We start from the raw sequence: 104,440 nt of genomic DNA on the forward strand, positions 1-104,440 counted from the left end.
CCTCTGCATCACCTGCTCATGTGGCCTAATAGCTGCTATCTAAAGTGGGGTGTCACCTGTTATCAGATGTATATTCTTGGCCTTTATTGGGTAAAAAAAAAACAACAAAAAATACACTTGGCTGCCTGTGATTATGCTTCAGAGATAAACGCTTATTAACTTTAAAGAGACAACATAAAGACAACAGGAATGCTTCACACAGGTAGGGCTTCAGATTACAGAGCCAGCGATTTCAGGTTTTTGTTCAAGAATGAGCAAAAACTATATATAAAAACTACTATTGCACTACTGTGGCAATGCACAATGGGTTTATTGCACTATAAAACAGCTGAAGGTGTAATGGTGATTTATTGGCAGATTAAATGTCAGATAGGAGGTTCTTTTTTGGTTCCTTTTGATTTCCCTCTGTATAGGATATAATTTATGCTGCTGCTGGGTTGGCATAGAAACTGCCTTTGTCAGACAATCACGTATTTGGCAACAGGGAGAATTTGAGCTACATTTGGCATTAGCCTGGGCACCACACTGTAATTAGCTGCACATTTACTCTTTAAAATGCGACAAAATTAAGTTTATCGACCCCTCTCAGTTTTTAATAGGATAAATCTCTTTGACAAAAGATATACAGCACACAAATAATTGAACATTTTGCCAGATTTAAACGTGGATTAGGTTTGAAATTAGGAACACAAACTTGAAAATACAGGATGGATTCTTTTGCTTTATTTGATTAGAATCTCTTCGGTTTTTCAGCCTTTGTTTACCTCCACAGGGTGTGGCTACGTCTGTCAGGAGACGGATGAAATCCTGAGTTTCAGCAAAGACTAATTATTTTTACCAGATTTTTAAATCAGAGAAAACCATTCCTTTTTTTTTTTTTTCTTTTTCATGCGCTACGGGCCTTATTAAAATGAATAAAAGACTCCCTGGAAACTGAACAGCTAAAGATTACAGAGCGCAAAATATGAGGTAGTGTTGGATCACCACTAATGTCCATAAAATCTTAAATGTGTTAAGAAAAGCTGGATAATGCTGTCATCAGCTTCGTCACCACGGACATTGCTAGAAAGAGATGCTGTGAACTGCTGTGGTGTGTAAGAATGTTTTTGAGTGACAGTGATAAAGCAGAAAATGAAAATATTTTTCATGAAAAAAGGCTCTAAGCTCATGTCTTTGCTACAGGAAACAATTTAGAAATACCTGAAGCATCAACTGAGACCTCGCAAATGGAAAAGGTGACTTTTTTTAAAATTCAGTTTAAATGTCTTTTTCTGCTAAATTTGAGAAGCACATTAAATATTTAAAGAACCCAAAAGAAATGTCTGTCAGTCGGCTGTGATCGCCTCAGCTGACTCATCCTCAGCTGTCAGGGTTGCAGCAGGAGAAACGAGATTCTGATGCGTTTAGTTGACATGTTGCAATCTCTCCTAGGGTATGTCAAAGCAGCAGCACTTCCCATTTCAGAGGTAGACATCTTATTTTAACATTGAGTCACCTACTCTGTCCCCTACAATGGTGCAGTCTATCAATCATGTGCAGGCAGTGCTAAAAAAAAGCAGCTTTTTCAAACTCAAGGTAAAATATAAAGGAGTGAGACGGAGACGAGGTTTCAAAGTGAGAAATCTTAAAGCTAGCTAACATCAAAAACTAGCACATTGTGACTGAAAGGTCTCTTTAGCCTACTTGTTCGAAAAAAGTATTAACTATTGTTTTAAGCTGTGCATAACTGGTATTTCAAAATACCAGTTATGCCAAATTTCAAGTCAAGAAATTTGGTTGCAAAATTGCAACACTGAGCAAATAACAGAAATTACCTGTGCGTACTGATGATTAGTTTTCACACTGCTTGAAAATCTGTGCAACTTCTTTTTATCATTTAATAATTTATTAGTCTGAAGATTAAAGCACTGCGTGTCATCTTTTCAGTATGTTTTACACAGGAAAATAATTGATGGCGCACCAACGCCAACCTGCATTTCCTCTGTACGTAACTATCAGCAACTTAACTCAACGTAGCAACCTAACTTTACACATCCAGAGTTAAACAGGGATACTGTCAATTTTATATGAACAGACGCTGATAAAACTGTTATATAGAGAATGACAGAAGAACCTCGTCTTGCCATTTCTGTGAACACTCAAACTAGCATTAGCACCTCAGTAAAGCAGGTTATTGTATCAGTTTAAAACTAGAACTAATAAAGGTAACAGCAATCTGCGTTCGACGTATGCACATCACACGCACGGGAAATGCTGGAACCGCGTAGACGACAACGTGACAGTCCGTTACCTCATTGAAGTGAGCGTCCTGAGTGGCGGTGAGGCCGAAGCCGCTCTGCTGGGTCTCAAATGTCAAGAGGCGGGAGAGGAGACGTTCGGCAATCTGCAGGTCATTGCCGTAGAGCCGGCCGGTAGCCTCGGTAACATCCCTGAGTTGGTGAGCAAGCTTCTTCTCCATGATGGTGTTGAGCTCTGTCTCGTTACGTTCCAGGGAGTCAAGCTGCACAAAACAACAACAAAAAATAGAAATGCATCACTTACATCCTCGGAAATGATTTCACACACAAACAAGATATTAGCATGGAAATCTCAAGGTACTCAAAGTATAAGCTACAAACACTATCCTTGATCCTAAGAGAGAATTTAATTTGGTTCACCAAAAGTTATATTTCTATTTCCTTCCCTTACTTTTCAATACAGTAATAAATTCTCAGATTAGCATGTTGATGTCTGAATGAGCTGGTGACCTTGCAAAACAACTCTGAGCTTTAAAAAGAGGCAGAATGAATCAGACGCAAATTAATCTTTTCAGACATCCCCCCGATTTTAAATGAATAATCTTGTACGGTCGAATGAAACCAATAAGTATCTCATTGGGTACGTCTGTAAAGTCGTCTACATACAGCAATGTTGAGCTCCACAAACGGAGGCGAGGTGCAGTTGTAAAGGTCGGGCTCCAGCCACCCTCTCTCCACATCACAGTGTCTGATTGCTGCGCCTGACGGAGGCAGAAAGGGAAGCTTTAAAGACGTTGTTTGAAACGGACAAGGATTATAATTGGGCGGCATTAATATGAACGTGCTGACCGACAGAGCCTTTGGGGCAGGGGACGGCAGCAGGAAGGTTAAACTTGGTTCGGGGCCACCAGATCCCCTGAGTGATGGTCTTTGGACAGCCATCATAGATAACTGCAAGGAGAAAAAAAGTTTTACATATCAAGATAAAAAGTCAAGCCAATGAAATTATAAGATTTTTCTTTATTATGCTGAAAAAAAAAAAGATCTGGAGCTATTTGAAGTTTGAAAATAAACCAACAAACGCTTACACAGTCAGAGACTTCCAAGCAAACGAATCAAAAATAACAGACGCTATGAGAAAAAGATTTGAAAGGATTAGTTTCTTCCTTCTCACCTTCACATCCTGAATTGGTGACTTCGGCGAAAGGGTTGTCGCACATGTTGCACTGGCGGCCAATCACGCCAGGCCTGCACTGACACTGGCCCGTCTCGGGGTCACACGACCGTGAGAAGGAGCCCACCGGGTAGCAGTTGCACGGGAGGCAGGTGTCAGAGGCCCGAGGTCGATAGTGAAACTCCTGAACAGAGAAGACGAGGTCCTGCAGTGACCGCACTCGCCAAACTTTTGTCAAAAATGTTCTGCAGTTCGGTTTTGGAAACGGTATCAACACATATCAGGTATGTGATGTGGGAAAATATCTGGAAATTTGGACAAATTCACTGTGATGCTACATGATAATGGTGAGACATTTCGGTGTAATTATCTAATTCCCCTTTGGGAAAAATAATAAGTGTATTTGAAATTACAATAGAGTTAAAAAAAAATCTTTTTCTCCACCATTTTTTCTCACAGCTGCTCCAGATCTGCACCTTCAGATCTTTCCCTGACAGCAGAAGCTTAGTGATCGCCAGAAGTGCATCGTCTGGTGCTTTTGTTTTTTTCTTTCTGTGCACTCAAAAACAAAAGCAGCAGTAACATGAATTACCAATCCAATGTCAAATTAGCTGTAAGGGCTGTATAAGCTGGATTTACTGGACATACAAGTGCCACTTTGCGGCAGAAAGGGGGGGTGGGAGGTGTAATTATTACGGAAACACTGTCCAGTGGAGAAACACAGAGGAGAAGCAAAGCAATGCTTAGACATTGATCTGGATCATCGTACAAAAATCTGGAGATTCTCCAAGACTCCAGAAACCATCAAATGTCTTCCTCTGGGATGGGTATGGATCTGTCTGTGTCTTTGTGTGTGAGTGTGTAACGTGTGTGTCAGAGTCAGAGCTGAGGGAATATCTGGGCTAAGCACACAAACATTTTACAGCAAGAATAAATGAACAGAAGGTAGATGTATTGAAACGAAGGTCTTGATTGGTGTTTAATACTCGGTGACGTCTGGCCTCATCCACCGCATGTTTTCCTCTGTTTTTAGGTGAACTTTGAACCGAAGAGCTAGCAATTATTTAATACGTTTTATTTTGTTTTTTGGGGGTAAAAGCTCCAGTCCATTTCTAATTCAAAACTGTTCAACGATCTGAGACTGATGTTGCCTCAGCTGCCGTGTAAATAATAAACTACTTTTGTTTCCTTCAACCGTCCTTTCGTGTTTCTGTAATCAATACACACACTTTTCCACTCAATTTTTGATACTTTCTCTTTTCTTCTTTTTTTTTTTTTGGAAATACTGTAGATGCACGGGTTGCCCACAAAACCAAAGCTGTTGCGTTTGCGTTGATTACCTTGCAGTGACAGTGTCCACTCGTCTTGTTACAGTCGGGGTCAAAACCTTTGTTCGTGTCACAGTGACAAGGTCCACAGGTGGGAGATCCCCACCAGCCCCTGGGGCACTGGTGGTCGATCCTGCGTGTTGAAAACACAGACAACAGCAGACTGAGTGAAGCAGATCAACAATATGTATCAGTAGTAGTGTCAGTATGGCAATTTGTTTATTCTGAAATGACTCGAAAAGAGGAGACTTTAAAGTCGCAGCTGAGTCTCTGCTCCTTACAAATAAATATCAAGGCTTTACCATCAAGTATGAAGTTTGAGAAGTCATTGAAAAACAGATTTTCATTGGTTGTCTGCGTTCTCTTCTTCTTCTCTACACTTTATAGTTTATGTGATTAAAGGGGCTTTGTAGTAGTATATGCATATATGTATGAACACTGATTATAAAAGAGACATCTGAAAATTAAATGAATCAAACCTCTAAATTTAATCGTAACAGATGTATTAGGAGATATTAGAAGAAGTGTTTATTTCATTAGTGTCTGTCAAGGAGCATCTTAAGGGAAAACACACACATTAGTTGAACTGCGAATCGCCTGAACTCAAACAAAGAGCAGATGATGTGGAAAAGCCGAAGCGGAGTGGATTTCTCTGAGAGGCAGAGAGCTCGGTGTCAGGTCAGAGTCACTCTCGCTGTGAAAAAAATTGAGCACACGCGTGAAGCCTTAACGTGTGAGAGTATCTTCTAACTCCTGCCTGAACCTGTCCCACAGTGAATTACAAGCAGCGCCGGAGATGTGGGGCAACAAGTCAGAGAGGGAGCTAACAAGACACACCGACGCTCACCGAGCTTAAATGGTTTTAGACTTCAAAGTACTTCAGACGCTGTTGACATCTCACAGGTAAATTGGGGTTCACTTGCTGAATCAATTAAGCTTGTTTGCATGTCAGTGTGTGTGTGTGTGTGTGTGTGTGTGTGTGTGTGTGTGTGTGTGTGTGTGTGTGTGTGTGTACCTGTGCTGGCAGTACTGCCCGTAGTGATTGTCTCCACAGTCACAAATGTATCCATGGGAAGAACTCGGCTTCCGGTGGCACTGAGCCTCGTTTTCACACGGGTTCAGGTGGCAGGCGTCCGTGCAGCTCTTCCCGTAATACCCTGTGAAGAACAGAGGGAAGCCGTTCTTAAGCAGAATATGTGACTTTGTAAAGTAAACGGGTGCAATTACAATTAATACAAAATATTCAGTCTTTTACAGATCAGTGAATATATTTCAACACCTGACGACAGCACTTTTTTGTGTTGAAGATGTGACAGACCAAAGAAATCACAACGTTAGTAATTATTCGTCAGAAGACGTGAGACGTTTGTACAGAAAAAAAAAAGTTTCATGACAGCATGTCTACAGGCGTATTCAAACAGTTGCAACAACGAGACTTTCAGCAAACTTTTCATTCATATTTGACTTGTTTTCAGATGTCTCTTTTAAAACGTCGGTCCAGTCGGAGTCGCTCTCTCCACTCCCAGACTGCTAATGATCTGAGTTTGCACGAAGCAAACTCAGATCATTAGTTTGCAGATTGTTTTTGTCATAAATACACATTTTTTCGTTTTTATGGTGTCTTTATGATCAGCTTAGATTTGATTAAAAACAATTCCTAAACAAAAAGTGGTTTTACTCGCTTATTTTCACTCACACAACATTAGACAGTTCTAAATAACACCGTTCAGACACAAGGCAATCCAGAGGGCTTTGCAGGAGATGAAAGGAAAGAGAAATAAAAATAACAAAGCATAAGCATGAAAGCAATTCTTAAAAGACATATAAGTTGCAATGCAGATATGAAAGATATCCTTTGATATTTATTCATTAGTCTGATCGTTTGTGATCAAAAGCTGCAGTAAACAGTCCAGATTTAAAGGTACAAACCGTTTCTGTACATCTCAAGTTTTAAGGCGGTTTGTTCCAGAGCTGGTGAGCACAGAAGCTAAACACTGCCTCATCTTGTTTAGCTCTGGTCTGAAAAACGCTGAGTAAGCAAGTCTCCGAAGACCAAAACGATGCAGAAAATTATAAATTACTGTTTTATACAACAATAGAAGAATTACTGTGCGAGCTCTTGAAAACAGAAGGAAGAAATAGTTTCAATATCCTAACTATGGATCAAACTTAAATTAAAAACACTTTCAGTTAATCAGAGACATTAAATATTCAATTTGTTTTAAAAAAAAAGACTAAATATTACCTAAAAAAATAAATTAATCACCTGTATTGGGCCATTTCACTAATTAAATCGTTCCTTTTTAATATGACCCCCAACTACAAGTTTACATAGTAAAGCACTGATCATGAGAGAAAAACTAGTGGGAAGGAATAATTAATAAACATGAATTTATCTAAGCAACACAAACTTCTCTCTGTGGTAAGAGCCCCCAGGTCTCCAGCAGTGAAAGCAGCATATAAACTTTAAAACACTCCAAGGTAGTTGAAAACACTTCTGCAACACACCCACTGCGCTCCCTTCAGAGCTGCACCTGTGCGTTGCGATGAATGAAGCCGTCACTCACTCCAGTGCGATCCCCAGACACTCCACACAAAACACACAGCGGCCTCTTACATGGTAATAGAGGCGCACACATGAAACCCCTTTTTAATCTAACGACTAAAGCGGAGTGCTTCATGAACACTGTCGGGCGTGTTCCTGAACAAATGGAATCAGCTTCTCACCAAGGGCTTATTTTAACACGAAAACGACATAATTGGGCAATTTAGTCTTTAAGGAAGGGTTATTTACAGAAGCAATAAATCAACTCTGGGGGAATAAACGGTAAAACACCTTTAATTTCGGGAGGTGAATAAAAGTTTCTGGTATATTGACTGAGATGGAAACAGAGAATAAAAAGACAATTTTCCCTTAGTGGAAAATAGATGTTTAGAATAAAAATATCTGAGGGATTTTACTTATCCTTGGGATAAAGCATTTCATTTTCTACTGGTTCCAGAGCAAAAACAATTCACATCATTGTATTATGCTCTGTGTTTATATGCTTATAAAGACAACCACTTTTAGGAAAATCTTAAAGCATGACTTATTTGTTGATCTGCTATAACAAGCATATTTTTGCTCCAGGGCCCCTTTTCCTGTTAAGAACGTTACCAACACTTAGAGCGCTTCAGACGAGGAGGAATCTGGGACACCAAGCATGACTGGCTGGTTTTTAAAGAAGTGATGGGCTTCTATTGTGGTGTTGCCGAGATGCGTTTGTGAAACAAACTGAGCTTAAACAAAAAGAAAACATTAAACTCACACCATCAGATTGTAACCACACCAACACAACCATCAAGCGAAGATTATTATTCGCACTTTTACAAAGTAGACTTGCCAATTACTTTAAAACTTAAATTTAGATAAAAATGTTAAATATTTTCATATATTTATGCTGAAACATCTAACTAATTCTTTCCTTTCTTCAGTAAAGAAATACTAATCTTATATATATATTGTATGTGTTAAAATTATGCATTTTATATAAGGACCTTTGATGGTTTGGAGCTTAGTTTGAACACCGGCTCACCTGACTGTTCAAGAACATACTGTATTTTCCGGACTATTGAGTGCACCTCACTATAAGCCGCATTTACAAACTAAAAAAAAACAAAACTGGAAACGTACATTTATAAGCCACACCGGGTGATAAGCCACTGGTATCTCTGCTGCTCTCGGTTTTCCAAAAGGACGCCATGGATTTGTTCACGCCGAGCTTATGTCCAGCGGCTATTGATCTGTACTGCTAAATCAATATCCTTCAACTTAAAAACTGAATCGTATGAACTTCATGTTGTTTCCATGATGAGGGGGTATGAGTTTGAAAACATTTCTCTGCTTTCACCTGCTTAACCCTTGTGCGTGCGAGGACTGAGGCAAACGTAGAGGACTGTGACAAATGATACAAGTTTTACGTGTGTGGGGTCAGTTGGACCCCATTTCTACATACAAGGGTTATAGCAAACAACCACAGCCTCCAGGCTCCCTTTTTAATTTCACAGCAATGAACTGAGGGATTTTTGTTATGGATTGAAGAGGCAATGACTGATGTGCGCAGCTCACCGAGCAATCCTCCCCTCCCTCTGGAGCCGACAATGATGTGTGAGGTGGGCTTTTGTGTGTTTGTCTGTAGAAAATGCAGCAGAGAGTCTCCATTAAGCCTTTGGCCTTGGACTGCAGCTTCAGACCCACACAGCTTTTCAGCGACTTCTGCTTATTATCTCCTACCTCCGTTCTTCATGAAATTTAAAAAAAAGAAAAAGTACATATATAAATTAAAAAAGAGAAACCGAGTGGCATTGATTTTCTAATACAGTCTGCATGACATTTCTTTTTAGTTCTTTTGTCTAAAGGTTGTGAGTTATGCAAAGATAAAACTGAGGCGCTTATGTTTTTAGTTTCTAGTTCTGGATTTTTTCCACACATAAACAGGAGTTCAAACAAAATAACGGCTTAAGAAACGTAACATAATCGCCTTTCTTTTTTCCTTTTCATCTCCTCCTGCGTGCTCATCATGTACACACTCGGTTATTCCGTCAAGCGTATACATCTTCACGCTCTCACCATGGAAACGGGCTGAGGGGGGAACCGGCGGCCTTGGCCGTTTTCAGATTCTCATAATGACACTGGCCTTGTCACAACAATAGACGATATAGACACAGATAGGGGGAGGTTTGAGTCTGGGAAAACAACGAGGCATACATCATTTGAAGTTAAATATGTTTCTGACTTCCCAAGTCAAGGTCCGTAAGTTTGTTTCAAAAGTTATGCCTACTGAGCTTTGCTTGCATCCGGAGTGACTCGCCGTTCCTCGTGCGACTTTGTTGTACCACAACAGCAGGTTGACTTTCCCCAAAAGACTTTAATCAGGGTAGATCAATAGGCCATCTGTTCGCTGAACCAGCCTTTCTTCTCATGTGTTTCCAACGGCATCTTTGACTCTACAAAGATCACAAACGCCAAAGTATCCAATCACGACGACAAAACTGTCACACCGATTTTACTGCTTGAATCAAACTGTCTAATCTTAAAACACATCGAGCTCACAAGACGAGACCACACATGAAATAGGCTCAAGAGAACAAAACGTGAGAAGACTTTGGCTACATTGGTTGGGAACATGCACATTTTTTGGTTTACTCAAATGTGGCATGAAGTACAAACCGTGTTTTAAAGACCTTGTAGTCAGCACCTGTTAATCCAGTCCAGGGCTTGAGTTTACTGCAAATTACCTTGTTGGTGTTGAAGTTCTATTTTACTTCCTTCCATCTTCATCAAATTATTTTATCTTTGGAAATTTAAAAGGATTCAAGAGCGAAATGCAAGAAAATCGTGTGTCTACAGCAAAAAACTGATAAGATGTAAGGTCCAATTTTAAATGACACAAAACTGCTTCAAGTTTTATAAAAGCAAAATTCATATATAACTGGATAACAATCGCCGGCTGATAAATTTCTAATCTTCATAGTCAATCTTGGTCAATAAATGTCATTCTCAGGTGTGGAATCGTTTGTCACAGAGAACGACGTTATCCTGAGTCAGCAGCTTGAGGAGATCCAGCACCTCCTGCAGGTTCCAACACAGAAAATGTAGCTCGAAACTCATAAATCATTTCTCTGTCCCATTTTCTCCCTGAGGGATGGAGCCAAACAAACTGCAGCTGCACACCACACACACAAAAATATAACCTTCATTCACTTCTTCCCAGGAAAAAAAAATATCCTCAGGTACAAATATACACATATGTTTTGTTTTTTTAGTTGTTTTCAATCACCGACATCATAACAAATAGTCCCACTTCCACTAAATGACTCTTTCCTCCACAGAGATTGTAATTGAGTTGGTTTTTAACCAACTCTGGGAACTCATTTCAGTGAATTGCATAGCTGTAATTTATAACTTTAGGCCGAATTTTCTTACAGCCGAAAATTAGCCAGTGGCAACAGTCTGACGCCGTCGTGCCAGGTAAGCAAACGCCAGCGTGGATGTACTTCCAGACACACAAAGCGAGGAGCTGGAAAAGCTCACATCTTCGCGCAGAGCCTCGTCTCAGTGTGGTTTACACAGAAGGCATCTGTTCTCCACGTAGGAGGCTGTATCGCTCAAATCTGAGTAACTGTCAGCAGTGTGAAACTTATTAGGCTTGGCCCAGCACGAGGCTAAAAACACACACACACGTAAATGAAAGGGAATTATTCACACGGCACCTCTTCTCTTCTCACCCCCATCTACATTTATTAAAGTTTGATTTGTCTCTGAGCAGCATTCATTGTATAACACTTTTAAATTTTAATTCTTATTGTGCTGATGAAACATAATGATAATGAGAACGACACCCTGAGCGAGTTTACAGTAAATAGGTGTGCGCACATCAAGCTTGCAGATCTGCGTGTGTGTGTGTGTGTGTGTGTGTGTGTGTTCATGTATGTGTAATCCCGTCTAGGTGTGAAAACATCCGTGTGCGCTCCCATCTTAATGAGTCACGGTGTTAGCATTTGCTTGCAGGCTAGCAGAGGATGCTACAGGGATGCAGCGCCTCTCTGCTTCCTCCCCGCGCTCCCACACCCGAGGCTCTGCTACAATCACACTCTTACTCAGAGCACACTCGTTTTTCCTTCACACCATCCTCTTTCACTTTCATCTTTTCATTTCTTTTGATCAACTTCTCCTCTGTGTTGCTAACTTTGTTTCTAGTTTCCTCTCCATCCACTGAACTTAGGTGCCGCTGTAGCAGCAGCAACGTTTTGCTCGAGCTGTTGAGGACGGGTCTTCAGTCGCAGCAGAACGTTTTCTTAAATAATACCTACCAACAGGAGTAGAAAACGGTTCGTCCAATACATTTACAACTGGAGTCAATGAAAATGTTGCCAGCACATGGTTTATGTGTATCTGTAGCAGCTAAACATCTTGGTTGGTTAACTCTACTTTTTTTTCATTTGGTTTTAAGATAACTTAGGAAGGCAAAGAATGAGAGAATATGAAGAGAGGCAACTAAAAAGAGAATCAGCTTTCTGATTGAATAATGGAGCCGTCTTTTCTTTCTGTTCTCCTTTTCCTTGTTTCATTAATATCCCATCAGACCTTTGGTTCCCCGTTCTCCTTTAATCATAAGTATGAATAACATGCCTTAATCATCTCTACTCAGTTGGTCTTGCATGTTTAATCAATACCTGCAGAACTGAACTGCAGCTGTCGTTAATAAATCTCTGAATTATCACCAGATGTCTGTTCGTCTTCTCTCTTCAGCTTTCGCATTTGCCTTTTTATTTTTCCTGTTGGGTGTGCAGCTGTCATCTTAATTTTTCTGCACTTTTGTGTGAGCTTTTAATGCATCTATTCCCAAATGTGTCACATGAGTTTTCAGGCTATTTGATGTGATTTTATGTGCCCTTGCGTTGCCTCAAAACTTTCATTTTTGCACCATTTCTGCCATGTGCTTTTATTTTTTCCAACTCATTAATCATTAAAATATTTGGGCGCCTTTGTTCCTCCTCTGCATTTTTAATCCTTCCTATTGTTTCTCTCCATCTCTCCACAAATATATTTTCAATTTTCTCTCATCTGTTTCCCCTCCCTCCTCTGTTTCTCCTTTTAATCATCTTTTTCTCCAGTGTGGTAATTCCACCTCATTATATTTTACCTAACCAAGGGGATTTTGGAAGTTAGCCTGGCCTCAACCTCTTTTTCTGGCTTCAAGTGAGAGCTCATTATGTTTACCTAAACATCAGTTTAACCCAGTCAGAGTGCTGACAGACTCCTACAGAGAGATGGGCATGTAATAATTTAATTTCTCCTTCTATTTCAGAAAGTCTACCTATTTTTTTTAATTCAATAGAAAGGACACTTTGACATGCCTTTCATCATGCAGCACCCATTCACACCTATTAGCAACTATGGCAAAGATACCATTAAAAAAGCTGCACTTCCAGCCATTAAACAGTCTCACACTGAAAACTAATTTAAATGTTTTTATTCAGTGAGGAACCAAATATCCTGTTAAGAACTAACTGCAAAATCCTTCGTGGAGTAATCAGCAAATCCTGCAAGTTTATCACAGGAAAAACATGATATGATGTCATTCTGGTTTCTTTAAAAAAAAAAAAGAAACCAGAATGAATATGAGTTGTAGATCTACCACAACCGACCACACACTGCAGGACGATCAGTTATGAAATCACCAGCGTGAATCTTAGATCAGCCAACGATCAAAGATAGTGATAAGGAGAAAATAGGGGCAAAAAGATGGGCACATCCGACTGCATTAGGTAGTCGGATGTGCCCATCTTCTCTATTTAAATCTCGTGATTACTGAAGGCCAATACAGTATTCAGACTTCATAATCTGCACTCTTTTGGTTGAATGCAGTATTTATTTCCACTTTGGCTTTATGTTGTTTAGCTTTTATTCAAGTGCGTTTTTTGTTAATGGAGACTGAGAATCCATTTTATTTTTGTTTTTGGTTGTTTTGTTTATTTAGTTTATCAGTTCCAGTGTTATGTGTTCTTTTGAAAATAAAGTGTATCTACCTATGGCAGGAAATCACATGCATTATTAGTCATTTCCATTAAATCAGTGTCAAAAGATCTTGAAACAATATTATCGTTTATCACAATAATTTTTTAGACAATTAATCGTCCAGCAAAATTTGTTATCATAACTCATAATTGCAACATCTCTAAACAAAATGAAACCAGCAAGATTTCTATGAAAAATATATAAAAATAATGTGGTTACCAGGAGATGTCAGAATAGTCGATTCAGGACGAAAAGAGAATCTCATCAAAATAAATTAATGTAGGTAACCCAACTTCCAGCTTCTGCATCTTTACACAAAACAAAGTAAAAAAAAAAAAAAAAAGCCAAAATAAAGAACAACATCTATGCTGTCTTGTCTTAATATAATAAAGTTTCAACCAAACTTTATTATATTATATTAAATATTTCTTAGCAAGAAGTCTTTTTAAATGTTCAAAATAGGGTAAAATAAAATAAAATAAAACATGATGATTGCTGATGTGTTCTTTTCACACACATTGAGTGCTAGAAGTAAAGGATCCAAGTCTTCACTACGAAGACCTTGAGCTGCGTTTTCTACAAAGTGTTCGCACATCGATGTCACAAAATATTCAAAGCAGAAAACTTATTCTTTAAAAATATCAGTGTTAGTTTATGCTTACGGTTGACCAGTAAAATCTTGAATCAAAACTTAGTAAACCATAAATCAAAAGGCAAAGCAATGCAATAATAATATTCTTCATATTTACAAATGAAATTAAGCAGATGGTTTAGTTAGAGTTAACTGAGCCTTCACCAGCCCAAGACAAAATGTTTCAGTATTATCACATCGTCATCAGCAGACTCACTTAAAGCAGAAAACCAACTGCGTGTGTCCTGACCTGGTTCACAGATGCAGGTGTGGCGCTCCCAGACGTCGGTGCAGCGGCTGTGAGCTGGACAAGGAGACGAGACACAGGGGTTTCCGACATTACAGCCGGTCTCCACCTTGACAACCCTGGATGGGCGCGGGAGGGCGGGGGCATCCGGCCTCACGCCCAGACGAACTCCCTGCAGGCGAAGCAAGGATGGTGTCGAAGTGAGGTAAGAAATAGCTGAGAAGTGACTGATTTCCTCTGACGTTGAAAGCTTCCATCTACTCATCTGCCGAAACTTTAAAAATTCAGCGCATTAATCTTCACCTGTATGCATCCTTTTATCCCGTTCTGGACCTCCCCAGAGCCCAGCACTCCTCCGACGTGCAGGTGTTTCACTTTCAGGCCATGAATGTCATTTCCCACAATCACTGTTCCCTAATGGGGGGAAGCAAAGACACAGAGCTGAAAGGGTTAGTTTGATAACGCCGCGGCTGCCTTTATTACTTATTTAAAAATGTCTAAAAGAAAATCAAATAATCTGCATAAATCTCAAAGTAAGAATTTAAAGATTAAAATGTTCATAACACTTTGACTATTTAACTTTTTTCACACTAGAACCACAATCATTTTTTTAAGTAGTGCATAATTGTAAAGCAGGGGAATGTTTGCACATTTTTTGACATTTTTTCAGATAAAATCACAAAAGCTTCAATTTATATTCAGCCCGACTGTCACTTCATAAAACCTACAGTAGTTACAGCTTTAAGTCTATTGGGGTTCATCTTGACAAGCTCTGCACATAAGGAGACATTTTTCCCCCCATTCTGCTTTGCAACACAGTATGTATGTCAGACTGGATTAAGAGTGAACAGTCTTTGATCTAAAACACCTTATTGTAGCTCTGGCTTGACTGGTTGCCGTTCTTCCATTAAGGCCAGATTAGTGGAGCGTTTGACTAATATTCATCCTGTTAACAGTGTTTGGCATCTGACCTTTGGATTTCTGTAGTTCCTCCAGATTTACCAGATTTGCCTCTTGACTGGTTCACTGAACAATGTGAAGCTTTAACACAGCAGCTGTCTGTATTTATACGGAAATTAAATTAAACAAAGGTGCATTTATTTGCTACTTGGGTTTTCCAGGTACATAGTGCCACTTTATAGCATGATCATTGTTACTTTCAGTTGTTATAAAAATGCTATATATGTCAAGTATGACTTAAAAGAAATGTTACTTCCTGTAACAACGTTACAGGAAGTAAAGAGGAAGAAAACCAAATGCACACGACGCATTCCAGGCACACTATTAAAAATAGTCTATCATGCAAAATTTAAATCAAATATATAAAAGTTTAAAGATCTAACTGCAAAACAATGTACAGCAATTCAATGAAGGGACAATAATCTTCCTCTGAAAACATGACCGACTCTCTTTTTCCAAATTTCAGTAAGATACTGAAGAGAGGTCAGTACTCAGATGACAACCCGGAGGCAAAGCTGACGAGGTGAGTAACTCTCAGGAAGAATGAACATGAAATCAACGAGATCCACTCATTACTGTTACAAGGGAAGACGCTCTTGTAATCCCTGCAAGAATGCAACAACCTTTCAGAAATATTCAGCGTTTAATTTTCTCCAGAAATGTTTCAGATCTACAAATGCTTTCTGCAACATCTAACCTGCGTGTTTTTTTTTTCATGCACTTTGAGGAACATCTGAAATAACAACAGCAAAGATGAAAGGCGTTACGTAACCAAGGATCATTTCTGAATCCCAGCAACATGAAACAAGTGTTTATTCGACTTCAGACAAGCCAAAAATGATGAAGCGTATCTCTTCTCTCTGTACTTAGGGGCTGCCCCACGCTGCACACAAACCCATGCAGACACACACATTGAATAGAAATCATCCACCATAATCTGACACAGTAATCTGGCAGAGATTAGGGAAACTGGGATTAGTGTCCCACATCTTGGGGGACTCTGATTCTGTGCAGGGATGTAGAAAATCTGTGCATGCTGCAAACATTTCTATTTAACTACGATTTATACGCCAGCAGGGCGGAATGAGAAAAATTAATAACGGTTGAATCACAGATTTTGAAACACCACTGGATATTTATTTATTTTGAAAAGCTACAGACAGAAATTCAGAGTATCTAAAATAAAAAATGCTCAAAAATATTGTTGCTATCCATCTTGACGCCACTCAGTTAGAGGTTTCTATGTTGATGATTTACCTGATAGAGTCCAAAGTCGAGCCGCAGCGTGGCGACGTAGCGCGTCTCGCGGCCGCTGCGGACGTCTCGCAGTTCCAGCTGGAGGTCGTGCCACCGGCCATCTGCCACTTGAACCTGATCCAATCGCAAGCGCACAGGTCTGGTGGCGCCGCGGGTCACTGAGAACATCAGCTGACCGTTTATCACCTGCGACGTAAGAGGGAACGGTAAAACAGAAAAGTCAAACACAAGAACGGGTGAGGACAAAACAAAAGAAACGGATCCCGTGTGAATGTGGCGTCTGATCTTGTGAGCCTGATCATGTGTGAAAACAAGAGCATGAAATCTAATGATGCTCCTGCCAAGATTCAGAAAATGTAAGGATTTTTTTTTTTTTTGCTTTACAAGATGGAAAAAGCTGTCATTAGAGTACATTTCACAGCAGTATACCATTCAGAATTAAAACCTAAATAGATCACCATTGAAAGATTCTGACAGTGAAGTGTTATCACTTTCAGTGCAACTGCAGCTAACACACTCAACCGCCTCCAAACGGTATTTTACATCGTGTGCCCTCTGGCAGGATTTAGTCTAAAACAGCTTCAAGACAAACTGCTGAAGAGACAAACAAGGAAATTAGGATATTATTTATGTTACAGCATTCATGAGAGAATATATTATCATATAGAAGACAAAAAAAAACATTGCTAACTAGCCACAGAAATTATCACAAACGTTCTCAATACATAAATGTTCACACCGATGTTCAGTACATAAAGATGTCTAATTGGGATGTAAACAAATCGCTTACAATATTAAAATACACCATTATTGTATATTTATTTTATATGTTATGTTCCATTATATTTCCTGTCAAAGTGAAGTGAGTCTTAAAGTATTTTGGGCAGTACACATGACGATGCATGACTCTTATTTTGAAGGAAAGGAAGTAGTTCTTGAGTAGCCTTGTTCTGCTGGGGGAGTTATCCAGTGAAGACTTCCTGTTGGCTTGGCTAAGAGCTCTTAGCTACATAAAGACAGATGAAGCCTCTGTGTTTATCACACAAAGTGTTGTGTAATACTTTGTGTATTCAGTAGACAAAGAACTTTGTGACAGTTTTTACCACACTTGGCTAACTATTAGCTAAAAACGCTAAAGATACCGTCTTCTTCCTAGCTTCTGCTAAAAGGTTCATTCAATGTTTTTATTCTGTCTGGACCAGGGTTGCCAAGATCCAGAATCTTTCCATAGGTTGTTGATCTGGGATGTTTGGGAAATATTCCAGGTTGTAAACTTTTAATTTTTGTTCTTTTACTTGTTGATGCTTTAACGTCTGTCTAGCAATATGAATGCCATTTAAAAAGTGGCACAAAATCAAACAATTATGCTAGTAATTACACAAATATACATGAGTTTACCATTTAGATGAAGAATAAATCAAAATTGATTCAATATAAAATAATCTAAAATGTGCATGTAGGGCAAAATTTTTATGATAGTTGAATCAGCATCGATATAATATCAGTATTGGTTGAACGGTGAGTCAACATCGACCACTTTCTGTATAATTTAAATTTCAGGCTTCAGCATGGACTTCATATTTCTGCCTAACCCTATTTCAACCTTGGTTCGCTCATATTTTGCTATCTGGGAAGCTTTTTTCTTCATGAACCGAAGAAAAAACAACTTAAACCGTAAAGCTTTTTGGTCGTTTCGGTCTGATCCGTGTAAAAGCAGAAGGTATGGTGTTGTGGCTTTAAGATCCACTGAGGGAGGTTGTCACAGAGGCAAAGAGCTGAGTAGGTGTGCAGTGGGGAATCAACCAGCTTTCACTCCATACTGCTCTGATGCAGCACTACTTTAGCAAGTACACATATTCATTGCCAATGTGAGTGTTTGGCTTATGGAAATGGCTCAAAGTGACTTAAACAGAGGTTCGTCTTTTTGGGCAGATTATACATAATAATTGTTTGGATACACCGTCAAACATGTTCTCATACTAGTCATGCTGTTTCTGGTAAACTTTGAAACATCAATAGAAACAAACCATGCGCACGTGTGCGTCTGCACCCACCTGGAACAGCAGACTGGTGTACTGACCAGCCTGGGCCTGCAGCAGCGTCCCGTCTCTTGCTCTGGTTCTGAACACCAAACCCAGGTACCAGGGCGTGGAGATGGTCACGTCATTCTTCAGGTCCCACCAGAGGGCGCTGTTCCCGAGGAAGCGATGTGGGTGTGGCATGGCTGCAGGGGATTGAGGCGAAAAGTGGGAATATAAACCGCTACATTTTACACCATCAAATGATCTGCATGAACATGTCGTAAATTATTAAACAGGTGTGCTGTAGGGTAATAAAACATAATAGCGATGGTAAAAATGAAGATTTTATTCATTTTTAAGTGATAAAAAAGACAGCTTTACTAAATGATTTCCCTTTAGGGTTGGATGTTTTAACTCACAATCAAGAAGTGTCAGTAAAAACAACTGATTAATACCCAGTTGGCATCCACCTGAGCAAAACATTGTCCAACCATAGGGGAAATCAGCCTGTGTTTATCTTTATGCAATTATAGCCCAATAAATAAAGCCAAACGTCCAGAGTGCATATCTCAAAGGAAAAGTTTAGGTAGTTTTCAAAGATACTTCTAGATACCCAGCAGTTTTTGATTGTCCTTTTTTGCCTTAATTACATCCATATGATTAAACATCACCAGGCCTAACTCTACAGATGAACATGGTTCTTCTCAATCCTTACATTTTCTGAAAGCCCTCAGCTGTGAATGTGAAATAATAGCTCTGCAGGAAAAAATGAGCAAGAACAAAGGAAAACACCAACGAACGAATGTCTTAGCACTCCTGAGCCGAACGTGCAGCCGAGGAAGGAAAGTCTCCGCATTCACACCTCAACTTAAACATGACCAAGTGATTACAGCCATTACTTGATTTACTGTTTCACAGAAAGGCTAACATTCCTGTAGATTAATGATTATTAACACAGTAGGTGCCACCATACATACGTAAGAGGTTATAAACAGATGAAGGCTCTTACTGTAGCTGCAGTCCTTCCCTCCATAACCTAGAGGACAATCACAGGAGAAGGTCTCCCAGCTCACCCGGCAGGTTCCCCCATTCTGACACGGGTTGGACTTGCAGAACGGATGTTTGGCACTGCAACCTGCAAGCAACAACACAAATTAAAAAAAAGGTTGCCTTAAAAACTGCCTGCAGGGAAATGCAGCACATGCAGCAGAGCAGATTATTAGGGATTAGTATGTTTTGTTTTAGTTGTTTAAAGAAGTCTTGATAACTAATCTTTAAATTTCAGACGACGTTAAGATTAAGAAAATGAGGTTACTGTTCTTTTTTGTAATTATGCTGAAATTATTACATCAATGTGTTGATGGATGTGTTTGTTTAATAAGTGTTTGCTATAAAGAGTTTGAAATAAAGGAAAATAACATTTTCTTTGTAGCCTTCTACAGTTGAATACGATTGACCTTTTGTAACCTTTTAGATGTTCTGTTAAACTTTTTCTTTGGATTTTACTTTTTCAATCTGTTTAAATGTTACTGCAATGCAGCAGTATTTCTGTTCAATGTTTTTAAATGTGGGCTGCACAGTGGCGCAGTTGGTAGAGCTGTTGCCTTGCAGCAAGAAGGTTCTGGGTTCGATTCCCAGCCCCAGTTTTTCTGCATGGAGTTTGCATGTTCTCCCTGTGCATGCGTGGGTTTTCTCCGGGTACTCCGGTTTCCTCCCACATTCCAAAAACATGACTGTTAGGTTAATTGGCCTCTCCAAATTGCCCCTATGTGTGTGTGCATGGTTGTGTGTCTCTGTGTTGCCCTGCGACAGACTGGCGACCTGTCCAGGTTGTACCCCGCCTCTTGCCCGGAACATTAGCTGGAGATAGGAGGCACCAGCGACCCTCCTGACCCCACTAAGGGACAAGGGTGTAAAGAAAATGGATGGATGGATGTTTTTAAATGTGGTTCGTTTTTGAAAAAGAACAGCTTTTATATATAAAAAAAATAACTAATTAGCTAGCAAAGAAAATTTGCAAGCATGTAGCTTTCTCAGTTTTTCAAGAGTCAAATAATTGGCCTTGTTTACCGAATTTGTTTTCGTCTTTTGATACAATTAGGACATTTCTATGCCATTCCTGCTCAAACTCTTGGTGGGGATTTTATTAGAAGGCTTTTGGTCTTTATCCAGGGTAAAGACCAAAACATAGTGCCAAATATTGGTCATACTGAACTGATTATTTATGTATCTGAGCAGCCGCTTGTGTGCTGTGCTAAAGTTTTAAAATTACACCTATACATATATGGTAATTTCTTGACTCTAGGGTTTAAAAAGACAATAAAAAGAAAGACTTAGCAAAGCATAATTCTATATTTACAAAACGGTTTTCTTTTCTTAATGACACAAATGACAAAGTCGCTCTCATGCTTTGCATCCTGAATGGCATAAATACTATGAGTCACTGTATGCATAAGACTAAACAAAATAAGGGATATGAGGCCTTATCCTTAAATGTAATTAAATTCTGGGCTTTAAGATTGTTAGTCATGCTATATTTCAATTCATGGTGATGTCACAGAATGCAAATCTGAAGGCAAATAAACTAGATAGGATTATTCTATGTGCTGTTTTCTTCAAAAGAAGATTGTAATAAATAAACTATTACAATAACCTACATCTGTCATTTGTTTATTAAAAACAGCTGAGAATCTATTACATTTTTTAACATTTATTCATGCATCAAGGCAATATGTTGCAGTAGCAGCGCTGACCTGGAAGTGTCCCGTTGTTTGCAATAAATCCAGCCAGATCCAGCGCCTTGCTGTCAATGTGCAGGTCTTTCATGCAACCGATAAACTCCCTGCTGCCAAAGGGAAAGTTGTCAGGCACATTGGGGACTCCACCCAGAAATAAAGGGCCAGTCAGATCCAGAGACCTAAGAAACAAGAAACAAGAGGGGGATTAAAAGGAGAGAAAATATGAGCAAAAGGGAATGAAGCAGAATTAAAGAGAGGGGGGAGACGAATGAAACAAAAAAAAAAAACCCAGGAACCTGATAAGTGGAAAGGTGCATATGTGAGAAAAGGATTTACATACTCAACAGATTAAAATGTGACATCAAAGGTGAACATTAAAAGCAACCAGATTTAGAGTTCAGGAGAGATGAATGTAAAAGGCTGGGATGCTTTTTGGAGAAAAGTTCGGGTCACCAAGGAGGAGACGTGTTAGAGAAGTGGAGGCAGAACAGAAAGCAGATGGTGAACATACAAAAGATTAAACATGAGTTACAGCAAATCTCTGGAGCGCTGCAGGAAACAGGAAGAAGTCAAACATGAAGTACTGTAGATGTTAGTGGACATCAAAACATAGCAAGATAAGAGAAAATGGATCTCTGTGAACGGGACAAGAGAGAGAGAAAGTGAGAGAGAGAGAGACAGCGAGAGAGAGAGAGAAAAGATTAAATAATGACAGAGGGAAAGCGTAAAGACAAGATGAAGATGTTGATGGCAGCTCTGAGAAAATGCTGTCTGTTCAACATGTTTCTCTTTACTGAAGAATGAGCTTTCATCCTTCTTCAGAACTACGACCAGAAGTGCTGAACGCCAGGAAACAGACAGCAGAGAATGTTTTATAAAAGCAAGAAGACAAACGATACCACAGACTCAAACACACGAGAGCTGAAGTAACAACTGGAGCAAATATCAACAGAAAGAGTCATTAGCAAAGGATGTGGAGTCTGCATCAGAGGAGGCTGAGCTGGTAATGGATAAATGGAAAAGAAAAAAAACGCGTTGAAGTGAAGTGAGTCTCTGGCCTTCGTCTTTGATCGGTCTCCTCTTCCTCCTGCGTTCAGCCAGAGCCGACAGGACACAGAGAGCTTGATCAGAGGACAGAGATTCACACTGTGGCACGATGCCTTCTGAGCCACTGATCCTGCATAAACTGTCTGGGTTTTATGCACCTGTTGGTGCATCTTATTACATATATTCATAAAACAGACTGCAGTTCCTTAAAAATGTATTTATTCCCCTTGAACGTTTTCACTCTGTGGACGTTCTGGATGGAGTGTGTAGTGTTTGTTTTTTTTACTAAAGATGGAAGTTTATATGTTGCGTTCAAATATTCTCACACCTGAGCTGTGGATCTCTGCGGCTCCTCCAGAGTCATTGTGGACCTCTTGGCTGCTTCTTGTTTTGCAGTCTCTCATTTTAAAAGAACAGCAGTGTGTTGGTAGTTTGCACTGGTGCCACACTTTTCTATTTGTTCTGTGAGATGCTAAAAGCTTGGTGTATTGTTGTTGTTTTTTTATCAATTTAAAAACTCCTCTACAGTCTTCACGAAGCTGTTTGTTCAACAATGTTTACTGAAATGTTTGACAGTATTTACCGATTTAGACTGCATTTGGAGACACTGGTGAATACTTTTCCAAGGGGTTTTGTGAGTTCGCAGAACTAACGATGTAGAGCATTGATATATAGGTATGAAAAGAAATATTCAGACAGACAATTAATAAGGAAATCCCTTTGCTTCAGTATCGCTTTTACTGCTTCAGTTTCCCCCAAAATTCCCTCAGTCGCCTCTTTGCAAGGATTAGACCTGGGAATCCTTTCTGACTGGCTTCAGAGCAGGATTTTAACAGATTAGACAGAGTAAATCTGAGCTGGATTATTTTACTTCTCCGGTTTTTGTTTGCTAAGAAAGAGGGTAATGTGCTCGCTAACCTGAATTAGAAACTTTAGTAGGTTTTTAGGTGAAACAAAATAATACCAAGCAATTGCAGTAATTCGCACCAGTGATGAGAAGCTTTTCCAGTGTTGTGAAATTCACGATTGAGGTTTTTATTAAGTTGCTAGGAAATATTGTTTTCCAGCACACCGTAAAACAGTAAATCAATAAATGCCTAAAATTTGCCTAAACAAATACCAACATACATTCTGAGTCGTTTTAAAACTAATCTAGTGGCCCACTGCCAGCTGGGCTGACACCAGTCAACTTTATTGGATTTTTACTTTGTGGAAATTACCTCTGTATAAACACTGAGCCGCTGATCAGTCCCAGATTATATTTAATGAAAGCTATCTGTGCGACGCCACCGCCACCTCTTGTGCAAACACCACTGACAGCGCAGGGTTGGCGGCAATTAAGAGGTTTTCAGTAAGTGCACCAGAAATAAAATCTGTTCCTACACAGCTGAGGTTTAAATCAAGGTAGTACAGAGGAGAGCACGTCGTTTTAAAAATAGATATATATATAAAGGTTTCAAACTGTGACCAGTTTTCATTTAGTCCAGACTCTTAGTTTTTATTTCTTAGTCCAAAAACTGTTGAGTTGATTGTGATTCCAGTTCAGATCAATTTAATCTGCATCAGTTGACTCCTGAATGTTTTCACAAGTAAAAACTTTGGTTTTTGTTTTCTGGCGGAAATCCTCACTATTGGTCACATTTTACATCTGCCTGTGGTTCCATTAAAAAACAAAAACAAAAAAAAAACAGTGAATGGATCAAGAACAGCATGAAACTAAACATAGCCAAAGAGCAGAAATTCATTTTTTAAAAGCAACTTCTGAATATAGTGAATTTACTCCTAACAGATTAATAACTAAGATTATTTCATTCAAATAAAATGTTTGTGAAATGAAATGAGACAAACATCATACAAAATATTATAAAACAATTTGAAAAGTTATTTTTCTTTTGTGTTGATATTTCATAAAAATCTAAAATTACATGTACCCTTCTCAATAATTTACAGAAATATCTACACTTGGTCTACAGAAATCAAACCCTTCCAACAGGCGCTGAGGAGCTTTTTGCATGTTTCCACTGGGACTTGAACAATTTACCAAAACAGTGGAGATGTGATTGTAGCATTAAAACCAGACATATGCAGGACAGCTGGGAGAGAATCAGAGCCGGGAGAAGGAAGAATAAGGAGAGAGAAACTGAATGGAAACCGAGAATCCAAATACTAAAAAAACTCACTTCTTGCTGCTGGTCTGTTTGCCCTGTGCGGCACAGCTATAGTTTCCAAGCTGCGTGCCGAAGCGAAGTGAGAGAGCCGTGTCGCAGTCGTCGATGCTCACCACGGCCACCTTCTCGTCAGACGGACCCTGGGCTTCTCCGATCAAACTGCGTCTGGGCTGAACACATACATTTACATACGCAGGATTAAGACGCAATCCAAAGAGCTGGAAGAGAATGAAACTAGTTGAGTTAGGATGACATGCAGGACAGAGAACAGCTTTTGCTTGTTAAATCTAAGAACCACGACTGAGAAACACTGTGCTACCGTAATAAATGTTAATCAAAAAAAAAAAAGGTGGGGGGAATCATAGTTAGTGTGACAAGAAGTGAAAGCATATATTTAGCAAAAACAAGGAAGAGCAGGCAGAAGATATTTCTAATCTTTTCATCAGGTTTTTAGTTTTAAAAAGGGAAAGAATGGCAGGTTGAAAGGAAGAGGGATGTTTTTGTGCATCATGACACACATTCATACTCACATAGCGTGTAGCCGGCTGAAGACAATGAAACAAACAAATAAAAAATAAAAAAATGTAGAAAATTAAAAGAGATGAGCAGCAAATATGCAGGAGAATAATGGGGACAAGCAAACGCCCACATAAAAAAAATAAGCGCTCGCAGAAACAAATCGTCTCAAACCAAAGTGCTCCGTCAGCACCAAAAACTTTTCTGCCAACATATCAGAAGCACGAACAACAAGCGAAACGCGAACTGAGGCGTTATGATGCCATCCGACAGGAATCGGAGATCAAAGTCGAGGGATGAAAACTGTGGAGGTTTGCAGGGAGTGGCGGCGACGCGGCAAACCCACCTTGTTGTAGTAATGGATGTGAACCGTGTGCCAGTTTCCGTCGCTCACGCCGCCGAGCAGGAAGGGGCTCACCTGAGTGGACGACTCACCTGGAGGCGGACGGAGAAAGACGTGTTAAACCCGAGCAGGCGGCATCGTGGTTGTGCCTGTTCGTCACAGAAACGCTTTACTTTCGAGAGCGACGCAGGAATGCGGCCTGCTCTATGTCCCGATTAAAATAAATACAGCGATCTATGCGACTCCATGTGCAAAATAAACGAATTTTTGCTCAACAACATTACTCTCTTTGTTTTGAGTCAAAGCGTTTCCTCCCTGGAGGCACAAGGAGACAGATAATTAGATATTATCGTCCCTGCAGGGAAATTCCTTTCCAACAGCCTGAGCATGTTCATGAGGCATGAACAAAAATTACAGCTTTATGAGAAAAATACAGTAGACGTATGCGCTATATTTACACTCTCGTAAAGCTTCCTTCTGGGAACACAGACAGTGTTGAGCAGAGCCTCACTCCTCTGCTGATGACGTACCTGTGGAATATTTGAAGACCACTTGTCCTTCTTGGATCTCCAGCGCAATGAAATCATGTTTCTCATTGAAACGTCCGTTGTAGAAGAGAAGGCCGCTCTTCTCCAGAGTGGCAAAACTAGACAAGACACACACACACACACACACACACACACACATACGATTCATCCAATAAGTATTAGCTAACAGGCATTATCATAGTTTTACGAACCATCAGGAAGGTTAAATGGATACAACCCAATCGTCCCATGAGAATACATTTTTAACTCCACCAATGTTAAAGGTCAGCTTCGGTTGTGTTCAAGCTAAGAGATAATTAATGTGTGATACGGCTGAACAAACCATAAAGTCTAGAAGGTTAAATTTTATACAATTACAAATCCTTGTTAATGTTTTCTTACAGTACAGAAAAGCTGCAATGTGTAGAAATCTACAGAGAAGGAAAGCTTTCTATGGAACGTAAGATAATCCGTCATAAAACCTTATCTGGGGACAGTTTCTCGTCTACATGAACTCCAGTCTCATCCTTGTGCATCCGACGTGTCATTGTGCCATCTTTTAATGCATGCAGATCAAATCTCTACATGCCTCCAGAAACAGCAGGATAAAAAAAGGGAACATCCTGACCTTTGTCTGCAGAGTTAATGTATCAGAGATGCACACAACTAGAGGGAGCAAACATATGCAAAGGAGCTTGCTTTACATCTTCTAGATAGCGTAATTACTGTTGGGGGAAATTCATTATTTGAACTCCTCATCAAAACCAAGTGACTTATTCCCACTAGCGATAAAACTGCATGAATAAATATTATGTCGTCGTTATAATTCCTTTTCCTAAAACTGGTTCAACTCGTCAGTCGGCTGTGACTTCAAGCAGAGCTGAAGAAATGAAAAAATGTCTGGAAAAAAACAAAACAAAACAAAAACAGCTTGTAGACTCACATTTTTCCCCAACTGGGCTGTGAATATGTTTCTACCTCAGGGTAAAACGTTGTGTTTTCATATCTCAATTCAGCAGCGTAATAATTATCAATACTTTAACACAGTGGGTTACAAATACAAGAACCTTTGTAGTTGTAGACAAAGATCTAACCTATGTGACAAAACACAGAAAGTCGAAGAAACTTAGAAACTATGACTGTGCCGTTCGTTTCTAAGCTCTTAATTGGATGTTTCAGGGCACCTGTGTATAGGCGAGCAGGACAAAAACTATTTCACAACTGAAGACTTTTGTCATCCAGTTTTTGGTAGAGAGAGAGAAAAGAGAAAAACGATAAATCGTGCAAGCGGAAATTATTGCGCCTGTTTTAAATTTATCATGTGATGAATTGATTTATCGCTTATTGCAGCAGAGCTAGGAGCGGCCAGCATCAATCGGTCCATCTTCTATAAAGGAGTAACGTTAACAGATTTGTTAAAAGCTCATAAATTAAGTCTCTCCTTAAGAAAGACCCCCTGTAAACCCTTAACTTCATTCCTCCACTTATCACCGCAACACAAATGGACGCCACAAATCAATAGAACAAATCAGACGCAGCGCTTTAAGGCACCAACGACTGACGTCTCCCAGAAGCCACTAATGGTGGCCGTATCAGGCCAGCAACAACCCCACGGGCAACATCACCTTAGCAACTATCGTTAGATGACTTCACCCATGGCAACCATCCCATAATCCTGCATGGCCACTCCTTGAGATCTCCCTTGGAGAACCAATCGGCATGTTAAGAGGCTGCAGACAAATGAGCGTGGGGGTCGTAGCATATTATTAGAGTTAATCAAAAGCAGACAGAGCAAGACTGGAAACTATAGTTAATTGGTAGCTTATTAGTAAACAATGTTCTGGCAAGCTCATAAGCCTTTATATACGCATGCATTTACTTCACAGAAGCAAAAACAAATCCTTTTATTAGCCTTTGGTAATTAAATAAGTTGGATGTTTATGTCTAACGTCATGAAAAAAAAAACAAAAAAAAAAACACAACTTATCAGCTCTGGTAACGAAGCTTTTTATTTCCCTGATTTGACATGAAAAGAATGAGGTCACCCATGTTTAAGCCTAAAGGACAGGAGACAAAAACGGGAATGAGATGTAAGATAAGAACACAAATTTTAAGGACAGGAGGCCAAGGAGACGCTACTGAAACCAGCAAATTGGCAGATGAAAGAGAAGTGTGTGGAGAAACGTCCCTCCTCAATGGAGGAAGTCGGCAAAGATGAGTAACAAGATTGATCTCACATACCGATGAAATAAATACATTAAAGAGAAGATGCTCTGTGAGGGAAGCCAGAATCAAAGACGAATACTTCTGCATCTCAGTCTGACGGAGGCTGGATGATGAGGTACGGGAGCAGACAGGAGACAAGCAACAAAGAAAGACTTTCTAATTGTGCGCTTTAAACTCTACTGACCTCAGTGAAATGGAGAGGTGAAATCTCTGCCTGAGGCCCCGGAACATGGCGAAGGATTTGGGTGGGAAGGACCTGGCGGTGATGGTGCAGTACGGCCGCTCGTAGCCTCCCGGCGGACACTCGCAGCGGAAACCTCCGCCGGAAAGCTCCCGACACGTCCCTCCGTTACGACACACGCCGGGCACGCACCGACCCTGCCTCCGGTCCAACTCACATCGGTCACCTGAAGAAAGGAAAGTAAACCATCAGTTTACATGTTAACGAATGAAACGGCTGAAATTAAACCTCTAGAAAGTGCAGATTTGCTGTAAAACAGTTCTTGGAGTTATCAGATGTTTCAAAAAAGAAGGAACAAACACCCTGAAATACAGAGATCCTTTTCAGGAAGTATTTCTTTAAAGTGGGATAAAAAAAATAAATAAAAAAAAAACAAGCCAGTGAAAAAAGCAGATGCTTTAGGCGAGCATCGTTCAGACGGGCAAACATTCTGGTTAAAACTTGTGACTCAGATTAAATACTCTTTAAAATGAGGCTGATGAGGCACTAAGTGAGTGCTCGGGGAAAATGCATCAGAAAGGGTCAGAATAGCAGATTAGATGTATTCTAATCCTGAAAAACGTGTAGCTGGATTATTATATACTACCTTTCAGAAGTTTAGTCACACTCTTCCGGGGAATAGTTAATGGATTTATTATGGGCTCCTAATGATTTATTTCAACCATTTCTTTTTTAATTTTGTGCAAAGAAACTTTAATATGTTTCATTTTGAAAGACATGAACAAAAACCACAGTAAAGTAAAGTCAGGGCTTGTCTCTTCAAAAACCAGTTCTGACCAGTCATGTAGAAATCCTTAAGGAAAGGCACTGAGGGTTTATGGTAAGGAGAGGAAAGACAGGCTTTTTAAAAAGTTCTTAATTCAAGCAGTGATAAACCAGGTTGGTCGTTTCTCCACACCAAACAGTTAACATTTATTGTACTAATTGGGGGGAAATGAAGGTAAAGCTATTTACAAGAGTTCACCTGCTGGTTTTGCCATGTGGAGGAAGCACTAATTGGAGAAAAGAAGAGCCCACTTGGTTAATATGTGTTCCTGTTATCGAACAGAAGGGTGACAGAAAAATTTGGTGAAAGATGTATCCAGTCACAATGTCTTATGGGGAAACATGACTAGCATCATCAATTCATCCTGACCAGATTTTGCCCAAACTATCTCAACTCGCTTCTTTCAATGTGGAACAGCAGCTCTGCACAGATGATGGAGCATCTCGACATACCTCTTCTGCTGTATTCATGATCCCTTTTCTTCGGTCGTGACTCAGAAAAGATAAAAGGTCAGTCAGAGTGAAGACAGACCAGAAAATCTGGAGTTTGATGTTTTCAACAAGAAAGACCTTCTCAGTGCCTGCAATACTGCAAACGTTGCACCAACCTGTCCATCCTTCTCCAAAACCACCCACTTGAAAAAACACACAAAGACACATGAAGCCCTCCGCCTGACGTAGAGACCGACCCCCCAACCCAACAAGAGCAGGTTGAGGACCATTGGCTCAGACCTAACAAAGCTGACTCTCACTCTGTGCGCCGCTCCACTGCGAGGCGAAGGTCGCGGCTCGACGGCGCCAAGAGATCGACATCATCTGCAAAAAGCAAGGATGATCCCCAAATTACACCTTCCTCTCAAATGACTATGCCATGAGATCCTGTTATTGAACACGTTACTCTGGCCACATGGGCGTGGATGTTGAATATTATGCGGTTCATAAGCTTCTAAAGACCCGGGAAATTGATCATGTCTTTTGATCATAGAAATTCAGATATGCAATCAGCTAATCAGTCTCTCTGCTGCTCTGTGGATCATCAAATACTGCGTGGTTCTTGAAAACCTTCTGATGAGTTAAAGGAGGTTTTCCAACATGGGAGTTTTTATAATTATTTAACATGCATGGCAGTGGTTTATCAGACTGCTAAAAAATTTCCATTCCTCCTTGATTAGAGAATGGATGAAGCTATGCTAATTTCTAGCCGCGGTTGCATCAGGCTAATATTTTCCATTCCTTGTAAAAGAAGTCAAAATTACATTTGAAAGTTTCCTCCTTAAAGCCATTAGATATTCTGAGGCTGTTTGAAACTGAAGCTGCGTCTCTGCAGGATAAAAAGAGAAAGAAACATTTTCCTGTTGACTCAGTTCTGTTTCTTTGGAACTGGGTGGCAAAACAAAAACAGCATGAACAAATCTGCAGACGGGAATAAACACAAATTTGGCTGCGAGTCAAGAAAGTGCTAGTCTGGGGTGCTTTAGTAAGTTTGAACCCCTCTTGGTCCCACACACACACATGCAGACAAACAGAAGCACTGCAGAAATAGATACATAGGGAAGCACATTGACTTTCTCTTTTCACCTTTCCTTGAGCGCATTTGGACACACACACTGTCTGACATTTAGCAGCTGCACACAAAGAACACCCACACACACTGCCCCCTCGCATCGGCAGAGCAGACGGGTTTGAAAGTAGCCTAAAGACAGATGGCTCCTTGAGGACCCACTTTAGAACCTGCTGACGGGCCCAAAATACACACAGACAGTGAGATACCAGACAAAACGAAACCAAATTGCTAACACATCAATAATTAACACAATGCAGATATATTTTATATCCAAAACGGACATAAACACTTTATTTCCCTCTCTTTCTACCTCATACACACACACACACATCAACACATACATGGATCATTGCCCCTGCCCTCCAGGCTGTCGGGTTTGATCATGTAACTGTCTCTGCTGGCACTTTGTTTTTGCTGCTTTTAGATGCCAGAGAAGCCGCTGGCAGCGACCTCACATCTTTACAGGGACACACACACACACACACACACACACACACACACACACACACACACACACACACACACACACACACACACAGCTGTGAGTCAATAAAAGTCCTCACCTTTCCCCGTGATCAATTAGATGTAAATTTGACACGACACACGCAAGACACGGCCACTTCCAGACCGCCATCCCACAGGCAGCGGAAAAACACACATTCAGGGAAACGCATAAAGATTCTGCAGGGCGAGTCAAAGAAACACACCGAGAGGAAGGCTGGAAGAGCTCACAAAGTCATGTCTGATTCGCATGTTGATACGGAGTCTGTCTGACACAGGACAAATCGAATGGCACGCTGTTATTTCTAAAGCTTTTGGAGCTTTTACAAGTACATTCAGCTGCTTTGTGGCATTTCTCTCCGATCTGATCTCAGCAGTCAGCAAGTATTCTCTGGACTCTTGATCATTTCCTGTTGATTTGAACCATGATTTCTTCTCGCAAATGTCTTCACAACCATTTCACTTTTCAAGAAATCCAGACTATTGACGGGCCAACTGTTAGCGGTGCGTTCACAAACCTCGCCTTTTTTTGAAAGAGTGTCGAGAGAGAGACAGACAGAGAGAAACAGAGAGACAGAGAAATGTGAAAAACTTTATCAGGGTGTGAATATTTGGCAGTATAAAGCATCAAATCCTTGTAAAAACAATATAATAAACCCGCTGCATTTGTTAGCACCCATCTGATCTCATCAATTAATAAGTGGTCTCTGTTTCTCGAAGGCCCTCGCCGTTTTATCCGAGCCACGTTTTCTTCCACATATCACTCTCTCGCAGTTTGTCCACTCTGCTTTTAATCACCCCGTTTCTCCGCCTCACTTAATTTGCCATGGGCCCGTATCTTCCCGAATTTGGCTGACAAGCACTCTCTCTTTCACACCGCGGCTGCGTCAACCTCCACCCCCAGGGGGGATGCGAACGCTCTCACCCATACAGAGAGACACTCAGACACAATCTCAGCTCAGCTTACAACGACCCGGCGACGATTCAGAATGATCACATCTGTCAGGCCGTGTTTTGCCTTCCCTCGTACCGTCGGTCATCGCAGGTTAACTCTACACTCGCCTGTGAGTGCACACAACAGGGAAGCAATGATACTGGAGAAAATAAAAAATAAGTAAATAGACTGGGAGAACCACCACTCCATATTCCTGCCTTTGTTTGCAGCAACCACTCATCCGTAGAGACCCTCTCATTAATATTAAAATAAATAAATACGCATTAATACTCATGAATTATGCGTGAGGTGAGACCTTAACACAGACAACTGCAAACGCATCCCCACACACACACACACACACACACACACACGCGCAGACATACACTGTTTATTATGCACACAGAGTTGAGCTCAAGTTGACAGACAGAAAATAAATTGGCTAAAGGAAGACAGTCAAAAAGGCAAAAAATAAAACATATGTGCATGCAGATGCACAACATCAAAAAGAGAACAAAAATCCGCATCCGGAGGAATGTATACCTTGTAATTATAGTTAGAAAACCAGCAGACACAGTTTCTCAGACTGAATCAAAGATGGGTTTATTTCTTGTCTCGTAAAGGCGTGAACTCCGTCGAGGCTCCCACTGATCATCAGCAGCGCGACACACACAACGTTAGAGTAGGGAAATGCTGTGCGGTTCCTCATGCAGATGGACACAAAGGTCAAGCGATTACTAAACAGTGGGAGTCCTATTGCAAGAAAGCACTTAGAAATTCATGCAACAAAAAAAAAAAGCACACATAAGCTGCATGCACAGATGGTTTTTAATGAGCATACCATAATGGAAGCGAGCACGCCCACACAGCCACACAGGCGAGGTGGCATTTAATAGAAACATGCAGCCGAACAAAGAAGAGCATATAGAGTGAGACGCGACACGCAGACAAGCCCTACTGAAGGCAAACGGGGAAAATTACAGCAACATGTCAGGTGGGATCATTAAACTTTTTACTCCACTTCACTGCCACTAATAACTGCTTTGGCAGTCCCAGGTTTTAACAAACATAAAGCAGTTTGACAGCTCCACTGACTGTAATTGGGTCGCTTAAAATGTTCAGCAGCACAAAGAAGAAGAGAGAAGACTAATGTGTGTGTGTGTGTGTGTGTGTGTGCGTGTGCGTGTTTGTGTGTGCGTGCGTGCGTGTGTGTGTGTTTAGATATAGATAAACGTTACATTATACCGGGTGTGAGCAGGTTTATGGAAAAGGCCTCAGATCGTTTTGATGGTTTTAAATCATTTGATGCGACTCTTTTGACTGTTTGCTATGGGAACAAAGAGTGATACAGCACTCTCCCGTCCACAAGCTGTTATTGGACACTGCTGGTCAGCTGGCTGAAAAAGACAGCTACTATCGTCTTTCCTCGCTTTCAAGCAGATCAATGTGGCTGTTTGGAAAAAAATATTCAAGCTGTGAAAAACACAAGCAGTTGTGATGTGCAAGCTAAAGGAGTACAGCTCATTGTTAAACCTGTCAATGTGTCATATTGTTTTTGTGGTAAAATGAATACATTTTTGTTTTAAGCTGACACAGAGTACACAAAGCATATTTTTATAATGATACAAGGAAATTGTTTTGTTTTTTTAACATTATATTAATTTACACAGATGTTTAGCACCAAAGTATAGCAAGATTTTAAGAAGTTATGGTTTATTTATTTATTTTTTTAATGTTATGGTTTAAAGTCTGCTGGAGTGATTGGTGAACCAGTGAGTAATGCTCTTCTATAATAAAAATGTTTTTTAGAACCATAATCAAAGCTATTTTGTGCTTTTGACTCCAAAATCCTTTACTGGAACCAAAACGCTTTTCTACATACAAAAAAAATACATATATAAAAACATAAACAGTTTCACCAAAGCTAAATTACCAGCAGTTACCCTGATTTAAACAACGGTTAATAAATTAAGAGTGCGAAGCAGCTGAGTGCAGGCTAGCTACCTTTGCAGGTAGCCTCAAACTAACCAGCTACATCAATGTGTTCAGCATGAGAATCTCATTCCAGCTCATGCCTGGAGTTAATATTTCCATGTATCCGGTCTACGTTTTCACTGCACAATCCAGCTTGTGCGATTCTCACACCTTGTCCAGAATTCAAGAAACATATCAAGACCTCAGATTAGTTTTCTGCTCCCAGTTTGGATTTATTACTTCATTAATCCACTGTTATGTTCTCGTGTTCCCTCCCTGCATCCTCATGTTTCTTCCTTGCTTACGTCTTTCTACAATTCCCTCCGTTCCTGCTCTCTCTTTCTCTTTCTCTCCGTCTCTCTCCAAATCTCACCCTTTCTTTTTTTCCCTTTTCTTCCTCTGCGCCTGCCTTAATGCATTCACACCGCCCCTTCATTCACGCAGATGTTTTATTCATCAAAGCGGGTATTCTTCAACCACCCCCCCGGCATCTTGCTTCGCTCCGCCCCATCGCCCTCTTCCTCCTCCTCCTCCTCTTCTTCCTCCAGCCCAACACATGGTGCGTCCCCAGAGGCCAGCACGCTCCCACTTGCTTCCCCCTACTCCTTCCTAATGCACTTGCTCTTCCTTACTTGTGGGTCTTTACGAAGCTTAGACCACATGTAGTGTTTTAGCTACTCATTTAAAACAAAGTTTTAAGTTATGCAAAGATTCACATTTTTCAGGGTGGGACAAAACCTTCTCAACCGATGCGCCGCGAGCAAGCGGAAAAAACTTGCAAAAAAAAAAAAAAAAAAACGTACGCCGTACAAAACTGGAACAAATGTTTCGGCTAGAAGTAAAACACAGGCGCCGTTTGAAGAGGCTGTGACTTTGATGTATAAAATCAATAACCATAAACACAGTCTGCTGCGCCCTTTCGACGGGAATCAGAGCCGAGAGGCATAAATAGAGATGATGTCATGAAACGACACTGGCCAGCCGACAGCCTGCGGACTGATCATCTCAGGGATGTGTCATCCAGAGGAAAGCTGCTGTCAAACAGCCTGGCAGTGTACTTTATTATTTATTAGTGTGGCAGTGATCTCACCACTGCGGCGGGTCTTTGTGCGGTGCCAGTTTATTCCTTTCAAATCTCGGGGCTTTTTTTTTGTAAAATCTGAAGGTCTTCTTGAGAACGACTCGTCAGACTTGAAGAAACAAAAGCACAGGGGAAGAAGCATGTGGTCTGGGTTAAGTTAACATTATCGTTCAAAATCAATTTCGGTAAAAGCATCATCTGGTAGAACACCTTGCAAAAATAACCATGCGCCCACAACCTGTCCACATTTTTGCCACGAGCAGGCATTTCAAGGTATTTTATGTGATCGAAGAACACAGAGAGCAAATCTGTAAGGTGAAAGGTAAGGGTCACGGGTTGTGCAAAAAAATCTCTGTCCCGCTTCATCAGCACTTTGTAGAAATTCGTTTTATTTCAATTACAGCAACAGGTATTTTCTGGTGTGTCTCAAACAAGCTTTGCACATTCAGAAACTGAACAGAGCCTGCATGCAGGACAACGAGTTTGATCACCGAACCTTCTTGCACATGTTTGCCGATTCGGCTTATTGTGGAAACCTGCAAACGATGGTTTCCTCGATGCTCGTCTGTCAAAAGAAAAAAAAAAAAAAAGCAGGGCTGGGAAATGTTAGAAAAACAAGCAACTGGTATGTTATTGTTTAAATATGACATTCATATTTTGCGATTCTTCTTCTCTTTCTTCATTGTCGTGTCTCTAGGCGTCTTTTCTGTGGCGTGTCAGTAAAAGCAATGGGAGTTCATAACTGGAACATGAATGTATAACATTTAAAGCCCACAAAATATTCTTTGCTAACCCAAGTCATGTTGTGACTTGGGTTAGTAACTTTATTAAGAGGTACCAGTAGAAAAAAAATGCTAAAAGTTTACGTAATTTTTCTCTTAATCTGCATTTTTGCACTACTTTGTGAAGATTTATCACTTAAAAGTCCAAAGAAATACTTTGTCCGTTTTTGGATGTGCCATGACAAAAAAATGTGAAAGGTGAAAGATAGACTGTGCTGTACATATTTGTCCTTTTTATATTGTAATACAAGGAAATTATGTTTTTTTTTATTATTATTATTTTTACATAACATTAATTTATACAGGTGTTTAGCACCAAAGTATAACAAGATTTTTATTTTCTTTTTTTAAAGTCTATTCTTCATCCTTTGGAAAACAGGAACATTGAAGATAACTTACTTTCTACTTTATTGGTACAGGAATGGCAAGGTTATGTGAATTTTCACAGACTCGATAAAGTTTTGATCTGAATTTTTCACTTTTAAAAGAAACCAGAAATGCCCTGGAGGAGCCTGAACCTGCACCTCACAGCTCTCGGCGTTATCTTCCTAAAACAAACCCTGCCTCCTTTTCCTGTCCTCACCAAACTCTTTTAATCATTTATCCCACTTAGTTCAGCAAATTATGCCCACTGCAGTAAGATTTTTTTTTTTTCCATTCAACATGCATATTTTAAATAGTGCCTATTGTGTATTTAGACGCCCCTGTTTCCTCCAACTACTTGAAAAGCGGATCGCTTTGGGAACTGATGGCACTCACTTAATTCTCTGCTGCCGGGTCTCAACGCACGAGAGACACAATCAGTCACTCGGTTAATGACCTCTATAATGAATGTCACTCGCTGAATCCATTCTATACCATTATCTCTTTTGGTCCCTGGCTCTCCTGTCTTTGAACGGTTTTTATCTTCCCAACAACCTGCTGCCCTCATCTTCCTCTCCAGCCGTCGTCTCAAGCTGTTTGTTTCTATTTCCAACTCATCTCCCACTTTAAACGTTTTCTTCAAGCTGCTTTTCTTCTAAATTTTTTTTTCTTCAACCTGTAATCTTAACTCCGATTCTTGAAGCATCAGTCGTTTCCTCAGCGTCCTACGCGTTTTATCTCAGCAGCGATTTCTTTCGGCGTCACTTTCATTGCATTTTCTCCCAGCTGTCAGACTCGATTTACAACTAATTGAGTTTGCATTTGTTTTACTTTCTCTCCTCACTCTTAACTTAAAAAAAGTCAGACTGTTGTGCCCTGCAAGTCTTTAATAGGGTATTTGTACACTGAAAAACAGCACAAATACTCTCTAATAAACAAGGATCAGCTATTCTAGTGTTTAGACCACTGCAGAATTTAAATAACTAGTTATTGTTTCTCAAATGATTTTCTTTAGACTTTTACAACCTTTTGCTCAAATTCACAGAATAAAAAGGACAAACGAAAAAGAATAAATTGAACATGAAAATACATTTCTTAAGAAGAAACTAGGAAATTCTTGCCTCATCAAAATAATTGATGTAAAACATAGATTTTTTTTTTTTTTGCAGTCCTAAGAGAGTTTCAGTGTGCTGCATAATTAGCTCTATAACCTTTACACCTGGCTCTGTGTTTGCACTCATTCCTGCCTCTGGCTACTTTACATTCACATCTCATCCAAACATAATTTCAGAAATACATGATGCAAAATATTAGACGTTTCCAAAATCTGTGCACTATCCTTCCATATTTTTGTGTCTACTCATACTTTATCATTTTTTATGTAATTTTTGACTAGTTGCTGTAATGCCAATAAAGATATAGTTTTTTTTTATTTATTTTTTTTTTTGATGGCCATCTTAGAATTGACAAAAGTGTAAATCAAAGCTGATACTTTTTTTTCCAAACAGGTACTCCTTATACGCCATGTTAACTTTTGTGACGTGTTATTTTAAAGAAACTATAAAACAAAATGTATTCTGTGTCCATCTTTGATTTCCCGTCTCTTGTCATTTCGTCCAGTCTGAGTAAAGATCACAGTCTACCCTTTTTGTCTTCTCCATTTATAAATCCTCCTCTTCCCACGTCGCTTCCTGTCTTGACTTTTAAACCCGGTCCATTGTCGTGATAAAAAGCAGCATTTGCTTATTTCGAGCATTTTTCTTCTCGAGCTTCATCCGGCTCTCTGTGTGGGATCCGTCTCCTCTCCCTATCGGCAGGATTAGATTTCTCAGTCTAACATGCATGTCTACTTTATCACACCCAAAACTAATCTGATCTCTGCCTACCGCATTTCTTCTCCAGCTTGTTCTGTGCTACTAACTCCTATGTTGTGCTTCTACCTCCCCTGGTGTAAAAATACAAATTGCTTCTGCAGAACCAACAGATTTAATTTCTGTCTGTCCTCTCTTCTCGCCGTTCACCAGTTTATCCTTTCACAAACTAATTTAGTGCGGATCCTCGCTTCCGTCTTCCTGACTTACGTCTCCCTTGCATCTCATGAATTTTTTCTTTGTATCGTTCAGCTCTGCGAGGCGTTGCCCCCTGTGTTACAGCGAGTGTAATCGCATATCTGCCCTTTCTGTCGGCTTTTATCTCCACCTGTAAGGTTCACTGTCTGCTGGGAACTTCCTGAAACCACCAACTACTTTCAGAGCTAATAAATGGTGCGCTGCTATGTCAGAGATGCAGAGTATGCATTTTTATTTTAGGTAAAAGCTACTTCTGTTATAAATAAAAACCAAAATATTCTTGTTTTCTGTGTTTTCATAAGTTACCGTAACCTCATATATCACAAGGTATGATAAGATTTTGGCACAGTGAGTCAGTAGGTTCTCTAAAACTATCACTCAAGGCAAAAATCAATAAATCAATTAGATATAGAAAGTTGTCCTAAAAAGCCACCAGAAGGATTTTCCCATCATACAGAACAGTTTATGAAAAGATTGATGGATGGAAAAGTAGCAAGATACATTTTTTTAAATCATTAGATTTTGGAGCCAGATAACTCCTCTAACACCAAAACGAGCTTTTTACAACACGTCTCTAAAATAAAAAAGCGCTATGAGCCATCTGGACCACCAGAGCACAACGCTGACACTCAAAAGAAGCAGTTGTTGTTAACAAGAAAAAACACTTTCTAATGGAAATATAACTCAAATCGATGTTACTTATTGGCAACACAGAAAGTGATGGAGTGAGCACTTTTACTTTCACTATAGATTCTCTATGCAGGAAATGTGTGTGAGTAAAGAGGGAGGACTTCTCATCCAGCCTCTCTATTCAGAATACTTTTTTTTTTTTTTTGCCTCCGGTGAATATGAAGCAATTGTAAAGTTGGCTTCCAGGGCTGAAGGACAGGAACATAACGCAGTTCATGCCAAATTGAAAACAAAAAGCTCCAGTGTGGGTGTTATTAGGGAAATATACTCTGTTTTAGTGAAGCTTGGGCTTTTTGGGCTTCTTTTTTTGTAAAACATATTGGCTGATCTCAGCAGATAACGCCATTATAAATTAAATCAAAACAGTTTTCAACAAATGGTCCTCCTACACATTTACCCGCTATAATTAATGGCAGCCACCAATTGTTATCTGACGATGGTGTTTGATTGCAGCTGCTTTTTGAATTTTACGTCAGAACTTTAGCTTCCCTTGTGTAGGATGAGCTTGAAGTGGATTTTTTGGGGCTTACGGCAAGGTGTAAAAATGTAAAAGCTGACAGTCAAATTATTACAAGGTTTAGGTGCTACAAGTTTATAAAACTGAGATTTTCAGCTGCTTCCCTTCACTGCTGCTCTTACACGGTACTTATAAGAAGTTATGGGCGCTGGAAAACATCTTGCATATCAGAGCAGATACGCCGAGCAGAACCTGAACAGACGATGTGTCTGCCTGATAGCAGCCAGAACTTTGGTTTTATTCAGTCATAGTTTATCACAAGGAGTTTATTCTCCACTTTTGGGAGTTACTGTACATACAATCTGGACTCCCAACAAAGAGCTTTCATATTTATCTGAATCTAACATTTTTGTAATTCAAACCAAGCTTATGCTCCAACACCAAACTCTAAACCTGTATCAACATCAACAATAGCCCTTACGTTTAATACCTTTACATTTGACAAGCACATTTTGATTGTACAGGAAGCGTATCTGATGATGGTCATGAATGTATTTGACTAAGTGGAAGGTTAGAAACCAACTTTTCGATCAGTTTTGCTCTTTGGCCAGCAGACATCCTCTGAGGTTTGGACTCACTAATATAAAACACCACAGCAGCTGTTTCATTCCCAGTTTAGATTAATTATTTAAGAAGGCAGATGTCAGGTCACGAGAAATTTGCAGGCGCTTAAGAGCTGATTTTTTTTTCAGTCAGTGAGTGTATTTCTCTTCTGTTTCCTTATAACATCAGACTTTTCTGTAAACTCAGTTGAGCCCATTTTGACCTAGTTTGGCATAACGTAGAACATGACATTGTCAAATTTTATTGTTATTTTTTATATTTAAAACCAAAATGAAATTTATTTCAAAAACATGTTTCCATGCAGATATGTTACTCCGGTGATGTTACATAAGATGCTGATGCTCCAACAAAGCCGCTGCCAGAAAACGTTGAGTTGCTCAGACGAGCTGAAGTAGAATGAGTTTAGGGTGCCTGCACTGCCACTGTTTTGGTAAATCACATAACACAGAATTTAGTCATTTTATCAGTGAGGACACTAAACCTTAACCAATCAGATGGAACGTAAACAGGAAATGAAACGGATTTGCCACTATTGACAGGTTTGAAGACAATCCTCATTCTCACCGTTTGCCTCTGAATCCTCATTAAAGGCTCAGGTTAACCCATTTGTAAATCAAATGTGACTTGTTCCAGAATGTCAAAATCTATCAAAAATCACTCATCCTGTACTGTTTCTACTAATCCCCGATGAACAGCTTAAGGCGTGTGTCTCAGAAAAGTAAAACCTTGCGTTATGTGAAATCCCACATTGGAAATCGATATTTTATTACCCATTTGGGTTTTTGTTGCCTTCAAAGAAATGGTGGCATCTTTAAGCTTGGCACAAATAGATGAAGAAACTGTTAATGATTAAGTGAGTTTTCCCACAATGTGGGTTTATTATTTAATTCCTTGCTCACCTCTGGGGATCCAACTGGGGATATTTGAGAGAGTAAATTAGAATAAACCATCTACATGTCTCTTTTAAAGAGTTAAATTCTGGCTAAGCTAAGGCTGAATGTGTTTTGTTGTCACCCTGATTATTTTTTGTCTGACTTTTGCATTTTGTGCTTTGTGTTTCTGAGTTATTTTTGTGTGAAAGTTGATTATTATTCTACATTTCTAATCTCCTCAGTTCCTTAGGCTTGTTCCCTGCTGTTTCCAGTCCCTTGGTCTCTGCATTTGGGTCCTCATCAAATTTGAAACGTCACCACCACATCTTGTTTTCCCACAAGATGAGAAAACAATGTTTTAGATTTCTTTGAAGTTAGGTTTAGGTGCAGCCTGCGCTACACTAATCTCTTTTCAGAGCTAGTGTGCTGCAAAGGGACACCAGCGCAGTTGTTCACGCATCAAACCTGACTCAGATCTGATGCCGACTTCTGTTTCTGACTGAAAAAATAAAAATAAAGATACGACTCCCTCTGTTTGAAAACCAAGGTTTCCAAGTGTTGATGAAAACCCCGGGCAAGCTCAGCTCCTGCCTGTGAGAGTGATCCATAGAGTTTCAGGGAAAAACCGAATCAAAGCCACAAAGAAAGGATAAGGGGGGGAAGGGGTAACGGCGGGGCCGGACGGAAAACCGAAAGAAACACAGAGCAAACAAGGTTAGTAGATGTCTGGAGATTTATAGGAGTTGCAGAATCAATTCGTCCCTGACTATTCCTCGTCATCCCTCTTTCTTTTTCCTTCAGTTTGCCCCGGGGCGGTGAGGAGACGCTACAACTCCCGACACCTACGCAGGAAGAGCTCAGCAACAACAGACCGGGCTGATTTCCCTTGTTCTCGCTCACCTCTCTTCATCCATTTCCCCCGGAAGCTTCACCTCTTTATTATTCTCACTCAGTTCATCCGTCTCCCTCCATCCACAACTAAAACCGTTGTCATACTCCACCCTCTCCTTTCAAGCCGACTCCATTATTTCTCCATTTTTCTTGTTAAGTTATTGCAAAAACATTTTTCTTCTCCTTTTTAATATTTATCACTTTATTTTGCAATTATTTCTATCCCCTCTGTCTTCATTTATTAGACTTAAATCTTTTTTTTTAATAATTAACAAATCATAGTTTAGGATTTGGGAAACATCAAAAAGTTAAAAGGTTTTTTACTCACAGTAGGAAGTGACATGTTATGCCATAAATTCAACATCATGTCACTTCCTTCTCCAATAAACTACAGTGGGGGGAAAAAAAATTTGACCTTTGTGTTGTTGTGTTTCAATGCAAAGAATAGACATAATTGCGAAACGTGAATTGTATTGCTAGTTGCATTTAGCTTGGTTTCAGAGCATTAACTCGTTCTCGTCAATCCCAGCTCCAAGCTCCAACTTCCATCAAATTATTTTCATTCACTGTCATAAAATCTACCACTTTAAAACATTCCCACATCTCTTCATGATTCATCGTTTTTAAGTCGCTGCCCGTCTCATTTTCTTATTTTAACTGAACTCACATCACCGGTCCAGAGGAGCTCCGGTCTGGAAATCTGAATCATTTCTGGTAATGTTTTGGTGGGATCCGCCCACACACAGACCAAACTTTTTACCGCATTTCTTACCCGGTAAATAACTTTTCTCTCCTAAATCCGATTATCTGAAATGATCTCCACCGCTTTCCTATTTCTCCCTAATAAAGATTTTATTACTTCTTCTCCCTCATGTTCCCGTCAGCTCTACTTCTCAGATTTCTCTCCTTCCTATAAGCTTTCCTGGGCTCCTTCATCTCTCTTTCACTTTGTCATGACACTTCTCTTTCTGCTCTCCTCATTTCTTATCTCTCTGCTCATCTCATCTCATCCCCTCCCTCCGTCTCGGTGGGAGGCTGGAAAACGCTCCGTCTCGCTCATGAAAGAGAAGTGCCGCATCCTTCTTCCAGCTCTCTTTTGACTCGAAATAAAAAGAAATGTAAAATATCCCCCAGACTCACATATAGTTGCACACAACCTAGCCTCCATACTCTTTTATATCAAGTCAATGGCTGAGGCAATATAAAGGGACAGAGAAGAGGGATGATGTCTTGAAAAGAGTTTGGTGTATTGGGCAAGGTGAGAAAAGATGCAGCAGCTTTTGTGTCTGGGTTATAGCAGGCGAGAAGATGACAAATTAAAAAATAGCAACTGCCTCTGTGTGTGTGTGTGCGTGTGTGTGTGTGTGTGTGTGTGTGTGTGTGTGTGTGTGTGTGTGTGTGTGTGTGTGTGTGTGTGTGTGTGTGTGTGTGTCTGCATGTGAATGCCTGTGTGTTACAGACAAAGTAACAGGTAGTTCGGGAGGAGGAATGTGTGTGTGTGTGTGTGTTTTCATGTTGTTCGGCTCAACATGACAAAAGAGAGAAAACGGAGTGGATCAAAAAGGAAGTCAGTGTGGGACAAGAACAAAGAATCCCTGACAGTTTGCGTTACTTTACCAGAGCACACTTAAAGACGTAAAACAAAAACAGAGGGATGCATTCGCTGCTCCTTATTTTCATCGCGTCTTCAGCTTCTACATCAATAATGTGGAAGCAAACATTGGTTTGTTTCTACCTCTAATGTCTATGTGTTTTTTTATTTTTTATTTTTTATTAAATCAAGTAATAATTCAAATGCCTTCAAGTTTTCAAACATTTATGTCAGGGTTAGCATATTGAAAAAGAATATATAAAAAATGCATCTTGGGTTTTGGGTTAAAAAAAAAAACAGTTAAAAGAATTAAAGAAAGAAATTATAAAATTAATTGCTAAAGTGTGATTGTGAATTTTTTTTTCATTCACATAGAACTAAACATGGTGCTGAAACACTCACAAACAACCAACATGATGTTTGAGCTAAATGTACTTCAGCTCGTTGCAAAGATGCAACAAAGTTTTTGTTGTCATGAAAAAGATCCTGTTAACATTCTTGGAGTGCAAAACAGACCCTCACCCGTGGGTGCTACTGCCGCCCCTGTGCTTCACAGTTGAGCTGAGTGTTTGACTCTCTGCAAATATGTTAAGCTTTAAAGCAGAGTTTTCCCAAACTGTGGGGCGCGGCCACTGGGGGGGCGCCGTGCCATTGCAGGGGGGGCGCAGGAAGCCCTCTGGATGAAAAAAACAAAAAACATGAACACTGTATGCACTGGGTTTTTACCTTAGAATGGCCAACTCTCTGTTATTCCTATATCAATTTGATACAGTAGAGGCTTCCACACTTCCCATATTTGTGTCCTCTGTCACTTTTATCAGCAGTTAAAACTGTTTAATCCGTTGTTAACATGTTGTAACCTGTTTTTCCGAGCCGCCTTTAAACGCAACATGAGCGTTACGACGCTTGCGCTGGGTTTACACCTGGGAAGGAGACCTGCTGCTGCTGTGCGGAGCTACGTAGGTTTGTGTTAGAATCACGGCAGCAAACCAGCAAAACGCAAAGAACTTTTCACAGTTTTTCCCTCCAAACTAACCGACTGAGTTGAGTAAAGCTGCTGGATGCAGGTAATGTTAGCTAAAAGATGACTAGCTAATATCAATACAGAACCTTAAGCTTAACAAGTAGCCTGTAGGCTACTGGTGTTGTCTATTTTCAGCTACGATTCATTTTGCTCCCAAAAAAGTTGATTTCCCCCCTTGTTCGTCTGGAGCCGGGGCAGAGTATAACAGGGAGTCTCCAAGAATCCACCCCCCACTCCCTTCGCTCACACACATCGTTCAACCAGACAGCTATTTGTAAGCCATAGGGGTGGGGGTACAGCAATAGTTTGGAAACCACTGGGGGGGCCCAGGAGAAAAAGTTTGGGAACCACTGCTTTAACATATTCATTATTTAAACTTTGGCTTCCTTCTTAGTTTCTGCTTTCTTAGTCCATATTGATCATGCCTTTCATCTGAGCGATACAGTTTGGATAAAAAATGTGAACAGAACTTTGTGCTTCAACAGAACAATAAATCCAATTTGCAATTTAATTGGAAGATATTTTCCCTGAAAAGTCTGCTTTGTTCCGAGACACCAACCTATTCAATGAAGCTCTACCTCTTCTGACAAGAAGACTGGTCAAAAATGCAGCTGAAATGGTGCTAGGGACAATAAGACTGTTTGTATTGTTTATGGGATTAGGTGTAGTTGAAAATCAGGCCACGCTCAATACATAAATAATTAAAATGAATCACTAAAAGGCCAAAATTATATTATGACATTCATACACACGATGGTCTGAACAAAAAGTTCACTGGAACTAAACATGCTAAATATGACCAGTTATTAATCATCCCCTCACAAATGTGCCAATTAGTATGTTCAAAAGTCTAATGGTTCTGGTTACAATGACCTTCAATGTTTACATGCATTGAGCCTTGATTTTCACTACTGCTGCTGCTGCAACCCAATGAAGGTCCAGTTTATAGCCAAGTTCACACATCCTTTATAGAGTCGGATGTTTCATTGTAGCAACCAGTTAATATAAACTGTGTAGGTTGGGAAGTGCATAGAAAATCGGAGGCAGTAAAGCATGTTCTGCCAACCGAAACAATCAGAACCAACACATGGATATTATAAAGGTTCAATACCAGAAGAGAAATCTGAAATCGCTCACATTTCAGAGTTTTCTATACCACAGATCAAGCTGTGCCTGCATCTCTTTCTTTGCCCTCATCCATGACTCTCTCCATCCCACTCACCGGTGTAGTCTTCACGGCAGATGCAGGTGTAGCCTCCTTCTCTGCGGGCACACACTCCTCCGTTCAGGCAGGGGTTGGAGTAGCACAGGTTGATCTCCGTCTCGCAGTAATCGCCCGTGAAGCCCACCGGGCACCGGCACCGCAAGCCGGCGATGGGATGGATCGGGCGGAACAAGATGGAAGACGACGAGATGAAGGGCGCCGAGCTATTGAAGCGCAGCACTGAGATGCATTTCATGTAGTTCTGGCAGGGCTCTCGCAAACACACGTTGTCATCGAATGGGAGAACCTTGAACAATGGAAGAGGAGAGAGGAAAGAGAAAGGTACAGACCATCATTGCTTAGTATGCAAGTTGCTTTCATCCCAATTTGTCAGATCCCTCTGTTAGCTGCGTCGCTGTAGATATTCACCGCCACCGGGATCAGGCCTCTGCACACATCATGTTCTCTCTTCCAGCTTTTCAGTTGTTATCTGAACTTTACAATTAAACCAGAACTGGCCGGCCTCCATCTAGCTCAGACTTCAGCCAGCTTTGCAAAAGCGGGAGCAGAGTTTGATGGAAACTTTAATGGCTCTTTTAATGGATATTCCTATGAGTCATAAAAAGCAGTGATGGAAAAATTAAAACTCTTCCCTTGTGAAGCCGAATCAATAAAATAAAGCATGTTCCATTACAAACCAAGACCTTCAGCCAGAACCCCAATCACTGCTCAGTACTTTCTGTAAGCAGCATTGTACATGATGTGTGACTCTCTGCTCCATGCATGGATGCATGGATGCATGGATGGATGGATGGATGGATGGATGGATGGATGGATGGATGGATGGATGGATGGATGGATGGATGGATGGATGGATGGATGGATTTCAGAGTCTGGCTCATCAACTCCATGTATTTCCATGTATTGTTCCATGTTCCATGTATTTCTAATGTTTTCTAAAAGTTTATCAATTAAAACCATTTAATCCTGTCAAAATAAATCTCGTGATTAATTTGATTACTCTAAAACTGCTTGGTGCATGATCCATACTCTACTGGATCCTCAGCTGCATCTATACCTGCTCCTGTGTTGGTGAGGATGAGTGTTTACAGTTCTTCATCGTCACTGTGTTTGTATGAAATGACGCGCCACGTGTCATTGAGAAATTTTCACCGCCACTTGGATTTTTATCCTGATGTTGGCCATTTATGTTGAATGTTTCGGGTTTTTTTGTCCTTGAAAAACCTGTTTATTTCCTCAAAATGTCTCTCTATCCTGAGACACTTTTGATCGTGTCCTCTGTCCTGTTTTCAGCAAATCTGTCATCACTTCCTGTCTTTCATGTGCAAATATTTTCAGTTTCTACGGACAGATTTGCTCTCCCTGGAGAGCCTTTACTCTTTGATGTTGGGTTTGAAGCTGAATCTCCACTTATGCACTTTAAATTGCCAAATGATTTGTTTTTGATATACACTTTTAAATGGTAAACGTGATTTGTTCTTTTTTTATTCTTTTCTAAAAACAAAAGTATTAGATTAAGATGGATGGCATTAGCGCCTCTCCATAAAATTCCTTCAGTACATATTAGAAATATTATACCGGGAATTCAACGATATGAGGAGACCTTTAAGTATGGTAGTCTGTCACCAAACTGTGTAAGAACAATTAATTTCCAAAAACCGCCCATTTTTTCCCCCATCAGATCTGGTAAATTAAATAAAAACTCAACTTGAATTCTTAAAATCAAAGTTCTTCTTTCATACCCATGCAGCCATACATAATTCACAACGCATCAGATTTCACACGTTCACATGTTCAGATCTGAGTTGTTGTGTTTTGTTTTTTTCGGTTCTGTGTGCACAGAATTGCTCAGGGCTGTGTAGACGTGTAGATAACTGATGCCCAGTGTTGTGTGCAGGTATGTGGATTTCATGCATGGTGACATATGGTGGTGATATTTGTGTACTCTTGCGTGAAGCCATATGGCTGCTGTGTGATTAGCATCTGGCTCGTGTTACTGTCAGTTCATATCAGATATTCCTTGGTAAGTCAAGAGAAATCTGAACTATTTGAGGTAGGTGCTTTAACAAACATACGTTCATCTCGACAAATGAGTATCATCTCCATTAAAGCGTGTCAGCACATGAAAGCATTAAGAGCTCTACGACTTCCTGGTAGAGAGCTGTGCTAACTTTGGACGTGATGAACGAGAAACTTGGACGACGTGCATCTCCAATCCACCTCCAGATTCTTGACCCTTAACTTCCAAATGAAATGTACGCTTCACCTTCTCCTGAAAACAGTACTTTTGTTTCCCTTGACATTGATTCCAACGTTGCCTCTGGTTCAGGAGAGATCTAATACAAGAAACACCACAGGAACGTGGCTTTATTTACAATCTTCTCAAGACTACAGGTGTCCCTGTGGTGCCGTACTTTCCTTCTGTCCATTCAACCTTCGTTTCCTCCTTGTGGATAATGGCAATAGCTGTCTGTTGGGCAGCTGTTAAATCAACCGTTTTCCTTGCAGTTCTGTATTGAAAATATTTTTTTATTGGGGTAATGTAAAATTCAGAATTTTTGCAAGCCATAATCATCATAATGAACAGAAATAAACAAATAAATGTGCAATTCTTCGTGTAGCAGGTTTATGAGGTTCACATTTTGAACTGAATTACTGGTACTGAAATCTCTTAACTTTTTGGGTCTTTTTTGTTTTATTGAGGTGGAGCTTCACATTTGTATTGTTTTGATTGGTAAAGTTTCTGCTTATTAGGTTCTATTTATTTTGAAAGTCAAAGACATTTCACTAATACCTAAAGAAAGAAAGCCAACCTTTACAAAAGGGCTTAACTGTCTCCTTTAAATGTATTTTTGGGAATCTAAAACTAACTACGAAATTGATAAAGAATATATGGTTAGTAATAAACTTTTATCAACCTTTTCCTTTTTGTGATAAGCTTTATTTTGTTGTAAATGTTTTTTTTTTAAATCATGCTCAAGTAAGACACTAAGTATTGTTCAAGATAAAAAATATAAATTTGTTGTTCAGTAAATAAGGACACGGGACTAAGTGAAGCAGCTACTAGCCTGTTAGCTATGCATGAACATCTCTGTGTCGTGTGTCTTAATGTAAACAAACCTCCATCTGCGTCAGCGACGTCAGCCTGGGCCTGTTCAAATACAGCTGCTCCTCCAGCGTCTCGGAGGGGAAGAAATGGCCGCCCGGCAACGCGGCAGAGAAGCTGACGTTCAGGATGCGTCCCGGTGTCGCGTCCAAGTCCGGCTGGATGTTGAAGATGAAAACGTCCTCGACGGGCACAGAGAGAACCGCGGACACACCCTCCAGGAAGCTTCCGAGCAGCGGGGAGAGGAAGTGCTCCTGGGACATGTTCTGCAGGCGGACGGTGACGCTGCTTCCCAGCATGTCCTCTGTGATGATGAGGACACGCAGGACACACTGGGCTGAGATGCTGTGGACGCCGTCTGAAAAGTGAAGAAAGAGCCAAGAGGGGAAGATTGTTGGTGTGAATCCAAATCTGTTTTTTTTTTGTTTTTTTTGTTCACAGGCATATTTTAAAACATGCAGCAAAATGCTGTTTAATAAGGATAATAAAACAAAATAAAATGTATCACTTAAATATATATATATATATATATATATATATATATATATATATATATATATATATATATATATATATATATATATATATATTAGAGGTGTGCCGATCGATGGTCACCGATCATAATCGGGCCGATTTTCGTGAAAAAGTGCATGATCGGTGATCGGCGATCATTGTCTCTTTTACCGATACCGATCACCTGCTTCTCATTTCGCAGCCTGCTTGTGCAGCTGGTCTCCTCTTTCCTTCACTCTGCGCAAACGCGCAACAACAAATCCTAAGCGATGTGGAACTATAACGCACTGAGTGAATGGGGAAGTTTGCGTGTTGCGGCGGAAAATTGAAGCACTCAAAAATGCATCAACACAACGAAGCTAATACGACATAAAAACAGTGCCATACTTGACGGAGTTTGTCTACATCGAGGCTCACTGCAGTAAAAAAGACATACGGAGGATCAGACAGCAGGTAAAGCAGCGCACAGCTACAAACACTCACCCGGATTAGCATGACGGTCAGAAAGCTAAACAAATAACCCGCAAAATTATTTAAGTCTTCGAGCTGCGATGTCAGATGCTGGTTCTGCTCTCGATGTTGAACCGCTGCTACGCTACAGGTAGTAATATCTGACAGACGGAGCTTCGCTTCTGCTCCACCTGGTAGTGACTCTCACACCGAACCTCTGCATAAAGCTGCAGCATCTAACTTAAAAAATAAATTTTACATAGTATTAAAACTTTCGCTGTCCTAACATGAGACAGATAATCTCTGAAAAATAATCGATCTCCTCCCTGATCTGCATAATTACTCTGCTCAGTCAGAAACAGCCAATCAGAGCTAGCAGTAATCAGCTAGCCGCCATGCTATCAGGAAGTTTTCATTCAGTAACTCTGGATTGTTTATTGTAATGGATCCTGTTTTTGCCTTTGAATGTTCAGTTTTATACTTGAACTTCTTGGCAATGTTGAGAGGTTTTATTTTGGCTCTTTGTATTATTTAGCCTCTTCAGAGCCTTCATATGTTATCAGTCTGTTAAAGATAGTATTATCAATAGCAGTACAATTTGCACAATGCCTGTTTTGTTTAGTTTTCTTCTTGGAAAAAGTTATTAAAAACAAGTGTTTGTCTAAATTAAGGTGAATTCATGGTTCCTTTTTCCACATAATGTAACCGGTAGTGTTTATGATAAAAAATAAATAAATAATAATTATGTGATCGGTATCGGTGATCGGTATCGGTGTATCGGCCCTCATGGGTGATCGGTATCGGCAGGAAAAAACCTGATCGGCACATCCCTAATATATATATATATATATATATATATATATATATATATATATATATATATATATATATATATATATATATATATATATATATACAAGTAAACATCAATAAAAAAAACTAAAAGGTTCACATAAAATAAGATTTAAAATACGTGCACAGAGATACACAATACTACTGGAATTAAATACCAATGAACATGTTTTTGTCCAGTCTTTCTAACGTACAGACAGTCTTTATTTTTAATCAACTCGTTACTCAGATTGGTGAAACAGTTGCCTTTGTTATTGTTTGGTTTTGCAAAAAAAATAAATAAAAAAGACATTAAACAGTTAAAGTGGCAAAAAACTGGTTTTGAATGTAGAGTAAATATATTTGGGCAACATCTAAAGTGACGAATACCACATGAAATAATAGCTGCAGCTAAATTACATTTATCAATGTGGTATAAAACCCTCCTGTGTGTTTCGTGTGACCTAATCCAGGAGAAAAGAAAAACAGAGAGAAATGAAAGAGAAACAGACAGAGACGAAATACGCAGTGACTGTAATACAATAAAACAATTGCTCGCTGCGTACTTCACTTGTGTATGATCATAAATTACAGATACATACATTCATGGTAAGAGAGGCTGCCTGCAAATTAAATATTCGGGTAATGGCTGCTGTTTATAAAGAACTATATCAGCCGCAAATCCCTCAATAAACCCATTTTAATTAAACTGTCAAGATAAATCAAATGTGATTTACTTTTTACATCTATTTTCACCAGAGCAAGTTTATATTTAATCTTCTTGAATCCGTTTATTCAAGTAAGAATAACTTTGAGAAAACTTGCATTTATGGGTCATATATTATTAAAATAGTAAGAAATCAAAAACAGTGACTGCATTTGGCAGCTCTGTATATTATGAAAGCAGATTTTGGTCAAGAAAAGGCCCTTGGAGAAAAATATCCTTCTGAACAATCCCATTTGTCATGTGATGAAACATTTCTATCCTGTGGGTTTTACTTCTAGGGTTACAATAAAATCATCCACGAAGCACACAGGGTGGAAACTTCCAACCTTTGGCATCGTGCAATGTCTACAGCAGTCAGAATCCAAATGTTTCTGATTTTTAATGACAGCTTCAGATATCACTGCTGGTAAATCTTAATCTCAAATTTCAGCTGTGGTGAATAGGAATCCACTGAGCATTTAAGAAAATGGACAATTACAGAACCATCAATGTAAATTCATCAATTTCACTTCACAGCATAAATATACTGTATTAAATATTGTTGCGAGTGTTGGAAATACTTTTAAAGCACTCCGCGAAAGTTTTAATAAGTCATAAAGATGCGCAAAACAATTATTTCTCATTACTTCCAACACCAGTCGTGCTCCTTTAGTTAGAAACGGTTCATTATTGACCTAAAGCTATTTCATCCACAACCTGTGTTTCATCATCAATACTGGCAGGCTGCAGCTCTATGTGTCTGTAAAGCAATCCACTGGGACAAAGGGGCCGCACCAACTGGAGGAGGCAATTTCTAACAGTGCGGTGGTGACTTGGTGTTAAAGTCAAACAAATAAAAGACAGTAAATCTTGAATGAATGAGGAAGGCAGCAATATGAGGAAAAAGGCCCCGAAGCAGGAAAACATACTACTGTGATGAAGGAAAGAGAGGAACATGGCAGAAATTGATGGAGGGTGAGGGGCAGAGAAGAGAGGGACACAGAGGATCAGGAGGACAGAGAGGCAGCGGAGGATGAAGGACAGCAAAGGAGGTTTATTAAAAAACCCAGAAGAGGGAAAAGCACGCAACGGTGAAGGAGCGGAGAAAAAAAGAGTGCTTTTAAAAAAATAATAAAAGACATATTTATCAAAATATGAAGAATAAAAAACCAAATACTTGTTTGAATTTTTTTGTGTTTTGTCAATTACTGTGGAATGAAACTGTGCAAACAAAGGCGGGAAAGGAGAAATAAAAAAAAACAAAAAAACAACACGAAGGCGGACACACAAATCAAACCAGTGGTCAGAATCACTGAAACAGGAGGAAGAAATGGAGGGAGGATGGGAGAAATAACACAGGAGTACAAAAGTGGGGGGTTGGGTTCAGTGGCAGCTGGTTTGATTACTGGATTACAAGGAGCCTCACTGCCTGCTGACCCCCAACACACACACACACACACACATTCAAAACCAAATGGCCTTCGTAATACATTTACAGCAGGAGGAAAAACAACTCTACAATATAGACACGAACACGTAACAGACATGTTTATTCTGCTCATGTTAAATGGTCCAACTTATTTATTACTAGGCTGAATCCAAAAGCAAACAAAATCCAGTAATTGATTTTGATCCTTCTCTGTCATTAAAATGATCTCTTAGGATCCGTGACAAAAGCTGGGATAATCTGCTGGAGCAGCACACGATCACATCATTAAATACACTGTTAAATGCACAGTTCAGCCTGAAAGTGGTTATTAAACTCTGGTTTTACATCATATAATTGAGTTCCTATGAGAGGAGGCGCATCACTTTTATTCAGGTAGAGCCATTTTAAAACTGGAGCTAACAAGCAATGACTGGCTCATCTGTAAAGCAGCTGAATGCAGGCTTGTTGCTAAGCAGATCTCTTGATTAAATGTCATGTTGGTAGACTCCCAATGTTACGTTATAAGAGGCAAAACTGTATGATATTCTTTGTAGCAAGCGCTCAAAAAATGACCAGATTTAGTTTATTCTATATTTTTGCTTCAGTTTATGACTCAAATTGAAAGTTTTGTATTAGCTTTTTTTTTTTTTTGTTAAATGTGGTATTTTCAGTGAAGCTTTTCCCAAAAAAACAAAAAATGATTCTTCCCACAGACACTCCAGGGCCTTGATGGGTTTTTTTTTACTTTGCCAAGCTGTTTTATGCACAGTAAGCATGGTAGCCTCCTGCGATCCATGTGCTTGTTTTCAGACAAATAAAAAAGCAATCCCACTGCCAGACAAAGAGGAAATGTTCATCTGAGTCACAGCCTCACAGGAATCCTCTTTCAGAGGCTCGCTGCAGATACGTTCAAGCTCCAAATTTTGACAAATTAACAAATCACACAAACGGATCAAAACGTAAAACGCCCTTTAAAGGTACCGGCATCAGGTCCCCTGGTGGTTTCCAGGGCAGCATTGTGATGCAGTTGGTATCACCGTTCCCAAGCAGCAACGCAGTCCAATCCCAACGTGGTTTCTTTCTACAAAGAGCTTGTGTATTCTCCTATTTTCTCATGTCAGTTGATCTCTTCAAATTGCTCTTATGTGTGTAAGTGTGTGTCTGCACAGTTGGTTGCTCTGTGTTGCTGATGGACTGTTGATTTGTCCAGGTTGTACCCTGCCTCCGGCCCAATGACGGCTGCAGATAGGGACCAGCTCCCCCCCCGCCTCACAGCCCCGCGCCTCCGCCAGGATAAACGGGTTCAGACGACGGATGACTGGATGGTGGCTTCTAAATTCAGGGAGGTTTTATCAGACTTCAGAGCATTTTGTGCCCTCGAGCTGCAACTCTAGCCTCCGACTGTAAACCAGATATACATCTGTTTCACGCCAAAACTCAGTGGAGTCTCATCCTTGGATTTTATTTGATTTTTGTTTATTGGATTGATTTTAGTTTTGCTAACCTTTTTTCAGCCAGCCAAAACCATTACTGTCTGAAGTCAGGTCTTTGCTTTACCTCCATGTCTCACCTAATCATGATTATTAATTAATTAGTGATTACCAGAGCCAGCATGTAGATTGGCATGAGATGTTATAGTTAGGTGCTCTCCGCTCGACCACAGATATCGAGCAAAACAGACATTGTCAGACATTTCCAACTGCTGTAAACATGCAAATTGAGTTTTCCCCGTGAGGAAAACTGATTTTTTTTGTTTTGTGGTGCACAAGTGAGGACAGGATCTCAGGAGACAATTCATAACGTTGACCTAGAGGCCTATTTTGCAACGTCTATTACCATTTTAATGTTTCTCCCCCCCCGACCCGACATCCGTCTCACTTTGTCCTGACTCTATGTCTAATAAATGCTAAACGCATATGAGCTGTAAGAAGTTAAAACCAGAGAGCAAAGACCAAACAGGCTGAGGGAGAATATTGCTTGACCCTGCTACGGTTTTTGTGTTTTTTTTTTCGGTTTTGGTGTTGTTAGTGTAGACGTGATCGCCACCTGCTGGCAGGGCATACGTACCACATTTGACTGCAATCCCGAAGACAGCATAAACACAGACTTTATTCACTGAGGAAAAAAAATATCAGCTCAAAAAAGACGAAGAAGTGTCGGCAGAATCTTTCTATTCCATTCTTTAGTTACCTACGATCAAATCTTATCAAATATACAAGAATCTGTTTGAAAAATCATGTCGTGTGATCACATTTTGTTTGAGCTTTTAGACATTTGTTCGGTTCTGTTGCTGTCTTTCTGCCTGCTTTCAAGTCTTTTTCACAGCTTTCTTTTTAGTTGCAGTAAAGCTAATCTGAGCAGCTGACATTAGCACAGGAACTTTCACACAAACCAGTTTGGAGGTCTGAGAATGAGGAGTAAAACCACCACAGGGCTGTTACAAGGTTCTGTGCTATGAGATCTTATGATATTCATTGCCAGAAGGGAGTTTGTCTCGCAGAGCGCTAAAAGGTTTTCCTCAGTATTTGAAGTTGTGTTTTAGGCTTCACAACTTGTGTCTAAGGTCCTTTTCAGTCCCTAATCTATGTGTTCTTTACTTTTATGATATCATGAAAGTTCCCAGCATAGATGGGGGTTAAAGAGGACCACCAATTATCAAGCATCTGTTTAAACATGTAATGATCGTGAGCTGTAAAGGTAAAGGTAGTAAATACTTAGTTACCTAAATAGTCCACATATCTATTATCTTATTGATATTAATTTTTGCATCCAAACACAACCAGTAGATAAAAATCTTTAAAGTTCAGTTTTGCTTCTTGCACCTTCATGGCATTTCTGGGTAGAAATGAAATGGCATTCATTTCTACCCAGTAACATGAATTTTAACTTATATGTATTGTTGTGAAATTGTATTTATGAATAAAGCATGACTTGTGTTTAAGGAACATGGAGCAACACCGACTTCAATTTGCTTTCTTCATACATTTGTTTTGCTTGGGGCTTTGACTAGGCACCACATGATGTGAATGTTTTACTGCTGCATGTTAAAAGCTCTTGTAATATTCTCCTGTGTGAAAGGGCTTCAACTGAACAGTTCATAATGTGGCTGTTTTTCTATTCAGGATTGTTGCAGGAGAATAGATGGGGAACGTCAAAAAGACGTTTGCTTTGACGATGCAGATCAGCTCAGGTTTAGTAAGGCTGAGTGTACAAATGCTGATCAGCAGAAGACTTTAGAACAACTTTTGCTTTATTTAAAGCACTGAATACATTTGGACATTCTGCATGAGGACTCCGACACAGCTCAGCTGGACATGTGAGAAATTAAGAAGAAAGAAAATTATGTGATAAGATTCGCCTTTTCAGTTCAGTCGTCCTGCTTGCATACTCTGAAAACACATATGGTCTATCATGTTGCTGCGACTTGAATGTTGTGAATTATAGCATCATGTTTTCTATTATCATCATTTTTACAACACTATATATATATATATATATATATATATATATATATATATATATATATATATATATATATATATATATATATATATATATATATATATATTAGAGGTGTGCCGATCGATCGGTCACCGATCATAATCGGGCCGATTTTCGTGAAAAAGTGCATGATCGGTGATCGGCGATCATTGGCTCTTGTTGCCGATACCGATCATCTCATTTCGCAGCCTGCCTGTGCAGCTGGTCTCCTCTTTCCTTCACACTGCGCAAACGCGCAGCAACAAATCCTAAGCGATGTGTAACTATAACACATTGAGTGAATGAGGAAGTTTGCGTGTTGCGGCGGAAAACTGAAGCAGTCAACATGCATCAACACAACGAAGCTAATACGACATAAAAATAGTGCCATACTTGACGGAGATTGGCTACATCGAGGCTCACTGCAGTAAAAAAGACATACGGAGGATCAGATATCAGGTAAAGCAGCGCACAGCTACAAACACTCACCCGGATTAGCATGACGGTCAGAAAGCTAAACAAATAACCCGCAAAAGTATTTAAGTCATCGAGCTGCGATGTAAGACGCTGGTTCTGCTCTCCTGTTGAACCGCTGCTACGCTACAGGTAGTAATATTTCACAGACGGAGCTTCGCTTCTGCTCCACCTGGTAGTGACTCTCACACCGAACCTCTGCATAAAGCTGCAGCATCTAACTTAAAAAAATACATTTTACATACATATTAAAACGTCGCTGTCCTAACATGAGACAGATAATCTCTGAAAAAATAATCGATCTCCTCCCTGATCTGCATAATTACTCCGCTCAGTCAGAAACAGCCACTCAGAGCTAGCAGTAATCAGCTAGCCGCCATGCTATCAGGAAGTTTTCATTCAGTAACTCTGGATTGTTTATTGTAATGGAACCTGTTTTTGCCTTTGAATGTTAAGTTTTATACTTGAATTTTTTTGGCAATGTTGAGAGGTTTTATTTTGGCTATTTGCATTATTTAGCCTCTTCAGAGCCTTCATATGTTATCAGTCTGTTAAAGATAGTATACTGCTCAAAAAAATAAAGGGAACATTTCACTTTAATTTTGTGTGTGGCTTCAAATCCAGGTTAATAAATTTGATTTCTATTGATGATTTTTGTGTGATTTTGTTGTCAGCACATTCAACTTTGTACAGAACAAAGTATTCAATGAGAATATTTCATTCATTCAGATCTAGGATGTGTTATTTGAGTGTTCCCTTTATTTTTTTGAGCAGTGTATTATCAATAGCAGTACAATTTGCACAATGCCTGTTTTGTTTAGTTTTCTTCTTGAAAAAAGTTATTAAAAACAGGTTTTTGTCTAAATTAAGGTGAATTCATGGTTCCTTTTTCCACATAATGTAACCTGTAGTGTTTATGATAAAAATAATAATAATAATAATGTGATCGGTATCGGTGATCAGTATCGGTGATCGGGAGGAAAAAACCTGATCGGCACATCTCTAAGTCATATTCTTCTGCTATTTCCAGAAATGATCCATGCCATTCCAGACTTTACAATACTGTTGCACATTTTCCTTCACAATTTAAAGAAGGTCTAGTCAGTATTTTGTAGCCGCACATATATCCAACCTCTGAGTTGGGGATAAATTTAATCTATAGGGTCAAAACTGAAACTGACTAAACAGAGATAAAAGCAAATATGCCTTTTTCATCAGCCAATAACATGTCTCTGTAAGTGGCCAACTCTTCCTTTACTATTCGCCCATACTCTGTTAGATCGACCTCAGAGTAACATAAAGACTGTATGAAATGTGCATTGCTTTAGGTGAGGAGAGGTAATCCTCCCCTGAAGCCAGAAAGTCATAACTAATGCATCCGACAGCCTCCAATACCTATTCACTTCAGTGTGCATAAAAACAATGAAACATTAATAACCCCCCAAAATTGAAAACCTTACAAATGGAAGGTTACTCTGACGTCTTTTGCACGGAGGGGAAAACAAAGCTTTTTGCCAATAACAACTTTGAGACACTTTTGGAAGCTTTTACTGCTCCTATGGGTTTCCTTCTGGCGTTTTCGCCTGCATGTGTCCGCACTTCAAAGGAGGAGGAGAGTCGGGGGGTTGGCATGCATAGAAACTCTAAGAATAACCACGCTGATTTAGAATCAACGCTGAGGTTCAGCCGACGCGCGAGCCATGAAAGAGCGAGGCTGACCTCCCGATCGGCGCTGAGACGCTTTTGTGGGGAGAAGCAGTCCCAGCGTTTCAAAGGGTTGAGGGAGTTCGGTGCTATCTCTCTGCGCCAGGTAGCCTGAGTAATAACACACTCAAAGCTTCTTGAATGTCAGAACATCCTGGGCCTGCTGCCAGGAAATCTGAACGGAAATAGTGTATTAAGAAGCATTCAGCAGAAAGGCAGGAAAACAGCCTCAGAAATACTTAAGAAGTGGTCAACATACGTCAGAGCAAGGGGTTATTAACATGAGCCCTGGCATTTTCCCCTACGGCAGGAAGAGGGACAAATTCAGACATGCCACTTAGCTGAGTTGTGATTTCAAAAAGCTTTCAATATTTAAATCAAATATTTTACGGTCTGAAGACAACTTAAAGGTACGTGGCCTTTGCAGGAGGGTTAAAAATATGAACTTTTTCACATTTTGTTCTGTCGCACCCACAAATCTCACGACCGAAAAGAAGAAGAACATTACTGTGAAGCGGGAAGCAAATTGACAAAGGATTTTCATATTTAACCAACTAACAGAAATCAGAAACGTGTGGCGGACATTTGCATTCAGCCCCCTGGCACCTCTAGATAAAACGTAGTGCAAACATTTGCCTTCAAATATCACATAGTTAGTAACAAGACGTAATTTCATCTCAGTGCGTTGACGTCAGAAGATTTCTTAGAGAACATCTGAGACCAGCGGACTGGTGAGAGATAAATTAGATTAACGCATGCATGGTTACCTTACAAAACATCCTTCCAGGCCTTGAAAACCTCTGAAAACATTGTTCAAACCATCAAACTTCAGAAAACTGAGGCAACGCTGAAAACCGACCAACTCTGGAGCAGCCGCACAACTCAGGTGGGAGAATCTGTTAACGAGACCATCTTGTTTCAATCGTTCGTCTCACAAATCTGGTCTTTACGGAGGAATGGCAAGAAGAAAATCAGTGTTCAATAAAAGCGAAACAAATTCCAGTTTGCACTTTTCCACAAGCCGCACAGCGAAGAAGAACAAGCTCTCGTTAGAGGAGACCAAAATGTAACTATTGGGCTACAAAATGCAACTGTGACAGATTTTAAATATCCCTTATTTTCAAACCGTAGGTTAAAAAACTGTTATATATATATATATTAGGGCTGAAACGATTCCTCGAATGATTCGAGTACCTCGATTACTAAAATTCCTCGAGGAAAATTTACCTGCCTCGAAGCTTCGTTAATTGATGTTTTATTAGTTAGCGCACCGTGTTCCGGCCGGGACTTAATTTGCGTTGCGCGGAGCTCTCACTTCCGCCTCTGAGTTGTTGACAAAAGCTAAGTCTCAGCGGCATAAAGTCCAATCTTCAAGATTGGCCCGTGGGGATTTTATTGATTGATGATAATGCCCGACTTTTTATCGTTTTTGGGGAACCAATAAGCATCCTTAAAATGACTGGGGGAATGCCTGGAGTACGGCAGCATTTCTCCTCCGGGGCTGCTGGTTGAAAGCGAACGGCGGGAAGAGCGCTGAGGTGAGCGGATAGCCTGAACAGGGCGGGCGGCTGAGTAGCTGATGCTTACCGTGTAAATGTAGCTTTACCGACGAACCGCACAATAAATTTCATATCCCGGTCTGAAGAAACGGGTGGCGGAGCGCATCGTACATGGCTGGTAGATGAGTTTCTGAGTGACCAGTGAAGGTGTCGTAAATATCCCGTATTGCTTCCCCCCGTGTTCGTCCCCCGGTCTAACGGTTCGTCAGTCCGCTGGTCTATTTCCTCCCCTCCACCCCATCTTACGTTCGTTCATTCGCCCTCTCCTCCCACTCCAGGCGGCATTTCCCGTATTTTCAAACCCAAAGCGTGACAGGTTAGGTAGCAAGGTGAGTTTAATTAATCTATTAAACTCACTGAAGATGAATACATAAACTAAAAGCTGGATTGTAGACATTTTTTATAAGCATATTTGTGAGCCTGCCTCTTTGTTATTAAATTCAATATAATTTCAGATTTTTCTATAACTTTTCTTCTGGTTAACTTAGAAAGTGAGCTATTATTGTTACAGGTTAGTTTTCTAAACTACAAAAAAGCAACTGTTAGGGATGCTCAAATATGAAAAATTGGACTGATATTGATATCTGATAGTAACACCGGTATTATGGCAGATTTACCAATATTTCATTTTATAATTTTTTTTATCCGATTACTCGATTAATCGTAAGAATAATCGATAGATTACTCGATTACTAAAATATTCGTTTACAACAGCCCTAATATATATATATATATATATATATATATATATATATATATATATATATATATATATATATATATATAATGATAGAAGGTCATGTTGTACACTTAATCTCTGGACTCAAACGATGTAAAGGAACCGTATTGCCTACGGTGTCATTAATCCATTTCTTTTTTATCAGTCATGGTGGCTCAGCCTGTGAAGACTCACACTGCCAGGGTTAGAAGTTCAAATCCCTCCATGCTTCAGCAATGCTTCACTCATGACATTAACACTGCTGCTGCTGCAAAGGGTCTGACTGGAACGGTTTGCCCTCGTGAAACGATAATGAGGGCGGATTAAAAGGAAATAAACCAAACAGGAAGATAGTGCAGCTTGCATGCAAAAAAAAACAAAAAAAACCAGGAATTAAATAAATAAATAAAGTACAATCGGATTTACAGTGAACAAAAGCTACGCTGGTTTACGCTCAAATGTTCCAGACTCTGTCTGAGCGCCCTCAACCCGTCACTTCACAGGCTGCGCACTCACAATCACATGGTTTTAAATCCCATTTCACACTGTGTTGTTTGGTCTTCTTCCCCCTTCGCTCCTCCGTTGCTCGCTGTCCCCGAGAAGTCCCAACAAAAGGCGGCACAGGGGAGAATTTTCAAAAACCCCGTGTAACGAATCCGGCGGCGTTCCCAGCTGCCCTCGGCTCTGTCATATAAATGGCTGCCGCTGCTGCTGAACAAATGCAGCCACTTCTGCTGCTGGAAGCACACACGCCCCAAAGGGGGGTAAAAAATGACTTCCCTCCTAAAGACAGTGTGAAAGTGTGAAGAGTCAAAATAAAGAAACACTTCAGTTAAGGCAAGTCTGAAGAGAAAGAGAGAGAGAGGCCATATATCAAAGCCTGTAGAATAACACAAGAATTAAAGTGCATTATGCATCATTAAAACAACGCCCAGGCATCGGCCTGGCAGCAGATTTCTGTTTGTTTGCGGATTCTGTTTGATTGCCAAAGTCTTTCCACCCGTGGGATCTATGGAGTTTAATTTTATGCATTCTTATGAAAATGAAAATCAGAAAAGCTGCAAACAACAGCAGCCTAAATTATGGTTTATCATTCAGTTTAAGCCTAAGCTAAATTACGGGTCAACTGTCCAATCCTAGCAGTTACACTTAAAAGTCACTGAATCTTCCCAAGTTTCCAGATTGAGTCACTTTCAGACAAATCCTGATGTTTACTGTTCTGCAGTGACCTGCAGTGACCTCTCCACTGAGCGCGTGCAGCACGGGGCAGCAGATGTTGGCAGCTGCAGCCGTCCTCCTCACCTGCACCTGCCTGTTTGCACGCCATTCTCTCAGATGTGCAGCTTCAACAACAAATTTGCAAGTGGATTACAAGTTTCCGTTACTCTTAATATCATCGTGTTAAATATTCAGTGCTTTGCAAAATGTATTCATATACTTTTAATTTTAATTACAGTTCTAATTATGTCAGTGTATGTAAAAACAAAAATATTTGCCCTGTCCTCTTTGCAAAATTGGTCAAGCGCAGCTGGATTAATCAGAGTCTATCTACTGACATCAATTTTCAAGTCTTGCCACTAGTTTTTAACTGGATTTGGGCTTGGCCTTTGACTAGGCCATTGTTAAACTTGAAAATCTAAGCCATTAGACTGCAGCTATGGTTGTTTATTTGTTAACAAGTTTATTGCTGGATTTCTCTTTCTTGCTGAACAAAAGCAGACCCAAAGAATGATGCTGCCACCACCATGCTTCACCTTAGTGATTGAGAATGAATTACAGTTTTGGTTTTTCGGCCACATACGGTGTTTTAATGTAAGCCGTGAAGTTTCATTCTGATCTCATCTGACCTGAACATCTTACTCAACACGTTTCATGTGTCCAACATGGTTTTTGTGTGTTCTCAGAAACTCTCTGTTGCTGTAAACACATACAGACTGACTGCATTTAATGACTAGAGACTTCCTGAAAACATTTGGCTGCATTTGTTTTTTTCTTTAGTATCGTCAGAATGAAGGGGGGCAAACTTTTCAAAACTTTACAATTATAATTAATAATGGAAATAAAGTTAATAATGTTTAGCTTTACAAGAAAACAGAAAAGGAAAACAAAATCTTCAATTACACTGAAGCGGTAAATACAGGCCCTGAGTGTTTTCTTTTCTACAATAAAATACTAAAATCATAAGGCCAATGTGATAGTTAGTTATTAATAACACTGTCTTTTTTGTGACAGTGGTTCATCATTTCAGTCGGATGATGACTTCACTAATACGGACTCATCTTATTCACCACTGGCTTCAAATGTGGACAGACACATCTGTTGCTAATAAACTCATGGATTACTTTTCTCCACTCCACATTTTACTCTTTGCTCTCCAAAAACCCCTTTAACTGTAAGCATCTATTTTCATTTTTAGACACTTTCCTTATCTAAATTCAATCTTCTGTGGTATTTTAAAAAATCACCCAACCATATGTTCGAAAAGCTGCTAATGAGAAACAAACAGGAGACAAATGTCAAGATAAAGTAGCGGAGCACAGAAACAATTTAGCTCCTCGACTATACTGTAATGATTTATGTGAAACATTTGAGTTCACTTCATCGTTATAAAACCCTACTCCGTTTCTCTAACGATTTAAGTATGTCTCCAGGATAAAGAAAAAAAAAAAAAGGTAGCAATTTTCCTGTTCCTGTTATGTGTGGATGCCTTTTTCATGTGAATTGGACCTAAAAGGTGTGAGGAGCAGCTATTGGCAGCAGAGGTTCCCCAGCCTCGCTGCAAAGCTCTCAGCGGGGAGCGTGAATTTGTTACGCTTGAGCTGTATGGAAACCATTCCTGTCAGAATGTTCATGCGTTCCAAAGCGTGAACTCGCCCCCTGCAGTCTAAAGCTGCTGCATTTATCTCAACTTCCCAGGAATTATTCTGTCACTCAAATCACTTTGGAATGAAAGACGCTCATCAAGGAGACCTTTTTTTTTTTTTTTTTTTGTGCAGGGCAACTCTGAGAAGATAATGATTAAAGCCTCCTGATGACAACGCAGGGGAGGAAATCCTACAAGTTGGGGAAACATTCGTTTATCAGACAGACAGCCCACTTTACTTTCAGTGCCAGTGTAATGTCAAGCAATTACACATGTGACGGGGTAACATACATGACCCAAAACAACGGCATCTTTGGCCTGCAGCTGGTTAAACGACATGGCATGAAATTAGATTAGCGCTGCTATAGGCTAATCCTATATTCTGAGTCAGAAACGGTCCTACATGTTTCTAAAACATTCTGAAGCGGAGGTGTGAGTCTGCTGTCGGGGAAACGTGATGAAAGCAACAAGCTTAAAAGATGTAAAGATATAATTAAAAAAAAAAGCTGCAAATTTAGGTCAACGTGAAGACTCGCCTGTGTCGCAGGTTTTTTCATTGTTTGTGTCGTAGTTGCACAAAGACTAAATGGCCTCATACGCAAATATATCTACAAAGGTTTTATTGGAATACTTTTTTTTAATCTACTCCATCAGAGGATAAAGTTGAAATTTCATTTCCAGAATCATGACACAACGAGTCCATGTTCTATTTTGTGATTTTGTGACCGTGACTAGAAGATTGTTGCTCAGCATTTTAAAAGTGTTTATGCTTCAGATATTTAGTTTGGTTTCTGTTTGAGATGACAGCGAAGAGCTCACAACTCTGAACTTTTCAAGTAAAATTCTCTGCTGCTATTACTCAGGAAGATAAAGAACCTTCCTGTGAGTCAAAAGATCAAAATGTTTTCATCCGAACACGACTTTGAGAGTCTCGTCTTTTCTGTTCGTTGTGTTGTTAAACGGCACCACTACTGCAGCAGAACACTGAAATACAATCGAGCATTAAAAGTCTTGGATGGCCAGGAGAAAAGAAATGATGGTTCTTATCAATAGCATCAACTGCAGGAGGCAAAAAGGAGAGTGACGTAAATGGAGGTGATCTTGTTATTGACCACTCAAAGCTCTTTACATTGAGAGCGTCGTCCATCCAGCTGAGCATCTTATCCTACAACACCCCATTTCCTCACTGATCCATCAGAGAGGCCGGTGGACTCGGTGTTCTCGCCCAAGGCACTTTGACACTTTGTCAAGAGAACAACCTGCTGCGCCTCGGGAGCCACTGCAACTTTAATCTCTCCTCGTTTTGCTCTCCTTGTTTTAAACAAGAAAGAAAGCAAAACAAAAAACAAAACAAAAAAACACTGCCTTCTCAGATGGACTTAATCAAGAATAAAAGCATATTCACTCGGGACCTGACCTCTCTCAGCTGACCCATGTTAGACAAGAACATCAGCGTGCTCACCCAGATGACGGTGGTTAACTTCAGAGCGTTGACCTATATGTATTGTAAGTGAATTTTCTGTGCACTGATCTGTATCCAGGCTTGAAAATACTATATAATGTGCTCACCATCTGAGCTCTTGGAATACCTGGCAAAAAGCAGGAGAAAAAAAAGAAAAGCTTGAGCCGGGGTAGAAAAATAGTTGCGTAATCCGTTTTTCCAGTAAGCGCCGGATGGTTCACGGAATGCTAACTCTTCAACACGCGCACAATTACATTTATATTTATTTTTGCATCAAGTGAGTCTAACCAAATCACTAAAATGTATTTATTAGCTTGTAATCATTACAGAAAATGGCTCATAACATTTTTTTTTTATTTGCTGACATATACACCTTTAACAGCTTTGAAGGGGTTACATCATCTGTTTTTTTTTTTTGCTAATTCCCCGCATGGAAACAGATGCAATATTAATTTGCCCGCGTATGTTACGTAAAACTTGCCAGCAGCAAACTTCAGCACACGTTAATTTATACGCTTGTTAAGACGGTTGAGAATGACAGGGACGTAAACATAATGAAATTCATCAAAGCAAATATTACAAGTACAAACATTCGCACCTCCTGCACTTTGATTTCATTTCGTTTATCATTTTGTCACGTCACAAGCAGGCAGTGCTGAGTATTTTACTGGCTGTGGAGATCTGCAGCTCAGGTAGGAAGATCTGCTGACAGTGAACTTATTCTTCTGTGGGACCATAAAGGGCATAATTTATATTCTATTCTTCCACTTTACACTCACTTTGTGTTAGTCAATCAAATAAAATTCACTGAGGTTCATAGACGAAACGTGACAAAGAGTGGAAAAGTTCACGGCGGGTGAATACTTTTTTCAGCTGCTGGTTTAAAGCGTTCCCCTAAGACATTCCTATTCCTCTTTGCCATCGCTTTGTGTCACCAAAAGTATTGGAAAACCCTGACTGCTTAACATAAATGTGTGAAAAGTCGGAGTAAAGCTCCAGAGAATCAGTCTCAGTTTGTCGTTTTTTTCCCCCGCCTCCATCTGGCCCTCGCACGCATCACTCCCTTGAAAATTAAACCAGACAAATTGTTGCACGCACTTATTTGAAGCATTTAATTGCGCAACTTGTCCCTCAAACTGAAGAAGAAAACGTGTCTGGGCAGAGGCTGACGTTTGTCTCTTCTCTAAACGTCTTCTCAGACAAACGCTGACTGAAAACGTCTCCCAGACATGTTCACGCCACACCGACTTTGCCTTAACCTTCCTTCACCCAGAGACGTCTACTTAGACACAAGTTTCTTCTCCCAGCAAAGCTCTGCTCTACATTCAGACGGCCAGCCACAGCCGCCGTTGGGAGTTTGCCAGTACAACCAGCCACAGACTCTGCTGCTGGCCACTGGAGCTGGTGAGGGTTACTTTGCTCAAGGGCACCTTGAGCAGCTGCTGTTTGGGGTGCCAAGTGGTCTCATTACGACCTCAACCCTAAAGCCAGCTTCATGTGTGTGTTTTTGTGGGCATAAACCGCGGCTCTTTGCACGACAAACGCGAGGAATCCCCTCAGAATCAATAGCCAGACACCAACGGTCACAAAGAGAACAAAGAAGAGATTTAGAGAAGGAAAGTGGACAGACGACACGGGCGAAGAGAGAAACAGAGGGAGGGAAGAGCAAAGGGAAGCACTTGAGAAAAGCACGAAGGGCAAAAGCGGGAGGAAAGCAGTCCCAGCACTCTGGCGTGTGCAGATATTATTCATAGAGAAGATATGAATGCACCCTCAAGTGCGATCCAGAGCCACCTGAGAATACACAAACGCAAGTAATGCACAAAAACCTACACACACACACACACACATACACAGGAAAAAAAATATATCTGCTACAGGAAAACACTGCTCAGAAACACAAATAAATAAAGCATGCCCATTTCTGCAAATAACACGGAGCGCTCAACGCTACACGGTACACATCGCAGACACACACACACAGGGAGGAAGTACTGTAAACAATGAAATAAAAGAAAAGGAAGCAGAGAAATGTTGTGAGGAGACAGAATGGAAGGAGCTGGGAATTTGAAAGAATATGTAGTTTAAGGAAACAGCCAGCGAGAGTTACTGTACGAGAGGATTACAGGCAGAGGCCGAGGGAGAGAGGGATAATCAGAGGAGAGAGGGATTAAACAGGCAAACACTCAGAGAGAAAGAGAAAATAGGTGAGGTTTTTTGATGCCCTTAGTAATGCTCATAAAATTGCAATTCTCTACATTTTACAAATTTTCTAACATCTCAAATCTTATTACACGAACCAGCAGTCATGGATTAAACCTGTGTGAGTTTACAAAACTAAAATGACTGATGTCTGTCAAACAGCAGGAGGAGTGCGACATAAAGTAGCTGTTACTCTAGTTAAAACTCAGAGAAATAGGCATTTAAGGTTACAGTTAAAACAGATGAATTAGAAGTTTGATTTAAAAAAAAAATGAAGATCAAACTTTGATCCACTGAAGAACAAATCTTTTATGGCATTCAGCAGACACTAGAATGATGATGCTTTGCATGGACACAAAAAAGGGCAACTTTTCATAATCTTCCCCAATTGGACATTTAAATTACAAGTTTGAAAATGTAAAGAAATACATAGTCATTTTTAAAACAAGCCATGCAAATTGATAAAGGCAAAACACAACTCTGTGGCATTTTGGAGGGGGAAAAAACAGAAGAACTGCATTAAATTAAGAGTAAAATGCAGGTCTATCTTGATGCCGTGCAGGTAATTTATCACAGACACAGCAATGAACTCAGTTATGCATTGATATTAAACAAGAACGAATGATGAAGGAGATGAAGCACCTCTGGCAATCCACAATTTAATTTAATTACTTTTATCACGACTCTCACTGCTCTATTAGGTCCAAACTGTGTTATTCAGTGGATCGAGCAAAATCTGACAGGAACATGCTTTACAAAAACTCACATGTGCAGTAACCACTAACTTTTCTTCAAGTACGTTTTCCTTTTCCACTCTTGAAATAACAAAATTGCTCAGAACGTGTTCCATTTTCACATTTCTGCATTTGGAAATCAAGCCATTGTTCACTTGCAGTGTTGTTCATAGAAGTAAGCTACAGCCAGGGGCCCTTCTTCTGTGCTCCAGTGTGAAAAGTATCCCAGGTGGGATGAAAATAAGACAAAAACGTAGGGAGCAAAATGCAGAAAGTCAAGGCCGATGAAAAAAACACATGTAAAAAAAAAAAGACAAAAAAAAAAGAGGGGCTAATAGGGACGTTAAAACAGAGAAACTTAGCTCCACAAATGCAATGAAAGACAGAAAAAGGCAAGCGGAAGTGAGTCGTGAGCTGGGAGCCGACATGGAGACACAGATAACACACAGCAAACAATGAAAGTGACAGCTTTGCTCTGACAGTGACTCTGGCTGACTGTTGTTTCATTATAATCTCATAACTGTCACATCCTGGAGCGGCGGGGAAGGAGAGGAGGAATAGAAAAGGGTGAGGGAGGGAGGGAGGGCATAATGGCTTCATAGAGGAGGAGAAACAGACTGAAAATGGAAATGGATCAACATGTGGCTCGTCTGACCTCTGGAAGAGGCGGATGGAAGCGAAGGCTGATGAATGTAAGTAAAGGTAAATGGTGGAGACGTACTAAAGCATCTTGATCGAGACCCATCTCTATCTTACCATAAGCTCAGAGAGCAAGATGCTAAGGCCTACCAAGGAGGAGCAGCAGTAGACGCTCTGTGTGCCAAAATGTTTGCTAAGCTCTACTAAAACTACGTATATGTTTTGCATAGACGAGATCTTTTTGGAAACATGTATTTGTTTCCAAAAAGTAAGGCCCTCATGGCTGCTGCTGATAGGCATAGGGAAGGACCTCTGCTGCCTTTTTTTTATTTTATGTGCCAGAAATATTTTTAGAGTGAAATTAGAAACTGTTTAAGAGGTTTTTTTTTCTTAACTATCACTTCCTGACAGCAGTAGAAGAGACGCGTGACCCTGACTATCAGCTGAGTCGACTACAGAGGAAGTACTGCATAACCAACATCATCTAATTGCAAGTGTTGTTTTTCATTTCTCCTCACATTTCTATGATAGAGATGCTTTGCCATCCTCTTCTTCGTCAGTTTAAGTTTTGAAGTGGATTTTAAAACTCCATGTTTGTTGAAGTTTTGTCCTCTGGTTTGAAGTGCCAGGAAATTTTAAATAGGAATCCAGTAAAATCCTTAAGAAGTCCTTCTGAAACAACAGCAGCAGACTGAGTGCTGCTCAATTACCAAACTGTGTTGTATAAACTATTGCTCCACAAGGGATTTAAAAAAAAAAATCTTAATATTGACTTTCTTTTTTTTTTTTTCCTGACTGAAATAGATTCACACAAATGAAGTTTTGTTTTGTTTTATATTCAGTGTAAGTTTGCTGGACCTAAAAAGGATGAATTCATTTTAAGGCTTATTACACATTTTGGAGTTAATCGCCGCTCTGCTTCATAATCATTATAATTTATGGATAAACTCCCATGCTTTCACAAAGTCAGTCTATCTTCATCTTTTCTCACTCTGCTACTTGGATGATTAGTGAAGTAACTCTTCTACTAAACCTATTTACACACTCACTTATCTACTAAGACTATTCACTTTCTCTCTCAAGCTCGTTCACCGTCACTCACTCCCATGTAATGATCCCAAAAAACTCATATTTCATTCTCCCTCATTCTGATCACTCTCTCATTCACTTTCATTATTCTTTCCGCCGCTTTCTCATCCTCTCACACAGTATTTTCCTCGGTTAGTCGTGCAAAATGACACCAGAGTAAATATTAATCAACTGACATCTAAGCAAATGAAGCTTTTTTTTTATATAAAAATAAAAAACTGTGTTAGTAGGATAGCAGGTCACACACAATCCCATGCAACCTCTCCTCCGCTGAGCAGAACGCAAACAGAAAAACAATCACATCCTCAAAGCATGAATGTTGCTCTCCTTTTAATTTTCTGGAGCTTATTTGGTCTCCAAGGCTTTGATCACTGACAGCAGAGGATCTGTGGAGCAGTAGAGCTAAACCCAATAAGTGCAAAGGAAAGCTTCTTTAAAGGCACATTAAAGAAAAACAGATTTGAATTAAAAAAAAAAAAGTCCTGTGTGGTGGTGGTACATCTAAGCACCTTGAAACTATTCATTCTCATGATATGACTGCATTACAAGTAAATGAAGTCATAAAGGTTGTTGCCTTTGCAATGTTTTCTGAGCTGTATCATTCAAGCAGCAAACACATTACAATACTGAATCCAATGATAGTCAATTATAGATATCTGACCAATAAAAGCGCTTAAATCTGCCAGGTAGAACTCTGTCATTTTATGCTATTATTTTAGCTTTTACAGTTTCTTTATTTAAATGAAATAGTTATAAGGCAATTTGGGTCACACTTTTTTCTCAGATCCAATCAATTCATTGTATTTGCAGAGCAGTGAAATTGATCACTGCTTGTAAACACACAGCTCCATCCATTTCTCCATAAAAATTGGACATAAAGTAGAAGTTAAACAGCATTGATATCATGTGCAACAACGCAAACAAATTCGGAAACCTGTTAAAATTTTCAGCACATAGTTGTAATCTGGTATCACACAATGAAGAGTTGCAATATTTGCTAAAGAAATAAGTTTTGCTCACAGAAAATAAAATCCTCACCATGCCTCACAAGGAGAGATTAACTGTGTTTCCAGACAGAATGACCGTCAGTCTTTATTAATTATCTTGCTAAAACAATACCTTCTTCACTCTCTATATCCCATCTAAAGTTACTGTTAGAATCTGCAAACACAAAAGCTACTCTGGTCAGAACAAAAACAATTTTAACACCCATATTTTAAAAAAAATGCTTAAAATAAACTAATACTATTGGTGACCTCAGAATGGCAACCATTGCTTTTACTGTTTGCCACAGTTTCAGTTGTTTAGGTATTGTAGTGTCTGTGTATTTCTTCAAGTGTAGTAAGGTAGCTATTTTGTAGTTAGCAGTTTCAGATTTTGGACGATTAAGACCAAATTAACCTAAATGTTCTACTGTTTTTTACAGAAAGCCTGCAAAACAAAGAAAGTTAAAGTAAACCAAATGATTTGAGACACTCTGGCCAACTTTTGATGTATTTTGGGTAAAACCAATATTTATTAAAGATCAGGCTTTATTTCCTTACTGAATTAAGGGTTTAATTTCTTAAAATGGCTTCTGTGTGAGATTATTCTATTCCAAAACAAAAAAACTACAAAAGTAGATAAAATACATTTATTTTACTGTCTGAATAGTGGATGGAGTTGCAATGTTTTTTCTGTTGGTTTACTTAGTCATGGTAACCAACATGTAATTTCAAGAGGGGTTTAAAAATGCCAGCTCATGCTTTTACTAAAAGCATTTTCTTCAAGAGAAACTCAAAAAGCAACCCTCTCATTCTCCAGCTTTGGCATTAATCCCTTACTCCTAACCTTGTAGAGCGGAAGTTCTTATCTTCACACTATTTTCTTTGCTGGATAAAGCTCTAGGGGCATCTAAATGAGCTTAACACACACACACACACACACACACACACACACACACACACACACACACAATCTCTAGTCCACATTTGCCACACATTTTCCCTTCACGGTCTCTTACCTGTGACAGTGATCAGCATGGGAGCAACCAGGGGCCTGTTGTTATCCAGTTTTCGGCTCAGTCGAATCTCTCCGCTGGTGTGATTCAGGAGCAGAAGGTGAAGCTCATTGCCCCTGTCGATGGTGTAGTACAGCCTGTCAGACACATCAGGGTCATGGGCTGGTACCCTGCCAATCACCCCACTGGGGAAACTGTTGGACCGATTGGAAACAAAGTTGTTGAAAATGATTTGAAAGTCCTGCAGGGTTGGCCGATTGTCGTTCTGGTCCACCAAACGGATTCTGACGGTAGCCCTGCTCACTAGAGGTGCTGATGTGGCCTGGACTACAATGACGTATTCATTGCGAGCCTCATAGTCAAGATCAATGAGTGAGGTGAGCTCTCCTGAAAAGATGTCCATCTGAAAGATCTCAGGGATATTGCCCTCAACAATTTGGTACATGATCTGAGCATTAGCACCTTCATCCGGATCAGTGGCAGTAATCTGGGCTACCACAGACCCCACAGCGCTATTTTCCTTAACCAAAACCTCAAAATCGTCAGCAGGGAAGACAGGAGCGTTGTCATTTACATCAAGAACTGTCACCTGGATGTGGACAGGTGTTCTTTGAGGGGGCACCCCACGATCCACTGCATAGGCTGTGAGCTCGTAAAATGGCACACTCTCCCGATCCAAACGGCGAACAGTTCGTACAATGCCAGAAGTGGGTTCGATGGTAAAATCTCCATCTCCATCCTCACCATTTTGAAACGTGTACTGAACCCGGCCATTGGCGTGTGCGTCACGGTCAGTGGCCGAGATCTGCAGGACACTAGTGAAGGGGGGAGCATCTTCACTCACTGTCCCCTGATATCTGGGACTGAGGAACTGAGGTGCATTGTCATTCACGTCATTCACGTTCACCTCAACATATGTTGTGTCAGATTTCTGTGGTATGCCATTGTCTTTTGCTGTGATAGCTAAAGTGTAGGTCATTTGGTCCTCATAGTCAAGCTCTGCCTGGAGTGTGATGGCTCCTGTTGCCGGGTCGATGCGGAACTGGGGGATGTTGTCTTCAAGAAAGTACGTGATCCGAGCATTTTCTCCTACATCGTCATCCGTAGCGCTAATCACAACCACTGTACTTCCTGGTGGCCTGTCCTCGTTCACGCTGACAGAGTAATGGGCACTCTGGAAAACAGGTCGGTGTGTGTTGGCATCAGTAATGTTTATGTGCACCTTGCAAGTGTCCTGGAGTGTTTGATCTGAGGCGATGACAGTTAGGATGTAACGACGCTCCTGCTTATAGTCCAGTGGTAGAGCTAAGGAGAGAAGCCCCGCTCCTCCTGCTGTGCTGATAGCAAAACGGTTTCTGGTGTTTCCGCCTGTGATCTGATAAGTCACTGCACTGTTTACATCTCTGTCCACAGCCGTGACAGTCACTACACTGGTGCCAACGGCTGCATCCTCATTCAGGCGGGAATAATACTCCTTTTGGAGGAACTCGGGGTGATTGTCATTAACATCCATGACTGTAATGGTGACACTCGCTGTAGCAGAGAGAGGTGGCATGCCATAATCTCTGGCCTCCACACCAAAGAAATAGTGTTCCACAGACTCCCTGTCGAGAATCGAGCTGACAGTGACCCAGCCCGTTGCAGAGTTGATGACAAAGGGTGTGTCTGAGCCAGTCTCAGTCAGCCTGTACTCCAGGCGAGAATTATCAGCTGTATCTGTATCTATAGCTTGGATGTGGAGGATTGAACTACCAACTGGGGCACTCTCAAGTACAGATGCTTGGAATGGTGTGGATACAAATATAGGAGGGTTATCATTGACATCGGTCACCTGCACACTCACAATTCCAGTATTGTTGGAGAGAGGTGGCCGGCCATTATCCTGAGCACGAACACGGAGCGTATACTCCCGCTCAGATTCATAGTCCAGTGGTGCCACCACCTGAATTTCACCTGTTACGCTATCAATGGAAAACTGTCCACGGCTATTACCACTGATGATATTGTAGTGAACAGCAGCATTGCTGTCCTTGTCCCTGTCTGTAGCGCTCACACGTAGGATCTCAGAGTGAGGTCGAACATCCTCTTTCACTGCCACCACGTAGCGCTTTTCGCTGAACTGTGGCACATTGTCATTTTCATCCAGAACGGTTATAAAAACTTTGACGGTGGCAGAGCGTGGACCTGGATCCTTGCCCTGGTCACTGGCCTCCACCTGAAGAGTGTAATGTTCATTTGTTTCCCTGTCCACAGATCCTCTGGTTGTAATTAGTCCTGAACGTGGGTCAATCTCGAAAGCAGCTCGTGCTATTGCAGCGGATTCACCGATAAACCGGTAACGTATATTGGCGTTGAACGGAGAGTCTGAATCTGTTGCTCTCAACTGTAAAATTGGATAACCTTCTTCCACGTTCTCCCTAATTGTCTCTCTGTACTCTGACTGTTCAAATATAGGCGAATGATCGTTACGGTCTGAAACAGTAATGGTTACCATTGTGGTCCCAGAGAGCCGAGGGGATCCGTGATCTGTCGCTGTGACCCGAAAGTAATGCAGATCCATGTGTTCTCTGTCCAGAATCTGAGTGCTGGTGATGAGGCCTGTGTCTGGATGGATGTGAAAATAGTCAGATGATCGACTATTCATCAGTGGGGCCATTGTGTAGCTCACCCGGCCTGCATCACCTCCATCAGGGTCTGTGGCTGACATTATAATGATGGAGGTGCCTGGCGGCTGGTTCTCTGCCACCTGGACTTGGTAGTTATACAGTGAGAAATTAGGGTGTCTATTGGCTGCGCGTCTGGAACGAGACCATGGCATCAAAATCCTCCTCGCCTTTTCTCCCTGAGAGCTATCATCATCTGCCACTATTATCAGGCGTTCCAGGCTCCTCTCTCCCCTTGAAGTGTGTCTTTTCTCCCACTCAACCTCATCCCCCTCAGCTCCCTGGTGACTTTCATCTGCTTGGGTTTCTCTCTTCCCTCTATTGCGATCAAACTGTGTGATGGTTGAGGTGCTGCTGCCCCTATACCGACCCAACCCTCCCTCTGCCTCACTTTCTTCCTGGCCGGCCTTTGTTACTCCCTTTACCCTTTCCTTCTCCCACACCTCCTCTTCCTCTTCTGCACGTGGTTCCTTGTCTCCCGTCAGCCTCGTCCCGCCCTCCCCCACCTGTAGTTTTCCTCCCCAAACAGCATCAGCAACAGCAGCGGACCCCTCCAAGCCCTCTCCCTCCCTTTCTGCACTCCTCTCTCTTTCTTCTCCAGTCCCCATCTGCTGCCTATCTGACTGTCTGACACCTTCGGGCTCTAATGGCTCTTGATCACCGGATTTTAATTGCATATGTGCGCTTTCACCTCGCTCAGTAGCTGAGCAGTCGTTGGAAATACTCTCAGCGCACCCAAGATCCCCTTGTTGCATCTCGCTGTGCCACGAGGATTTTCCACTAACAGATTCCTGACCATGCCCATTCTTCTCATTACTTTCTTTCTTTTCGTTGTTGTTATTGCTGTTAGTGTTGAATCTGCTCCACAAAAGCACCTGCAGAGCTTCTTTTGGTGCCGAAACTACCTCCTCTGCAGAGGATGAGTGAAGCATGGTTTCATCCTGCTGAGTTGTCGTATTAACTTGCGAGGAAAGCAAGACGTTCTTTACTACTGGGTGATTAGGCTGCATAGGGAGAAAGGGATTATCTTCAGCAGCAGAGTAAGACGTGGCAGACACAGCACAAGGAGATGTAACGGGAAACTTAGCAGGCAAGAAAAGGCCTGAGTCACCGGTAGACTCAGCCTCTGAAGTTTCCCTCACCCTTAGAGCACACACATAGAGCTTTTCAGCTTGTTTAACTCCCACTGAAAAATGATCTGCATCTGTCTGAACGAGTGGCGTAATGGCTCTTTTGTTGGGCAAAACCTGTCGGCCACGCATCTCTGCAATGCTGTTGAGTGCAAATTGGATGAGGAGATTCATCTGAGCCATGCCTCCCATGGGGGTCATAAAAAGAGCCGCCCCCATTTTTTTTCGGCCCAAACAGCTAAAGCAACCAGCGGCAACCTCCCTCTTTCCTCCCTGGGTTTGACTGCTCTGCTGCCTGGATGCAGGCACTAATTTCCCCCGTGTCGGAGACGGAAAAACTAAATCATTATCCGGGTAATTAGACAAGTTAACGTGTTTGTTGACGTGGTCAACCCCTCCTCCTCCTCTGAGATCCTTTCCATCTGTACCATCACCCCTCCCTTCATCGGTAATTCTGGCAGGCTTGGGTTTTGTAAACCCACAACCAAAAAGGGAACTATCTAAGAAAGCCCCTCCTCTTGTCTTGGACCAAGCCACCTTTCCATCACCACCCCACTCTCTGCTGCTGTTTAGATTGATAACATTGTGCCTCCTTAAATAAGAACAATCACCAGCCCTCCTCCCCGCACTAGCTGAGTTCCCCTTGGCACCCCAAGCCATCCTGCTGCTGCTTTCCCTGTACACTGGTTGCTGATTGCTTTTATAAATGCAGCCATTGTTGCAGGGATTAAAAGTTGGAAACTGACAGATGCAGTCCAGTTTTGTTGCTCTGACACAGTCTGAAATGCTACAAACTGTGTAACATCCGAAGATGTCATCAGAAGCGTCAGTATGAGGTAAACTGCATCCAGAAATAGGATGATTGCACCAAGAGGGAGCGGCTGTAAAGGAGCCAAGTGAAGGCTTGTTGGCTGAAAGGACGCGTTGCTTGTTAGGGATTAGATAGCGGACACGCCGTGGTGCTGAGAGTCTCTTCACCTCAGGAGCCCCTCTGAACACCTTTCCCCTTCTCCTCTCGCAACTTCCGGGTGAGCTGCGCGGTCCGGAGGCGTGCACAAAGGCTCTGTCAGCACCACGTTGGACGAGGTGTGGCCTCGGCGCCGACCACCGTTGCACGCACGTTTTAGTCCTTTGTACTGCCCTTTTCTTGCCGTTTTGGGCCGGCAAAGAGGTAAAGGCAGGTGAAGGTGGAGGTGAAACAACGCCCTGTCTCCCCATCTCGCCTCTCTCCACCCCCTCTGCAGCGCCGAAGCCATCAGAGGTAGAGGTGCTCCCGGTGCTGGGGAGGCGATGAGAAAAAGGTGGTAGTAAAGGAGCCCGAGGGCGTTGTAATCCTCTCAGCCTCTCTTTCCGTGCCCCATCCAGTTGCTCTCCTCCCAGGGTCCCTCCTGCGCGCTGCGCTCCGGTGCATTCCTCTCTCTGTATCCGCACTACAGTCCACCTGCTCCAGCGGAGATCCCAGCTCCCCCTCGGTAATCCGCCTGCTTCCCCACACCGATGCTGCTGCTGCTGGTTTACTTCACCGGCGACTCGGTAGCTGAGGGCAGAGGTCCTTCTGCTGGAAGCCCCTCCTGTGCTCACCGTCCCCGGGGTGAGGGCTAACAAAGGACCGAGGAGAAGCAGGTGGAGCGCCAGAGACGAGAGCAGGAGCGGGGTGAAGCCCGTTATAGGTGCAGCCATTTAGTCTCTTCCTTTCTCCGTATCCCTCCCCTCCTTTCTCCCTTCTCCACTTCAGACTATCCTCTACCTTTCTCTCCGGAGTGCGCGCTTCCACTTCCACTTCTCCACGTCTCCACCTTACTTCTCTCCACCCTCGTTCCGCTCCGGGCTAGGTGGCCACTTCCAGGACCGCCAGCACCGCCCGACACCTTCCCCCAGGCTCCCCCGTCTCTCTGCCGGCCTGGAGAGTTGGCATCTACCCGCTGTGCTCCGTGGAGCTGGAGGCGTGAGCGTTAGGATCGGCGCGGCGGCGGCAACATCTCTCCTCTTGTTCATTCACATCCAACATGGCTCACACACTCACACTGACTGGCGAGCTGGCTCACACACTGTCTCTCAGCGTGTGTGTGTGTGTGTGTGAGAGAGAGAGAGAGATAGAGTGAGAGAGGCAGTATGAATGTGTAGCATCCATCCATACGCACACACACACACGCACATCATCACGCTCTCCTCCATCTCTCCTCCCCTCCCCCTTTTGCTTGCATCTCCGCCGCCTCTCCCTCTCTCCTTTTTCTCTTTAAATGCGCGGCTCCGGTAAGCAGGGCTGTTACACAGCACCCGCGGCGTCGCCATCCCCACGGCTGGAAAAGGAGGGGGAAGCGGTCCATATCTTACCCAATCACACCTTCATCACCTTACATGAAGCATGGCCGTCCTTATAGACAGCGCCCGCAGGACGGGCACTATCAACAAGAGCACAAACTTATGAGGTGATGAAAGGGAATCCTCTGAAACTTAAAGAGATGCACACAAGCTAAAGAAAGACTGAGGTTGCGGTTTCAGATTTTTCCGATTTTCTTGCTTTGCGCACACCCTCACTGTGAGGTCAGCTCCGGTTATATCTGATTAAATCATGTAAAAGTGACGTAATCTGCTTGTTATGCCCATTACTACATCTCTCTCACACGCAGGCACAGGTTACTCAGATTTTTTTTTTTTCTTCCATTTATTACAGTGCTGTGAAAAAGCTTCTGGCTCCTTATAAATATCTTCTTTTTTCTTTTTTTATTGCACATGTTTTAGGTTATCAATCACATCTTCCAAAAAGCATAATTATAAGGTAACAACAGAAAGGCAAAAAATTTCCAGATGATGATAAAAGATGATTTTTATTTATTTAGTGGAAAGGGGGTATCAACAGTGTCCCAGAAGGTTGAGTGGAAGAAAAAAGTGGTTTAGAAAATATGGTACAGTCAACAGGCATTACCACAGCCTTGAAAGTATTGAAAAGCCCTTTCAAGATGAAGAGGTCCAGAATCTATGTTTCTTGTTTTCACATTAGTTATGATACAGGGGAAACAGGTCATCTGCTGCTGCTGGTTTGTTCTGTTTTATCAAGTCCAAAGTCAGCAGAGTCAACCTGGCCCAAAGTTTTAGATCACTTCATGTTTCCATCCACCTTCAAGCTTTGAGGAGATTCTCATTTAGCAGTATTAATATTTTTATATTAATACAAAAAACAAAACAATTGTTTTTTGTGAATAAAAACAATTTTTTGAATGTAAATACATAGCTACTTTCAATAAGCTGTGTGTTTGCTTCCCATTTTAATTGATGAATGAAACATGATAATGATTTTCTTATTTATTTGAAAATATTTAGGCAATTTTGGATCTCCATTATAGCCCCCCCGAAAACGTAACATATGGGATTAGTGATGCGAATAATTACAGGCACATCCGCGCAATCATCCCGGTTTAACACTAATTTGCACACGGCTAAATGGGCAGATCAGTTTCCTGATACTTAGTTTTGGGGGCTGAAAAAAAAAATCGCATTATGCAAATTTTTAAGCTTCAAATTTCCTCCAACATTGGCTCACAGTCTTCCCATTCAGTACCAATTTATAATGCTGTCTGGGTGGTACACAGTTTCTAATGACACGGCTCAAATTCAATATCAGTTTTTTTTTTTCTCCCCTCATGGCTGATCGGAGGAGATACACAAGGCGGGGACGAGCAGCCCAGAGGAGCAGACTGAGCTGCGTCCACGGCCGGAGAGCTGCGTGACCGCGCGTCTGCACGCGTACGCGCGCGTCCACTTGGTTTACTCCAGGCTACGTCTTGAAGATACAGTGATACAATAACGAAGGGGGGCTGCACAGTGGTGCAGTTGGTAGAGCTGTTGCCTTGCAGCAAGAAGTCTCTGGGTTCTTTCCCCGGTCTTTCTGCATGGAGTTTGCATGTTCTCACTGTGCATGTATGGGTTTTCTCCGGGTACTCTGGTTTCCTCCCACAGTCCAAAAACATGACTGTCAGGTTAATTGGCCTCTCCAAATTGTTCCTAGGTGTGAGTGTGTGCATGGTTGAGTGTGTGCATGGTTGTGTGTGTGTGTGTGTGTGTCCCAGGGAGGCTGGATCCCTGCCTCCTGTGTTTTTTCTCCCTGGCTTGAATGCTTGGAACATTGCCACGTCAATATGGTGATCGAAATTACACACACCCTCCTTTCCCCACACACAGATTTAGAAACACAAAAGCAAAAAAAGAAAAAGCTTCATCTCCCCTTTCCGGGTGTCCGCAGCCTCCCTTCATGCTCACGCTCTGTCACCAGGATTTGCAGCTTTTTTTTTTATTTTATTTTTTCTAATTTTCCTTTATCTCGGCGCCTCCTCACACACCCGCCTCAGCCAGCGGGAGCGGCTGCAGCGCGGGCCGCGGATGTTAACAGGATTTGGAATGGGTCCGTGTCAGGAGAGCACGAGGACGTCTAGACGAGTTGTAAGTAGTCAGCGTGAGAAGAGGGATGATGGCTACTGGGCAGTTTAGCCACTCAGCAACGACAGCTTCAGTGTAATGATAGATACTGGAAACAGGGAGGAAGCCTTCGGTTTGAGACCGGTCATCCAGGGGTCAGAGGTCGCGGAAATCCAGGCTTTAACAAGGCGGGTGGCTGCTGAAGTGGGTGTCAGAGCTTCATGTTTAATCAGCATCATGAAGTAAAGGCACTGCCTTGAAGAATGACCTGATCACACATTTTAGCACACAACCAAAAACCTCAGTGTGTTTCATTAGGACTGTAAGTGACAGACCAACACAAAGTAGGATAGAGAATCACTCAAGGTTCTCACATTTTTTGACAAATAAAAATCTGAAAAGTGTTACGTGTCTTTGATTTATCCCTATTTTACTCCGACAAACCTAAATCAAATATGTACTTTAAGAGGTCACATGATTGGGACCTTAGTTAAGAGACAACATCATAAAGACCAAGTTACGAATCAGCTGCTCTTTCACACATTTTCAGCCCAGTCCTTCACTGCACATTATGCAAAACATGCTTAAAAATAATAAAGGTTTGGCATATGTGAAACAACAACAAATTAATAAATTGAACTCACAAACTCCTTAAAGAATGAAAACAAATACATACTGCATTTTCAAGGTTTTTTTTTTTTTGTATATATTTTAATGTATATTTTCCCTTCAAATTGACATCTATGCTCTGCTCTGTGTTGCTATTGCATAAAACCCCAAAGGAAACACAAAGACGCTTGTGAATGTAATGTGACAACATAATAAAGGGGTCTGACTACCTTCAAACACACACAGGAATTATTATTGCAACAGGGTATCTAGAGGAAATGAACACATTTTTGAGATCTGATCTGCTCTATTGTAGCACAATGCCACTAATTAAACCCCATTGTTACCATTTGTGCTGTGAGTATTCCCCCCCCCCCCCCCCCCCATTGATTTCTAAATGGATTAAAAGTCAGGTGATCGACCCGCTCCAGCCTCCACATTTCATCTTAAGAATTTCATCCCTGAGTTGTATTTCAAAGCCAAACCTTGGTCAAGTTTAGCGTTTGGCTGTGCAGCAGATGACAAACCTGTTCAGTTTAATTCACTAAAGAATCCATAATAAGCTGTAGAGCTTTCTGTGCCTTTTTCAAAATGTCACCCCTCTGCCAATCCAATTTGTTACACATGACTTGAATTATGAGATAATTGTTCTAATTTCTTTGTAAGTTTGGAGTATTTGTGTTGCTAGCGACAATGAGAGTGAATTTCACATCAATAACCCGATTATATATAAATTTACTGAGAATAATATTGACATATTTGATCACTATAGTCCTTACAGAACAAATACTGCATAATACTTAAAAGTGGAGTTACAGGTCTGTCACAGAGCATTCATTAGAAGAAAAAAAAAACAGGCATTATTAAACATGAGGATGGACGGGATTACACATTTCATATTAAAAGTCTCTCTCCACATTACAGAATAGGAAAACTACTCTAATCCTTGTTTGCCCTTGAAGGCCTTTGAGGTATTAAAAGCCCCCCTTTCCCCCTCCACTCCATCAGGGAGCATATAATCGAGACCGCAGAGAATCCACCGGGGGAAAATTTTCCTGCCATGAAATAATTTTGCTTCTTCTTCTGCTGTGGAAGAGAGGCAGTTAATTACAGTGAACAGGAAGTCTAATAACACCGGGACGTGAAAACGTACGCGGGCTCCGGGTCCATTTTGGAAACGTGCCGAGATGTAAACCGACCCATGAAGCCTGCCGTGTTTCCAGGTCTTGCTGTTGTCAAAGCAAACATCACGGTAAACTGAAAAAAATAAAATAAATAAAAAAAATAAAACAAAATAATAATAATAATAATAATCCTACAATCAGAGCAGATTAGGAAATTCCAACCTTTGTATTGTAAACAAAAGGACTCAAAATAGTTTAAAAGTGATCAAATTTCCAGGAAGAACTCAAGTTGTATTCAAACATTAGTAGATTTGTTCTATTTGACAGACGACACAAAAAGAATGTGAACCTTGATGAGTCATCAATGCATCCTTAAAAAAAAAAAAAAAAACTTAAATAATGAATGGCCATGCATGTCAATTCACACGAATACCAACATAAACCAACCGCGCCTGATCCCCAATTCTGTGCAGCTCTAATTAAGTAAACAAACGGATTCAACATGCCTCAGTAAATAAAGTTTAGAGTTGATCTTTTGAAAAGTTACTAATCTGTAGGCTAATAGGATTATACATCGGGGATGCTGCTGTTTCGTGTCCACCTTTATTTTAATTCCAAGCATCTAGTCAGATTAATTAAGCCGAGCAGGGAGTCTAATAGACGGGGTGTTTGGAGGCAGCGAGGAGTGTGCCGTGCCACTTAGAGCTATTTATTATGGATCAGAGAGGCTGGATGGACTATAAACGCTAAACGAAACTGACTGACAGACAGTTACTACGGCACCCTGTGGGGCTCTGACATCAGAGGGGGAGAGAGAGACGGAGCATGATGGGAAGAGACTGCGAAGGGCTGGGAAGGAAAGGAAAGTTGAGGAGCTGAAAGACATGAAAAAGTAACTTGACATGTATATATATATTTTTTTTTTCCACAGATGTAGCAGAAGTTTATGTTCTGATCACATAGGTTGTCTTCAATTACAGCTGAAGTCTTACAGCCTTACAGTGACTGACAACAGGGCATGTTTAACCGCAAAGACAGAAAATAAGTGAACATTTTTGTTCCCTCTACATGTCAGGGAGCTGTCTGTGGTCCTGAATGCAGCAGCCGGATCCGCCTGTGTATGGAAACACCGCCTGCAACAAATGCTGTCTGTGTGAGATAAGAAAGGATAAACGTTTAAGACAATCAAAAGATTAAACATAAGGTGCGAGAATGTGTGGAAAGTATTGACACCCCTTCATATTTGATCTTTTTAACTGACTGTTTTCTCTATTGGGATTTTTGTGAGAGACTAACCCAAAATAGTGCATGGTTGAAAAGTGGAAAGCAAATGACACATGACTTTATTTTATTTTATTCAGAAATGTGCATGAAATTACTGATGTCATTATTTTTGTTGTTCTTCAGCTCACAGCTGTTCCCACTGTTCTTTCTAGCATTGCCTTGTATTCAGCTCCATTCATCTTAACTCCCTGTCCCTGCTTAGCAACAAACTGCAGGATGTCCCATGGCTTTCTGCCATAAAGAACAGATATACGGACGTTTCTGGTTGTAATTTGATGAAACATGAAAAAGTTCAAGCAAGCGTGTATACTTTCCTCAAAACATTTCATCTAGAGTCTGTAGCCTGAAAGACACAAGCTGTAGTGCGGTTACATACGAAGAAGAAGGTAACGATAAAAGTTGAAAATTAGATTGCATGTAAAATGCAAATGTCCAAACAAGTGTTTTTATTGCATCCGGCTCCCTGACGACTGGCAGCAACCGGCCTCGTTGAAGTCTAAGTAATTACATTAAGCTATATAATCATCCAATCCAAAGCTATTAACCTCCATTTGTACAGTGAACCCTCATGTCTAACTAACTGCAGTGCAGAACCAAACAAATGTTACAAGCCTTTCATTAGAGAACTGACATGGAGGTTTCTTCTGTTTTGCTGCAGAACTTTCCTAATAAGAAATGCTGAGAAGATTGCCAACCTTTTCAAGGAAAGTAATCAATTTCACTCCATGGGTTCTTCAATCTATGAAATGTTGCTTTTCAATTGACATTGCTGTGTCGTTTCGTAAACCTGCCGCACATGGACGCAGAATGCCAACGAGTGTTTTTGAGCCGAAAAGCTGTCTTTTGACGATTTCTTCAGTTTTGTTCCTGTAAGGGGAGAAAATGTGTTTTGCTCTTTCGGTTTTGATCCCGCATAATTTTGTTTTCCTTTTTTCATTGACCGACTCTGCAGCTTAAAGTCTGAATTAATCTGCAGGTAGTTGAGAAATAACTTTCACCGCTGCTGTTCATTTCAGCTTTAAATGAACACGTCCCAGAGAGAGAGAAAGCATTTTACTCCTCAAGAGGCAATTATCCAGGAAAACAGAACCAAGCTCTCCTACCTGCCTGTTAATGGGATGGAATGACTTCCTGGAAGAATTTCTCCTAAAAGTAGAAAGATCTGCTTCATTAAGGACCCCAGTGTACTCCCTGCTGTGTGGTCTTACTGTAACTAACAAAATGAAGACAAAAAACTGAACTCTCTGACTTTCTCTAGGTAGAACCAGGAGCCTGAGAGCAGCTTCTAATAGCCATCAGCTTGCAGCGAAATCAGAAATGTGCAGACATCATTCATATGAAAAAAATGTATCCCTAATTTAGTTGAGGTCATATGGATCCGAACACTGGTCCACTCTGCTGCCATCCGCTCTGCAGCTTATTAATATCCATCCGCATGCTAATATGAACGGCGAGTTAAAACTGAAGAAAATGCTGCTTGCAAACGGCTCCGTGTGACTGTTAAACTGGTTTAATATAAGAAAACTAACTTTAGAGACTTTTGCAAGAAAAAGGCACAACTACAAACTACTATAAAACATTTCAATACCGTGGCGTCAGGTGTTGAAGAGCAGGATCTGCATTTTTCAAATTGTTTTGCTTGCGGGGCTTTGGGGAGGAGCTCTTACAACAATTACAAAGCAACCAAAAGGTCATGTTGGAATCCTATGAATTTAATTATTACTCGCCTCGAGGGAATGATTGTTTTAGTGTGTTCTGTTCTGACGTTTCCCTCAAAAAAACATGAGAATGTGAACATTGAGCGAATGTGGGTTTACTCTGTTATCCTGAAACTCATCTCTACTATCTGTGTGTCAGTTTGGAAGTGGAAGTGTCACCTTAAATACATGACTATAACAATAAAATCAACATTAAACACAATTTAAATGAAGCACTTGTAGAATATTTTGAATGAAAAAAAAAAAACTATAGAAATCATGTCAAGAGGTGTAAGAAAACAAGCAAGGATCACATGAACAGTTAGTGGGATAGATGCATGTACATAATGCTAATTTGAGAATTCAGAATCCTTCAACTTTTTCACATGTTGAGACGCTGAGACAGCATGGTGCAGTGGAAAGAAATATATAGATTTTTACACATACAAAACTGTCTATTTTCCACTCCTTTTACTCTGAAACCCCTAAATAAAATCCACTGAAACCAATTGCTTTCAGGAGCATAAATCCAGTTGTTATGTGAAAGCAATAGCGGTTTGCTAGAGAGGTCACATAATAATTAGCTTTGAGGATTTCAAGCCATCCTCTGAAATTCACAGACCAGGACGGAGGATCAGCTGACAGGACAACTACTATTACTCATACACCTCGGAAATCTGGTGGTAAAACGGCAGGAAGAAATCGATTGTTAAAAAAAAGAAAGCCACAAGAAATTAAGTCTCTTTGAGCATGTGTCCCATGCTAAATTAAATGGTAAATGGCCCGAACTTGTGCAGTGTTTTATCTAGTCCAGAGGACTCCGAAGTGCTGGGGTACACTGACAGAGGTGGTGGTGCCATGCAGCGGCGCCACCAGCAGGCAAGGTGAGGTGAAGTGTCTTGCCCAAGGTTTTCAAGCGGAGGTTTTCAAACCAGCAACCCACCAACTACAGGACAAAATTCTGCCGACGTGGCCAAATAAATAACATATTAACTTAGGTTTGGTAGCAGAGCCACTCCTCAACCTCTGGTCTCCTTCTACCCAATTCAGCTACCACATTTTTCAACCCCACTCTGCCTCACCCTCGACTAGGTCTCTCCTCATCTCTGGTTCTGCTCTTTATTCCATCACCCTTACTCTTATTCTTCATCTCCAACTAATAAAAAAAATCACAATATTTTGCTGAGTGCCTTAGAAATGACTAGAGGTCATTGTTTGACATGTTTTATGGTTCAGTTTCACTCTCATCAAAGCAAAATCACGAACCAGCACCGGGTTCAGTTTCAGCTTCTTGTTTGTCTATGGTAACCAGAGAATAAGTGTGTGTGTGCGTGTGTGTGTGTATGTTTGGGCAGTCAGCTGGCCTCCATGTGCTGATGGATCAATAACCGGCTGACTCTTCGCAGGAAGTCTCCACACTGCTTCGAGCTTCCAGGCAGAGGCCAGTATGCTTTCTGTCGATGTGAGTTTCCATGGGAACAGTCCACTGGTCTGCGTGTGTGTGTGTGTGTGTGTGCGTGTTTGTTGTGTGGTGGGGGGTGTTTACGCGGGGTACAGTAAGACTGAGTGAAACAGAGTGAGACAGAAAGACAAGGGAGATGTAAAGGTGACCACCGAGGTCGAGGCGAGACGATTGAAAGGAAAAAAAGCTGGAAAATAAATAAGTGGAACCTTAAGCGCGCACATGCACACACGCAAACCCAACAAACACAAAGAGCAAGACGGAGAAATATCAAAAGAGAAATGATGACAGCAAAGGTAACCTCTGCAGATAAGGTCGTTTTGTGTCCTCATTGCCTTTCCCCTCTCGTATAACTCTCCCCTCTAATTGCCTCCTGCCCTCAGCCTTTCTCTGTTGATCCATCCCACAGGGAGAATACGAGGGGGGTTTGGAGGGGTAGCAGGGTAGACCACAGGCTGTCTGTATCCTGGGTTCCCCTTCCTAGCAACCCCCTCAAATAAAACCAGGGAACTCCTGTGCGGGGCCAGCAGGGGGCCACTCGCCTTCTGCCTGGAAGTGAGGCAGCGCTGATGCATATTTAACTAAAGGCCAAGGGTGACTGAGCCAGGTCTGATTTTATGTATGTGTGTGGCTAAACGCGGGTGCCCACCACTCAAAGAGGCGAGACAGACACTTGCTGGAAAAAAAGCTCCATCTCTTCATATTCACACACACACGCACACACACACACACACAAAGAGAGAGAGAGAGGAGAGAGAGAGGCATATGGCGGCAGCTGCCCAGCGCGTGCCATGATTGTGCGCGCATGAATAATGAGCCTCGCCTCTCCACGGGGACGCGCATCTCTTGATGAATAAGATGAAAGAATTGTGGGGTGGGGAGGAGGAAAAAAAAGAGGAGATAAAAAAAAAGGAAACCTCCTGTAGAGCTGGCCCTTCTCCTGTGAACCATAGCTGTAAATTTAACAGCTGGCTCCTCGTTTCATCATTAAAGTCCCTGTTCTCGGCTCCTCTTCGCTCACCCTCTGTCTTGTTCGCGTTAAAATGACACTTGCTCTCTTTAGCTTTTTTCATTCCTGCTCATTTTTGAACACGGTTCCCAGGTGTTCCCCACCGCCACAGGAAAGAAACCTTCAGAGCTCCCGGAGGAGGCAAAAGAAAAAAAACAGAAATGCATATCAAACTCTTGACCTGCCTAGATTAAAATTTTGTGATCATATATGAGCTGATGAGCTACATGGAAGTTAAAAATTCTTGTAGGCATATGAGATAATTTTGACTCTGGGTCAAGTATAGTTTTTAATGTATCTATATTACTCATTCGTTTGACTTTTTTATTTTTTGCAAGGCTCTTTAATAAATCTAACTCTTTTTAGTGCTACTGTGAGAAAGTTTTGCATCGCAGTCATTTGGACTGTGATGCCTTCAACTCTCAAAGTCGCCTGGAGGTCGACTTTTTTCTGTTGAAATCCAAATTTAAAACTTGTCTGCATGTCATTGACTTGACGTTTTCCTTTGGGTTTCCTTAGAAACTTTTTTAACTACTTTGAATAATTGATTGAGCCTTATGTACTGTAAGATGAGTTGGAATGTATGTAGCTGAACTGAAAAAATATTTTTTTTGGAGGAGGGGGACGACATTTGTTCTCTATTAGTGAAACTGAATTGAGTCGCTGGTTTAACAAATATTTTATTTTTGTCTGGTGAACCAATCTGAGTTGATATTTGAAAGATCGTGTCTAAAGGTCTTAGTACAAACTTGAAGAAAACGCCCGTCCGTCCGTCCGTCCGTCCGTCCGTCCGTCCGTCCGTCCGTCCGTCCGTCCGTCGTCTATACTCGTTTGTCCATTTATTTTATCGAATTATTAAATAAAAGCTTCTTAAGGTTAAGAAACAGTAATAATCAGGGTCAATTTATAAATAGCCAGTCAAAACAGTGAAACTTTTTTCTATACATAGTTTGAAATAACTTTCAGAATCGGTTCTCTATACAGTCGTGTAAAAACACTACAACAAATAAAAAATGAAATCTCTGTTCTGTGTCTCAGAGTATTCCGGTTTTTTGGCTTCACCTGTGAGTCTCCCTTTGGACAAATTTAGATAATTTTAGACTCAAAAATACTAGCTAGTGTAAGAGCATGTACTGAAATGCCAAAAGCTTCATAACACCCACCCAGCATTTCTTTTCCCGTAACATTGCTGTCTTTATTCCTTCCTTCAACCCATTTTCCCTGCTCTCTACTATTTTTAAGACCGTCTTTGTTCCTGTTCCTCTATTCTGTCTCTGCTTTATTACCTCCGGCGCCCAATTGCCCAGCGTCTCGTTGCACCATCCAAAAATGATGCCATTAATTATTTGCCCAGAGATTATGTGATTAAGCTTGTGTGTGTGTGTGTGTGTGTGTGTGTGTGTGTGCGTGTGTGCGTGTGTGTGTGTGTGTGTGTGTGCGTGTGTGCGTGCTGAGGGTGTGTCACTGTCTTCATCTGAATGCTTCGCTGAGTGTGTATGCCTGGATGTTGGATTGTGCGCTGCGTCTGGTGGCCATGTTATTAGATGACAAAATTAGAGAGGGTGAGCCTGCATGCATGGACAGTTTGGTCATTAAATTGTTGACCTATTGCTGTTCTGTTTATCCAAAGAAAACAAACAACATAATGACAAACAAATAATATCCTCATCTGAGTTATTATGCCAGCAAAAACAATTTCTTTGTGTAGAAATTAAGAAGCCACATTTTGCTAAAATATTTTTAAAAGATCTTCTGATGTTTTCTTTTTTCTTTTACTACCAGATTGTTTTCTCTTAGGGTAAAATAAATGTGATTTACAAACTCTGATCAATTATTCTTTTGTTTTGTTTTTATTTATTTAGTTTCAACTATAATATTCTTCATTTTAAAAAAAGAAGCTAAAACATATTTCCTCCTCTTCAGTCCAGAAAGTCAAACAAGGCAACCCTTCTGTCGAGTCTTGTGTTTGTTGCTGTAATACTCATTTCTGCCGCTAGAGGCAGTGCAGTAAAACCCAAATTTGAATAGAAAACTCACCTTTGAACGTGAAACAGATTATTATAAAACTGGGCAGTATTTTTAGGACGCTCCATCTTTGAATTAAATGATTTTGATTACATCTGAATAGTTTTTTGTTTTTTTTTTTTGAAAAATTTGGTGGTTCTGATCAAAATAAATACATAAAATGAAAAATAACCACAAGATGCTGGCTTGAATTACACTTTATCAAATTCTGTTTCACACTCAAACAATATAAAGAGTTTTAAAAATAGTCTAGCAAAAATATTATAAACTCCTCAACACACATGATGTGTTCACTGACATAACCTCGTTTTATGTCTGATAAATGAAAAAGCTCTAACGATCTGCTGATAGGTCTCTAAAGCTTCCCAGCATTCTCCACAGGTCAGAAACACATGTGCTCTATGAACACAAATTATATTTTGAATGCAGGGTGATTTGCATATGAAAGAGTGAAGGAATATCTAGAAAAAATGTGCAGAAATTTTACAAGCAGGGAAAGTCGATTGCAGATCAAGTTAAAGGGAAGAAAATAGATATTTACAGATGCACAGAAAAAAAAAGAAGTTCTTTGGGACACTGTGGGCGAGATTCAGGGAAAAAGACTGATTCATCATGCTCCGTGTGATACAGAGGGGAGGGGACTGCAAAGGAAGGTTTATAGGCCAGCTGTGTGTAGTCTTTTAGTCAGTCAGTGACCTAAATCACAGAATAGAAAAAGAGAGAGAATAACCGTGCAGTGTTTGTGGGGGAAGAGGGCTGTTCATGGGTTTGAGCAATGTGAAGCAATGATAACTTGAGGAGAAGTGAGTAAAAGGCGTGGAGAGGAGAAGGGAGAGGGAAAGGTTCTGATGGATGGCGGGGAAGTGGCGCTGAAGAGAATAATAGACAAAGAGGAAAGGCAGCGAAAACGGTGACATTTATGGAGTTGAAATTATGCGGCGCAGTTATAAATATCTGAGCTTGTTATTCCTGTGTTGCCTGTTTTACATTTCCAGAGCAAAAACTTTGCAACTGCAATGATGGTTCACTACACAGCACACACACATGCACTCACACACACACGCGCAGCGTCTCCCTGCAGCCACGGCGAAGCACCACAATATGCATGAGGGAACTGAAAGCATCTGAGGGATGCCAAGCTGTGAATTCAACATACACAAGGATCATTAGCCGTATTTGGACAGCAAAGTGCCACTGAATACACAGTATTAAAATTTTAGATTAAATTGGAAATGAAAGGAGTAATTCATCTTCAGAAAACAAACCATCATTTGCAGATATTTGGTCTAGAAAAAAAAGAAAAGGGGGGGGAGGATCTGGTTTTTTTCTCGTTTTGAATATTAATTTGAGCAGATGAGTGCGTTTCTAGTGCTGAGAATGTGATCAGAAACAAGGGCAGAATCCATTAGCATCACTCAGAGGATTCTTGGCTCCTCGTGGCAACCTCAGCTCAAAGCAGCAGCACTCACGGCGCTGTGGCACGAGTAGCTCAATGTGCCGTCAGGAGGATTCGGGAACAGCCTGGTATTTTTCTCGTCATACCTTTGAAAGCAGCTAACGTTTCTGGGTGAGCAGAGGGTTCACAGCTCTGATTCATACTCCAGTTTTCATTATTGATCCAGAATATCAAAGATTTATTCGGCTCAGTTCTGCGACATATCAAGACTTTGGATGAGCTCAGGATGTTTGGAGCAACAGTGAAGAGACGTCACCACATAGCTACACTCACCGGCCATTTTATTAGGTACACTATGCTTCAGATGAGTTGGGCCACATTTTGAGAAGGGCCTTAATTCTTTGGGCCATGGATTCAACAAGGAGTCAGAAACGTCCCTCACTAATTTTGGTTCATTTCGATATGAGCAGGAAGTCTGTGGCAACTGAGGAAGGCCTGACTGTCATAAATGACTGAACACATGTAGCACCGCAAAGAAACACAGAGGCCGTGGAAAACTTAAGAAAACAAAAATTAGCACAAACCAACATTATGCCAAGATTGGACTGGCATAAGAACACCACCAAACATCAGAAAAAACTAAACACCAATGTCGTCTAGACATGAAAAATGTCACCAAGCTCATTATCCAACATGGCTGTTAGACGTTCAGAAATGTTTGTTGCACTTTTGATACTTAGCGTCACCTAAATAAGAGCCACACGTAGCACTGTGCATGCACTATTAGCGAAAACGCTTAAACTTTAAAGGCACAAATTTGCTTTAACGTTTAAGTGCATAAAATGGAGGTAACTATATTATTGATAGTATTGCCAGTAACTGTTAACTTTGGGCATTATTTACAACTGCTGGTGAATCCTGTTGATTTACCAGGCAGACAGATAGACTGCTTAAATTACAGGAGCAGAAGAAAGCAGGTGAGATAGATTTTGGAAAGCTTTTTTCCATCACATGGTTTCCACTCTGCTGTAGGTCCACGGCAGGTGTGACGTCAAACCGAGCTGGAACAGCATCCCAGACCCAAGACAAGCCACGCATTATTTCTACATGGTTACAGGGACAGACATGCCGGACAGAGGACGGTCAGAGAGCCAACACTGCTCTGAAAATACAATATTTCAAATAAACAGAGGCCATGTTTATTTGTCTAAAAGTATTCAGATATAAAACATAGCAGCAATAAACTGTCTTCTTTGTAGTTACTATATTGTGCATTGAAATAAAAATGAAGATTAAACATAAAACATTTTCAATAAAAACAAGCTGGGATACTTCTTTGATCTGCCAAAAATGACAGAAAAAACAACAACAAAGTGATAACTGAACCAAAAATAAAGTGATTCTATGCATATGATTTCATGCACCAGGAAGCTTTTTGAACTGTGTATTCACACACTCTACGTTGCTCTTCTTGCAAACTCCTAGTTTAAAAAAATATATAAACTCATCTTTTTCTCCTCATCTTATGTTTTAAAAGACAACTAGACCAGTTGCTCAGATTGTTTCTTGTCTCTCGCAATTTGGCACGTGCCGCAATAACAAAGAGACACTTGGCCCAATCAGACGACCAAACCGGTCATCAGCCCGTGAAGCACATCTGCAATCTGAGCCTGTAAGTGCCACTCATCTCTGCATCCCTCTCGGAGTGGAGCAGCTTCTGTCTGGATTTGAGTCAAACTGTGTTCACATTCAGATCAGTGGAGCTTTGTGCGGGCTTGGCTCTGGCTCCTGCATCACCCAGTCAGCCTGTCTGTTTGCTTGGCACCCTGCAAGTCAGCCTGCTGCCAAAGCTCAGATGGGAATCACAAATTGGATCAATAGTGAAGCCAGGAGCGAGCGCTGTGTCTTATTACATCACTGTGTTGTCTCCAGATTACCTGTGAGGGGAGCAACGCTAATGGATGATGAAAAGGGAAGACTGCACTTTAATGCCGTGATTACATTACACTTGGAGCGGTTTGAGAGATGGTAACTGATGGTAAAAATGACTCTAATTGATCACATTCTGCACCTTACAGAAGTGTTCCCGCTCCTTGAACCATTTTATATTTTGTCATGCTACATCCACAAGCTTCAATGTGTGTGTATTTTTTCCACTGCAGAAATAGAAAATCTTAAGTATTTTTGGTCTACTAGTTTCTAGTGCAAATATCTCAGTACACTTGAAATACGACAAATTTAACTTACAAGTAAATTTCCAGCAATGTATAGAAGCTTGTTTAAAGTAAAAAAAAAAAACCTTAATATTGATGAAAAAGTACTGGTTCCACTGGCAGATTGATTCACTTCTACCATGGAAGAAATGGTGTTACAAGTGAAATAATCTGCCAATGGAACTAGTACTTTTTCATCAATATTAAGGACAATTTTACTTTAAGAAAAGTTCCTACATGTTGCCGAAAAGTTACTTGTAAGCTTTATAAGTTTTGTCTTATATTAGGTGTACTAATTTTATGTTCTTGTTGTTTTTTGTTTTTTTTGCAGGGTTGTGAAGTTATGTGATAGACCAACACTAAGTAAGCTATATAGCAGTCCCTCAGACCCAATAAAACAGGGAGAGCTTCTACCAGTGCAGTAGATTCCCACTTACTTTGTTCGAAACCAGGTTTGCTGAAGTGCATCGAAAACACCGTGAAAACTAAAAGAAAAATAAAATACATCTTCTTAAGTGCTTCTTAAGTGCACATAAAACATGAATCATTACATAAAAACGCTAACTTCACGAACTAATGCCGCTCTAAACATGTACCTCGCTCCCGCTGTCCAATTGGACTTTAAGGGCTGCGACGTTTATGGCGGTAAAGTCCGTGTTGCGCTGCCTTTAGCCTTTAGCCTGTAGCCTGTTCTGAAGAATGCGCGCAACAGTTCAGGGTCAAAGAAGAAGAATATCCTCCATTTCCTCTTGTCCGTGGGATATTTCGGCCCAAAGTGCTGACTGACAGGAGACTAGCGACACTTCCTCTTATTTTTCGGTTTAAATGAAGGCGCTAACTCAACATGAACCAAGCTACAGCTTGGGCACCATGGCAACAACCCACAATCAGCACATATAAACATGGAACGGATGGAAAAAGAAAATCTATAAACAATTAGATTTTACTCTAATAGCCTTAAATAAACTCCAGTGCAGACAAATACCCAAGGAGTCTACTGAAATGCATCCAGGTGTTTTATGAAGGACTCTATGAAGAAAAAATGAGGAGAGAATAAAATCACCATGATGACCAGGGGAAGATCGGAAAGATCAATAAGGTGCTCAGAGGCAAATTCTATGCTAACTCTACACAACACTCTGACCACACTGTCCAAAGTAAGAAACATGGAGGTGGCAGCGTCATTCTGTGGGAATGCTATCCTCCTGTATGCACATAAATTCTGGAGTTGATGGGAAATTGAATGGAGCTAAATACAGGAGAAAACCTATTGGAGGCAGCAAAAAGCTTAAACCTGAGCTGACAGAATGTTTTCTATTGAAGCATTATCATTAGAAGGACCCAGTTAAAGTCCAGACATGTCTAGAGAAAAATCTGGGACAAGAGTTAAAAAAAAAAGATGTTTCACAGATGCTCTCCATCCAGTCAGACTGAGCTTGAGCTATTTATAAAACATGGGCAAATATTTTAGTCTCTGAAGATCCAAAGTTCCCCAAAAAGACCTGAAATTATAACTGTTCAAAGCAGTTCTTTATAACATATAATAAGTTGGAAATCTTTAATATGATCTGTCTTACTTTCTGTTTACTTATAGATTTGCAATGAATCCACGTTAACCTTATTTATTCTTAAATTCGGCAAACTGGCAGCCTCTTACTTTAGAAAAGATGGAAAAAGCTTTAGATTGCATCTGTCATTTAACTTTAACTGCCTTGTACCTGCCTAGAAACACAAGGGGAGCTCTTCAAATGCAAAATATAAAAAGACGAGATGAAAAAGTCTTTGTCTCACAGATCTTCCGGGGTCGACAGCCGTCTAGAGGGCCACGGCAGCAAAGTGGCAAGAATCTGTCACTCAGGATCTCAAAGACATGCTGCCACACTGCAAGGCAATAAATGGCAGTAATAACCCCATTAAACCTGCATTATCTGCACCCGTGATTTCCTGCCGCATTGCAAATAGAAGGCACGATAATTTGCAACCCGCTACACCTTTTAAAAGTGGAGCATTTCCATATACATTTCATACGGTTGACAGGATAATTGAGACCAGTACAAGTGTTCTCGTTTTGGCAAAATACCAGGGAGCAATAAAACTCGAGGGTTATTTTTTTCTTCTTTTTTCTTTTTACATAATTACTGAATCGGTGGACATGAAAAGGCCTTGAGACACACATTAGGGAGGAGAAGAAGCAGATTCAGCAGAACAAAATAGCTACATTTCCCCACGTTCTTCTGAACCATGTCTTAACCGTCAAGGCATTTGCATTTCCTTTTTGTTTAATTCATCCTTGCGTGTAGACTCTCATCATAAGTGTACAGAGCAAGACTTGAATCTGGAATTCTGCTATTGTTACGCCCTAGGGATCCACAGGCTTATTTATCAAATATTTATCACGCTAAAAAAGACTTCTCTGGTTGTCGCTATTATTGAACAAAGCAAATAATTTGACATTGCACGTTTCTTCTCTACTTTTCTAATCCAGTCAGAATAACAGAGTGATATCAGCTGATTTGAATTAACCATAAAATGACTAGTGGGTCACCAGCAGCGTTTGAGCTCTAGTTTGATTGACTTTCATTAGCTTTGTTAGCTGCTAGCTCTTTATGCAAACTCAAGAGAGTTCAAGAAGATTTCTGTCTCAATATTTTTCAGCACAGCTCTTTGCTTTTAACTAAGCCCTAAGCAGGGCTGTGCAGAGACCACTAAAGGGGCAGGTGCTCAAAAAAAAAAAGGGCACATCTAACCGCATTCTAGGACAGAATATTAAAGCCACACAGCTTTCAGAGTTTAATAAACAATGATAAATTACAAAATTGTGAGAAATACAATCAAAGCTAAGGGAAATCTCTATATAGAGCATACAACTATGCATATGTAAGATATTTTATTGGTAATTTCTTTCTGCAGATCTATTTTGTTATAGGAAAGTATTGCAATATTCAAACCCGCAATTTAGCAAGATATGTAAATCAGAGCTAGACCACCAGAAATATTTTGTCTTTACAGAATTACACTATTAAAAATATAAACAAGGGCTCAATGCAACCTTTTAGTGGACTGTAATCTATAAAAAAAGAGCTGCCTGTTTGCTACACTTGCAGTGGAGATGAAGATGGTCCATTCAGGAAAGCAGAGCTGCATCAAACTTTAAGGTGGAACTGCAGAAAAAAGAAAAGAAAAACAAAAGCAAAAATTTAATTGTTAATGCATGTCACCATGAGAAAAGCCTGAGTTTTGCTTAAAAAAAACTTTAAAAAAATCAAAATCACACATTTGTGTCTCATGAAGTGACTTTTTTTTTTGCAAAACAAACTTATTTGCGCTTATCATAAATATTTTCTTGATATTCTAAGTTTTTATTTGTGACTCAAAGTTTTGCTTATAATTCTCACATGGCAGGGGGCAGGGCCCAAAATAGCAACAAAAGATTTCTGATGTGTGCAAATAAAAATTTATGTTTGGCAAATAACTTTTTAAGATCACAAGACAAAAATTAGTTATTTAATTTAAAAAACATTTTTTTAACAAAACAATTTGTTTTAAAAAAGAAATCATCACAATTCCAAAAGTTTTGATCACAATTTTATTTTACTTAACTGAGGGTAGTTTTTTTTTTTTTTTTCATTGAATTGGGGAAAATATTTAACTTCATACTCTGCGAACCAGACCATAAACTTAAAGACTGCGTTGAGCTTTATCCCCTTCATTAATGACTTTTATTACATACATTATATCTCTCATGGTAATTCAGGGTGTGTTATTTTTAATTCTAAATGAATATCCTTGTTGGACTTTTATTTAAGTGCTATTCTCTTTCAAGACAGGTTTACCTAAAACTAGAATAAATGCAATGTACATTATGCAGCAAAGGAAATTAGAAGATCTGACATTTATACATTATGGAGATGATAAGTTTTGGACGTGCGATGTGTCTCGTACACAAGGAAAAAGCTTTTAGTTATCTTGCCTTGCTAGCAAAGTCGTTAGCCAGCAGCTAGCTAATAGCACAACAACTACAGCCTAATTAATGTCTGTATGATAAAAGTACTGAATCGATAGATAAGAACAGTTTTTCCTCACCTGGCTGTCTCCTCCCGCTCAGTTCTTCAGAGTAAGCCAGACGCAGAGGCCTGTCAGTGTCTGTTGTATTTCATTACCTCTCTGCTTAAACCGCGACTCCGTGCTGAAGCAGAAACTATACTTTCAACGTTTTCCGTCATCTGACAAGTAGCAAGTCACTCTACTTCATTCACCAAAAACGTTTTTTTTTATTCATCAAAAACTGATCTGTAATCTGGAACGTTCGCTTCGTTGAGCTCCAAATGGCCTTATCTCGCTGCGCGAGAGAGGCAACTGCGTCATGCGTCACGGGCAAAAGGTCAAAGGTAACAAGGTGACCGGCGGGCTTATTATGTTGTACAAAAAAAAAAAAAACTAAATAATTTTAGTATTATGTGTCAGAAGAGGGCTTAGAAAATAATAATAATACCAAAAATAAAAAATAAAAAATTAAAAAGAAATTGACCAAAAGGGCACTTGGAGGTAAGGAGCCAAATGGGCAGGTGCTCAGGCACCCCCAGCCCCCCTCCTCCCCTCTGCACATGCCTGGCCCTAAGCAAACATTCGCAGTCGTATTTAAGCTTTGCCTCCACTTTGTGTTTTTTAAGCTTAACTTTTAAAGGTCCCTCGCTCCTCCTTAATGTCATTCTCCCACATTTTTCTGAACCATCCAGATTGCTTTAGCATATTTTTTTTGTCTCTTTACACATTTGTTCAGTTGTTTTCGCCTCTTCTTATAGACCGTTTCCAAAACAGACAATTTATATTAAAGCATGCCAATTAATGTGTGCTTGATGAATAAAATGCAAAAGCAGAAGTTCTTCCACGACCCAATAAATAAATCATGTTACATCATCCCCCTTCATATAAAATACAGCAAGATGGTGTTCCTGTAGGCTAACTTGTCAGTTCATTACCAAAAAAGATCCATCACTGAGGCAGTTAAGTAGAATAAATATTAATGCATGTTGCCTTTAATTATCAAGTTGACAACTAAGTGTCGTCTGTGGTTATGCTTGACTCGAAGGGTGTTACTTTGCGAGTCGAATGTTTTCTTGAGCATTTAAATATGACTCATGAATGTTGTGAAATGTCAAAGATCTCAGAGAAAAACCACTTTGAATGAAGGTGACTGAGTTTCTTGTCATTTTCAGATCATCCTGCTGATTAGTGTTAAAGTGTGAGGTGCACCTGGATTGTTTTGGTCATGCTTTTAAATAGATTTCAACATTGGTTGATGTTAGAAGATTGAGACCCATTGGTAGATTACTTTTAAATCCAAATGTTGAGCACTAGAACAGCATGTATCGGCTGTGGATCGTATTTGAGCCCAGAAGATCATTTTTATCCGTTTGAGACAAAGCTGGTAAGATTTTATTCATTCATAGTTCCCTTGATTATATAAATAAAATATCGGATGTTTCATCTACTTATGATGCTTCTAGAAACTGTTATTTTCTTTAAAAACTTTGAGTTCTTTTTATGTATTCTGTTCCTCATCGTCCTTTCTTGTAGTTGCCACTGGTAATCCAGGTAGAAATTATTTGGAGAGAAGACATAATCTGCTACAGCACATATTGAGACTTTAAACTGAAGGTTTTCTGTACACGGTCCCAGATTATAACAAACACATGTAGTGTTAGTAAATCTGTCTTTGTGCATACTTACCACGGTTTGTCCCAACAGTTAAAAAAAAGAAACAGAGAAAACTTGTGGTAACACTTTACTTGACAGGGTGAGCATAAGACTGACATAACGCCTGTCATCACCATGAAGGAGTCTTTATGAATGACTGTTGTCATGAAGTGTCATTCGGTAAATAATGACACTTTTAACCCTTTGAAGACGAGGTCCAAATGGGCATCCCGACGCGCAGTCTTTCTCTTCTCTGTGCGTCAGCGCTCGCTATAAAGCCATATAGCGATAGCTAGCAAAACTACTACTAACCCTGCACACACCACGAACTCTAACTAACACACTTATAGTCTAAAAAACCCATCGAAACACTCTTAGTAAAATCCACAGCATCACTGTGCCCTAGTCTCTTGCCGTATCCAAATCCCCCCCCTCGTCACTTTCCGCGAGTCTCCATTCTACCTAGCAACAGACCGTCAACACATTTTTATTGGTTGTTTCGAAATGTGGTACATTTAGACCCCACAAAATAAGGCGGAAATGATCGATCTTATTTCTGGCTTTATTTTGACGTAAATAACCACAAAACCAATATAAAAACACCACTTTTATAAGGTTTGAAGTCCGTGCTGTCCAACAGAGTCGAAATGAAAACTCGGTATGCGTCCATGTTATTACGAAGCCTTGTTAATGCGTCACATGCTTGTACACCACCCGGCGGGCAGCGACTCCACAAAGTTGCATTAAAAGTCCATTAAAAGTGCCAGATTTACATTAAAGTTTCATTATTTACAAAATAATCCAAATTCACAGTTCTAATGGTCTTTCAATGCAACGTTTAAAGTAACTTTGCATTAAAAGTGTCATTATTTACCGAGCGACACTTCGTGACAACAGACATTCATAAAGACTCCTTCATGGTCATGACAGGCGTTATGTCAGTCTTATGCACACCCTGTCAAATAAAGTGTTACCAAACTTCCTTTCCCTTCCCCTCAAATCTTAAATCTGTACTGAAACCGTGAACCAGAAATATAGTTTTTCCACGCATTATAGAAGACAGCCAAGCAGAGGGACACTTCCATCATTTGAGTGCCAAATGTGCAGAATCTGATCTTGTCAGCATGACGTAACGAGCCCTTCCTGCTTCCAGCAGTTCACTGAGAGTTTCATCCCAGATCAAACTCAGCTTAGCGTGTGTCGTGTGATCACAACATATGCCTTGGTGATCATGTTTCTGTGTTCAGCAACTGATTTATCCACATTGTTGCATTACAAGTACAGTGACATGATTTAATACCTCAGATTGAAGTGGTGAAATTACCTCTTGCATTATTCAGAATAAAAGCAGCAGGAATGTGCGCAAATATAAACAGAAGCTTAAATCTTAATAAAACACAAGTCTTTTTCTGCCCGTTTGTGAATTCGCTGAGCAGTGACGATCACTGACAATAAATATTCATCTCAAGAAGCTCTGAATGCCTTTCGAGGTTGAACACCTACCACCTTCTGTGACACTTATGCTCCTTTTACTATTCACTCTTTAAAGCTGAAATCACCTGCTGATGCAACATCCCGACTTCATCACAAACCCAGTGATCTCATGCTAGAAAAGGGTTGGGGTGGCTGTGTTTTGTTTAAACATAGGCGGTCTAGAAGTAAGCTGCTTACTGCGCAGATAAATAACCCACTGCGTGTTGTTGGAAAGAGACGGCGTTATAGAAACTCGCTGCTTTATCTCACCTAAATGTGTGTTCGTCTGAACTTCCTGGTATTCCACAATTTCTGCATGCTGGGTGCAGATTTTTTGAGACAGCCATGCAAATGCAGTTTTATGATGTCATTAAATAAAATGACAAGAGGATTTTTTTTGGAGACATGTTGGTTTAATCAGATGTAATGATTTGTCATATTTTGAGTCAGCTGACCCAAAAGGCAAATAGAAGCACAATCATTGGTAAGTGAGTAAAATACAAAGCGGCTAGAAATGCATTTAAATCCAATTATCCATGAGATTTGTTCATTTTTTCACTATCTTCAAAATTTTAAATTTAAAAAGGAAAATAATGGCTTGATTGCAAAAGTATGAAACAGTTTGTTTCACAGTAATTTTCAGTGAGTTTTATAAAAAAGTTCAGTAGCTAAATTCCAATATTATACAGATTTGTCACCTTTAGACTAACTTTAAGCACTTATTTCTGTTAATTATGATACTTTGGTATTTTCTTACAGGACTAGGTTTGATGATTTCATCGTTTGTTGCTTCTGCTCAGTTTGGTTGCTCAGTTTGTGTCGTTGTGGGGGGAACCGCCTCAGCTGAGGAACGGGAGCATGAGCTGAAGGGAGTCTACAGAGAGATGAAAGCGCTCGAACGGACATGAATCCCTTTTCAACTCGAGCTCAGGTGGAACTCGACAGTCAAACAGCGAACTAATTAGATCTGGCAGAGCTTTGTCTCCATCCTGCTGCGAGACAGTTTGGTGTCTTCTTGTAGCTGAATGGGACGCGGCCAAGATTTCGTAAATCCCTGTCCTAGTCAGATATGCCTCAGGAGGTCTTTTATAATGTTTGGTTATATCCGCTGACATTTCTGGGCATAGAAAACAGAGAGTATCACTCACAGGTACGACGCCCTCCACGTTTATTGGTACTCCTAGTAAAGATGTATGAAAAGCCATCAAATATGTTCCTATTTAATAGCAGTGAATGAGACACCTTGCTGTTGAAAACCCATGTTGTCTCCTTTTTCACTTTACTGGTAGGACCCTCTAAAATTTTATTGAAAAATGTCCCTATCTTGCAAATATCTCATGTTTTGCTAGTAAAACAGAGCCGCAGCATGGCAGTTAAACTGAAAAACGCATTTAATGGCAAAACTGTATTAAAACTGTTATGCTGTTCACATTCAATCAGATTCAAGTAAGTTCACAGTTTCAGGGTTAAGCGTTCTGTGTACTGTCTGTCACATCAAATCATAGCTTCCCCAAACAGCTAATGACGCTCCACAGGGGGCCACCGAGTCACTACCCTTCCTGGGGAAGGGAACTTGAAAAGCCCGTCAGCCTGTGTGAGCGTTTGTAATCCAGACTAGAAGTACTATCCCACTGTATCAGGCCTGCTTCCTATATAAGCTTCAACTGATCACGCTAGCACACGTCCTCATAAAGCCAAACCAGAGTGCTGTCAGCTCAGCGGGGATTCATTAAGCAGACCGCCCTCGACTCCCCGCTGCTCTTTCTGTCTCGGTAGTGCTGCATATGCACTTTGGGAACATTCGCATGTAAAGTGGGTGTGTGTTGGGAAAGGCGTTCCAGGAGTGTCACGCCTTGGCGTATGTGCACGCCAGCTAGCGTGGCTAAAGCTTTCGTGTGTGCTTGTCGTGTTGTCCGTGTCGGCAGGAGGTCTGGCTTTAAAGAAACGCCGTGACCAACGAGTTCATCGGAGAAAGTGAAAATGAGCTGGGACAGTTACGAGAACAAAGTCAAGTGCAGTTCCAGAGCTTAACGAGATGAAGGCTTGAACTAGATTTCAAAGTGAGCATCAGAAGTGGTCCAGAAATGCGTTGCTCTTATTAAACAATAAGAAGGCAATTATTTCCCTAATCGCTCCTGATGCACAACCACACGTTGCATTAAATTTGAAGTCAGGAAAATCAACATTAAGCATTAGCTGATTTTTGTTTTGTTTCGATTTTAATCTTACGATGCTTGACATGAACTTAATTGAAAAGCATGTCATTCTGGGGGAAGGGGACATCTATAGAAAGACAATGCATTGACTCACAGTGGAAAGATATGTGCTAATGAGAGGTCTGATTATGAATACGATCACATTTTAAGGAAACCTGCACACACAGCCTACTTTTGGTGCAAAACTAAAAGAAGCACAGTGAGCGTTGCATGGCAATTAGACCCTGAGGTATGTGAGGAAAAGGTCTAAGATCACAGCAACACACACACACACACACGCACACACACACACACACACACACACACACACACACACAGTGTCCTGTTTTCACTATCCCTCCTTCAGATGGACGCTCAAAAACCATGTGCTTGGTGGCTCAGTCCCTAAATAAATAAATAAACAAATAAATAATATATGCTCAGGTTTGTTTTCTTCCAAAGAGAAGTTTTATTGAACCAGATCCTCAGACGCTTGGATTGCTGATGGATCTGTGAGCTGTCCTCTGACCTTACCGTGCCTGCAGTGTTTGTAAGAGCAACGTCTCGCTCGGGAGGACATGCTCTAGAATATGCTGCGTGCGTGTGTGTTTTCAAGGCGTACTTTATACACAGATGTAGTTAAAGAGGATCAGATACAGAGAGAATATAGAGGAATTAAGAGGAAGAGCAGGAGAGTGGGAGGAAGGGGAGGCAGGGACACTGGGTCATGGAGGCTGGGGCTGGTCCAACAGCTGCTGCACCGAGAGTTTATCTGATTAAATCTGACCATCTCCGCTGTGGGAGGGTGGGACCCAGTTAAATTATGGTGCAAACACAGACTCACTCACACACACAAGCACACACACACACACATTAGAAAACACACAGTTCACCTTGAGCTACGTTAACAAAATGAGCTGGGGACACAAAATAAAAAGTTAAAACATGAATATATTGCATTTGTTCTGAAAGCCTCATTACTTGCAAGCAATTTCATGCTTTTGATATATAAATACACCTAGAAATTTCCTTTCACTGTTTCGCGTTAATTCACACCGTAGCTTTTCTAGGATTTCTTGAATTCTTTGTGGCGTTTCTTGAAATATGTGCGACGTCTCAAGAAATTCTGTCTGCGTCCACAGTAGACGGAAAATGTGTTGAGAGAAGGGAATGAAGACGTGCAGGAAAAGCCACTAGATTGGAATTAGAACCATGGAGAGCCACATGTTTACCACACCATGTACCATACCATGTACCACACCATGTACCACACCATGTACCATACCATGTACCATACCATGTACCATACCATGTACCACACCATGTACCATACCATGTACCACACCATGTACCACACCATGTACCATACCATGTACCACACCATGTACCACACCATGTACCGCACCATGTACCGCACCATGTACCGCACCATGTACCGCACCATGTACCGCACCATGTACCGCACCATGTACCATACCATGTACCGCACCATGTACCGCACCATGTACCGCACCATGTACCGCACCATGTACCGCACCATGTACCATACCATGTACCATACCATGTACCACACCATGTACCACACCATGTACCACACCATGTACCACACCATGTACCACACCATGTACCACACCATGTACCACACCATGTACCGCACCACCACGAGCTGAATGTATGTCTTTATTTGTTTACTTGTTTCTTCTCACTTTCTTCTCGTTTAAATGTTTGTCACTATCTACTTTTAAACTGCACCACTTGACTTAAACATTTCTGTTTTCTTCTTTTTGCTCATTCCTCCTGAAAGAACTGGTGTAGCTGGATCAGATTTGTAGATCAACAAACTCTTCCACAAGTTTTCAATGGAACCGAGTTCAGGATTTTGTGATGGACACACCAGAGCATTGACTGTATCCTCATTAAGCCACTTTGCAAATAAATTGTCCATTTGAAAAGTCAATTTGTGTCCAAATTTTATCTTCCCGACTGACTGATGACCACAGGTTACTGTTTCCTCTTGTTACCATCTATTTTGTTACGTGCACCACGCTAACGCCTCTGTATTTTAAATCTGGAAGTGTGTTCTCCATCTTGTAAGCTTCCCCCTTCTTCTTGCTAATGTATCAATGATCATTATGTCCAAACACTTTCATTTTAGTTTTATCAGACAACAGAAGTTACAGGGACTTTGTAAGCTTTAGTCAACATGTCTCTTGCTTTTGAAATAATCACTTCTTCCAACCCTTCTGATTATGGAGTCACAGAACTTGTTTCATTATGGAGAACGATGGCCTCTTACCAGCTTTAGCCAGTGTCTTCACAAGGTCTCTGCTTTTGTTCCGGCGTTGATTCGTCATTCCAAAACATGTTCACCTTTGGGAAGCAGAACTTGTGTAATTCATGAAGAAGACACTGGTGGGATACTTGCACATAATTTTTTGAACAGGTGGCAGATTCGGGCTTCTTA

General features: G+C 40.6%; 1 protein-coding gene and 1 pseudogene across 1 annotated transcript; both read right to left on the minus strand.

Moving 5' to 3' along the window:
* Positions 1 to 13,198: 13,198 nt before the first annotated feature.
* LOC106922581 (cadherin, EGF LAG seven-pass G-type receptor 3) lies at positions 13,199 to 49,227 on the minus strand. Its single transcript, XM_088007504.1, has 12 exons — positions 48,749 to 49,227; positions 45,626 to 45,914; positions 28,165 to 28,387; positions 25,758 to 25,873; positions 25,231 to 25,319; positions 24,381 to 24,538; positions 21,169 to 21,332; positions 19,425 to 19,550; positions 18,449 to 18,618; positions 16,395 to 16,580; positions 14,481 to 14,591; positions 13,199 to 14,349 (listed from the first exon to the last, which is right to left on the minus strand). Exons 1-12 carry the CDS (start codon positions 49,031 to 49,033, stop codon positions 14,092 to 14,094), a joined length of 2,175 nt encoding a protein of 724 aa, XP_087863630.1. The 5' UTR covers positions 49,034 to 49,227; the 3' UTR covers positions 13,199 to 14,091.
* A 22,348-nt stretch (positions 49,228 to 71,575) lies between these two features.
* On the minus strand, positions 71,576 to 78,459 carry LOC148158362 (cadherin EGF LAG seven-pass G-type receptor 3 pseudogene; annotated as a pseudogene).
* Positions 78,460 to 104,440: the final 25,981 nt, after the last annotated feature.

The sequence above is a fragment of the Poecilia mexicana genome, unplaced genomic scaffold (assembly GCF_051168715.1).
Source record: "Poecilia mexicana isolate PSO_F unplaced genomic scaffold, ASM5116871v1 scaffold_7, whole genome shotgun sequence".
NCBI lineage: Eukaryota > Metazoa > Chordata > Actinopteri > Cyprinodontiformes > Poeciliidae > Poecilia > Poecilia mexicana.

Bases quoted from the DNA above. Each gene is read 5' to 3' on its own strand.
- LOC106922581 (XM_088007504.1), bottom strand. From the start codon at position 49,033: ATGCTGGGAAGCAGCGTCACCGTCCGCCTGCAGAACATGTCCCAGGAG. The intron at 45,915-48,748 runs GTTTGTTTACAT...CCATTGTTCAAG, and splicing joins CGTCGCTGACGCAGATGGAG to GTTCTCCCATTCGATGACAA. The intron at 21,333-24,380 runs GTGAGTTTTTTT...CTTGTTTCTTAG, and splicing joins AAACAGACCAGCAGCAAGAA to GTCTCTGGATCTGACTGGCC.